General features: G+C 47.2%; 6 protein-coding genes and 1 pseudogene across 26 annotated transcripts; 2 read left to right on the top strand and 5 right to left on the bottom strand.

The window, feature by feature from the left end:
* Positions 1-6: 6 nt before the first annotated feature.
* MLX (MAX dimerization protein MLX) lies at positions 7-6,648 on the bottom strand. 4 transcript variants are annotated; one of them, XM_082440762.1, is made up of 7 exons: positions 6,505-6,648; positions 6,064-6,100; positions 5,480-5,569; positions 5,095-5,201; positions 4,738-4,837; positions 4,451-4,550; positions 7-4,081 (listed from the first exon to the last, which is right to left on the bottom strand). In XM_082440762.1, the coding sequence occupies exons 1-7, from the start codon at positions 6,544-6,546 to the stop codon at positions 3,784-3,786; spliced, it is 774 nt and encodes a 257-aa protein (XP_082296888.1). In that variant the 5' UTR covers positions 6,547-6,648; the 3' UTR covers positions 7-3,783. The 4 variants fall into 4 exon arrangements, with proteins under 4 accessions (XP_082296888.1, XP_082296886.1, XP_082296889.1 ...); XM_082440760.1 differs by having other exon boundaries at positions 6,343-6,616; XM_082440763.1 differs by lacking the exon at positions 5,480-5,569.
* Positions 6,649-7,352: 704 nt separating this feature from the next.
* On the bottom strand, positions 7,353-11,480 carry COASY (Coenzyme A synthase). Of its 3 annotated transcripts, none has more exons than XM_082440757.1 (10): positions 11,345-11,480; positions 10,246-10,953; positions 9,473-9,687; positions 9,096-9,227; positions 8,764-8,953; positions 8,615-8,679; positions 8,339-8,423; positions 8,081-8,178; positions 7,846-7,992; positions 7,353-7,744 (listed from the first exon to the last, which is right to left on the bottom strand). In XM_082440757.1, the coding sequence occupies exons 2-10, from the start codon at positions 10,940-10,942 to the stop codon at positions 7,685-7,687; spliced, it is 1,689 nt and encodes a 562-aa protein (XP_082296883.1). In that variant the 5' UTR covers positions 10,943-10,953; positions 11,345-11,480; the 3' UTR covers positions 7,353-7,684. The 3 variants fall into 3 exon arrangements, with proteins under 3 accessions (XP_082296883.1, XP_082296884.1, XP_082296885.1); XM_082440758.1 differs by having other exon boundaries at positions 10,246-10,640; positions 11,345-11,427; XM_082440759.1 differs by lacking the exons at positions 7,353-7,744; positions 8,081-8,178 and having other exon boundaries at positions 7,891-8,042.
* Positions 11,481-19,336: 7,856 nt separating this feature from the next.
* HSD17B1 (hydroxysteroid 17-beta dehydrogenase 1) lies at positions 19,337-23,297 on the bottom strand. Of its 2 annotated transcripts, XM_082440609.1 has the most exons (6): positions 21,186-23,297; positions 20,909-21,076; positions 20,585-20,764; positions 20,325-20,418; positions 19,682-19,859; positions 19,337-19,593 (listed from the first exon to the last, which is right to left on the bottom strand). In XM_082440609.1, the coding sequence occupies exons 1-6, from the start codon at positions 21,280-21,282 to the stop codon at positions 19,354-19,356; spliced, it is 957 nt and encodes a 318-aa protein (XP_082296735.1). In that variant the 5' UTR covers positions 21,283-23,297; the 3' UTR covers positions 19,337-19,353. The 2 variants fall into 2 exon arrangements, with proteins under 2 accessions (XP_082296735.1, XP_082296734.1); XM_082440608.1 differs by having other exon boundaries at positions 19,337-19,859.
* Positions 23,298-23,446: 149 nt separating this feature from the next.
* Positions 23,447-31,173, bottom strand: NAGLU (N-acetyl-alpha-glucosaminidase). Of its 5 annotated transcripts, XM_082440598.1 has the most exons (6): positions 29,824-31,168; positions 28,828-28,975; positions 27,420-27,566; positions 27,149-27,234; positions 25,888-26,144; positions 23,447-24,891 (listed from the first exon to the last, which is right to left on the bottom strand). In XM_082440598.1, exons 1-6 carry the CDS (start codon positions 30,207-30,209, stop codon positions 23,681-23,683), a joined length of 2,235 nt encoding a protein of 744 aa, XP_082296724.1. In that variant the 5' UTR covers positions 30,210-31,168; the 3' UTR covers positions 23,447-23,680. The 5 variants fall into 5 exon arrangements, with proteins under 5 accessions (XP_082296724.1, XP_082296726.1, XP_082296728.1 ...); XM_082440600.1 differs by lacking the exon at positions 28,828-28,975 and having other exon boundaries at positions 29,824-29,951; XM_082440602.1 differs by lacking the exons at positions 27,149-27,234; positions 28,828-28,975 and having other exon boundaries at positions 29,824-29,957.
* Positions 31,174-36,381: 5,208 nt separating this feature from the next.
* ATP6V0A1 (ATPase H+ transporting V0 subunit a1) lies at positions 36,382-92,132 on the bottom strand. 9 transcript variants are annotated; one of them, XR_014257362.1, is made up of 23 exons: positions 91,977-92,132; positions 89,920-90,083; positions 78,081-78,159; positions 76,799-76,896; positions 75,711-75,839; positions 69,893-69,996; positions 69,451-69,577; positions 67,501-67,583; positions 66,781-66,874; positions 64,346-64,558; positions 61,756-61,906; positions 60,711-60,850; positions 59,729-59,886; positions 58,878-58,968; positions 56,672-56,790; positions 55,909-56,125; positions 54,864-54,971; positions 49,535-49,642; positions 48,553-48,570; positions 44,087-44,204; positions 43,619-43,790; positions 37,875-38,020; positions 36,382-36,476 (listed from the first exon to the last, which is right to left on the bottom strand). XR_014257362.1 is itself a non-coding variant. In XM_082440595.1 (23 exons), the coding sequence occupies exons 2-23, from the start codon at positions 90,034-90,036 to the stop codon at positions 37,927-37,929; spliced, it is 2,592 nt and encodes an 863-aa protein (XP_082296721.1). In that variant the 5' UTR covers positions 90,037-90,083; positions 91,977-92,132; the 3' UTR covers positions 36,382-37,926. The 9 variants fall into 9 exon arrangements, 8 of the variants coding, with proteins under 8 accessions (XP_082296721.1, XP_082296714.1, XP_082296716.1 ...); XM_082440595.1 differs by adding an exon at positions 53,953-54,027 and having other exon boundaries at positions 36,382-38,020; positions 69,893-69,975; XM_082440588.1 differs by having other exon boundaries at positions 36,382-38,020.
* LOC309649936 (large ribosomal subunit protein uL15 pseudogene) lies at positions 50,953-51,494 on the top strand (annotated as a pseudogene). Its single transcript has one exon. The product of its transcript is annotated as a large ribosomal subunit protein uL15 pseudogene (transcript).
* A 26,267-nt stretch (positions 92,133-118,399) lies between the features above and the next one.
* On the top strand, positions 118,400-131,274 carry CAVIN1 (caveolae associated protein 1). Of its 2 annotated transcripts, none has more exons than XM_082440607.1 (2): positions 118,400-119,056; positions 124,293-125,981. In XM_082440607.1, the coding sequence occupies exons 1-2, from the start codon at positions 118,586-118,588 to the stop codon at positions 124,500-124,502; spliced, it is 681 nt and encodes a 226-aa protein (XP_082296733.1). In that variant the 5' UTR covers positions 118,400-118,585; the 3' UTR covers positions 124,503-125,981. The 2 variants fall into 2 exon arrangements, with proteins under 2 accessions (XP_082296733.1, XP_082296732.1); XM_082440606.1 differs by lacking the exon at positions 124,293-125,981 and adding an exon at positions 128,810-131,274 and having other exon boundaries at positions 118,411-119,056.
* Positions 131,275-138,053: the final 6,779 nt, after the last annotated feature.

Here is a 138,053-nt window from a genome sequence, read left to right as displayed (position 1 = left end):
TTCAGCTGAACGCATTTCCTCTAAGATCAGAAACAAGACAAGGATGCCCACTTTCACCACTTTTATTCAACATAGTTTTGGAAGCCCTAGCCATGGCAATCAGAGAAGAAGAAATAAAAGGAATCCAGAAAAAGAAAAGGAAAAAAAAAAAAAAGGAATCCAAATTGGAAAGGAAGAAATAAAATATCACTGTTTGCAGATGACACAATACTAAACATGGAAAGTCCTAAAGATGCCAGCAGAAAACTACTAAAGCTCAGCAACGAATTTGGTAAAGTTGCAGGGTATAAAATTAATGTACAGAAATCTCTTGCATTTAAGTATCAAAGAAAAATTAAGAAAAAATCCCATTTACCATCACATTAAAAAGAATAAAATACCTAGGAATAAACCTACCTAAGGAGGTAAAAGACCTGTACTCTGATAGAAATTGAAGATGACACAAACAGATAGAAAGATATACCATGTTCTTTGATTGGAAGAATCGATATTGTTACAACGACCATACTACCCAAGGCAATCTACAGATTCATTGCAATCCCTGTCAAAATACCAATGGCATTTTTCACAGAACTAGAACAAATAATTTTAAAATTTGTATGGAAAGACAAAAGAACCCAAATAGGCAATATAATCTTGAGAAAGAAGAACAGAGCTGGAGGTATCATGCTCCCTGGCTTCAGACTATACTACAAAGCTACGGTAATCAAAACAGTATGGTGGGCTTCCCTGGTGGCACAGTGGTTAAGAATCCACCTGCCAATGCAGGGGACACAGGTTCGATCCCTGGTCCAGGAAGATCCCACATGCCGCAGAGCAACTAAGCCCGTGTGCCACAACTAGTGAGCCTGCGCTCTAGAGCCCATGAGCCACAACTACTGAGCCTGTGTGCCACAACTCCTGAAGCCTGCGCGCCTAGAGCCCATGCTCCGCAACAAGAGAAGCCACCGCAATGAGAAGCCTGCACACCGCAATGAAGGGTAGCCGCCGCTCGCCGCAACTAGAGAAAGCCCACACGCAGCAACAAAGACCCAAAGCAGCCAAAAATAAATAAAATTTAAAAAACCAAAAAAAACAGTACGGTACTGGCACAAAAACACAGAGATCAATGGAACAGAATACAGAGCTCAGAAATAAACCCACACACTCATGGTCAATTCATCTACAACAAAGGAGGCAAGAAAATACAATGGAGAAAAAGCCTGTTCAATAAGTGGTGCTGGGAAAACTGGACAGCTACATGTAAAAGAATGAAATTAGACCATTTTCTCACACCATATACAAAAGTAAAATAGATTAAAGATCTAAATGTAAGACTGGATACTATAAAACTCCTAAAGGGAAACATATGCAGAACACTCAGGACATAAACTGCAGCAATATTTTTTGGATCCATCTCCTAAAGGAAATAAAAGTGAAAATAAACAAATGGGACCTAATTAAACTTAAAAGCTTTTGCACTGCAAAGGAAACCATTGACAAAACGAAAGGACAATCTACTGAATGGGAGAAAATACTGGCAAATGATATGACTGATAAGGGGTTAATATCCAATGTATATAAACAGCTCATACAACTCAACAACAAGAAAATAACCAAGGAATTCCCTGGCAGTCCAGTGGTTAGGACTCGGCACTTTCACTGCCGTGGCCCGGGTTCTATCCCTGGTTGGGGAACTTAAGATCCCGCGAGCCACATGGTGTGGCCAAAAACCAAAAAACAACCCGATTAAAATGGGCAGAACTGAATAGACATTTTTCCAAAGAGGAAATGCAGATGGCCAACAGGCACAAGAAAAGATGCTCAACATCGCTAATCATCAGAGAAATGCAAATCAAAACCACAATGAGGGACTTCCCTGATGGTCCAGTGGTTAAGAATCCGCCTTCCAATGCAGAGGACGCGGGTAAGATCTGGTCAGGGAACTAAGATCCCACATGCCACAGGGCAACTAAGCCCAAGCGCCACAACTACTGAGCCCGTGAGCTTGAGCCCATGCGCTGCAATGAAGAAGAACCCGCATGCTGCAATGGACCCAGCGCAGCTAGAAAAAAAAAACCTCAATGAGATATCACCTCACGTCTGTGAGAATGGCAATCATCAAAAAGAACACAAATAACAAACGTTGGTGGGGATATGGAGGAAAGGGGACCCTTGCACCCTGTTGGTGGGAATGTAAACTGGTGCAGCCACTGTGGAAAACAGTATGGAGGTTGCTCAAAAAACTAAAAATAGAGCTACCATATGATCCAGCAATTCCACTCCCAGGTATATATCCAAAAAAAACCAGAAACACTAATTTGAAAAGATATACGCAACCCAATGTTCCAGCAGCATTATTTACAACTGCCAAGATACGGAAGCAACCTAAGCATCCATCAACAGGTGAATGGATAAAGAAAATGTGGTGTATATATATACAATGTAATATTACTCAGCCATTAAAAAAAAGAATGAAATAATGCCATTTGAAGCAACATGGATAGACCTAGAGATTATCATACTAAGCAAAGTAGGTCAGAAAGAGAAAAACAAATACTATATGATATCACTTATATGTGGAATCTAAGTATGACACAAATCAACATCTCTACGAAACAGAAACAGACTCTCAGACACAGAGAACAGCCTTGAGGCTGTGGGGGTTGGGGAGGTAGGGAAGGGAAGGAGTGGGAGTTTGGGATTAGCAGAGGCAAACTTCTGTATATAGGATGGATGCATAAACAACAAGGTCCCACTGTAGAGCACAGGGAACTATATTGAATATCTTGTGACAAACCATAATGGAAAAGAATATGAAAAAGAATATATAAAACTGAGTCACTTTCCTGTACGGCAGAAATTAACACAACACTGTAAATCAACTGTACTTCAATAAAATTTTTAAAAGTACCAAAAAAACCCTGCAAAAAACCGAGATGAATGGATAAAGAAGATGTAGTACACACACACACACACACACACACACACACACACACACACACACACAATGGAATACTCCTCAGCCAAAAAGAAAAATGAAATTTTGCCATCTGCAGCAACATGGATGGACTATGCTAAGTGAAATAAGTCAGAGAAAGATTCCACATATAAGTGTATGACATTACTTATATGTGGAAACTAAAAAAATACAACAAACTAGTGAATATAACAAAAAAGCAGCAGACTCACAGATACAGAGAACAAACTAGTGGTTACCAGTGGGGGGTGGGGCTGAGGGGCAATATTGGGGTGGGGGAGTGGGAGGTGCAAACTACTGGGTGTAAGGCTGCAAGGAAGTATTGTACAACATGGGGAATGTAGCCAATGTTTTTTGTAACAACTGTAAATGCAGTGTAACTTTTAAAAATTACATTTAAAAAAATGTTGGGAAACAAAAAAGTGAGAATCTCAGATACAAGTCAAGTCTCAGAAAAAGCAACCAGGCCTCAAAAATGGAAGACTCAGTGCAAGCATTAACACACTCTCCATTACAAATAATAATTAGAAACCCCATGGAAAGCTACTTTAGTGGGCCTGGGGGTGGGGGCCAGGAATCTTTCCAAAAACCCCAAGTAAGTGTGCAGCAAGTGATCGGGGCTTACATGCTGGGCGGCCGGGGAGGAGTGCCCGAGGCTGCCATTACTTGCCACTATGTGGGCGAAACAAAGGCCAAGAGCTAGGCCTTGCATTAGTGAGTGCTCAAATCCTTCTTGCCAAATGAAACCTTAACAGGAAAAACTGGGCTAGAAAGCAAAGGGGGAAACAAGAATACTGAAAGTTGTAGAAATATCCTCAAGAAACCTAAAACCTGCTACCCTGTCTCTCTGAACAAACAATGGCTTGGGCCACTGTGCCTGAGGGAAGACCCCCAACCCCGTGTCCACTGCTGCCCCATACCTGAGGCTTACAGTGCTCCTCAATCCAGCTGAAGACACAGGCCGACAGCTCCTGGAAGCTGGCCACGGAGATAGAGGCATTGAAGGACTGGAAGAGGGAGTCCATGATGCCTTGAAACACATTGAACTTCACCTGGTCAGAGACCTGGTCCTCCCCCTCATGGGGGTTGTCCTGGTGTGCCTTCACAATCTGCTCATAGTTCCTGAAAGCGAACAGGCCAGGGCTAAGGGGCTGCAGCAGCTCTACCGGCCCAGGAAGAGTAACAGCGCTACCCTACGTACTCCCCTGGGAAGGAGATTCCCAGAGAGCCTTGGGGAGGTATTCAACATCAGCTAGATACTGCTTCTAGGTCAGAAGTGGTGACCCACCCTCTCCAACCTTCCCTTCATTAATCCCACAGGCGTTTCCAGAGTATCTGCTACAGTTGGGATAGAGTCCTGCCTACCACATGAGACAGTGAGAATATTATCTGACGTGGCCTTTGAACAAAGGGAAGGGCGTGAACTGAAGAGGCCTCAGAGTCCCCTCAGAACCAGAAGCCCTGGTTCCCCCAGCCCAGCACCCCCCTTACACTTTCATGATCTTTAGGGCCATGACGTCCTTGCGTAGCGTGGATACCTCCTCCTCCTGCTTTTTCTTCTCCTTGTGCAAAAACTGGATGTAGTCAATGGCTGGAGTGGGGGAGGGAAGAGGGGGTGGGCACAACCAGAAGGACCAGGCTGATTGTGTTTCCCCTTCCCCCAGACCCCACCTCTCCTGTTACAACCACCCCACCAGGGCCAGGCCAAAAGCGGCTCTGAGGCGCTAGCCTTCACAGCCCCCTTGGCTCCAAGCCCTCCACTGCTCTCCTGGCCATACTCTTCTGCAGAACGATGGCCTTGCTGAGCTTTTGGGAGCCAATGGAGAAGTCCTGCTGCTGGCAGGTGGGAACGATGGTCTGTAGGTCATCATAGCCTCTCTGTGGAGAGAGCAGGGGACATGGGTTCCTTAACTGAGGGGTTAAGGCAAATGGGCACAAAGTTTTTCTTCCATGATAAACCAAGTTCCATGCTCACTCACTCAAAGGGGGGTGGGAAGGAGGGAGAAGTTCATGTCCAGGGCCTAGACTAGCTGCCCCCAAGCCTGCTTGGGACTGCCTGACGGGGTCAGGGCAGAGTGGATCTGAAGTGTGCAGCGCCCTCCTGCGCTGGCTGAGGTGCAGGCCTCCCCAATCACCTTGATGGCATCCCTCCTCTTCTGCTCAGCCTGAGTGTGTGCTCGCCGCCGCCGGTCCTTGTAGGACTCCTTGTAGGATTCCTGGTGGTAATCGCTGTCCTCGTCATCTATGCTCAGAGTTGGGGGCAGGAAGAGGTCATTCTGGGGCCCAGTGGGGCCCATCTAGCCCACTTTTTCCCAGCTGGGAAGAAGAACCTGGTACCCAGAGATGGCAGAGAGATACAAGAACCTAATATCCCAGATGAGGTGAGAGATGGCGATACCCTGCTTCTAGCACTAGGGTTCCAGCGCCTCCACGTGGATGGCTGGAGCTGCCCTGTCTAGGAAAGATACTAAAATGAAGGCATATCTGGTTCCCCCGAGTGGGGGGGACGTTGCTGCCTACCTGTGTTGGGGACAGAAGAGGCACTGGTGGAACCGATGCTATTAGCTCTGGACACTACACTCCCCTTGCGGGTGCTTTCTACAAAAAGCCCTGGAAAAGAGAAGCCCCAATCACTAAGGGGTAGGATAGAGGGAGGAGCCCTGCTAGGCCCTCAGACACCTGTGGGCATAATGGCTTCCTGGGCCTTAAATACTGACCTCTCCCCTTCAACCCAAAAGCCAGCCATACTGGGCCACCCACTTCCTGTCGTGCCATTCCACAGTGCTCCTGTCTCTAGTGTCTACACTGCTCCACAGACCTGCAGTGATACCTCCTAGCTCACAAAGTGGCATCTGGGCGTGATGATGGTGAGTGACCAGCTGTCACTACTTCCATCACATCCCTGCTCCAGGACATAGGGAACTAGGTGTCACCCTCGGATGCTTCCTGCCCCTGTCCTCCAGCTCCTCCTCCCTCGCTGCTCAGGCCCCCTCAGCTCAAGGGCAGTGGACTGTGCTCAGGTGTGACTGGCAAGGCCACTTAAATCTATAGGGCTGAGGTGGGAGTGTCCCTCCAGAGCTGAAGACGGTGGGGGAGGCACTCACCGGGGTCCAGGCTATTGTCGCTGTACGCATACTCGACCTGCGGCACCGAGCAAGGGAGAAGCCCGTCAGACCTCCGCCCCTGCGCGCGTGTGTACACACACACACACACACACACACACCTGGGGTGCGCGAGCAGCCGCAGGATTCCCCCAGAGCCAAGAGTGGCTAGGCCGCGGGAGCGCCGCCCCTCGGCAGGACGCCGTCCGCCCACTCCACACCCCCAGCCCTCCATCCCCGTCCCCTCACACCCACGCGCACACGCCTCAGTTGTCTTCCCACCTTGGCACACGCGGGGTGAGAGCTGTCTTCTCTGCAGCCCCGGGGCCCGGAGAGCGGGAGTAGCTCTGGGGACTTCAGGGAGTCCCCTCGTCTTCCGGACCCCCTACGTGCACGAGCCCGACCCGCCCTCCCCTCGCCGGCGTGCGCGCCCACGGGGCTTGCCTTGACCCAGGGGTCCTCCGGAGAGGCGCCCGGCTCCGTCATCTCCGACCCACCGAACCGGAAACCTGCCCGCGGGCTGGCCCCCTGCGGCGAGGAAGCGGCGAGGCGCGCCCACGTGACCCAAACCCACCAACCCGCGGCCCAGAGGCGGGGGGCGGGGCGGGGCGGCAGCGCATGCGTGACCCGGAGGACGCCCCCGGACACCCCTGCTGCGGCCGGTGGAGACCTGGAGTCCGGCTTGGTGGCGGGGTTGACACCGGCGGTCTTGGGGCCGTCCTACCCGCCCGTCCCTGCCCTTCCTCAGGGCAGGCGTCCCAGCCGCCGCGACATGAAGCACATTCGGTGAAACGGGGTCCCCTCAAAAGGCTTGTTCGCGCAGTGTCGCAGAGTTGCGCGCACGCGCACTGCCGAGGCCAGCCGGCTCCCGAGGACCGGGACGAGTTTCCCGGACCTGCAGTCTTGGTCACCTCGTCCTACCCCTCCGGGGTGCAACCTCTGTGAGGCCAGAGGCCCTGCGTGGCTTGTCGCATGATGCTCCTCCAACGCCCAGCCCAGAGTCTGGCAGGATAGTTGTGGAATTGACGCTTTCAAAGAGCCTGTTAGCCAAGTCATGCTACTTTGTAAGCTAAGCAAACTGAGGTACCTACAAAGTCCAGAACGTATCCAAAAGCACACAGCTAGTCAGTGATAGGGCCAAGACTGGTCTCAGTCTGGCTAGCTTCAAAAGCCACGCTCTTAACCACTGCATTCCTGGCTTCCAGCTCAGGCCTGGGCCCTGCACTTGTGGCTAAAGGGACGCAAAGATACCCAGAGGCATTGGAGCAGGAAGTAAACACCATACAGGCGGCACCTGGCAACATTCACCTTTAATTCTGTAACAAGTTTCAGTGTTTGCCCTGGCCCCAGCCCACCATGGGTGCCACAGACATGTGGGCAAGAGCGAGGATGGAACAATGCTAGGGGGCCTGCTCCCCCATGAGCCACATTCTCAGTGTTGGCCAGACACTGGCAAGCTGGGTAGGCTTCCTGTGTCCAGCAGGCCCAGCCCTGCCCTGCCCAGCTTAGCACAGAGCCCTCTAGGCCCAAGCTAGGGTGAGCTTCAGGCCCCAATTCGCCGTCATCACTGGATCTCTTGTCAGCTCCAGGGGTCAGTTTGGCCCCACAGAGAACTCATTGTCAGTCATGGGCCTGATGGTGCCTCGGAGATGCGCTTCTGCAGGAGGGCCCAGGCTTTCTCCACCTTTGGACAGGCCAGAATGTTGGGAAGAAAAGAGGACAGAGTCATACAAGCATCCACTGGAGACTCCCTCCCCACAACCCAGCCTTTCCCTGGGCACCAACCTGGCGCTGCGTGACATGTGGCTCCCACAAGGTGCTCAGCACCACGTGGCTCTGGTCCACAAGCTGCTGCCCACTCATCTGGCTCTGCAGCCGGCTTTGAGCTGCATCCTCACTCAGGCCATCCCTCTCCACAATGCGTCGTACAGCCTGGGCAGACAAGGCATTCATCAGCCCACTGGTTCAGAGCAGGATGCGGGCTACAATGGGGATAGAGTGGGGGGTGGGATCCAGATACCTCAGTCTCAGGGATGACAACGGTCCACACCTCATGGACCATGTTCTGCCAGCCTGCTTCAAGCAGCATGGCGGCATCAATCACGCACACATGCTTTCCTGTGGGGAGACCCCAGTCACTACCAGCAGCACCTTGCCACTTGCTACCAGTCAGAGAGCCAAGGAAACACAATCCCAGGGAAAGTGGATGGTCTGATTTAGGGTGGGGAAGCTCCCGGGGTAGATTCTGCTCAGCTGTTCCCTTGGGCTGCTCACTCACCCTCAGCCATAGCCTGCTCCATTTCCTCTCTGGCCAGCTTTGCGATAACTGGCCACATAATGTCCGTGAGTATCTTCAGCTGCTTCTGAGAAAGGGAATGGAAGGGGTGGGCAGAGTTTACCCTCCCCCGGAGGAGACGGAGCCAGCCCGAGGGAGGAGGTAGTTAGGAACAGTTGAGTGGAAACTGGCATTCTGGGCCAGACCAGAGAGGTCCACTGGGTCCCAACCTCTGGGTCTAGTAGCAGCTGCAGAGCCCTTGGAGAGGTGTGTGTTTACCTTGTTCCCAAACACCCGGCTCCCTAGGACCTTCCTGTTGATAATGCCATCTTTATGGAGAATATCTGGATGACAGAGACAGAGGATTGGGCAAGGAGGCCAGGCCACCTCCTCACTTCAGGCCACCTCCAGCCCTCCCCAGTTATTACCTGTTCCGAAGGCTTCCACAACCGGCTGGTAGGCAGGACCGCCCGGGGCATAGGCCCGGTGGCCCAGGTGGTCACTGTCGATAACATATGCCCCCAGGCCCTTCAGCCGCTGAGCTACTGAGCTCTTCCCAGAGCCACTGATGCCCGTCAGCCCAATCACGTAGAAACCTGGGGGGAGCTCTGGCCTCTTCTACGGGTAGATAAGAGGGAACCTCACAGTTACTAGGGTCCCAGACTCAGGTTTGAGGCTGAACCCTTCAGTCTCTCCTCTCCAGCATTCCCAGCCCACCCATGCCGGGGGAAGGGGTGGGAGGCGGGTGAGTTAGGCTTACGTGTGGAGGCCGGAGCAGGTTTCCCAGCATTTGTTGGCGGAAGCTGGAGGAGCTGACTTTGTCCTCTTCGTTTTCCTTGTGGTTTAGGTCCTTCAGCAGCTGGATCTGGTACAAGGTGAGCTCCTCCAGGTCCTGAGGCAAAGGAAGAGTGAGGAGAGAGAAGGAGGAGTGAGATGAGGACAGATCTATTGCCTTATCCTTCCTTGCCTACCCAGAGGTAAAGCTTGCCTCGGAGGGCAAGCTGGGAAGTTCCTCCTTGCCTCTTCCCGCCACCTTGAGCCCTCTCTTCCCTCCTCTGGGGTCATGTACTTCCAACAGCCCCCAGTGGCCTTCCCCATCCCCATCCACTCCCTCTGCCAGTCTCCCTCAGGGGTTACATTCTCAAGGCGGAAGCGGTTGACGGCCATCCCCCCACGATAGGTCTCCTCGCTGACCACCAGGAACTCCAGAGAGGGGTCAGAGCCAGCGGGCCCATAGGGGTCCAGCAGGGGGATGATATCAAAAGTCAAGGAGGGCTTGATGTCCACCAGGAACTCACTCAGATGTTCCACGCGTTCTGCGTACGGTTGGAGCAGCTCAGGGAGCAACTTGCCTGGGGAAGGAGCCCAGAAGAACAGTGAGATCTTTTTACTGGGGAGGAAGAGTGTGGGCCAGTTTAGGGGAGAGTGTCCCTAAGCATCCTATCTCCAGAGGGGAGCTGGGAGCTATGAGGAGGCAGCAGGCAAGCACAATAGTGCTGCAAGGGCTGGCGCGTGTGCAGAGAACTAGCAGTGTCGGGAGGCATCAGAGTCAGATGGAGAATTCCAAGAGCCAGAGAATTCCGAGAGGCTCCTCTGACTGCCTATGGCACTGCTACCTACAACTTACTCATCCATTTATTCCCAGGGACTCAAACTTTAGGATTCATCACCTGGAGAATATGTTTAAAAGTGCAGGTTCCTTGGCTACACATTTGGGGGATCCTGATTGAATGGTGACTAGACCACACACCTAGAAAGCTGCATTTATTCATTTAACAAAATTCCCTCAGTGCCAACTGAGTGCCAGGCTCTGTGACATTTGGGAGGGGTGGGAAGTAACGGATGGCCCCACCCTTCCTCAGTCTTGGCCTGGGGGGAGGGTAAGACTGCCCTAACTCAGTCTCACTCACTCTTCAACAGGTCTTTGTCTGCTACTCCCACCACAAGCTGCTCCTGAGCCAAGAGGCATGCGACGCTGAGCAACACCTTGTGGGCATTGTGCAGGCGGTCAAAGGTGCCACCCACAGCACCGCGCTGGTGGCCACGCACTGGCTGCTTGGCAGACCTGCCCACGGGGGAGGCTGGGCTGATGGTGGAGGGTAAGGGGACGTCCAGGGACCCCACGGGCAGAACTCCAGGCCCATAATCGGGGTATAGCAGCACCGAAGACAGTTGCGGACAACAGCTGTAACAACTGGTAGCATAACGCTCTAGCTGTTGCTTGGCTGGGTTGTACTGGCTTCCATCCAGGGTCTGGAAGTCGGTCAGCACCACTTCCGGCGGGTGGGCCAGGTTCTGGACTGAGCTGGTCAGGGGAGGGAGAAAGCTCTTGGTTCGGATATTGGTCAGCAGAATTCTAACGTCCAGGTGCCTGTGGACGTCGGCGCCAGCGTAGAGGTGCGTGATGAAATCGATAACTTCAAACGTGGCCTGCACGGGGCTGGACTGGGGCTGAGCCGGGCCCCCCAGGCTCATGCCCGGTTGCAGGTGTACATAAAGCGTGTGATTCACCAACCGGGCCGCCGAGGTCAGGATGGGGGCCAGGCGAGGGGCCAGGGAGGTCAGCGGCGTTGTCAACACCAGGAGGCCCGACCGGAATACGGCCATGCTGCCCAGGCCTGCGGACAGTCAGGGAGACGAGGCGAGGGTGACTGAGTGGTATGTGTCTGAGGCCGAAGACTGTAGGGGGGACTCGGACCCCAGAGAGGCAGACCTGGAGCAGGGATGGCGTTCCCAGTGCGGATCGAAAGGAACCCGGGGGAGGGGACGGGACCTGGCAAACGGCGCCTCAGGCCTGTGCTCTAAATCTCGGTTTTATCATTTCTCAGAGGCAGCGGTGAATTCACTGAATTGCATCGAAATCCTGGGAGGGGAAAACTCGGCAGGAGCCCCTGAGTCATAAAGCTGGGGATCCAGAAATCCTGGGCGCTCTTGCTGAGCGGCACCAGGATCTTCAAGGAATCGGAGGAGGGTACTAAAGGGGGACGCTCAGGCTCGGGTCCTACTTACTGAGACCTCCTGGCCTTGGTTCCGCTTGCACCACCGCGAAGGCTTCCCCAGCCGCGACCACTTAACATTAGTTCCGATGCGACTCCGAGCTACGGAACCTGAGAAAGGCCAAACATCTCAACTTCGGTTCGGCTAGGGATTCTCGCGAGATTTCTCATGGGGTGGGGCGCCTGCATTGCTAAGGAGGAGAGCTCGGGGGCTTGGGAGATCCGCGGAAACTTATTTCCAAAACCGAGCGTCACGGGACCTGGGCCGAGTAGGGCAAGGCGGACTTGAAAGCCCGTTTCACGGGTGCCCTTCAGACTCTGAGAGAAGAGATTGGCTTCAGCCAGGTCCCTCAGGAGACAGCGGCAAAGGCGGAACTAACACCTGGCTTTCCTGCGTAAATCGCGGGGACGGAGGTGGAGGTCGTAGGGTAGCACTTAAATTAGGGCTCGGCGTCCCCAGAGCCCTCCTTGCGCCCTCCCAGTCTGAGGATCCTCATGTGGGAGGTCACAGGACAATTCTGTCCAAGCCCCCATTTCACAGATGGAAAAATTGACGCCCCGTGTGTTCCAGGGACATCTGGGGAGGTAAGGACAGAGGCCATGTGTCGTGGCTCCCGTGCAGTGCTCTCCACATCACCCAGAACCAGTGATAGGACAGTTTTTTACGGAGAGAGAGGAGGGGGAGTAGAGCTCTGCGTGTGAGCTCAGTAGAGCTGCCAGAGAATGGTCCCTATGGACGGGAGAAAAGGGGGCGGCGGGGGTAGGGGGGAGAGGGGTGGGACTTAGTGCCGAGGGTTTAACGTGAAACTAACGAGTGCTGGAGAGGCTGTAATTGGTAGTCTCGGTGGGAGGACAAAGCCAGGTTGCCATCAGGAAACATTTCGGGTAAATTATCCAGGACGATCTCAAAAAGGAGGGAAACCAATGTCCAGGATTCCACTACAGTAATGTGCTGTAGTTTCTTTTCCCAAACTAAATAAATGCTCACTTTCATACTTAATTTTGTGGTTTTTGTATTCCTAAAGAGGTATCCCAAAGCGTAAAAGCCTCTGGCCCCACAGAACCTGCATTTGGTCCTGGAGTCAAGGATGGAAGAGTTTTAGTGCCACAAAGGCCTTGAGACCAGGATTCTCGCAAAGACATCTTAAGTTGGGTTTTAAAGAGAGGACCAGTTGAAGAAGCAAACCGCGAAGACGGTCAGGAAATTCCCTGAAACATTTGGACACACCGTCTCGCATGCCTACGGAGACATTGTTGGAGGAGGTCATCTGGAGGACGTGACTGCCAGTTGACCCTTGAGCTGGACACAGGCAGTCAGAGGCTGCTCACCCCTTCCGTGTCCTTGGAATGTAGTCTGCCCACGATTCCCACAGTGAGAGCTGTTTCAAGGACACAGACTTGAGAGGGCAATGTGTTGTTGCGACCAACTGGATGGTTTACGTGACTGAACCCAGTTAAGGCCTCTGTAGAAACTTGAAGATTCTGGTGGGCAGGTGCAGAGATCTACTCTTCTAGCACTGCCCAGGACAAGCCTCGTACGTAAGTTCCCTTGCTTATTAAACCTGCCACCTACCAATCTGGAGTGGCTGTCTCTTTCTTCAGTCTCTCTTTGCCCTCCGTGTATGGGGCCAGTTTACAAATCAACATTGGCAAGGCTGCCAGGAGACCGAAGAAATGGGCCTTGGGAAAGAGGCACCTGCATGGGCAATCTTGGGAAATGCAGGCTGGTCTAATGTGCTTGTTTGAGGAACTGTGCAGGGCGAACCGCGGCGAAGACGGGAGATGAATGTCTGCAGGGTGGGCTGGCCACTGATGCCCAACTAGAGGCTGAAACTCAAGTTGGAAACCTGGAAGAAGAGCTGAGGTTAGAGAAGGACGTGCAGTGTCCACTGTTCTGCTCACTTCGGGGCTGGCAGGCGGGGTGGGGCAGCGGGATGATAAATTGGAGACATTACTGTGCAGTTTACAAAGCTAGCAGCTTGAGAGCTGCCTCAAATTAAGGTCCAAATGCTTTTGACAAAGCCCGACTGGACGCTAAGCGGTGGAATCCCCAGGAAAGTGAAGAGAGGGAAGGGGAGGGTGTTGTGATTGACAGTAAAACACACGAAACACCCCACACCACAGGACCCCTATGCAGAAGAAAACAAAAACCAGGCGATGACCAGCCCAGCCAGCGGGGCAGCCCCCATTCAGGAAACGTTCATGATGAGAGAATAAACGTCCACTGAGATTAGTGATACAGCTGCCAAATTCCAGCAAAAGGCCAGGGAAAGTATCCAAGCGTGGTTAGTGTGGCTGTGGGGTTGGGGGGCGTGGGGATGATTTCCCTGGCTGGGCAGGAGGCAGAGAAAATGAGCAACATCACCACACAGCCTGCCCTCCTGAAGCATCTGCATAGGACTTGGGGGCTCGAGGTCCTCACTTCCTTATAGATTGGATTATTCTAACCTGCAGGGAGACTTGTCCCAATATGGGGGGTCTCCCTGGGCATGTGGGACCCTGGAAGTCTATAGAGGAGGTGCAACAACTCCTTAGGGAGTTGAGAATGAGACAGGCCATCTATGCTCCTATCTTTGAAGGGCCTGATCAGGCCACATTCACTGCAGGAATGAAAGCCAAGATACTCCAGTCCGCCCCCATCACCTGGTATGGGACACTAATATCCACGCTGAGCCCAGTTGCGGGACAAGACATTCGTGATGTTGGGCAATCCATTGCTGATCTAGAGGAAACCAACAAATCCCAGGAACAGTTACATACTGGCCTGCAGGAAAGACCCAAGACAGAGAGGGAGCTCGAAAAGCCAAAAGGCTATCCTGAAGGGCTGTAAAGGGTTTGGTTAAAGTAACCTGGAAACAAATGTGGTTTGACCTCATTGCTGCTGGGAACGCAACTGAAAAGATACATCGGCCATCCTGTGCTGTGTTGGTTGGCCTGTGGAATGCCTTAAAACCTGCATAACATTTCAGAACTGCCCACTTGGCCCTACCATCCCTGACGCCCTGCCCACTCCAGCAGAGGCCTCAGGGATTCTCCTGTTTGAGGTGGGTGCTTTCCACGTGCCCAGGTTATAGGATGCAGGGCAAGACTGCTTCCAGGTGAGGCCCACTGGAGGCAATCGGAGGCCTCCTGTGGAGCTCACTACTGGTTGACCTTCCAGAAATAAACAAAAGGTGACAGCTCTGGGGACTTCCCTGTGGTCCAGTGATTAAGACTCCATGCTCCCAATGCAGGGGGCCCAGGTTCGATCCCTGGTCAGGGAGCTAGACCCTGCATACCACAACTAAGACCCGGTGCAGCCAAATAAATAAATAAATTTTTTTTTTTTTTTTTTTTAAAGTACAGCTCTGCTGGATACTGGAGCCGGATGTACTCTAATTTCTTTTTTTTCTTCCTTCCTTTTTTTTTTTTTGGCTGTGCCGCACAGCTTGCTGGATCTTAGTTCCACACCCTCCCCTTCCCTCTCTTCACTTTCCTGGGGATTCCACCTCTTAGCGTCCAGTCGGGCTTTGTCAAAAGCGTTTGGACCTTAATTTGAAGCAGCTCTCGAGCTGCTAGCTTTGTAAACCGCACAGTAATGTCTCCAACTTATCATTGAACCCAGGCCACAGCAGTGAAAGCACCGAGTCCTAACCACTGGACCGCCAGGGAATTTCCCCAGATGTACTGTAATACACGGTCACCCTCAGAAGTTTTCTGGCCCCCTCAGCGCCACTGAATTATAGAGCGCAAATGGTTATAGTCAGGAAGGTCCTTTTCATACAGCAAATTGCGTGTTCTCCCTGCCCCTCCACACCCCGAGAATATGAGATATTTTTTTGAATTTTATTTTATTTTTTATACAGCAGGTTCTTATTAGTTATCCATTTTATACATATTAGTGTATACATGTCAATCCTAATCTCCCAATTCATCCCACCACCACCTCCCCCACCACTTTCCCCCCTTGGTGTCCATATGTTTGTGCTCTACATCTGTGTCTCTATTTCTGCCCTGCAGACCGGTTCATCTGCACCATTTTTCTAGGGAGAATATGAGAGTTTTATCACTCTAATACCAGAGAATATAGTGGGCATTGATATCCTACAAGGTCAAGCTCTGCAAACCTATGTCTGCGAATCTGCCTCTGGGTTAGAGTAATCAAACCAGTGATGAGGGGAACACCAACTGGGAACGGTAAGCCTGCCACCCCCGGGGAAGAGTGGAAACTGTCAAACAATATAAATTGCCTGGGTGGGTGGGGCTTAAGGAAATAGAAGAAACTATTCCAGAACTGCACTGAGTGGGAATGGTACGTTCTGCCCGTAGTACGTTCAACAGCCTGGTATGGCTGGTAAAAAAGCCAGATGGCTCATGGCGGATAACCGTGGACTACGGAGAGTTGAACAAGCCCCCATCCATGTGTCTGTGCCCAACAGTGCCACCGTCTTCTATACCTTGGCCGCCGTCCTAGGAACGTACCATGCGGTACCTGACTTAGTGAATGCTTTTTTCAGTCTACACCTGGCCACTGAGTCACAACATCAATTTTCCTTCATGTGGGAGGAGCAACAATGGACCTTCCAAGTGCTTCCTCAAGGCCACCTGCACAGCCCCACCACATATCATGGGATGGTAGCCTAAGACCTGTCCCTATTCTCCTTCCCCACATCAGTAAAATGGGCTCATTACATTGATGAGGTGATGTTAACATGTGAAGACTTGCCTCTGCTGCAGGACCTTCTGCAGACTTTGCTGGAACATCTGTGAGGATGAGGATGGGTGGTGAGCCCTCAGAAAATTCAAGGCCCAGGCACCCCCGTAAAGTTTTGGGGAGTTGTTTGGTGGGGTAAGACACGCATTGTTCCAGAAGCTGTGATTGATAAGGTACAAGCCTATCCAACCCCTAAGAATATGAAAGAGGTGCAAGCGGGAGTTCCCTGGTGGCGCAGTGGTTAAGAGTCCGCCTGCCAATGCAGGGGACACGGGTTCGAGCCCTGGTCCGGGAAGATCCCACATGCCGCGGAGCAACTAAGCCTGTGCACCACAACTACTGAGCCTGCGCTCTAGAGCCCGTGAGCCACAACTACTGAGCCTGCCTGCCACAACTACTGAAGCCTGCGCGCCTAGAGCTCACGCTCCACAACAAGAGAAGCCACCACAATGAGAAGCCTGCGCACTGCAACGAAGAGTAGCCCCCGCTCTCCGCAACTAGAGAAAGCCCCCATGCAGCAACGAAGACCCAACGCAGCCAAAAATAAGTAAATAAATAAATAAATTTATATTTAAAAAAAAAAGAAAGAGGTGCAAGCTTTTGCAGGGATTTTGGGGTTTGGGGGGACTTTTATTCCCCCCCCGGCACAGTGCCTCCATCCCTTATGCCGCCTGATGAAGAGAAGGCGCACGTGGAACTGGGGATCAGGGCAGCAAGCTGCCTTTGAGATGGAAAAAATACTAGTGAAGCAGATGGCAGCTCTGGGCACCTCCCAAGCAGGGCAACCGTTTAAGTTAGATGTGTCTGTGACTCCGGAACACACTGTGGCAGAGACAACAGAAGGAGAGGAGAGCACCGTTAGGATTTTGGTCCCAGCTCTGGGGGGGGGGAACAGAAACCCCAATGCACCCCTCATGCTCCTAGCAACGTACACAGAACACCCCACCGGCTATAGCCTCTCACGAAAGAACAGCATATCATGGTAAGAACGTCCCTTCCTATCAAGGGCGGGGTTGAGACTACGTTCTATGGACTCACCTCTGCCATGGCTCAACCCCCACGTTGACTAAGTGGCCCAATTGCAACAGAGGGGCACCCTGCCTGCCAGCCCACTGTCTCTAGAAATTCAAGCGCTACTAGGCCCTGAAGAGTATGTAGATCCTCCAAATTCCCCTGCCTCTGTACCTGGGGTGGCCCCTGCAGCCTGTAGAGAGGCGGAGTGGGGGCAGGGATCCCCGCTGATGCCTGGTATACAGTTGGGTCTAGTCGGGGCAACCCACCCACATGGACTGCAGTTGCTATCCTGCCCAACACTGACACCATCTGGATGGAAACAGGAACGAACTGCAGCAGCCAATGGGCTGAACTCCGAACAGTTGGGCTGTTCTAAAGGGATTAACCCTATGGCTTGGACAAAGGGAAGCTGAGAGATGGATGATCCAGAAATCAGCCCTTGTACAAGATGTGTGAAAAGACATTTGAGTTCATCTGCAAGAGTCTGAGGCAGTCCTCACTGTCTTCCACATCCTGGCTCATAAGGCACTGACATCCCCTGGCAATCAGAAAGCTGATGCCCTAGCCAGGGTACAAGCCCTAGCAACTGACCCTTCAGTAGATACAGCAGATTGGGTGCGTTGAAAAAGCAGCCACTGTAAAGCCTGGGTGGGATGGCATATTGCCAAGGATACCTGATTGCCCTTGAAATATGGTGACTTGGTTAATGCAGTAACATCATGACCTATGTGTTCTAAACAATGCCCAAAGCAACTGCCAAAGGAGTCTGGGGGTATGCATCGGAGTTCCCAACCAGTGAGGGACTGGCTGTTGAAACATGCTACACTTGGAATGGAACATGCACCATTAAAAGAGGGGAGAAGGTGGGAATTCCCTGGTGGTCCAGTGGTTAGGACTTTGAGCTTTCACTGCTGAGGGCATGGGTTCCATCCCTGGTTGAGGAATTAAGGTTCCGCAAGCCATGCGGCCAAAAAAAAAAAAAAGAGGAGAGAAGGTGAAGGTCTGGCCTGGCATATCCCACCACGTGGCCCCCGCCCCCGCCCCCATCCTCACAACTGACAGTGTTGGCTCCCCAGCCAACATGTATGGTATGCACAACCAGGTCAAGTGCCTAAAGCTGCCACCTCCCTCTCCTCAAGGCCAGGTGGGCACGTCCTGTTTTCCACTGTTGCAATCATTTGGCCGCTGTCTTGTTTCCCTCCATTGGCCTGGGGGATGTTACAGCACACACAGGTGCCCTTACTAACTAACTGCATCCAGCAAGCCTTAAATGATAACCAACAAAGCCTGTCCTTAGGTCTCTAATGAGAAAGCTGTCCTCCAAAACAGGATGCCTTCGGACATTATTACTGCCATGCAAGGAGGCACCTGTGCCATTATCCAGAGTGTTGTGTACCTGATGAGTCCGCTAATGTATGTTCTTTACTAAGCCCCTCCTGCGGCACCCCTACTGCCTTCGTCAGCCTGCAGCCTCCTCACCTAGTCTCTATCTCCACCCCTCCTCCAGCACCCAACCTCAGAGCAAGTTAGAGGGAGATTGGCTCTGCAACCCTGCAGGCCCTTTAAGTGGCTGCTGCCACTCCAGCTCCTTCTGCTGGCTTCCGGAGGGAGGACGTGGACCGCAGGGCAGATCTGGAGCCTCAGCTTGACCCCCTGGTGAGAGGCAGCTTCTGGGCGAGTGGGGATCTCTCCTGCTGAGTGTTGTCTTAGGGCAGGGGGCAAGGAGGGGGGTGAGTGGGGCTGTCTCCTTTTGGCTCATTTAGCCTTTTCTTCCTTACACATCTGGCTTCCACATGGGAACACAATTACAATAGTAATACCACTAGTAGTAATAATAATAGTCAGGGCCTGCTATTAAGACTTCTATACCAGCACTTTTGGGCATTATCTCAATTAATTCTTATCACAATCCACGACATAGGTATTATACCCGTTTTGCAGGTAAGAAAACAGACTCTGAGAGGGTAGGACGTTGCCTAAGGTCCCATGACTCGTGGGAGCCAAGTCACAAGCCGACTCTCCCCGCACCCAAGTCCACCTAACTCCTACTGCTGCAGACACCCCTCGGGAATCCAGGGACCACTCTCCCTGCCCTGAGGCGCGCTTGAGGCGTGACCTTGGGCTAGCTCCTTCCCTTTCTGGACCTCGGTTTCCGTAGGTATAACCTGGGTTAACACCTTCTTTCCTGATCATCCACCCGCCGCGCGCGCCAGTGATCACACAAGTGCGGTGCAGTGAAAAGTCCCTTTTCACCCCCAAACCGCACCCTCCGGGGCCGCAAAGGAGAGCGCGGGAGACAGCGGCGAACCAGGCCTTTATTTCGGGGCGGCAAGAGGAGCTCCGAGCTCAGCTGCCCCCAGTTCTCCGGCTCCGGCCTCCGCCCCGGCGCCGTCTGAGCCCTCGGCGGCCTGGTCGCCGAACACTGCTTGGTGCGCAGCAGCGACATAACTGCAGCCGCTGGGGTCGGAGAAGCGCAGCTGTATCAGGGGCAGGAAGCGCTCGGTGGTGAAGTAGCGCAGGGCCGGGCGCGGGGCGCGCAGCGCCTGGAGGAAGACCTGCAGCGGCGGAAGAGGCGCGCTGGCCGGGGCTGGGCTGGGGAACCGGAGCGCTGCCCCCGCTCCCGCAGTCCGGCCCGGCGCTCACCTCGGTCACGTCCTCCGGGTCCTGTCCCGCCTCAAGAAAGATCTGCTCGGAGTGGCTCAGGTAGCGGGAGAAGAGGTCGCGGGTCTCGGCGTCCGCGCGGTCCAGCATCCCGCCCAGGCCGCCCTCCAGCTTCTCGGGGAAGGCAGTGTGCACCGGGCCGCACTCGATGAGGCTCAAGCTGCCGGCGGGAGAGCGGCGAGTGGGCGGGGGCGAATGCGAGTCCGGGAGGGAGGGCCGGAAGGGGGGCTGCGCCCGGCTGGCGGGCGCTTAGGGTAACCCGAGCGTTTGAAAGCGGTTTACTGCCGGAAAAGCGCCCCCACGTCCCTTGGAGGGTGTGAGAGAGGCTCTGGCGTCATTATGCCACCCTGGCTGGGTCGCTTACAGCTGTGTGACCTTGGGCCAGTCACCGAACCTCTCTGGGCCTGAGCTTCCCACTAACAATACTGACACCTCACCAGCTAGGTCGGCAGGTGGAGTGAGAGGGCGGGTTCCAAACGCCCAGTACTGTGCCTGGCACACAACAAACGGGAGCCTCACTAAGGAGGGGCCAGGGAGAACGCCTGAGAGCGGTTCCAACAAAACAGGGTGCTGGGGTTCCCAAAGTCAGGGCTCAGAGGGTCCTGGGGGCGGGGCGGTGACTCACTGGACCCCGAAGGGCTGCAGCAGAATCGCCAGACTCTCGCACAAACCCTCGATTGCAAACTTGCTGGCGCAGTAAACGGCGTTGAAGGGAAGAGCTTGGAGGCGACAGGAGGCTGCTGAGGCGCGTCGGGGAGGGGAGCCGCGGGGAGCGGGAGGGCCCGGGGCAGTTTCACCAGGTCCCACCCCTTTTATTAGACCCCCGACTCTCCCGTTGAGCCCCGCCTCCTACGCGCCTCTGGTTCTTCCCCGGCTTCCACTCACCCATCAAGCCTCCCATGCTCCCGGTCACCAATATGCGTCCCGAGCGTCGCCGCTTCATGTCCGGCAGGAAGGCCTGCAGCATCCGCACGGTCCCGGTCAGGTTCACGTCCAGCACGGAGCCCACGGTGCCCTCCTCGTGTGCCTCCAGCGGCCCCACCAGGCCCCGGCCTGCGTTACATACTGCGGGGAGAGAGACCGGACTCCGCCCGCCTCACGCACGGCCCTCCTCCCCGCCTGTCCCCTCGTGCTCCCTGGGCCTCGGGACGTCTTGGTTTGGACACAGGGTGAGGAAGGCTCCTGCACTAGTTTTGCAGGGAGACTCACCCAGCACGTCCACGCGGCCCTCGGTCACGCGTGCCCGGGCAGCGGCTATGGAATCTGCGTCCCTCACGTCCAGCTGCAACATCTCCAGGGAGCCGGGGGGGCACCCTCGGGACCGGGTGGCCTCCCAAAGTGGGCCCTGTGTCGTCAGGTCCCTCAGCGTGGCGTACACTGGAGGTTCAGGGAGAGGACGAGGCTCTGAATTTCGGGCTTACAATCCTACCTAGGCCCCCTTGGACCAGGAAGGAGCTGGTCTCTCCACCCCAGTCCCCTCATGTACCTTTGAAGCTCTGGGATGGGTCGGACGCCAGGCGCAGGGCCAGGTGTAGGCCAATGCCAGAGGAACAGCCAGTGATGAGCACCACGGTGCGGTCCATGGAGCTGTGCGTAGGGAGCGGCCCCGGGACTGCTGGGCGATGGTCTCTGGGATGGATATCACCTGCTTCGCCCCGCCCCTGCCCGCCGGGGTCCCCACCCCTTGTTATGTCTGCAGCACAATCTCAAGGCTGAGACCTCCCGTGGGTCCCTGGCCTTCTCTCCCCAACCTACTCTAGGTCAAGGCAGAGATGAGGCCACTACTTAAAACACCCCTTCTTAAGTTGCTAGTCAGAGGGAAGGTGAAGCTTTGCAAACAGGAGGTGTGGGCTCCCATGTGGGCACTGAGCGCCCTGGGCAGATCTTTGCCTGGCAAGCCTCTGTCCCACAGGGACAATTATAGTTGCCAAAGTTTGTTGCTGAGGGTGTGAAAGTAAATGTTTTGGAAGGGGGTTCTCAGTTCAAAGGTCAGGGGTTAGTTTAAAACTGAGGGGGGCTTCCCTGGTGGCACAGTGGTTAAGAATCCGCCTGCCAATGCAGGGGACATGGGTTCGAGCCCTGGTCCGGGAAGATCCCACCTGCCGCGGAGCAACTAAGCCCGTGCGCCACAAGTACTGAGCCTGCACTCTAGAGCCCATGTGCCACAACTACTGAAACCCGCACGCCGAGAACCCATGCTCCGCAACAAGGGAAGCCACAGCAATGAGAAGCCCGCACACCGCAACGAGGAGTAGCCCCCACTTACAGCGTGCCGCAAACAAATTAATTAATTAATTTAAAAAAAGAATATTGGATAATTGGAGCTGAGCACTCAGGAACTTGACTGCTGCCAGGCTCTTGGTTTTAATTCATGCTACATGAAAAGTAAGACAAGCTTTTGCTAACTGGACATACATTTAGCGAATGCTAAATGTTTCCCCTGGGGAGGTGTCCTGTCTCTTCAGGGAAACATGGTCAGTATTCTGTGAAGTTACCCTGGCCTAAATGATTACTTGTTCTGACCAAGGTATTTATTAGGCTATTTCAAAGTCACAGCATCCGAAGAATGTCAAATAGTTCAGCTAGCCACAGAGTCTAAGATCCTGTATCTCCTGGCACTATGGAAACACCACACCACTGACCTAAGTGATTCACTTTTTTCAGTTTTTCAATATTTCATCAATATAAAACTACTGCCACATCCTTATACTTTCTTTTATGTCTTCTTCAACCTAGGAGAGACCTCAAATCTAAAAGTATTCTCTATTTCTCATCATTAGCAAATGTTTTAGCTTTCTAAATATTTGTATTTAACTCTTGTTTCTAGGGTTTTGTTTTTGCAGTTTAGAAACGTTTAGGAATATTAGGACTTTATCCCTTCTGCTTGATACAGCAGGGGTGAACTACTAGCCAGTTTAGCCTAAGAGAAAAGTGAAAAGATTCTTCACCAAGCAGTGATTAACCGATACAAGTTAGATTTAGAAGGAATGTTGTTTAAATTACTTCTTCTAGCCTGAATACGTGAATTCTTTCAGATCAGGAAAGATTAGAAAAAGAAGCCTAAAAACCCTTAACAATGTGACTCTCAGTGGTAAATGAAAATGAGAAGCAGCAGCAGATTATAATTCGGTTTATGGGATGTGATGGATGTGCTATGATAGGAAACCTGAAATGATGGTTGAATTGGTAAAAAAACAACTGCATAAAATTTGCTCTAAGATATATACTTATTTTCTGTACTATTCTTTTTTAAAAACTTTTTATTTTATATTGGAGCATAGCCGATTAACAATGTTGTGATAGTTTCAGATGCATAGCAAAGCTACTCAGCCATATCTATGCATGTATCCATTCTCCCTCAAACTCCCCTTCCATCCAGGCTGACACATAACATTGAGCAGAGTTCCCTGTGCTATATGGTAGGTCCTTGTTGGTTATCCATTTTAAATATAGCAATGTTGTACTAAAGTATTCTTATAAGAAAAATAAGTATTTGTAAAAGAGGTTTCCTGTGTCAAGTATTTGCGCAATCAGAGCTGAATTGTAGATATTCTTGTAATATCTAGTTATTTTGAAAGATTTATATAATGAATTTTGGATATATGACCAATAAAACTGATGAAATGAAACAAACAGAACACCCGAGGAAGCTGAGGTAAGGGAGCAGGGAGACCTGACCTCACCAGTGTCCATGCTATAGCCCTGAGTCCTCCCCGGCATCATGGCATTGACATTCTGACACACAGGTCGAGGTGATTCGTCAGTTTATTAAGTTGTATTAAAACAGTACTTTGATCCCACATTTGGGATGGTGGAGGAAGGCGGCTCGGCTCCCTCCAAACCTTCCGTGCTTGATCCCATCAGCATGAATTCCTTCACCCAGGCCTGGGGAACTCCTGTGATGCTTGCCTAGCCCCAGGCCCTGGGAACCTGCCCAGGCCTGGAGTTTGGGGAAAACGTGGCCCAAGCGTGGTTAAGCTGTCACAAGGCACCAGCCACCCACCGGGGGTAATATTTGAGGAAGAGCTTCTTGGCCAGGTCCACTGTGTCTCCTTGGGGCTGGCTAGGATACCTCCTTGTGCTGAGGACGAAGGTCTGTTCCAGCTGGAAGGCGTTCTTGTCAAACTGGTGCTGTTGGAAGGGGATGCCTCGGACCAGGCTCTCAACCAGTGTCTCCATGAAAAGCCGCCAGCGGGGGGCGTAGTAGTCGGCCACCAGTCCCGCTAGCTGCTTGTTGGCATAGTCTAGGATGTTGCCCTCTGGCCCCCACAGGGTCAGCTGGTAGCGGCTGTTCTGCTCATAGAAGCAGGCCTCAGTCTCACTGATGGCAGCCACCCGGGCCCGCTCCAGCCAGCTGCCCAGCAGGAAGTGGCTGTCACTAGCCAGCACCTTGTCCAGCGCGGGCAGGAGCTCATAGGCCAGGACGCCTCCTGCCCTCATCAGGGGAACCAGCTCCTTGTTCAGATAGGCGGTCCTCGCCTCTTCGTAGTACAAGCTGACCAGCTCCTGGACTGCCTGGCGAGTGACATCCACCAGGTCGTAGCAGAAGGCCGGGCTGGTGGCCAGGGTAGGCGTGGCTGCCAGCAGCAGCCGCCACGCCTCCAGTACATCCGATCGGTTGTACCAGACAGCGGTAGCCATCTGTAGGGATGGCCGCCTGACCAGCGGGCTGCGATTGTGTCCACTGCAGCCCTCGCCAGAGCAGTTGTAGACACTCCTGAGAAGCAGCCTCCACGCTGCCTCTGCGGCCCTGTGGGAGACCCCGTACCGCCGGGCTGCAAAGCCCGTCACCCAGGCCCCCAAATCTGCCACTGGGTCCTTCCGCCAGCCCAGCTCAGCCATGAGGGCGTAGACCACCTCGTTCTGGCCGATGCCCTCAGGGGCCATGCCCGTGCCTACCATGGTGGAGTTGGGGAAGAGGCGGGCGGCTGTGGGGCCTCGGTTCACAGACTCCAGGGCCCCAAATAAGCCGTGGTTGCCCCCGAAGTTATGCAGCATGCACCAGATAAAGGGCTGGCCCTGGAAGGAGGCTGTGCGGACGTACACGGGCTGGCTCTCAGCAAACAGGTCCAGAACCAGGAGGCGGCCACGGGGCACGGCCCCCAGCACGGCCCCCACCTGGGCCGGCCCCCAGAACTCGCGCTGGTGCTGGAAGAGCCAGCCTTGGAGCAGCCATACGGCGTCAGGGTCCACTGTGGTGGGACAGTGGGGACAGAAAAGAGGGTGGTAAGAGGAGAGGGGGCAGGAGAGCATTCACCCCATTGTACAGATGAGGAAACAGAGGTCCAGAGAAGTTAAATGACTCTATCACAGGACACTCCTTCCCCTGAAACCCAAACCCCCCCCCCCACCCCCCGCGGCCAGAAGGGCATTCCACAACACACGTCCTTCCCATCTCCTCCTCCTCCCACTGGGAGTGCCAGGGTAGTGCTATAAAGCTTTACAGAGCATCAGAATTACCCAGAGGGCTGGGCCCCAGCCCCAGTCATTCTGATTCAGGAGGTAGGGGAGGTGCTGAGATTTGCACATCCAGGGCTCCAGGGCTCCAGGGTGATTCCGAAGCTGCTGGTCCCGGGTCACACCTGGAGCATTGCTGCTCAAAGCCTGAGCCTATGCTCCTTCCTGGCTGACACAGAGGCCTCCCAAGCCATTCCTGACCTGGCCCCTCTCTGCCCTTCTCCTGTAAGTGGTGGGAAGGAGAGCTGGGTTCACATTTGTGCACCTAGAAGGGCACCTACCAGCTTGGGGCACATTCCCTAACCTCTGGCCTGTGTTACCTACTTCAGCATGGAGGTAGAGACCAAATTAAATATTTTCAATAGCTAGCACTTAATGACACTTTACTCTGGGCCAGGCATTATTCTACTTATAAGGTAGCCCATTTTGCAGATGAAGTAGCTGAGGTACTGGGAGGGAGGTGAGTCGTCGCAAGTCTCACAGGCAGGAAGTGGCAGTGCCTGCGTTGGAGCAGGGTATCCGGCTCCAGAGCTCACCTCTCAACCACCGTGTGATTAAATGAGATGATGTGTGTGTGTGTAGAAGTGCTTGGTAAACTGTAAAGTGCTGTGTGTCACTGTGAGGTGTTATTATTCCCAGTCCCTCCTCCCACCCCCCACTGACCTCTGCCACCCCCATCTCCCTGAGGGTCTGGGGGGGGCTCCCCTTTCCGACCTCCCCTGGCACCGAACCTGCAATCATGGCCTGGTAGACAGTGGCGGTGGCTGCAGCCAGGTAGGAGGGCTCCGAGGACGGTGGCTGCATCTCGTTGAAAGTATCGGCCCCATAGATGTGATCCGTGCCAAACTCTTTGGTCAGCTCCCGCAGGAAGAGGCTCCCCACGATGGGGAATAGGGGGTCTTCCGGAGCCAGGAGGAAGGAGCAGGAGTAGGAGCAGTTGAAATGTCCCCAACTGCCCATCTGGGTGATATTGATCTGAGGGAACACCCTAGTTGGGGGTGGGGGGTGTGTGTGTGACAGTTCAGACATTTACTGGAGGCTGACACAGTAGTCATCTCCAGCCTCACTAACTTCTGCAGTTCCTGGGTCGTTCATGCCTCTGTGCCTTTGCACATACTGTGCCCTGTGCCTGGAGCCCTTTCCTCCTCCCTCCCTGCTTATGCATCTGGCTTCTCCTCGACATCCTTTAAGTTTCACCTGTCTGGAAAGCTTTTGCTGTCTCTCCCCCTCCCACTGGCTGAAACAAATGACATCACGTCTGCTCTGAGCCCTTGCTGCACCCTCCCTTCCCCAAGCAGAAGTGACCTTGACAGAGAATTGGGCCCACATATATTCCTGCCCTTATCACTGTATTGTATCCCCCTGGCAACGTATCTCCCGCTGGGGGCGGGGCCTCTGTGCACCTTTGTGGCTGCATCCCCAGGCCCCAGCACAGGGCCTGATTGGGCAGCCCCGGAGAGCCTGACAAACGTTGGCTGAATGTACGAATGAGGTTCCTGCTGTCCAGTTGGGGAGGCCAAGGAGTGGCCAGTGAGGCCGGCCACGTGTGCTGAGCGCTGAAAGTGGCGGGAACCAGGTGCTCATGTGCATGAGGGAGATGGTAACCAATGCTGGGGCCCCCCCCCGCAAGGCTTCCTGAAGGAGAGGAGGTCTCAGCTGGGCCTTGAAGAATTTTGCCAGCCGCAGGAGAGGATGGGTGGGTAGCACAGAGGAACAGAGGGGCAGGAAGGACAGAGGAGACCAGTGCACCCCTACCATCACTAAGAGCTGCCATTTGCTAAGACTCCATGCCAAGCCATATATACATTTTACAAGTGAGGAAACTAAGGCACAGAGCAGTCACGTAATCTGTCCAAGGTCACATAGCTAGTCAGTAACAGAGCCAGGAATCAAGCCCAGGCCTACATCCAGAGCTTAAGTTTTTCTTTAAAGTATGTCTTGCAGGGGAACATAAATTCTCTGAGCTGAATGGAGGGTGAGGGGGGACATCACCTTGTGAGAGCCTTGGGGACATGCCCTGCGAACGCTGGCAACACGGGGATCATGCCAAACGAGCGCATCCGGTCAAGGATCCGATGCTGCGAGGAACGGGAGGGGCGGCGGTGAGCACGGCCCCCCGAGGCGGGAGGCCTTCACTCTCTCAGAGCACATGGAGTCCCCACCGTTCAGTTAAGAGCCCCGGGGTGGGCCAAACACCACCCCCGACCCCAGGCCTGTGACTGTCCAGCACCAATTCTGCTCCTTCCATTCCCCATCCTTTTACCTGCAGGTAAAGCTGCTTGAGGTGCCAGGAGGGGGGCAGGGGGCCACTCCAGGTGTGCAGGTTGCCCATGCGCCCCCAGGCCAGGAAGGCAGGACCAGTGAAGTACTCATCGATCTCTGTCTGGGTCAGGCCCAAGGCCAGATACACCTGAGGAGGAGGCCGAGCCCCACACATGCAAATCGTTTATCTCTATTCATTGATCCATTCACTCAACAAACACACATTCATCTCTTCTCTGGGCTGCACCCTAGAGTTACTAAGACAAAATCTGATCCCTGCCTGCGAGGAGCCCAAAGTCCGGGAGAAACAGACCCGTGACCAGGTGAGTTTGAGAATATATCACCCTTGTTGCATGGGTGAGGTGAGGCACAAAGGGGTTCTCCCCAAAATGTGGAAGGGGCCTTAGAAGGCTTCGTGGAGCAAGGAGGGCTAGAATGATGGGTGAGGGCAGCTCTGCAGGGAGCCTAAGCAGCCCCAGGTGCAGCCAGAGCGCTCAGGGCTCAGATATGGAAGCTCGAGGCCGGCAAAAGCCTGAAGGCGATGGGGAGCTCTTGAGTGTGTTAATAGTGGAAGGTCTCCACCAGATTTGCAATTCAGAAAGGACACTCTGGTGGAACTTGGAGAGTCAGGAGTCTTGTTTTGAAAGGAAAATATTACTTAGAGAGCTCTCTAAGCTCTCATGGCCGGGAGGCCATTAAGGCAGTGTAGTTTTGCGTGTCTCAGACTGGATGGAATCTGACCTTTTGATCTGATCAAGTTATCCAAAGAGCCTACTAGAAATTCAAGATACTTATTGGACTCTTACCCTAAAATAACTCTCAATTCCTTATGAACAAATATTTTCCAGCTAACGTCAGAGCCAGTCACAATTCTCACGAGGCAGTTAACAATCTCATGGCTTTAAAAAAAAATTAGCCCCTCTTTTACTTCCTCAGAACACTCTTTCAGGATTACCCGAGCCCGTGTTTCCCAGATTGCAATTAGTAAAGACCCCAGATAAACTCTTCTTATTTGCAGCCTCCTGCATTATTTTTTGGTTGATGCTGTTCAGAGGCTCTGGCAGACTGGGGTCCAGGCAGAGGGGATGAGAGCCTGAACTGGGGCCACGGATAAGGATGGAGAGGACAAGGCAGATCAAGAGCTGCTAATGAGACAGAATCCACAGAAGCAGCTGACTGACCCACGTGGGGGTGGGGAGAGAGGGGAGGCCGGCTTCTTAGAGTGTTTACAGTAGGGTGCTGGGGTCCAGCCCTGGGTAAGTGCTCCTGTGTGTTTGTCTCAACCATGGAAGCTGGGAGGCTGGAGCCATCACTCCTGCTACCAACGCTTCTGGAGCCCTAGTCTCTGTGTGCCAGATACTGCGTTGATGTGGGGGAGGCGGGATGCCTGGGGTATGGTGGGCACGCACCCGCTGCCAGATGGCCTCCTGGCCGCTCCAGGCCAGCGCCAGGTTGATGCCGTTCAGCGCCATCCAGTCAATCTCCTGCTCCCAACGGGCCCAGTCCCACCACACGAAGGAGTAGCTTTGTGTGCACACGTTCTGGTAATAGCGGTACCTGCAGGCAGGGGCGTGAGCTGGGGCGTGGCCCTGGGGGCAAAAAGGATGTCCCTCACCCCTGAGGGTCCACAGCCTGGGGAAGAACTTGGAGGGCAGCCCGGTCCTGGAACAGCTCTCCACACCACCCAGATCTAACCCAGAAACGAGTGGCTCCAGACGTGGCCTCTACTGCTTCACTCCAGGATCCACTCCAGGTGGAGCTTGAGCTTCTGAGGTGCCCACCCACCTGCGCCCAGCGCTCAGCTCCCTAGCCTCCCAGATATTTGGGAGAACATATTCCGTTTTCATTCCTACTCTGTGTGCAGTGTTTAAGTGCCATGTGGCAAAGTTGGCCCCTGTCCTGAAGGGGGGGATCCCTCTCCCCACAGTCTAATGGGGAGGCAGCTGTGTGAATGCATCACCTCGGTGCAGTGGGGCAAATGCTAGAACAGAGGCCTGTGACAGGGCTGGGGGTCATTCCTCAGTAAGCATCTTCAAAGAGAGGAGTGGGGTAGGAAAGGAATGGCATTTACCGATCACCGATTATGCACCACAAATTCTACACCCCGCACCGTGCAAATCCTCACCATCAAAGCGGCACCACTGCACGGTAGATGACATTATTTCCATTTTTCAGATGAGCCAGCCGAGGCTCAGAGAGGCTAAGTGACTTGCTCAAAGATACAAGGCTTTTAGAATCAGACCTGGGGTCTGAAGCCAGGTCGTGCGACCCTAAGGCCAGCGCTTGCTGGCAGCCCGGCGCTGGGGGTGGGGAGGGGCGGGGACTTCAGCTTGGGCTGGCGCCCGGGGGAGTGGAGGCGGCGGGGAGCTGCACGGGAGCCGAGGGGCGCGGTCCGGCCGCGGTACCTGTTGGGCGTGGCCTCGGTCAGTTCCTCCGGCACCGCGGGCAGCGGCTGCGGCAAGCGTAGCTGAGAGCCCGACCAGGCCACGTGGCAGCCGCAGAAGTCGCGCAGGTAGCGGTGCAGCCCCGCGGCGGCGGCCACGCCCGTGGAGCCGAGCACCCGCACCCGCGCCCCGACGCCGCCGCCGCTCAGGCGGTAGGTGTCCAGGCCGGACTCGGCCGCCAGGGCGCGCTCCACCGACACAGAGAAGGCGGCCGCCGGCCCGGGTCCCAGAAGCCGGGCCAGCAGCTCCCTCACGGCCGCCGCTTCCCGGGCCTCGTCCCCGGCCGAGCCCCCCGCCGCGGTCAGGAGCAGGAACCCCAGAGCCGCGGCCACCGCCACGGCCTCCATGGTACCGCGGTCTCAGCCCGCTGGGCACCAATGGCGACTCGGGATCAGGGGCGTGACGGCCGCGTCCAATCAGCTGCGGACCTCAAGTCACGCGGAACTGAAGGTAAAGCACCGGCCGGCGGCTGAGAGACCAGCTTCCGGGTTCCACACCAGCTCCTGAGGGTGTTTTCTGAACACGCGTGGTGCAAGAGCGCGTGACTCTGGTGACTTCAAAAGTCCGGGGCCGGATGTGACTCGTAGTCCTTCACAAATGCCTTCAGGTACAACGCGCTTTCACATGCAGATCACTTTCCTTCCGTCCATCCTACCATCCAATAAATATTTGAAGTTGATTTTGTACCAGGCACTGCCACCCCTCTTCCGGGGAGACCTACAAACCAAGTACTTATATAAACAAAGATTTACATTATGCAGTTGACCCTTAAACTTTGCATGTGTGTTAGGAGGGCCGACCCTCTGGCAGCCAAAATATAACTTTGCAGTCAGCCCTCCTGTATCCAGGGTACCGCATCCGCGGACCATGTAGTACTGTAGCACGTATTTATGGAAAAAAATTCCTGTATAAGTGGACCCGGGCAGTTCAAACCCGTGTTGTTCAGGGGTCCACTGTACTTGTGATGCTGTGCACGGTTCCCAGCCAAAGGCTTCCAAAAGGAAGTGACATTTAATCTGAATTAAGTTGGGATTGACTAGGAGAAGAGGGAGGGGAATACCATTCCGTGAAGAAAAAAATGCATATATGAAGACCCAGGAAGGGTAAAGAAAGAGCTGAGCAGATCTGAGGAACTAAAAGGTCGGGAAGTTGGAGGAGGGATGCGCCATGTGAGCCTGGACTGGCCATGGGGCAGGGCCTAGTGGGTGTGACAAGGGCTCTCATGTGATCTGTAAGCGGTAGCAGCAGCTGAACAGGATGGGAGTTATCTTCATTTTACATCCTGGGAAACTGAGGGCCAGAGATAGGAAGTGACTCTGCGAAGATCAGTGACCAGTAAGACAGCAGGTCTGGGACTAGAAGCAGGAACTCTTTTTTTTTTTTTTTTTTTTAATTTTTATTTATTTATTTATGGCTCTGTTGGGTCTTTGTTTCTGTGTGAGGGCTTTCTCTAGTTGTGGCAAGTGGGGGCCACTCTTCATCGCGGTGCTTGGGCCTCTCATTATCGCGGCCTCTCTTGTTGCAGAGCACAGGCTCCAGACGCGCAGGCTCAGTAATTGTGGCTCACGGGCCTGGTTGCTCCGTGGCATGTGGGATCTTCCCAGACCAGGGCTCGAACCCGTGTCCCCTGCATTGGCAGGCAGATTCTCAACCACTGCGCCACCAGGGAAGCCCCCAGCAGGAACTCTTAACTCTCAGATAAGTGTTTTTGCCACTATCCCCCAAGAGATGCAACTTTTCAGGCTGCTTACCAGCAGGGAGGGTTTAAGTGGGGCTGTGTGGTGGCCAGGAGTGGTGGGCCCTTTTATAAAGACTGCACTTTCTAAAGGGATTCTGAGTCCTTTTGGAGGCAGGTGTAGATTTTTCCAGATTGTCAGGCCTGAGTGCAGCTGCTTAGAGACAGGGAAGGGGTCAGAGGAGGGTTGCCAAGCCAGGAAATCCAGAGCCTGGACTGAAAGAGAACATGGGAGTCCACTGAGCTTGCTCTGCCCCTCCGCCCCCTGCCCCCAGCTGCAGACTCAAGCTGCAGTGCCCCCTGCCTTGTTCCCAGCTCAGCGAGCAGCTAGTTCAGGAGATGCAACCCTGTTCCACCCAGTTCCTAATATCAGAAGGTTCTCAGCTTTTCCCAGAGAGCAGCTCCTAGACCTGCCCAGAGAGATGGGCCCTCATGGAGCTATAGCTTGTGGCCCCCCAGGCCTCTCTACACTCCCTCCAACACCCCCTTCCAAACACTTCTGGCTTCAGGTGAGATTTGTCGGACTCTCCTCCTCCCAGGACCTGTTTTACCAGCAATTTGGATCTTAGGGAACACATTGCTTGGGGGAATTGGGCTGCAGGTCCACCGTCAGGCTCAGGGTGCCTCTCTGTGGGGTCTGGATTCATCCAGAATGGCAGACGGCTGCTGGCAGGGGCAGCAGGTTGGGGAAACCATCCCGGGGGGTTGGTAGCACGTTCACAGCCTGAGCTCATGGATGCTTGGCAAGAGTGTCACCGATTACTCCGAGTGTGTCACACTGTCTTTCTCATCTTCCCCACCAAGCTGGGAAATCTTTGAGGACAATAGGGGGCTGGTTGAAGAAATTAAGTTGCATCAATAGGATGAAATACCAAGCATTTGCTAAAAAAAAAAAGTGAGGAAGATGTGTTGGTGCTGATTCGGAATGTTCTGCAAAGTATATTTTTTAAAAAGAGGGCAAGGAATTCCCTGGTGGTCGAGTGGTTAAGACTCAGCACTTTCACTGCCGAGGGCCCGGGGTTCAACCCCTGGTCGGGGAACTAAGATCTCACAAGCCGCACGGCCAAAAAAAAAAAAAAAAATTAAAAAGATGTCAAATCAGGACTTCCCTGGTGGTCTAGTGGGTGAGACTCCGCACTCCCAATGCAGGGTAGTTCGGCCAGGTTCGATCCCTGGTCGGGGAGCTAGACCCTGCACGCATGCTGCAACTACGAGTTCTCATGCGGCAACTAAGAGCCTGCATGCCGCAACTAAACATGCTGCAACAAAGATACCGCGTGCCGCAACTAAGACTCGATGCAGCCTAAATAAATAAATAAAATATTTTAAAAAACCAGCTAAATATTGAGTTTATAAAAAAAAAAGATGTCAGATCACTGGGTATAGTACATCCCATTTGTTGTTGTTTTTTTTTAAGGCTATGTAAATAGTGCTCGCTTCGGATGAGGTACTGGGACGCTGGAGCAGAAGACTTACTTTTATAATAGGGCCTTTTGTACTGTTTGATCCTTTTACCACGTGATATATTTTATTACTTTTTCTCTCCGCTCCTATCTCATCTCTTTCGTTCCTGCCAGCCTCCCCTCTGTCTAGGCACCCCAGAATCCCTCCAGATCCCTTGTCCCTCTGCCTTGCCAATCCAGTTGCCTGCCTGTCACCGCCCTGCTAGGATCCCACCCATCTTACCTGTGGGGAGGAACGAGTCCTTCCCTGTCTGGCCACCAGGGAGCAGCCTACGTCTTGCCTTGGGTAGGCTGGAGAGGGAAGGGCAGGCAAACAGGCTCAGATCTGAGGGGAGCTCCAATGCCCTTTCCACCCAGGGCTCCTGGGTAGAAAGAGGCACAGTACTACCCAGGTCCCCAGTGAGGGACAGGAAAGGGGGGAGGGGTTCGGAAGGTGGTGATGGAATTGTCCCCTATCTTTATAATACTGAGCAGGCCCAAAGTCACCCTCTCCACATTGGTTCTAGGATGGGAAGAATTCGCTGGTTGGGGGCACAGACTCACTAAGCAGATGCCTGGGCTCCAGGGATTCCACAGGAGGGGATCAGGGTAAAGGCCAAGACTCTTAAAAATAGGAGCAATGGAGCCATCCTGTTCCCCACCCCCACCCCAGGGCTCCTGGGAATTCCCACACCCTCCAGGGCTCAGTTCCCAGTTGGTCCCATCTTTAGCTGGCTGGGCTGGAAGCAGCCCAAGGCCCTAGATCCTGGAAGCTCAGCTTAGCCAATGACCCACTGGCCCAGGTCTTCTCATCCAGGCTAGGGAGGAATTTCTTCCCGGGGAGGTCCTAGTCCTCCCTCCCCAGCCCCATTTTATTGATCTATACCAGAAAGTTTACCAGTTTAAAGTGTACAACTCAATAGTTTTTTAGTATGGCCACAGAGTTGTGCAACTGCCACCATAATCTAGTTTTACATTTCATCATCCCCCAAAAGAAACCCTGCCCCCAACCCCATCCAGCAGCTGGTCCTAGGCAACCACCCATCTACTTTCTGTCTCTACACATATGCCCATTCTAGACATTTCACATAAATGGAATTATACATTATGTGGCCTTGTGTCTGAGGTCCATTCTTGTTGCAGCATGTATCAGTACGTCATTCCTTTTTATTGTAGAATAATACCCATTGTATGGATATACTGCCTTTTGTTTACCCATTCATCAGCTGATAAACATTTGGGTTGTTTCCATTTAGGGCTATTATGAATAATGCCCCTATGAACACTTGTGCACAAGTTTGTGTGCACATTTTTTCATTTTTCTTGAGTAGAAATCTAGAAGTCAAATTGCTGGGTCCTAAGTTAATCCTACGTTTAACATTTTGAGAAACTGCCAGGCTGCTTTCCAAAGCTGCTGCACCATTTTACAGTCCCACCAGCAGTGGATGGGGGTTCCAGTTTCTCCACATTCTTGTCAACACTTGTAATTTTTTTTTTTTTTTTTAATATTTGGCTGCGTTGGGTCTTTGTTGCTGTGCACGGGCTTTCTCTAGTTGTGGTGCATGGGCTTCTCATTGTGGTGGCTTCTCTTGTTGCGGAGCACGGGCTCTAGGCATACTGGCTTCAGTAGTTGTGGCACACGGGCTCAGTAGTTGTGCCTCGTGGGCTCTAGAGCGCAGGCTCAGTAGTTCTGGTGCATGGGCTTAGTTGCTCTGCGGCATGTGGGATCTTCCCGGACCAGGGCTTGAACCCATGTCCCCTGCATTGGCAGGCGGATTCTTAACCACTGCGCCACCAGGGAAGTCCCTAAACTTAATTGTCTTTTTAAAATGATTGCCTTTTTAGTGGGTGTGATGTGGTGTCTCCTCGTGGTTTTGATTTGCATTTTCCTAATGACTAATGATACTGAGTACCTTTTCATGGGCTTATTGGCTATTCGTGTTTTCTTTGGAGAAATGCCTGTTCAGATCCTTTGTCCTTTTAAAAACTGAGGTATTTGTCTTTATTACTGAGTTGTAAACGTTCTGTATATATTCCAGATACAAGTTCCTTATGAGATACATGCTTTGCAAATATTTTCTTCCAGTGTGAGGGTTTTCTTGATCCTGTCCTTCGAAGCACAAAAGTTTTTAATTTTGCTAACCGAACTTATCTTTTATCTTCTTTTTTATCACTCGTGCTTCTGACGTCATATCTAAAAACCACTGCCTAACCCAGGGTCAGGAAGATGTACTCCTATGATTTCCTCTAAGACTTCTCTTATGTTTAGGTCAGTGATCCATTTTGAGTTAATTTTTGTATACAGTGGATAGCAGTCCAAATTTGTTCGTTTCCATGTGGGTACCCAGTTGTACTAACACCATCTGTTGAAAAGACTGTTTTTTCCCCAGTGAATTATCTTGGCCCCTGTGTGGAAAACCAGTGGACTATACACGTTAGGGTTTGTTTCTGAACTCTCAATTCCAGTCCATTGATTCCTAGTTATCTATCTGAGTCAGTAACAGAGAAGAGGTTAAAAGGGCTCATTTTCCTGAATGTCCACCCGCAACTTTTTGAGGAGTGGATGCTGGGTGTTGTACCCAGGGCTGCTCCAGGGCAGGTGGCCCGTCAGGGAGGAGAGGGTTTGCGGAGCATGGAATGAACGGGGTGTTCCCGCCCCTCCTGGAGCAGCAGTTGGTGGCCTGCTGCTCACATTCCTGGGCAGCCCCTGCCCTGGAGGCCCCAAGAGGGAGGAATGGAGAGGGAGGGCTGAGAAAGAATGCGGTCACCTTACAAGGCAGTGAGGAGGGAGAAGGCGCCCGCCCTGCCCACCCCGCCTGCCAGGACATCCCGTTGGGCTCTTGGGCTGCCTGCCTCAGCACCTCGAATTTTCCAGCTGCCCTGAGGAACCAACCTTACGCTGAGCCTCCGCCTACACCAAGGCCAAAGGCAATCAGGGCTCAAAATAGCCAGGCTGCTGAGCCTTGGAGAGCACGCTCGCAGAAGAGGGAGAGGAGGGTGGGCAGACGTCCAGGTCCCTGCTTCCCCCGGCTGTTTGGGTGTGTGGTGCAGAAAGCGGGACGGAGATGGGTCCCCAAGTCCCCTCCCCCACATGGGTAGTGTCTGAAAAGCTGCCTTGGCTCAGGGAGTGGGAAGGCCCCTGGGAAACTTGAGATAAGGTGAGAATTTCATTAACTGCCTGGCCAGGGCCACTGCAACTGCGGTCTTTGATCAGAGGAAAAAGCAGAAATGCTGACAGAGGGAAGTGGCAGGTGTAAGGATACTAGGTGGGCTCAGGAGGGCTGAGCCTTGAGTGACGCAGGGGCTAGGGGCTGTGAGCACGCAGACAAGCAGCCTCCCTGATAGAGTCAAACACACTTTATTCCGCAGGGGAATGTCTGAACAGAAGGGCCTTGGGCAGGATTCCTGATAAAGAACTCTGCTTCAAACTCCTGCCGCTGTAAACAGAGCAAAGATCATCATGTAAACCACGGGGAGGGAGGGACCGGACGGGAGGGGGCTCTGCACAAGGGCTGGGTCGGGTCACACTGGCTACTGCGCGGTGAAGCTGGGGCGGTGGCCCAGCCTGGGAGAGTCCAGTGAGCAGTGCTAAGCAGCTCCCAGACAAGCAGGGGGTAGGGGTGGGGGGTGGGGTGGGGTGGGAAGGGGCCGACCAACTGAGGGGGTCCTCTCGCCCACTGAAGGCACAGGGATCAATTTAGCTGAAGCAGCCAGGGCTGCTGTGCCAACGCATGATTAAAAGGCCCCAAGATCCACATCCTGGTGTGGGGGTGATGGGGCGGCGGCCCTTTGGGGGCGCTCCCCACCAGCCCACAGGCCAGGGCCACGCAGCTCTCACAACTGCACGCACTGGCGGCCCTGCCAGCTGCCTCCAATCAGCAAATGGTAAATGACGTTGACTTTCCCTGCCCAGGACCCACTTACTCCACTTGGGGTCGGTGTGGAAGTGGGGAGGGGCACCGGTGGGCAGAGCAAGGCTGGTCTGCAGGCAGAACCACCCCTAATGACTACAGTGCTGCACTCAAGACTCGTGATTGGGGGTGGGGAAAGGTCGCTGGGTCTGCACCAGGAAAGAGCGTGGACTTGGACCCTCTGCCCCGAGGGCGTGCTTGCGGCCCATGCACGGCCTGAGAAGCAGTCACCAGAGCCAGCCAGGACCTCTGCTTTTGGTCCTCCCAGCTGTGCATGTTATGCTGGGTGCTAAAAGGGCATTCTGGGAAGGAGCAGGAGAGGGTGTGAGTTTAGGGTGGGGGTCAGGAAGGTGGTGCAGGGTATCCGGGGACCCTTGGGGCTGCCAGGGAGAAGCCACGCACGCTGGCACAGTTGGGTCCAGCTGAATTCCTGATTAACGAGCGCACTGAAGACCAGAGGGGGTGGGCAGAGGACAGAAGCACCATCTTCCTGGACCCACCCCTGCTAATCCAAGAGTGGGGAGTGTTAAAGAGCACCCCATCCCCCACCGGAAAGGAGAGTGGCAGGAGCAGGGAGCTCAGAGTCTGGGTGTGGACGGTGAAGGCGCTCCCTCCAAGCGCTCTGGGCTCCTGTGTAAATGCACAAACTGCTTCACCACCAGGGGGCACAGGAAGGGCTGGACAGAGGCTGGGAGGGCAAGGAGGGTGCCCAGCGGGAGTGGGTTTGAGTGACGGCTCGGGCCCGCTTCTCTCCAGAAAATCACTGCACTACAACACACAAAGCTGGAGGTGGCAGGGGACCCAGGAAGGGCTGGGTCTGTCTAAATGACTCACAGGGGGCTGGGGGAAGGGTGGCAGGGATGACTCAGATGCCCTGATACCCAGGGCTCACAACCAACAGGAAAGCGGAGCACAGCTAATCACCGTGGAGGGAGCGGGGAGGGCAGAGGGCGCACAGCGCCCCTGAGGGAGGGGCTCATTCGTCAAACTTCCCTTCTCGGATGTGCTCGAAGGAGAAGGGTAGGAACTTGAAACCCGTCCCGCTGTAGAATTTATTCTGGAATTCCACCCTGGAGAAAGAGAAGAGGAGAGTCATCATTCCACAGAAACCTTCTGGGACTCCACAGTTGGGCCAGAAAGATGACCCAACCCCAAGCTCCCCGAGCCTCCTGCCACCCACAAAGCCCAGACCTCGGCCTGCTCATGGCGCACACGACCCTAATCCTAACACAACCTCCCACTCGTGACGCCCAGGGCCTGCCCGCGGCAAAAGTGCACACCAGTGCAACGGTTTGGCCTCAGTTCCTGCTCTGTCCTGCTCAGCAGAGAGTGTGTTTATGCAAAACTCTCTGCAGAGGGCCACGTGCAAAAAACGTTCAGTTGGCCTGAGTCTCTAACGATGAAGAAGAGTCCCCCCAACACCCCCTTCCTGGCAGGGCCTGCAGCGGACCTCCAAGGGAAGCCTGAGTAGCCACCAGCTCAGCGCAAGGAACCCTGGCAGGCGCCACTGTTTTCTTGTTTATTTCTCTTCTGGGGGAGGAAGGAGAAGGGAGGGTTGCTAGTGAACGGTGGAGGCTTTCAACTTAGGGAGGAAATTCCCAGGAAAGGGGGAAGTTAGGAGGGGAAGTCTTCTCAAAGCAACGGCAAAAATATTCTCCAACTACAAAAACATCTAAGAAAGAATTCTTCTCTTGGGGACTGAAAGGAAAAACAGCTTTAGCTCCCTTCCCCGGCAGCCCAGCATCCATCCCTGATGGTCTCTCTGGGCCCTTCAAACTCTGAGGGGGCAGGAAGGAGTCCACGCCTGTATGCAGAGCCAGGCTGCGAGTTCGCCCTGGATGTCTGCCCAGCAACCAAATCACCGCCAAATATGGGCAGAAAAATGCATGATTCAGAGGATAAAAAAGCCAAGGAGAGCTGCCCTGAGGAATAGTTTCCACTCAGTGCTGTGTGACCCTGGGGGCCCGAGATCCCTGCGATAGCAGGCTGCGCTGGGCCCGGGGCAGGCTGCAGGCAGCGGTTTGACTGCACAGCAGGGCGCCAAGACGCTCTCCACCTTCATGCCCCTCACTCAGCCTTCAGCCTTCAGCCTTCAGCCAGGGCGGCCTCCCTCCAAGATAAGGGAGGAATCAGTGAAAAGGGAGTGGGAAGAGGACTGTCTGCTGGTGGCCCCGAGAGGTCCTCAGAGGCCCCTTCAGCCCTGGGGCGCTGGCTGAGGACCCTGACTGCAGAGCCGCCAGCTCCACCCGCTGGGGAGAAGAGGGGAACAGAATTTTCTGTGCGGCCATAAGAACAGGCAGCCTTCTCCCCGACCCCCCATTCCGGGGGCCGCACCAAGGTCCCCAAAGCCTCCCGGCCCCTGGAGGATTCCCATCAGTGTCTCGGCCAAGCCTCGCTCAGAGAAAATGGGATCCAGGAGGGGGTATTTCAAACTGCAGTCGGTCACAGAACTCAGCCCTGTGTCCCAACACCTGGAGAAGAGGGCCCAGCTCCTGAGGCCTCCTCTGGGGGAATGCGGTGGGGATGGGGGCAGGTTCCTGCTTCCTGCCCCCTGCGGTGACGACTGAATCCTCCACGCTGGGTAGGCTGTGTCTGCACGCGCGGCAATGGTATTTCACTTTGTTCAACAGTGTACGGCCAGCCGGTGGGCAGCTCACCTTGGGGTCTGTGAGGTATCCGGAACTCTGACCTCTGGCTGGCTCATCACACAAACAATGCTAACTCCAGACTGGGTGAATGGAGAAGCTGCAGACGTTCTCAGACGCCTGAGGGATCACCACCCTTCTCTTGGCATCACCCTGCCTGCCTCATCTACATCAGGGGACACGCGCCTGGGATGGGGGCACATAAATTCTGCTGTGTGAGCAGATGGGCGGTCCCTCTGACACACCACCTGACACCACCTCACCCACCAGCTGCTGCTCGAGGTTAGGGACTTAGGGTGGCCCCCACCAGGGACATCTTGGGTATCTCAGCGTCAGCCTGACTTCGCCTCCCTTCTCATCCGTGCTCACCCTAACCTCCCAGCACAAAGCTGGAAAGCAGTTTCCCTGTTGGTCTCCCCGCCCTCTTCTCCCTCCCAGCCAGGGAACTGTGTGCTTCCTGAGAAAGTATAAACATGAAGTTCTCTGTGCCGGGGCACAGCGGGGCCCCGCTGGCTGCCCTGCAAGTTCTTCCTTCTTGAGGGGCTCTGCTCAGGGCACCTCCATGGACCCTGCCACGCCCCAGGCCACTAAAACGCATCTCAGGATTCAGCAGATGTGAGGAGAGCCTCAGGCAGTCAGATGGGGTTCTCTGTCACCCCTGCCAGCTGCCGCACCTGGAAAAGGCAACCCAGTGGCCCAGAAGGACTAACTGGAAGTCCAGAGAGAGAGTTCTCCTGCTACGTGACAGAAGCCATGTCTTCTCAAGTGAATGAAGGGGGAAAGCCTGGGCCTCTTCCCTTGCCTGTGGGGATGTGACCGAGGGGAGGCAGTTTTAGAAAGATGGCTCTGTCCCTCTCTGCGCAGTGCCGGGGCCATGAGGTCACATTTCAGGTGTTCTTGTGCTCCTGAGCAGCCACTCCTTCAGCCACCCCGCGGGGTCCTGCTGTGGCGCCACTGAATTCCTTACAACACACTGGTCCCCAAATCTGTCCCGTTAGCCCCCAGTCTGTGAGTGTTCACGTGGAATCTGTTAGCTAGGAAGGGATGAGCTTCCTGTGAAGGCAGGCCATGGGGCAGCAGTCTTTCTGCTAATAGCACTCCGGTGTCCACAGTGAAAACCACAACTCACACCCCTGCCTTTGCCTTTTCTGAGGAAGAAAAGACATCTCATTATGGTAGCCAAGAAGACCAAGCACAGTACACACAGCTGGTAGGAGGAAAAGAGACGGACGTAACTCAGGAGGAGACAGAATTAGCAGGCGCATGAACCCGCTCACTGCTGTTTCCAGATGTCACCTGCCTCCTCATGACCCTACATGAACCTCAGACCTGTGGTTTATCCTTGCTTTCAAATCACATGTTTTTCTTCTTGTCCCCACCAAAAAGACCCAGAACTTGTGTAATGGGGCAGCCCTTGCATCAGAATCAAGAAACCCCAGCTGAGCACCAGGGGTGAAGTGACAGGTATGAAGATGCCCAGGCCGGACGCCAGGAAAAATCGCAGCAATGTCCCTGCAGCCATTTTCAGTGGGCCCAGCTCTTCCCACCCCCAAGAGGATGGCCTCAACACGGAATTCCTGCAGTCCTGCTGGACTAAGACCCAGGAATCCTCGAGGCATATCCACACTCGACCAGGAGGGGGTGCATGAGCACCAATTTCATTCACTCCTTTCTGGTGGTGGGGGAGATGCTCCAAACAGGCCCCCAGTGACGGGATTCTGAAAGCTGCACAAAGGAGTTTTCACTGTTTTTTCTCTTCTACCCAATATTTCCACTACCAAACAACAGCATCCACCCACCACCCTGCAAGTACTCCTTGCAAACTGCATCTGCGAGGCATTCAAGTGGTATCACGTGCATCCCCCTGGAGTCTCCCTTCTCTCTAACAGACCGGAAGCAGATCTCTACAGGGGCCACAGCCCTCTCCGCAGGGCAGCCGCGTCTGCAACTGAACACAGGTTTATGGTGTGCCAGGGCACCGCGGCAGTCACTTGGTCTGTGCATTATTTCCTACTTAATCACAGCAACCTTGTCACGTGTACATTATCCTCTCTTTTCACACGAGAGCAAGTGAGGTTCAGAGAGGTTAAGTGCTTTCCTCAGGGTCACCCAGCCAGCACGGGCAGAGCTGGAATTTAAACTCGGGTCACCCGATTCTGAAGCCTGCTCTCTCGCCACCTGTCACTTCCCTGGGCTCGTTCACGAGGACGTGGGAAGACACCTTCACTCGAAGGCCGCAGGTGAGCCCGAGGAAGAAGTAATCCTGCAGGTAGCAAAGCATGACCTCCCAATCGCCTCAGCTCATTCTGGACAACAGGCCTGAGCGCAGGCGGCCCTCCGTGCTCCGCGGTGTGCCTGGCTCACTGCTCTGACAGGTCGGTTCCAGCTCCTTGGCTGCTCCCACCACCCAGGGAGGATGCGACAGGCTCCCCACTTGGGCTGCAGTCAAGGTGGCGTGGTAACTGCTCCCTCAAGCCCAGGGCTCAGGAGACGGGAAGGGAACAGGAAAGGAAGCCGAGAGGGCAAGAAAAAGTGAGTCACCCCAGGGTGGCAGCACAGACGTCCCCTCGCACTGAGTGGTAGGAAGTGTGCCCGGGTGAGCGTGCGCTGATAAGCTGAGAGCCGGTGGCGTGGCCAGCCTCCCGGCTCCCAGTAAACAGCAGCTGGGCGGGGAGGGGACGGGAGGCGGGAGGAGAGGGCTAGGCCTGAGAAAGCACCGTGTACTGACGCAGCAGGACAGAGTCTTCTAGAGGAGCTTTTGAGAGAAGGGTAAGTCCCGGCCACGACTCACCCTTACATGCCTCACGTCCCACCTCTGTAATTCAGAACAACAAACGGTGGAATCTTTGAGCAGGCTCAGCTGTAACCAAGCCAGGAGAAAAATCAAAGATAAAGGGAGTGGGGAAGAGGTTTCTCAGCTTCAGATTTTGGTTTTCTTCAGGTTTCGAGAAGTGATGGAAAGAGACAGTCACGGCCCTCTTCTGACCTTGAGGTCATTAACACCACAGATCATCTCGTCTAGGGAGTCCTAAGGTAGGGTCAGTGAGTTTGTGAGCCCCTAAACTGGTAAAACTGTGTGTGCACACATTGAGGGGGTGTTTCTCTGAGGAGAGGGTCTGGAGCTTCCAGAGCCACTGGACCCCAAAAGAGAGGGAGAATCATAATGTGAAGGCGGAAGTGGAGACTTGAAGATGTAGGGTTTGAGGTAGGGTAGCCAGATAAAGTACGGGATGCCCAGTTTTTAGTATAAGCATGTCCCACGGACATTCGGGAAATACAGTAAAAAAATATTCATCGTTTACCTGAAATCCAAACGTAACTGAGTGCTCTGTAATTTTACTTGCTAAACCTGGCAACCTTACTTTGAGGTCATGGAGTCATGGTCCAGACCAGACCCCAGATCTCCCGCTGCCTGGGGCTGAGCTATCTCCATGCAGAGCCATTAAGAGCCAAAAACGACATTAAAGAAAACTAACAAATCCAAAACCTGCCCTTCCGAAGAAGCTGCTTCAGTGTACTGAGCTAGCGTGCTATGGAGCCAAGAATCCCCCTGCTCACAGAGAGCTGCCAGGGGTCCTACCCAAAGACACTGGCACGATGACAGAATAAGGGGGACGAAATGAGGGCACAGTGTGCTCTAGCACTTTCCTGGACGTAGAATCTATTCCAGAGCTGCTTTCATTGCTCTGAAGACAGGAGAAAGTTATATGCCAGTGCGAAAAACCCCCAAACAAACAAAAAACCCCCAGCAGATCTTTTAAGCCATCATCAAGAGCGCTGAAGAAGGCTGGAGACAGGGAGAGCAACTGTGACAGCACTCACCAGAGGGTCCTCCCTGGCGGCTGTGAGAGCGAGCTGTGCTTTTCTGTGGACATTTCCTGAGGCTCACTACCAAGTACGTCCTGGGGTATGAGGATGTAAAAGCAGATACTTCCTAGTGTCTCTGGATTCTGGACAGGAGTAAGACTGCCCTCAGTGCCGCTAAGGACACGTCCCCACCCTCGGCCCCGCGCTGCCCCTCACCAGTGTAACCGCAGCGCGTGGAGGAAGGCTGAGAGGCCCTCCATGATCAGGAGGATGGCCACAGTCAGGGTGGCGAAGGCGGCGAAGATGAAGAACAGCGCCAAACCTCCCGCCAAGCTCTTCACGCTTAGGCCGATGTGGATCACCATGGTCCAAAGCACCTCCGACAGCTCTGCGGAACGGGGAGAGACATGACATCCGGTTCAGTTGGGCCAGGGGTGCTGCAGGCCTTGCGTTTTGCTCTGCCATCCCTCAACCGCAGTCTTCCTTGCCCCCTGGCTTTCTGCGACCTCACCAGCTAACCTGGCAGAAGCACTGATCCTCCCATCTGGACATCATTCTCTCTGGATTCAGGAGTCAGTAATTCCAGAGGCTTTACATAATGTCCACTCTCTTTAAGCCCCCACCTGAGGGAGTGCCCGGAGAAGGGGAGAAACGTAGTTTTTGACCTGAGAGAAATACACTCACGTGCATGAGCGAGGCTGAGGGCCCAGAGCCGCAGGTAGGAGGCGGTGTTGGAGATGCAGCCCAGGCAGTACTCAATGGTGTGGATGGCCTGGTGGACCATGGTGTCCCCAAAATCAAACTGTCATGGGAGGAAACCAGAGAGAAGATATAAGGCTGGGAGGGGAGTGTGCAGGGCTCTGAGCGCTGGCACGAACGGCTACATGGGCCTGGAGCCCCCGCTGCTGAACTCCTGGTGGGGATTTCAGCTGTGCCGTCCCCAGAAATCCTGCCTGGCTGAGCCCCCGACTGGGACACCCCATGCCCCTCAATACATCACATTTTAATGAACTACGTCTTCATGAGACTCTTCTCAACACATCTGCTCTCTCTCCCCACTAGGCTGTCAGCTCCGGAGTGGGCTGCACGTCAAGCTAAGAGCTGTCTGGGAGCGCCCGCTCTGGCTGACTTCCACCTCACGGAGCCTGAGAGCAGAGCCCTCCTCCGAATGAGCCACGAGGGCAGGAAGGGCTCTGCCCCGGGTCGTACGTCAGGGGACAGGCCACCAGGCTGGAAACTGCCTGGAGAAGACTAAACCTCTGCAGCCACTTCTTATTTTCACAACACGTTGGCGGCAAGATAACCTCCTTTTACTTTTGAGACTTCTGAAAAGATCAGACAGGGACGGTTTGGCAAAAGTTTTACACATTCCTACTTGGACACATGATGAAGCCTGAACAGAACGTGTATTGTTGTTTCTGTTTTCCTCACACTCCCTTTCTTCCAGTTTTTGTCTCAACATCAAAAATTATCTGCAGCATAAAGCGGAGGGGCTGGAGCGAGCTTCCGGGAGCTCCCTGTTAGGGCTGCTCCAAGCCAGGCTGCTTGAGAAGCTGCAGGCACGCTTCCGGGCCTCACTCTCCTGGGTGGGGCCACAGCCACTGAAGGCCAGGAGGTGGGCCATTCCCCTCCCGGGGGCCTCCCCGCCCCTCCCCACGTGGTCCAGACCAGACTCCAGGAGCACAGGGCCACTGCCCAGTGGGCCTCCCCAGCTTGCCCTGCCCACAGGTCAGAGTCTATTTTTCACCAGTTGCTTTGCAGACTCACATGACTTCACCCCCAAAAGATACCAGAAAGAACTGTCTTGAGAAATCACATGGGGCCAGGAGAGGAGAGCTGGCTGGTAAGGCGCTAACGGCCCAGGCCTCACAGGCATGGCCAGTGGGGAGAGGGGCCAGCTCCAACTCGCCATCTCTGGGCGATCGCCTCATTTTCTCTCACCTCTGACTATCTACACCCAGAGTACTTCTGGGCTTTTCTTCTGAAACAGGCTCTTCCAAGTCTCCTAGTTACCCTGAAAACTAGGGTAATCACAGTCACCGGAACCCCAACGTGCTGTTAAGAGCTCTCTGCCACCACTGCTGGCCGTCGCACCAAAGCCCACGTTCTGAGGAAGGACGGGCCCCCAGCTCCAAGGAGCGCAGGGCTTTAACTAAGAGCTCTGAGAAAGAAGCGAGTGCGGGGCTCCCTCAGAACCAGCCCCTTTCAGCATTTTTATTCCACCTTGAGTTTCTCCCATGAACAGCTTTCCTGCCAGGCATTGCTCTCGCTTTTTCCTCTCCTCCATTCCCAACTTCCTGCTTTGCAACCTTGGGTAACTTTTCTTATCTACGTATTGGAGGGAGATATTAAGTGGGACGAGAAGTAAGTGAGAAACCCAGGCAAGCGCTTAGAAGTCTGTCACTGCCCCGTGTGAGTCAGCTACGACTGACCAGGAACTGCCGCCGCCGCCCTAACTCTCTACCTACCTCCCCGCCGCCGCACCACGCCTGCTCCTCACCTCCGGCGCCCTCGGCTCCACACACCTCCTTCGCACGCTCCCCTTACCGCCCAGCCAGGAGGTCTAACAGACATCCTGTGACCTGAGCCTCTGCAGTGTCCGTCACTACTGCCTTGTCTGCCTCCCTCTTGAGGACGCTCACCTCCTCTTGGTTCTCCTCCTACCTCTGGATGTGCCTTCTCGGCCTCCTTCCTGGTTCCTCCTTAAGTGCTGGAGTTCCTGCCTCAGCCCTTACGTCTCTCCTGTAGCACTGCCACTCGGGCCTTCAGTGGCCACCCCGGGAGGGGCTTACAAATGGACACCTCTATTTCCCTGTTGCCTGTTTCCAACCAGCTGTGCCACATCTCTTGCTGCAGCACAGGTGCTTCAAACTCGACGCCACCCAAACTAAACTCACTGATTGCTCTCCTCTGACCCACCAAGACCTACTTCTACTCCTCGTCCCATGTCTAATAGGGGGTCACTACTAGTGCCCCAGGCACCCAAGCCTGGAAGTCGAGCTTGACTTTTCACTCACTCTCACGGCCTACATTCATGAAGGCACTGGGGCCCGCAGCTTTTACTGCCTTCATCTCATATTGGTCCCTTCCTTTCCAACTCCCACTGCAAATGCCTTCAGGCCTCCCAGTTCTTTCCTGATTCCTCTCAGACTGTGCCCCTCCCCCATCAATACACCCCCTACCCTCCACTAGGGTATTTCAGCAATGGCATGCGCTGTGTCACTTCCAGCTTCACTGCCCTCTGACGCTCCTTCTTACCTAAACACTCTACCATGGCTGGTGTCTGCCAACCTCTAGCCTCACTTCACACCAGTCCCTCAACTCCTGACTTCGAGCTCCAGACAAGCTGAATACTTGTTTATCCCCAAAATGTGTCTTTATGACGCAGGCCTCTGTATCTTTATGATAACTATATATACTGATGCATCCACATTCCCTCCCTCTCTCCCTCCACAGAGACGCCGGCTTGACCAAACTAACCTCAGCAATGATTTCCTTACGGAATCCTTTCCAGGTCTCCTCTTCCCTACCCCCACCCCAGTGTTTGTCAGGTGCCCCCTTCCTGTGCTCCCACAGCATCCTGGGCACACCTTGATCACAGCATCGGTCACCCAGACCGTGTCCTAAATTTGGGAGTTCCTTGAAGGCAAGGACTTGTTTTTCTTCTCTCAGTTCCTGCAGCTTTAAACAGAGTGCTTGGCACATGGAGGGTGAATGAATGGATGGGTTGGATGAATGTACCTGGCGAGATGACACAGTGGGGAGAGGTCCCACTGACCCTTGCTGAGTGGTTACAGCCTTCAAAGATTTCCCAGACAATTGACGAGCCTGGCTCTGGTTTGCAGCTGGACTGTTCATCCCCCAGGGAGCGGGACTGCTGCTTCCACCTGTGACGTATTTAGGTAACTGAGACAGTTATCTAAATCTGGCTGTAGAGAACTAGACTGTGTATGTACTTGATGATGGTAAAATGTCCTCACTACTTAGAACGCTGTGGGAAACTGAACCTCTGAGGGAGCTGGGGGGCCAGAGGCTGGGGAGGCGGAATTCCAGTCCATCTTGTTTGGATGTCAACTCCCCTGGGACGTGGCTGCAAGTGAGGTCTACGCTGACAGGGACCTTCCAGGCAGCTCAGCCTGTGGCTCTGCACAGATGAGTGGTCCAGAGGAACACGGAAGCTCCTAGATGCCAGCAAAGGAGCCTCTCCGGCCTTCTGGAAGACCGACAACTGTCTGCTTTCACACAGAACAGCAAAGGTTTTTCCCATTCCCATCCCACTGCCCCCTTTGAGAGGACCAGGAAAGCCAGGAAAGGGAAAGGTTCACAGGTCTGGGTATTTTAGAGAGAAATTTGGGGGGAAGATGCAAACAGTGCAGCAAGGCCTATTAAAAACCCAATTCAAAACTTGTATATTGCTAAATGAACTACTGCTGAGCTAGAAGGCCTTCTACTCTGGCTGTGGCCAGAATATTTAGCCAACTTTCTTTCTACTCTCTGTTGTCCTCTATGTGTGACTAGTATAATATGAACTCCTTTCACACAGATGGATTGTTTTTTCTGGGATGCATCTGAGAGGCAAAGCCTCCTTTTGAAAACTGTCTACCTCCCAACTGGGTCACGTGGAGGTAAAGCTGACCCCAAGCGAACGTCCAGCATTCTCATTCCACGCATCATCAAGCCGATGAGGGCAGCAGGAAGAGGTTGGCTGCATCTCAGACAGGGAGGAAGGGCGAGCTTTCCCATAAGCACTCAGAGGAGCAGGGAGGAAACAGTTATTCCCAGGGGGCAGAGCGTTCATACATAACAACACAGGAGAGGAAGGCAGGGGCCAATGGGATTTAACTCCCAAGGGGAGTCACTTCAAGAATGCCAATGCAGACATTACTTGTAGCTCCTTTAAAGCCATTCTCAAGGCATTAGATCAGCAAAGTCAATGAAACAAAGACAGAGGTGACTGACATGAGATGCAGTTAATGGAGATGAGCTTTCTCAGAACACGGGTTCACAAACTGGTTAGAAATGGCCAGTGAGATGCAGAATACATGGGTGTCATGTGTGGCCCCAGGATGCAGCAGGGACAGCAGAGTGATCACAAGGACGGGAAGAGAAGCCCCAGATAAACATGAAGCTAAAGCCAGCTTGTTTCTTACCACTTCATCCTCGGTAGGCTTGAAAACACAAATTTACACTTAGTGGGAAGCCATGCCACACACAAGGTCACAAGTCATGAGCACAGGGCTACTGGTTGCTTCTTGGGGGCAGGGGCGTGGGGACTGCGAATGTTAAATGGTCTGACATTGGAGGCAAGCCTCCTCAGCATAAACGGAGAGCAAAGTCAGCAGGGCCAAGAGTGTTGATACTTAATCTTTAAAAGGCATCCCAGGCCTTGCAATTTTTTTTTTAAAGTCATACACATAGCAGACGCGGTCAGTCAGACTGCAAAGTCCAGTCCCCTGGGTCCTCAACTCCTTTTCTGTTTGTTTTAAAAAGAATATACTGAATAGATGAGGTTCAAAAGTTCAGCTCAGAGGCTTTGTGGTACGAATGGTCAGGTAAGGAGATTGGATTTTAAAAAATCCAATGGTGGTTTAAGGAAAAGTCTAGCTTGGCTAAACTAGACTAAACTTGGCTAAAAAGTAGGCAAGTCACATTTTTTAAAGGCTCAATAAAATGTCTGCAACAAGAGCACATTAGTGGAACAGGACTTCAAAAGTCCCAGTGATTAAAGTTCCAACGGGAACCATTCTGGGGAGGGGCAAGGGATGAAGGAGCCGCCGTAAGTGGCCTGGGTTTCTGGTAGTAAGAGCTGGGGCGCTGAGGCCAGCTCTGCCTCGGCCCCGAGGAGAGCAGTCAATAACTGAGATCTGCGTGCAGGGTACTGTGGGCCGCTTGGAACTCAGGAAGCCGGACAACAGAACAAAACTGCTGCGGGCTCTGCAGGCAACACCTGGAGTTTAGAGCAGGGACCACTGGAAAAAGCTGTAGTGCCCTAAGAGGTCCAGAAAGCAAGCTGATCCTCAGTATTAGTCTTTTCATTTTTTCGAGGAGTGGACAGGAGTGAGGCCACTTAGGGACACAAGACTAGGGCTGACCCGAGGTGGGAGGAGAGGAAGCCCACACCACTGATCTTACCTCCTCTGCGTCCTCTGAATGGGTGGAGAGCTGGTCATGCTGAATAATCTCAGCATCCTCCTCTGTCGGTCCGTTGCCCACCCTGATCCCACCAAAGTTGAGAGTTCCCTACACAGATGAACAGAAAGAGTAGAATTTGCCTGGGCTTTAATGTGACATTCTGTGACGTGGGGAAGGGCGATGGTTAGTACATACAAACCTCAGAAAAGCATATATTCTAACAACAAAAACAAAACCCACTGATCGAACAGCTAAGTAAAACCAAGCCACTGTTCCCAGCCCAACTACCACCGCCCAGGCCCAGCCCGAACTACATTTACCACCTCATCCTGATCAGAGGCAACAGACAGTTCCTGCTGCACCAAGAGACACCAACCTTGCCTTGGCCAACGCCGACAGAGTCCTGCTTGAGTGAAAAGCTTAATACGAACAAAGTCTCCTAACAAGCGCAGCTCTACCTGTAAAGAGTTCAATGGCCTAAGTTTTTCTGGAACTAAAGATTAGACTTTCTAAGAGGGAGGAGAGCCAAATGACATGGTGATTGCAACCCAGTCTGTTAAGATTTCAACAGGAGCCCGAGACTTCCAGCAACCTCTCCCCGAAACGTACCGGGTCCCTGCCCAGGAACAAAGGACTTCCCAGGTCACAGAAGAAAAAAAAGCTTAATGTACATTAGCTTGTAGCTAGAGAATACTGACTTAAAATAAAACAAAAACAAAAAAAACCCTGATCCTATCCTTCCGTGGAGGATTCTGGAGTGTTAACACAACTCTTCCACAGGCAGGTGGGCAGGTGCTGACTGCGTGCTTGCTGCCTCTCACTCCCCAGGCAGTTTTCAGCAGGGTCCCTAGGACCAGGATTTCTAAGTCAACCTGATTTGGAAAAGTTTGGGTTTACTGAGGCAAAAGGACTTTTTGGGTACGAAAACCAGGCAGAACTGGGGTTAAGTCTGACGGATACCACTTAGTGCTAACCTGCCACAGAGTGAAAAGGAGCTGAAGAAACAGCTCCAAGACCCACTTCATGTGGTTTCTGTCAGGGGAGTCAAACAAGGCAAGAGTTCAAAGACTGCTCTCCTGCAAAATGGCCCCTGAGCAGCAGCACACAGAACGTGCACGCAGCTTCGGTCAATTGCCCCAAGGTCCCTACTCGCAGCTTCACCTCTGGTGTGCACCTATGGCCACAGCCTGCGACCATCAACCCTCAGGGTTTGGGCAGATTCTCTCTCTTCTTCTAGCAGTGGTCAGAGAATCAGCTGCATCAGAATCACGTTGAAAGTTGCATTTCATTAAGCAGAGATTCTCAAATACCACCCCCAGAAGTTGTAAATTTAGTAGGTCTGGGGTGGGGCCTAGAAAATCTGTATTTTAAAAAATATTTCCCCAAGTACAAACTGTATGATCATTTCGAGGGTCTATCAAAATGGAAAAGGCATGCACAGCTCTTTGGTCTCGGCCGCCGACATGCCACCCAGACTAAGGAAGACCCGGAAACTTAGGGGCCACGTGAGCCACGGCCACGGCCGCATCGGCAAACACCGGAAGCACCCGGGAGGCCGTGGTAATGCTGGTGGCATGCATCACCACAGGATCAACTTCGACAAATATCACCCAGGATACTTTGGGAAAGTTGGTATGAGGCATTACCACTTAAAGAGGGACCAGAGCTTCTGCCCAGCTGTCAACCTTGATAAATTGTGGACCTTGGTCAGTGAGCAGACACGGGTAAATGCCGCCAAGAACAAGACTGGAGCTGTTCCTATCACAGATGTGGTGCGATCAGGCTACTACAAAGTTCTGGGGAAGGGAAAGCTCCCAAAGCAGGCTGTCATCGTGAAGGCCAAATTCTTCAGCAGAAGAGCTGAGGAGAAGATTAAGGGTGTCGGTGGGGCTTGTGTCCTGGTAGCTTGAAGCCACATGGTGGGAGATTCATTAAATGATAACAAGTGAAAAAAAAAAAAGGGCACACAAAAAAATGCATGCACCCTTTGAGACAGCAAGTCCACTGCTGGGAACATCTTTGCCTGTGAAGTTTTATCAAGATACAAGGATAAGGACGTGCCCTGTGTTATTTGGAATAGCAAAGAACTGGGAACAACCAACAGAGCCATCAACAAGAGAATGATTACATGATTTAAGCACATCCAACAGAATGTTCTATGGAATGCTAGGCAACTATAAGAGTATCACTACGAAACAATCTCTAAGGACACTAAATTTTAAAAAACCTAATCAAGGGACAGCAGAGTGCTACAATTTAATATACAATTGCTAATGTGTTTTAAATATATATGTACATACACATATACATATTTTTATCAATAGATGATAGATATATGCTGATATCTGCAGAAAAAATTTTTAAGGCAAACTTCCCCACCTGTTAACAATACCCTGGAGGAGAAGGTGGGGGAGAAGGGCTGGGGATGGGGAGGCTTTCACTGTCAGTACTATTTGCATCTCTAACCAAGTGCACCTATTGCTTTGATTTTAGTTTTTAATGTCAGTAGGGGGTTGTCTGGATCATGGCATTACAGGCAATCTTTATGTCTTCCTCCACTTGTCTGTTCTGTCTTAATGCCCCAAGAAATAAATTTAAAGTTCACCAGGTGATTCTGATGTGTAGTCAGATCTGAGAACCACTGAAGAGCCTGGCACCTCCAGGTCATGCAAATATTACACCTGACAACCCACAAAAGGTGGACTAAAGGTGCAACACAGGTGCACTTTTCTGCAGCACTTTCTGCACCACACTGGTGACAGGAGAGGACTCCAGAGTATCTTGGGATGGATCCCAGGGTCGAGGAGGCAGGCTTTAGGCTTTAAGGCCTAAAGCAGAAAGCCATTTCTGAAGCTTTCCCCAATCAGCAGATGAAGTGAGGGGCAGACAGGTTAAACCTCCCAGCCAGACACGAATAAGTGTCCCTTCAGAACAGAGGGGATGTGAGTTACAGGAAGGGGGATGAGACACACATCAGCAGGAAGAAGAAAAGAAAATATTAAATTGTGATACACTGCTTACAGACAACCAAGAGGACAGAAAACAGAACAAAAACAGATCAGTGTTCATGTCCCCAGCCCTTGGGGTCAGGAATCTAGGACCCCCGTGGTAGAATGATCATCCTGATGCCTTCGGGCTGCCCTCCAGAAACAGATGTTTGGCTAAAGAACCAGGGCGCTAAGAAGTCCCTCTGAATGTGCAGGTTTCCAGACCAGGGACTTTTAACTTGGATAGTATCATAAAAGAGGATGCCAGACTTAAAAGCATCAAGACTGATGCAGCAGAAGCACATCTTAAATAAACTAAGACTAGCAGAAAGAAGAGCACATGGAAAGAACGCCAATATGTGGACAGTATGTGCTTTAAGGGTTGTTTTTTTTTTTTCTCTCATTAGAAAGAAGAGAGTAAGTCCCCATTTGAAAATAATTTTAAGTAGCAACATTTAAGTATCTTCTGATCCAAAATATCAGCCTTTTTAGACTAGTCCTAGAAGGATAATTATAGCAATTTTCTGAGTTAAAATGATCAGGAACACCTAATGAAGGAAATAGTCATCATCTAAACATTTCATTTATCTAAAGGAGTATGATGCTACCAGAACACAATAGTATATGAGTAATCACTACTGGTGAGATTTTTAAAATTTCATAGATTCATTACCTAGAATAGATGGGGCTAATCTGATATTAGTGCATTATAAGATTTTGGTTAAGAGATGTTTTAAGGACAAATACTGAAATGCTTAACATTCAAAGTGCTGTTACCGAATCATGAGCTAGTACTGGAAGAAGGAAAGATCAAAACAGAAGATGACTTTGGTTATTACACCAGATGCAGAGTACACACGAGACACATGGCAGGGTGGAGGTCTCAATGAACAGCTGAGGACATGAGGGCTTCTGAGTCTCTCACAAAAAAGTAGACACATATAAGCTTCCACTGGAAAGAGAGTAAGTTACAGCTAAAATGGACCAAATGTCCAAGCATCACTCTGAAGCAGAACTTTAAAGTGCAGGGAAATCAATTCAAGAATCACAGAGATGTTCTCACTCCATGCTAAAAAAACCCATCCAATACATGGTCACAAAATACAGACATGAAAGTGGATGAGTCCAAGAGCTGCCCTCTTGGATTAAGATGATGGGACTTGGAGAGGGTACAACAACCGCCCTGCTTCCATAGACAGGCCTGTACTTACATACTGAATGGAAACTTAGTGGACCAATGGTAAAGATGATATCAGAATCTATTCCTAAGAGGTGGAAATCTTTTCTGTCATCCTCTCAATGAGTAACAAGGACATACTTCCCAAGAGCACACATGTCCCATGCTCTCGATACAGTTAAAAAGAATTCTGCTGCACTGTTTGCCACCTCTTTAAACAAAACGTGATGGTTTGTTGGTTTTAATTCACTCACTGTTGCAGCCGCTGCTGCCACTAGTCCCCGTTGGCTTGGGGTTGGGCTGACTGGGGCCTCCACAGGTTGCCCTTCCTGATAGTGAATGGAAGAAAAGAGGAAGGGAGAAAGAAACAAAGGAGGGAGGGAGTGAAAGGGGAGACTGAATGAGGGCACATGGAAGGATGAAGATGGTCAGAAAAGGGAGAAGGCAGGTCTTGTAACTCAGCTGCTCTCCAACAGGAGTAACAATCTAACAGCCGCATGAGTCATGCAACAAGATCTTTTGGTCTTTACCAGGCAATGTAATAAGTAAGCATTATTGCATAGCCAGAAATGGACATCTGGCATCTTAAGTGTGTGTGTGTATGTGTGTGTGTGTAATTCAGATGCACACATACATACATAAAGTAAACACAAGTATGTATGCTGTTTCTTAAAAAGAAAAAAAGTTAATGTGCTTTAAACCAAATCTTTCCCCGCCCCGGATGTTTTGGTTGGTGAAAGTATCACGGTCTCCTTTTAAAAGAAAATGTCTCAGCGTCAGCCCTGTGGTTGCCTAGGCAAACCACATGAGTGGGTTCACCTGTCTGCAGCTCTTGCAGCCTTGCTTTGGCTGATGATGCATCGAGACAGGCCCAGACCTGGATTTTGCTGAGCACAACATGAGCAAAGCGTGATCAGGAAAGGTAAAAACTTACGACTTGTTCTCGCTACCTGGGCTACTCAAAGCTGAATCTGGATGTCTGAGCAGCAATTACATGTTTGTTTTTGTTTTTTTTCATTTCAGCAGGTCTAGTGCTCATGCTGGGATACAACACAAATGCATTTTAAGAGAATACAAGTTATGCACAACTCATTATATCCAACGAGGAATTGCCTTGATCTTAAAAAAAAAATCTAGTAACTTTCAGCAACAGAAATACACCCACCAAATGCTTCCTCCTCAAATATTGATGGCGAAGGACCAGTGGTTTAAACAGCAGCATCCAAGGGACACACAGCAGTGCAACCACTACCAGGAAACACTGAATTCCTTTCTGCAAAGTAAGAAGGACAAGGCACATCACATTAATCAAATGTGCAGTTTCCAACTCCGGCACAAATTCCCTCTAAAATAGTACTTTCCTGCCAATTTATGAATAAATAACACAATCCAGTTCCTCAAAATAATTAGCAGATGTTGTGGCAAAGCCCAGGACCGTCCCATAGGATGAGAGTTATAAATTCTACCCTTTCTACATACACAAGTTACAGTTCACCCTCCCAAAGGAGGAGGATGGGCTGAATTTAGATTTGGATGTGTGGGCTGATGGGGATTTTTTTCAAGGCTTTTTTTTTTTGAAGGTATTTTTTTTTTTGATGTGGACAATTTTTTCTTTTTTTAATACATTTTTTTGGCTGATTGTCATTCTGAGGTGCAATTTTTAAATTATTTATTTATTATTTATTTTTGGCCGTGCTAGGTCTTCGTTTCTGTGTGAGGCTTTCTCTAGTTGCGGCAAGCGGGGGCCACTCTTCATCGCGATGCACGGGCCTCTCACTATTGTGGCCTCTCTTGTTGCGGAGCACAGGCTCCAGACACGCAGGCTCAGTAGTTGTGGCTCACGGGCCTAGCTGCTCTGTGGCATGTGGGATCTTCCCAGACCAGGGCTCGAACCCGTGTCCCCTGCATCGGCAGGCAGATTCTCAACCACTGCGCCACCAGGGAAGCCCTGATGTGGACAATTTTTAAAGTCTTTATTGAATTTGTTACAATATTTCTTCTGTTTTATGTTTTGGTTTTTTGGCCGTGAGGCATGTGGGATCTCAGCTCCCCGACCAGGCGTCGAACCCACAACCCCCCTGCACTGGAAGGCAAAGTCTTAACCACTGGACCGCCAGGGAAGTCCCTAAGGCTTTTTCAGGGTCACAGAAACATCTGGCTTCCTGACCTAGGAAAACCACCTAAGACAGTCTACCTCTGGGTTGACGCACCTGTCCAGAATACAGCATCGAATTACCAGAGTCCCCGTAGGAAAAGAGGAACATGTTTATGAAATGGATCAGAAGGCTTGGCGCTTTCTCAGATGTGTGAGCATCATAGGCCGTCCACTTGTAAAAAATAAGGATGACCAAGTAGCCAAACAAAGAGGTCATGAAGATTATTTCCGGAATAAATCCAAAGTAGATATTCAGGGGCTTCTTGAAATAGCTAAAAAGTAAGAGAGAAAAAAATGTTAAAGGTGAACAGACCCAGGGTCACCCCTATACCAAGTATACTAGATTTTCTACCTAATGCACCCTCAACTCTACGTTTATCATGCGAAGAAGCAAAAGCCAGAAGAACTGGAGGCAACAGAAACAAGCAGGATTAACTATGATTGCCAAACTTTTGGACCGTGAACAGCTCCAATACCACCCCTATCAATCTCTCATGAGGAAGAGATGGGAAAATCTAGTACATTCTGAGACCACAGTTCATAAGTTTATGTGAGTTACACGTCAAGGGAAAAGAACATAACTCTCATTTTGATGAAAATTACACAAGATTTTTTTAAAGATCTTGAGTACAACTGTACGTTGTTAAGGGACTAATATTAAGCAAGCTTCATTCAAACAAATGAGATTTTTATAAAAGCATTTCTTTAACATAGAACAGTGTTCTGAGTTATTAATCCCTCCTTAGAGGTGTTATGATTTCTTTAGACAAAACGCTGTCTGAACTAAGTGCATTCTTATGATGAAACAGATGACTCACGTATGGTTGAAAAGGCTCAGGCTGACTCCAAACATCATGTGGATGATACCAAGGATAACAGACATCTTCATCTTAAAGGAGTTGAGGAAGGTCAGTTTATTGGTAGCAATGTTCCAAATCTGTCACAACCCAAGAAAACAAAAAGGCATTACAAAGAGTTCTCAAATGGAAAAATATTCACCTATTCTAAAAAATAGTTGTGTTTTTTTTAATTACGGAAAATTCTAAACATATACGTAAGCAGAGAGAATAACATAACAAACTCCCATGTGCCTATGGCCCAGCTTCAACGATTATTTGTTGACTCCTTGTCAATCGTGTTCATTATATCCCCAACCCACTCCCCACCTCCATATTATTTTGAGGCGAAGTCCAGATACTATGTCATTTTACCTGTAAATATTTCAGTATGGATCTCTAAAAGGTAAGAACTCATTTTTAAAACATGACCACAATACTGTTATCATACCCCAAAGCATTAACAATGTTTCTGTAATACCACGGAATCGTTAGTATTCAAATTTCCCCAATTGTATCCATACTTTTTAAAATAATTCATTTATTCAAAGTGGGGTCCAGACAAGGTCTATACACCATGATTGCTTGATACAGCTTTTAAGTCTCTATAGGTTCTCCCTCCAGCTCTCCTTTTTTATTCATTACAAAAGATTTGTTGAAGAAATTGGGACGTTTATCTTGTAGATGCTCCCACAATCTGTATTTTGCTGACTGAAACCCACTGGTGCTGTCCTTCCATCTATTTTTAAACATTAATTGCCTTATGCTTTGTCACCTAAGGCTTGGATGCCTGTAAAATTTTCCTGACAGTTCTGCCTCCACTTGGCCATCAGATTATGTTTCCTAAATCGTGACTCCGAGGCAGTCATTCCCTGTGCTAAAACCTCCCAGAACCCCTACTGTCATCTCTACGATAAAGTGCAAACTCTGTACCCTGATAAGCCAGATCTTCCACCATCTAGCCCGGCATCTTTTTTTCTGAACTGGCCTCCTCATGAAGAGCTCATCCTCGGTGACCTCTAACCTGACAACTTGTGGCTGGTTCTCTCTGCAGCCCCCAGTCTTGCCTGACATTCTGCAACTCCAACTGCCTGATGGACATTTATACCCGGGTGTCCCACAGGCACTTTAAACTCAGTATCTACCCTGTAAGCACCAAATGAGATGTCTGCAAAAAAAACTCTGTAACTACAGAACACTGCATGTGAGATAATATTATTATTAGATTCCAAGTTACTTGAGGGCAGGGGCTGTGTGTTAGAATTATGTGTTTCCCCCAGAAGGCGCTATGCCTTGCAGACAATAGGGATTCAGTAAACATCTGTTAAATGCACATATGAAATCTTATTAAGTATCTCCAAGCCTTAGTTTCCTTATCTGTATAATACAGATAGCAGTACCTACCTGATAGAATTGTTTAGGTATAAATCAGACATGCTGAGGGCTCAGTACAGTCTCTGAGCCACAGTAAGCATTTCAGTAACATTAATTTCTGTAATAATAAAAATAACTAACTTTGTATCTCCCTATGTCTATGCTTTTGCACACACTTCTCTTCACCTATAACAATCTGAAATATTTTTCAAAGGCCAGATTAATTCCCATTTTTTTACAAGAAACTTTAATCTTTCTGGTCCATAATGATCTGCTTTTCCTCTGGAATTTTGTAATCCTTACAATCTAACGTTTAGGCTTAAATTCCACACACACCCCCGCCCCCTCCTCCCCTGTTTAAGCACATAACACAAAAGACTTGATCACACTTTACTTGCCTAAGTATTTGAAAAACAATAAAATTCTGGGATAAGTTTTTGTCTAAGTATGTAAAGATAAGAATGGAAATCTAAAATCCATAGAAAAGAGCTATTTTTCTGTTAAAACATCTGCTAAAAATAAAAACCAAACTAAGTTAAACAAAAATAAACTGGGAAGGAGTCTTGAAAATCAATCTTCCCAGAGTCAGTATTATTAGCCACCTCTAAAATAAGTAGTGCAGGAAAAATTACTTGGCTCCCCAAGGCATCTGGATCTCTTGCGGCTTGAAAGTGCTCTGGACAGATACACTGAGGCTTTCTAAAAATACGTTAACTAAAACCCAAATAACTATTTATCTTCATTTTCATTCTCTCACTTTTGGGTTTCAGTTAAAACATTTGGTGTCAGACATACAGAAAAGAAGTGCTCTTACTGGATCGATGCCAAAAGGATATGGTCCACCGAAAACTCCACGGACAGCTGGGTTCAGCTGGAGGACAGGGTTCCCCCGAACCGTCTCTTCCCTACCACGTTAGGAGAAAAGCTGCATTTAGTTTTTATTCAAGAGAGGGAAATTACTGGGGTCCAGAAACTGATCCCCAAAGAAACCACTGATACTATAGCTATTTTGTCTCTTCAATAAAAGAGGAGGGATTAGCATCAGAGAGTGAGAAGGGATCAGAGATAACAAAAAGAAAAATTAAACACACGTACAGGGCTTCCCTGGTGGTGCAGTGGTTGAGAATCTGCCTGCCAATGCAGGGGACACGGGTTCGAGCCCTGGTCTGGGAAGATCCCACATGCCGCGGAGCAACTAGGCCCGTGAGCCACAATTACTGAGCGCGTCTGGAGCCTGTGCTCCGCAACAAGAGAGGCCGCGATAGTGAGAGGCCCGTGCACGGCGATGAAGAGTGGCCCCCACTTGCCGCAACTAGAGAAAGCCCTCTCACAGAAACGAAGACCCAACCTGGCCATAAATAAATAAATAAAATTAAAAAAAAAAAAAACGCACATACAAGACCAGATAGGGAAATCGGGGAACCCGCTTTTAACTTACAAAAAGAATCAATGTGCCTAATTTACAGTTTCAGTTCCTTAACATTGCTGAACAAATCACAAAGCACTTCCCAGGCTGCAGCATAAATAAGAGGAGACACTACATTCTTTTGGAATAGAGACAGTGTCAACAGCTTCCTAAAGAAGTGTTAGTCTACCACTTGTCTGGAAAACCAGAGCTGAACACAAAAGGAATAAGCTTAGACTTTCAGCTTCTTTGCAACTTACGTCCAATTGTATAAAGTAAACATTGGCCGCACACTCCAGGATGACCCGAAGATATTAAGAGACTTGGAAAAGCAATCATTGTAGATGAGGCCAGTGTAGATGGAGAACACTCCCATCAGCAGAATAATGTACCGTCCGCTGAACACAGTGCTAAACATCTGGGAGCCAGGAGAAAGAGGTCAATGAAATGTACTCATTAGCTGCAGCTAATGTCATGACAGTGTTATTTAGAACATACTAGACCCTTCCTCTCACACCGCTCTTACCCCATTCTGGGTCAGAGAGCTTGAAGTAAAGACCAAAATACAACGCTAACGAGAAATTTACTTTCGCAGCACGTGACCTCTTTAGTGTTAAAATGAAAATAACTTCTCTTTTCTCTAAATAGTCTCTATAACTTCTCTATAAATTCATGGATCAAAGATTTCCAGATCATAATTTTCATAATGAATGCTTGAGAAATTATAAAGTTTCAGACCAACACAGATGTAACTTAAACATTACCTTGTTCTTGAATTAAACTAGTGGTCACCAGTGGGGAGAGGCAAGGGGGGAGGGACAGGATAGGGGTAAGGGATTAAGAGGTACAAACTATTATGTATAAAATAAATAAGCTACAAGGATATATTGTACAGCACAGGGAACAGAGCCAATATTTTATAATAATTATAAGTGGAGTATAATCTATAAAATTTTTGAATCACTATGTTGTACACCTGAAACTAATATAATATTGCAAATCAACTATCTCTCAATAAATAAAAAATAAAAATATAATAAATACACTTCCATCAGTCATGCTAGAGGAAAGACTGAATTATCCTTCTGTCTGTACAAAATTATTATAAACGTGTTGCCCTAGGAAGAGATGATGATAGTAAGCAGCCAAAGATTATAGGAGAAAAATATTAGAAATATGTCAAGGAAATAATAAAATTATCTTATGTTTCTGAGTTTCTATCAAAAATGAACAAAACATTACCTCATTCTCATTCTTCTGGGAGAGGATCCGGCTCTCCCTTAACACCATCCATACAGCAAAAAGTGTCATCAAAATGCCGTGGCCAAAGTCCCCAAACATCACAGCAAATAGGAAAGGGAAAGTGATGATGGTATATGGAGCTATAAAGAAACCAAAGAAGGCAAAAGACCAAGTACAGAAAACCGCAGCAATTCCGAACATATCACATCCCTCTCCATCATCTAAGATCAGTATAAGGTGACTTATTCCCAAGCTGCTGGTCAGAGGGACTCGCAGGGGATAACTTTCACGGCAGGGTCTGCACAGCCTCACAAAGCAGCTCTGGTGGCATCCCAGCTACTGCCAGCCATTTTCAACAAAGAACCACACAGGAAATGAAAGTTCTGTCTCGAGCCTTGGCACCAGCGTGGTTTGTTCTTTGATTCCTTTCTCTCACCCCTGGGACACTGCTCCTGGGGCAGGCCAGCTTTCCTCCCTTGTATAGTAACCAGCTGAAAAAAGCCACTGGGTGAGTGGGAGAAAGCCCAGAACCTGGAGCAAAGCAGGTCCTGCAGAAGGCTCCCACTGAAAATGAATTCTCAGACTCTGGATTTAATCATTAGCTCTCTGAACGGAGGAGAAATCTGCCTTGTGCCTAAAATGGTCAACAACTGCTATATTTTCTCTGTCTAACCCGGAACAGGGAAGCTATTTTAAAATATCAATTACCCTGGGAAAAACTTTTTGCTTAAAGCAGTTCCAGCAAATGGTGTGCAAGAGAAAGCCAGGTGCTGTACAGCCGCGAGGGCAAAGAGAGGAACCCAATCCATGGAGCTCATTCCTATAAAACTCCTATAAAACCACCTCCTAAAGGGGTGCCGCCCAGCGATAAACCTCACTCCCTGCGTCCAAACAGGCACCTCCTCACAGGAAATACACAACAGCTGAGGCCTTGACGACATCTTTAGTTTTAAGCCAATTGTGTTCAATTGCATTCAGAGTGAGGCACTGAAAGAAATAACAAAGGATAAAACCTCTAAGAGGGAAAAGATTCAAGCTTTCTTACCTGGATTTATCTCTCGGTAAGTTCCAATTCCATAAGCATCCACTATGTTCTGAAAGCCACACGTGAACTTGTTGGTTTTGTTGTAGGTTGGGGGAGTCTGGTTTGTCTGCATCCTGTTCAGGATGGAGGGCACGGTGGAGCCACTGTGTTCCTGGGAAACATAAAGCACATATTTCAGAATCAGGTCACCCTCCTAATTGTGATGGTGGTTACACAGGCATATGTATTTACCAAAACTCATCGAACAGTACACATAAAATATGTGTATTTTCTTTTATGTTAATTACATCTCAAGCTTTCCGGTCTTTGGGGAAACTGGAACTAGCTATAAAATTTACAATGAAGGATTTAAATGAAGTCTCGGGAAAACTATCCTCACCATGAAAAAAAAATTAATTCTAAAATATGTAACCAAAGAAAATGTGGTACCTCCTCTGGAGACATCCTTATCTGCCTGTCTACAAGTGTCATTGTTCTCTTCTCCTTTTATGGAGGAAGCAAAGTTATTCTCTGACTTTCTTCCTTCGCCACCTACTCTTAACTCCCTAATCCTTGTAGTCTAGCAGAGCATGCTTAGCCAAAGTGGCTGGCTCATCACCGGATCCAAAGGTCTTTTCTCTTATATGCCAGCCCTTGACACCAGAGAGCTACCTCTTCTGCTTACCAACCGTGCCTTTCCTGTCTCTTTGCTGGCTCTTCCTCCCCTGCCTGTAACACTGCAGGGCCCCCAACCTTCTATTATTAGCTCCTTATTTTCTCTCTTGGAGGTCTCATGCCCTTCCAACCTCATGCATCCCATTTCTTTCATGTTGCCCTTTCTTTTGAGAACCTATCCCATTTTCTGCCTGAGATTTCCATGTGGATTTCTGTCCAACCCCTCAATGTGACTGAAACTGAACTTATCATCTCTCTCCTATCAATAAGTTTCTCTTGCTGAACTTTTATTTCCATCAATGAAACTATTATTCTACCAGCCACCCAGCTTTGATGTCTCAGAAACATTTTTAATTTTTTCTCCTTGTATTTCTCCTGCATATTGCTAAATACCAAATATACCAATTGATACCTCCTTTAGAGTATCTCGCAAATTCATCATTATTTGCTTTGCCCATTGCCAAGTCTTACTGCAGGGGTCATTATCACTTACTGCTCTGTGTTTACAATAACCTCCTAACTGAACCCCCACTTGTAGACTCCCTCTACTCCCCAATCCAACCCAGATGCTATCAATGGATTACTCATTTTATTTTATTTATTTATTTATTTGGCCATGCCTCGAGGCATGTGGGATATGGGATCTTAGTTCCCTGACCAGGAATCAAACCTGGGCCCCCTGCAGTGGAAGCATAGAGTCCTAACCACTGGACCGCCAGGGAAGTCCCTGGATTACTCTTTTAAAACCGTTTTGATCATGTCCCTTCACTGCTAAATAACTTCCAATGTCTCTCCACTCCCTCTGGGATAAAATTTAAACCCACTAACCTGGTATTAAAAACTCTTCATGGGACTTCCCTGGTGGCGCAGTGGTTAAGAATCTGCCTGCCAATGCAGGGGACACGGATTCGAGCCCTGGTCCGGGAAGATCCCACATGCCGCGGAGCAACTAAGCCCGTGCGCCACAACTACTGAGCCTGCGCTCTAGAGCCCGCGAGCCACAACTACTGAGCCCGTGTGCCACAAGTACTGAAGCCCACGCGCCTAGAGCCCATGCTCCGCAACAAGAGAAGCCACCGCAGTGAGAAGCCCGCGCACCACACGAAGAGTAGACCCTGCTCGCCGCAACTAGAGAAAAGCCCGCATGCAGCAACGAAGACTCAACAGAGCCAAAAAATAAATGAATAAATAAATAAATTTATTAAAAAAAAAAAAACAGAGAAAAATAACCCTTGACAATTAGGTTCCAGTCTCCCTGACCTAGGTTTGCCTCCTGCTCTTTCGGCTCACCCATTACGATCCCTGCTCTGGCCCAACCACACATGGTCACACTGTATTTCCTGCCTTTCTCCATACTGTTTTCTTCTCATTGTTGCCAGTCGACATCTTACCCATTCTTCAAAGCCCTGAGTAAATGCCACCTTCTTGAAGCTTTTTCTGATCATCCTAGTTGGAAAAGCTAGCGCCTTCCTTCCCTCCACACACATAAACTACTCTTAGCACAGACTGTGTTGTATGCACATCAGCCTCTTAGAGTAAGTCGTAAGATACTTGAAGGCCTATTTTTTACATCTCTGTACCTCCTGGACCCTAGATCAGTGCTTTGGATAGGGCAGTAGCTCTAATTAACTACTAAATGGAACTGCGAGGGATATATTACGGAACTAGCCTAATGGACAGAGAGAGTGGATCAGGAAATTGATGTTCTGATGTTGAGCCACCCTGAAGGATCATGGGTATGTGACCAAATCATTTAATCTCTTTTTCAACTGCAATTTCTACATTTGGAAAATAAGCATATACGAAATGTATTGTCAGGATACAAGATGAGTATATTAAAGAACTCTGAGACTAAAAATGTAATTGGTTCATGTTACTATGGACGGGAACCACTCTTCCTGGCCGTAGGTTGCACTGCTAGCTGTGGGGGACTCACCGTGCCCCTTCTGAGCGCAAACTGGATGGAGTCAAGGTCAGTGACGGGGCACCAGACCTCCGCAATCAGGCACTTCTGGGTCACATCTATGTTGCACAGGTTCAAAGTGTGGTAGATGGCCTTCATCTTCCGCACTTTGATGAACCAGACGCGGATGTTCTTAGCAGCTGCCTGCAGAACCCTCTGGCGGTGATCCTCCGTCTGATTCAGAACCTTTCGGGAGAGAAAGGAGCAGACAGGGACCCTTCTAACACCAGTCTTAGATTTCAGGATATGAAGGCAAAGAGGCACAGCTTTCTGAGAAGGGCAGGTGGGGATCTGGGTTTTTTCTTCCTCTGGCTAGAATTTTCTCTCTTTTTTTTTTTTTTTTGGCCAAATTATAAGAAATTAGAGTTCCAATGACTAACATTCATATTCATTTAGCTTCAAGCTGAAGCGAAACCTGAGAAAATGGTTTTTAGCTTTTCTCTCTAAATTTAATCTTACCACGAAATCCACAGCAGAACAATGTAGGTCACCGGCTTTTATCTGGCTCACGAAAGAGCAATGACCTTCCATGTGGAGCCTGTCAAAGAAGTCAGCATCACAGGCCCAGGAGCTGACCAAGCTGTCAAATCCCTACTTAAGAACAGCAAGCTGCAGAACGCCCTGAACATGAGCCAGCCTCAGGGACTGGGGGGACAGAGGCACTGCTGAACACCAGCGTTTGCCTCTGCCGAGAGAGGCTGCCTGCCGGGGGGAGGAGACACCACGGCCTTTAGAGGGGATTTACACCGCCACGTACCATGGTCGGCACGGAGCAGATAAGGCTTGATTCTTCTGTCAGGCTTCTTTTCCCCCCAAGAAGTCTGATCCTTTGGAAACCAGTACAGAGTTCCCTCGGAGGAATCACATTGCCAAGAATAGAGTGGGAGGAAGGGCCAGGAACAAACACTTTACATTCCACTGCCTTGTTTATCACCAAATATTTAAGATTTCTATAGCAGAAGAGGGGCTAAGCCAAAATTGGGCAAGCACCCCACCATTCACACTTGCGCATGAGAATCTACCTTAAATCTCCACGTTTGTTTGAAGAGGAAAAAACTATACGTTAATCATTTTAGCTCAAGTCTCCATCATAGCTGGCTTTTCAAGTCAGTATGGGAAAGAAGTCGCCACTGCTCCCTGAGAAACTGTCTTGGGCCGTAGAAAGTAACTTCCAGGAGAGGTTTTTTTTTAAAAAAAAAAAAAGCCATGGCATGCTAGGGAAACTCTTGTATCACTTGAGAATAAAGGAACAAAGCTACTTTCTTTCCTGGTTGTTGACAATTTCACAATTACTATTTAAACTTCTGGAAGGATGCTAAATAGACTTGCAAGAAATGTTCTATTTGCTTTTCTCTTTCCCCACCAGCCCACGCCCACACATCTCATTCCTTGGTATTCAATCCCTTTTAAAATTTTACTTCACACAGTCTGGTGTTTTAAAAATCAGATTCTAGTCATTTATAACGACCATTGCACATGCTCTTCAAAATCTACCACAAGCCTACCTCATAAGGCGGGGGTAGAACAGTCCTAGAACCCAGAATGTACTAGTATGGCTTATCACCCAGCAGCAGTTCTAAAAAATCTCTTCCCTTGGTTAAACAGGTAAGTGTATCTGAAAGGAGCTGGCAACAGGTCAAGTCGGTGGGTCATGTACAAAGGGGGTCGGAGGAAAAGATGAGAAAGGATGCTGAAATGGAAGTTACAACGTATCTCTTGACAATTTGCCACTGCTGGAAAGAACTGCCTTTGGGATTAAGTATGTTTACTAATGTTTCAAGGGGGCAATCATCACATCCTTTCAATAGGGAACAAAGCTCCAACTGGGCACCCTTTTCCTTCCATGTGTGCATAAATCACGACTCCCTACTTAGAACCCCGTGACAACCATGGTGTGTGCAAACCACACACACTGCAATTTGGTAAACGTTTCTTCTTGGGTACAAGACTTATACCAGGACTCACTGGCTAGACTCTGTGGTTCAGATTCAAGGTGACCAGAAGGATACACACCAAGCTGTTAAGAGTGGCTGCTCTGGAGACAGTGTGTGTGAGGCAGAATTGACTTGATATGTACTCCTATGTTATTTGATTTTTTTCTTAACTAAGCATACTTTACTATAGAAATATCTCAGACTCATGAGGAGGGGGACTGAATACTCTAGGCAACAACGATTTCAGATGCATAGCACCCTGTCTTATTTGAAGATGATTCATGCCATTTTTAAGTCATTCCCCATGAGAGCTGGGGAAAAGTTTCAGGGAATGAATTAAAAATAGCAAAAAAAGAAATGTATCCTGGGCTGCTGCAGGTGCCTAAAAAACTAACTGTTCGTGTTTCAAGGAAGAAGAATGGTCTCCTACTGTAGTATTTCACAAAAACAAATTCCCTCCAGGCCTCTGTGTACCATTTGGAGATCGTCAATCCTGGTATTAACTCCAGAAGCCATCTCCTTCCTCTCCTGTGGCGTCTCAGGACAGGGATAGAGTGAGGCCCGGAACCTGGAATGTGCAGACACAGCCTGAGAAACACTGAAATTCCTTAACGTAGCCAATTTAAGTAATCTCAGAAAGTAAGGTTAACTTACTAGAAGGACCCAAACCGGATTAGTTCCGACTGATGCACTAATCAATAATAATTATTTATGGGAAGGAGCCTACAGATAGAGCAGCAACATTTGAACTGTTTTGACATTCTGTGTAGCTATTAAATTCCTTTAGATTAAAAAAAAAAAAAAAAGAAAAAGAAACGGTGATACAAATTACATTATAAATTGCTGGAGAAAAATGGCATGGAAAAAAGATCTCATGGGCAGAATTTCAGAAGAGTTTAAGGGCACAGTGCCTATGGTACACTGCTAGGTATGAAGACCCATTGTCCCAGAACAATGTAGAATTTATAAATCATGAGTCCTAATTACTTTTTCTAAGAAAAGGAAATTGTGATTTTGACAGCCTAAAAAAATAAACTCAGGCCATTTCTCATTGTTTAAAATAACCTTAACATTATTAAAAGATATATTCACCGTGTCAAAGTGGACTAACAGGGTTTGTGTTTCTCTATTCTCTAGGCTTAACAATAGTTAGGTGGCTTGGATGCACCCTCGGGGGAGGCGCCTTCCTCTTACCCTTCACAGATCTTCTTGACTCTGTTTTTCAGCTGATCGCCTTGGAAGAAAATGATGAACACAGACTTGTGCACGTAGTCTCCCTAGGCCCCAAACCAAAAACCAAGAATTCAGACTTATAATCCAGAAGAAAACTTCTTAAGTAACTTACTTTCTTGGTGATATAGAAACAACTGGAATCTTTTAAGGGTATGGCAACTGTGTATTTTAACCATTATCCTCAAACCATTTCTTAAGCTCCACTACGAGGACATTTGCCCTGTAATCGCTGACTCGCAAAAATCTTTCTCTACTTGTTTTTCAACTCAACCAGGAGACTGACACGGATGCAAAGATGATTCTCTTCTTAGCAGAATTTAGCCCTACTTACCAATTCAACTTTAAACTGAATAAATCTTATATTGCCTAAATGACATAAGTACAGAGAAGAGGAAAGAGAAGGAAGCCATTCCTGCCTATTCCCATGCTTAGAAACTCCAGATAAAGGGGACTGAATAACTACAAGGCACTGAGTAGCTGGGAAGAATGTTGATGTAGAATCTCATGGTTCATGCCAATTTACACCTTAGGGGGCAGGGAGGAAGGCAATCCGTTCCAATACCAAGTTGATACGTGAAGTATGAGGCAAAGGCTAGACGGGAAGATCAGGGAAATAAGCTACAGTGGGTGTCAGCCAGGATTGTCTCTGGTTGCCTGTATTTTCTCCCATTCCTGTAGAGCTTTTATTACAGGAAAACAAACAAAATTATAGAAGGATACAGAGGGGAGAAGAGTGAAGGAGTGAAGAAAGTAAGGCTCAAGAGTCTGAAATTCCTAAGTTCTCTAGGAATAAACTGGAGCACATTCTTCGTGCAGCTGCTCTGCTGTAGATATCCAGACCCTCCCTTACTCGATTTGTTGATAAAATAATGTTTCTGTTGCCCAGGAACTTGGCTGAATATTCCTGAGAACAGCTCCACACTAGGTGTGATTGCTGACTACAGTGTCTCTACAACCCAAGGACAGCCTTCAGTAAGACGATAACACTGCTCCTCAGTGTAAGGAGACACTCACCGTAACCTAAGTGTCACCACACTCCTACTCGGTACCGAGGAGAAGATCCATTTACCAGGATCATTTCTAGTTGTATGACCCACCGACTCTGAGAAGCCTCATAATTCAACCTCTCTTCTTAGGTAGAAAAAAGAATACTAATTTAAGAAACCCAAAAGACACTTGAGAACATAAAAACCAACTCCAGGTTTCTAAATAATACTAATACCAAAGTGAAATAAATTTTTTGCAGAACATTTAATCTTCTTTGCTTGTCACCCCTGAAATTAGGACTCACCATTCTAAATGTAGCTTTATGCTAAGAACTCTGTCCCATTATGTCACATGCCAAGATGCTAAGCTATTCCTACTTTCCAAAGCACTGGGTGGGGAAGATCATCCCATCTTGTACAATATAAATCTTTAAACTAAGTTCCTAAAACTCCCAACAAACAAGTAGACAAAAAACTTTACCAATTTAAAGTTTCATCAACTTATAAAGATCACAGTTTAGGAAATCCCTCCTCTTTTTACATATAGATGTTACCAGACTTGGAACTAGATGTCTTGCTTTAAGTTAATTTTCATAGAAAGTTAAATTTCTTTTGGTCCCAGATAAGTAACAGAAAACATATAAAGCTAAAGTTTAAAATAACTGGAAAAAACATACTTCTAATCAAAATAATACCTACACAGGTAGAGCTTGAAAATATATATGTATACATCACATATACATTGTATGGACACATATGATGGAGGTAAAGAGGAAAAGAGCAGTCCTTCAAATTCATAGATCAAAGCAGAGTAAACCTAAGGGCTCCTCCATGGGAGGGTCAGATTCAGGTGGCACCTGCTGCGTTACTACTCTGAGCTCCCTTTACAAGACCTACTCCATGAGATGCAATTTCCTTGTCTTACAGTCACAGGATCCTCCAGGGGGGTCTCGATTTCAGCCTGCCGCAGGAACACATTCCCCCGGCACACCCGCCAAAGCATGCGCTCAAAAGTAGGGATGCGCTCCCGGTTAATCACACCAGCCACGAAGCTGTGGGGAGAAGAGCCAGATTGGGAACTATTCCACGCCACGGTATGGGGGGAAAGTGAGAGCAGGGGGGCAAAGACGCCAAACAGGAGGATATGCATTGTTATGTCAAAAGGGCTGCCAAAGTCTGATTCCTGGACTCAGCAGAGGTTTGACAGAACAACTCAGGGACCGAATCCAAAGCGACTCGGCAACTTTTCGCAGTGGGCTCAGAAGAGAGGGCATCCTGGAAGCAGTGAATGCCCAGCCTCACCGCTCTTTTGAAAAGCAAAAATGAACATGACCCCACTGAGTACAGCGGGTTGCAGTGGTACATACCCAAGTCTTAAAGGCGTGCCTCTTCCCATCTCACTTGGCTCCAAGAGGGAGGAGGATTCTTCCAACAGGTCTGGATCCGCCATCTGCTGATGATGCAATTCAGCCTGAATTCACAAATCAATTAATATCTAATGAAAATAGTTAGTGGCATGCAGGGAACGAGGAACCAGGAGATAAGTTCAGAAAATAAAGATGGAAAAAAAAAAAAAAAAAACCACCAAAAGAGAAGACATACCTACAAAAAGAAGACAAAAAGAACAGGGGAAGAAAACAAAGGAAAGAAACAAGAGGTAAAGGAAGCAGAATTGCCCCAGTAAAGCATCTGGGGAAATGGTTTTAGAAATAAGGAATAAAGGAAAAAAACATTAAATGATGGTAACAACTGTATAAATCTGTTACTTGGTGGAAACCATTTTTTCTCTTATGTTTCCCTGAATGAGCCATGAAAGTACCAAGAAATACCTTTGCATATGGATAGGAGCTTAAGTGTTTCTTCCTTTTGAGCAAAAACAAGGCAGCTCTGCAGATATATTCAACACCAACTTTCCAGGCAGCTACAAGCTAGAATTTTCTCTGGGTAAGAATGCAAAAGATGGAGACTCTCTTTCTAAGGAAGAAAGCAAGGCGTTGTCACCGTCTTGAACAGGAGAAAGATAGAAGGGCCATCTCCAGATTTCTAAGTTTTCCATGCTCTTAAAAATTCAGAACATGAGAACTTTCAGCATGACCACTGTAAAAAATGCTCCAAACCATGGGATTTAAAGAGTATTTCTTTGTCCAAAACGATAAGAAGCACAACAGCTGGGCAGGCATGAGCCTCCATTGCATCAGTAAAGGGAAGGAAAAGTGAAAACATATCTGAATGCCTAGTTTCTGACCAGGAATCTAGGAATATTAAAAAGTTCACATAGGCTTTACAGTTTAAGGATTCTTGAGAACATAGCTTAAGCCAACAATCTAAATCAAGTGAAGTGAAGAAAAAGTGACAGATAATAAGCCAATATAGAGCATGTGGACTAGTTTGATTGTTTAGATTTAAAATGATTTCCACCATGACAGTTTATACAATAAAATGAAGGAGGAGCAGGACCTTCTCAGATGTAGGTCTACATTTCCTAGCCTGTCTCTTCATAATACATCTTACCACCTTTCCTCTCATCAGGAAGGAGAAGCTACCCTAAAAAATGAAGGCCAACTGACTTCACTGACTGACCTCCCCAACTTCAATATCCATGCACTACGTGTTTGACCAAAGACTAGAAGTAAGCCAGAATAATCTTCCTTTTCAAAAGCAAAACTAAACAAAAAATCAGGAGAATTTTTCTCTATCATTTTCACTCTAAATTTCAATTTGATTCTATTTCTGTCAACCCCACTATCAAAAAAAATGCCACGTGGGAACCCCTCTTGATGAAGTCATAGGACCATAAATGTAAAGTCAAAGGGTGGGGGGTGGGGAACTGAGTATAAACCAGATGATAAGTCTGAAAGTCTAAACAAGTGAAAGCAATTGTCTGGGAAGTAAATTCTAGAAGCAGGATCTACTCTCAACAACCAAAAGGAAAAAAAAAAAAAAAAAAAAAGGAAGGATAGGCACTGGGTACACCAGAAGTGCAGAGAAATACTGTCATGAGATTTGGAAAACTTTAAGATGAGATAATGGGGGCACAGGTTACCACCTGCTCTCAAATGGAAGCTTAGGGGGCTCTTTTTGTTTCTACTTAAAATCAGATCAGCTGACTGCAAGCCACAGGCAACTTGTTTTGAGGAACCAGGTGACAACTGCATTTCAACTTGCTCTTAGGATGTCCCTTGCCAAAAACCAGTGAAACTGACTACTACCCACAAGCCTCCTGTCTACTTCCCTATATGGTTCACAAGACCTGGTTTACGTAAACCATAAAGATCAGACTCGGTGCAAACATATGTGCTCTAAAGGGGAAAACTGATGGAACAGCAAGTAGTGTTTAGCAACTAGACTACTCCAAAGAGTATATCCAGAATTCTCTGGGAATTAAAAAAACAAAAAAACAAAAAAAACCCAGCAGAATTATAATTAAATAGAAATTTGCAATAATATTCTAATTAATAATTTCACTATTTCATACTTAAGAATCCTAAGTCTTAGAGAGGGAAGTTAAAATTTTTCAAATGAAATAATTGTGCCTGATGAGAAACTAGATGTCCACAACCACTAACTGAGGGCCTTTAAAGCAATATTGAAAACCATGTCATCAAGTATCTAAATACTAATCTGGGTTCTCTAATAAAAGTACTGCCAAGGTTCTTCTAAATTACTTGCTATGCCCTCTGATTTACTCCTTCCCCCAATCAGAATACTAAAACCATGCCTTGAAAAAGGAAGTAGCAGAACTTCAGTAGTTCTATTTCTACACTTCAGTATAAGCAGCACATCCAGTTCAAGCTACATTACCAAGAGCAAACACTTCCGTTTCCATCTACATTGAGAAAGAAATTACATTTCTTCACCTAAGGTATTCACTCAAGCCCCAAAGGGGATGGCAGATGGGAAAGAAAAGTAAAAAAAGCAGATGGATGGAAAACTCAGAAGGAAAGGAAGGCAGGGATCTGCATGCCATTAACCATTACTTTTCCAGTCTTCTTTACGCTCTCATATGTTATGGTGCTTATGGTAAAAGATGCAGAGAAATCTCTCCAGCTCTTACAGTTCTTCATAAGCAAGAAGACTGAGAAAAGGATAATCATTAACAAGTCATTTTAAATGCTCTGGATAAGAAATGGCTAAATCAAATTTGTAATCATTGTAAATCATAAGAATATTCAATATATGTTTACTTCTCCCTTTCTACACACTTGGCCAATCATAACCCCTATGACTGGAGATGCAAAGAATCATCTTCTGATTTAGCCATTTTCTGCTAACTCATTATTGTAAATTACTGATCATATTCACCAAATTACATTAAAAAGAAGGGTTTAAAATTGGTAGTGTTTCAGGCCATTTGCAAACATTATAATCTCAGGCATGGAAGAAAGTCTCATGAAATTCTACATCTCTGAGATTTGAGGGTCCCAAGTTTCCTTATCTCTTGCATTAAGTAAAGCGTGCACTCGCATGTGCAGACGTGCTTAACTCTGTGAGGCCTTGTCTTCTATCATGGCAGTGACAGCTGAGACTGCTGTATGGCCACAGCAGGGCAGGGGCTAGTGAGAGGGACCTGGCTGAGACTAAGAGCTAATGGTAAGAGCGGACAAGACACTGACTGGGCACTAGTAGAGAAGAGGAGGAGTGGTGCTTGCCAGAAGACTCCACACAGGGGAGTGGCAGGGACTGATGACAAAAGCAACAGAAGAACCGCTCACAGCCAAGGCCTCGTGCTCAAAAGTACTTCCAGAGATTAAAAACAAATGTTCTGCATGAGTAGGAGGGGGAAAACAATGCAAAATGGATAGAGCGTGAAGGTCATGTCTGCCTTCTCAGGATGGGTATTTCATGTTTAGACCTACTAATCACAAAGAAAATTCCTAAACCCATAGCTACAATTTAAAAATCTTATATCATCTTTCCAAGTGGTTCCTCTTATTTTTTAAAAAAATTTTTATTGGAGTATAGTTGATTTACAATGTTGTGTTAGTTTCTGCTGTACAGCAAAGTGTATCAGTTATACACATACATGTATCCACTCTTTTTAAGATTCTTTTCCCATACAGGTCATTACAGAGTACTGAGAAGAGTTCCCTGTGCAATACAGTAGTTCCTTATTAGTTATCTATTTTATATATCCTCTTATTTTGTCTTTATTATTTTTTTAATTATAAAATTAACAGTTTAAAAAACTATTTCCATTAAGGGAGTCCATTTGTCAGTCTTTATTCAGAATTTCTACCAGAATGAACTAGACTAGGAAGCCTATCCCAATCCTTAAACTCAGGAGGTTATGAAAAACATTTTCATACATCTCAGCAAAAACCCGGCGGTAAACTAAAGGCTATATCAAAAGGGAAAGAAAGAGGGGAGAGGGTAAAAGAATTAAGTCCCAAATAATGATAAAAGTAACTGAGCTTTGACCTGGAGACCAGATTTACTTTGGATCTGTGGGCAGCAGCTCGGACATGTATAGAAAAGCACACATCTGTGAGCATAGGGAGGCACTGTGTTCAGGGATGTTTCCTGATACGAGTAAGTGACATATTCCTTGAACACAGGGACCATGTCTTACCCATCTTATGCTTTACAAACAGTAGGTGCTCCTCAAATGCTCTGTGAATTAATGAGTATAAACACAATAATGTTTTCACAGTGAGTACACTGGAATTCCAGATTATTTGTCCATCAAAACCATTGCGCATAAGTGGCCATGCCTGTTGCAAAAGACCTGAAACACCTGGAAAGAGTTAATCACACTGTCCCACACCCTTTAATGTGATATCGGGGACTGGTGAAAGAAGTTACCATCAGTCTCAAAATTCTCAACTCAGTGAGCAAACTGAATATTCACACCAACCCTCTCCTGGTATGTAGCCAGATCCTGATTCTCAGGAAGACTGGGCAATTAAATTCCTATGAGCTTTTCTCCTTCCCCTGGCTCCAACAGAGCCTTTTAATTAGCATGGCTTCTCTGAGTCAAATCCTTAGTTACTAAGGAATGTATCACATTTCAGCTGACTTTCTCTAGCCCCGTGGTTCTCACACTAGCATGCTTCAGAATCACCTTGTGAAAACAGATTGCTGGGCTGGGCACCACCCTCAGAGTTTCTGATTGAAAAAGTCTCGCGTGAGGACTGAAAATTTGCATTCTGACAAGTTCCCAGGTGAGGCTGACGTTGCTCATTGGCAATCCCCTGCTCCAAGCTAGAGAACTAGTGGGAGTTATTCTTTCCTCAAAAGACAGAAATTAAAAGTAAAACTGAGGACATATAAGATGCTAACTAAAATGGGTCTTCTATTTTTCAAAAGCTTTGCTAATTTTTGTTGTTGTTGAGCAAAGGAAATAAAGAACTTAGGGGAAGGTACACTGAGGAGTGACTGGGACAATCTCTGAAATGTCTGATGTTGTTAATCTGGTGGCAAAGACGCCTATTGAAAAGAGAGTTACCCATATTTTAGGCCATCAGAAAAAGCACGTCCAGGCTGAAACCTAAGACTCCTCCCCAGGTTTAATTAGGAGAAGGAAGCCTTCTGAAAGCCTTATTCCAATCCTTTCCATGGGATCACCTCAGCAAGCTGTCACCTGGCAACTTAGTCACCTACATTTTTAATCCAGGAACTTATTAACATTTTTTCCCTACAAGGTAATAAAGTTGAGTTTATATGAAAATCCAGGAATTTCAAACAGGCATCCTACCAATTTTCCAAACAACATAAAGAAAAGCTCTTGAAAAATTAAGTGTGATGTGCAATCTGGAGTACTTAAAAATGTGCTCAAAGGTTGACAAGCAAACATAGAGGATAAAAATTAAAATTTAACGACAAAAGGTCTGGAGATTAAACCTTTGTTATAATTTCATGTCTGTTTCCTGTTGCTTCAACTTTAAGCATATACTTACCTTAAAATGTAAAAATTTCATCTAACTATGTTTATACAAGTACTTTAGGGTTCCTTTCCCCATCTTGAGATGAAAAATTGCTGAAAATGCGAAAATATACAAAACCATGGCTGGCTGTGTACTGCATGAAAAATGGAACATAATCTGACATTTCTTCAACTAAAACAGGGTGCAGAAATGGTATTGCTTTCAAACTAGCAAATTAAAATAATTATTGGAATAAAAATATGGCCCACTTGTGCTGGTGTAATATCAGCTGCTCAAATATTAAAAGAAACAATAGTCTGACCTCATCGAAAAACTGCTGAGTTTTGCGAAGTATAAATTTTAATTCAGTCAGTTCCAGGAAATTTCTCTTCAGAGCTTCCTGGTTTGTGTTGATTTCCTTCAGTTCATTTTCAATCTTCTCAAAATTGGCCTACAGAAACAACAACAACAACAAAAAAACCAATTTACTCAAAGGAAGCTCAAAATGCTTGCTCTGAAAGACAGATGAATTCATCCATCCCAGGGAACGCTCGCCACCCAGACGGTTCAAAGGTATCTTTGAACAACACAGCAAGTACAGTCAGCCCTCCGTATCCTTGGGTTCCATACCTGCGGATTCAACTAACCATGGTTCGAAAATATTTGGGGAAAAACATTTTCCAGAAAGTTCCAAAGAGCAAAACTTAAATCTGCTGCCCACCAGCAACTATTTACCCAGCATCTACATTGTATTTACAACTACTTACACAGCATTTACATTGTATTAGGTATTATAAGTAATCCAGAGATGATTTAAAGTATACGAGAGGATGTGCATAGGTTATATGCAAATACTACAGCTATTTTATATAAGGGACTTGAGCACCGGCAGATTTTGGTATCCGAGGGAAGGCCTGGAACCAATCCCCCTCAGATACTGAGGGACAACTGTACTGTGTTTTTACCAGGGCAATTTTCTTTATGAAAACTTTTTTGCTTAAAACCGTCTTTCTTTGTCTATAGATTCTGTTGTACACTTGGTTAAATTCCTCAGGGGACTTCAGATAGATAAAATAATTATTGAAAAGTTAATGAAAGGCTATTCATTTAGTCTATGAGATTAATAAATTACTGGATAAATTAACATTGATCCAATAAAGTTTCAATAAGCCAATAAACACTTATTTAGTCGCATGCGATAGTATTTGAGATACCACAGTGTTTTTTATACCATAAAAAAGCAAATTCATTTTAATCCCATCCACAAGAAACTTGCAATCAATAGACAATGCAGTTGCAATCAACAGACAAGGACAGCAAGAATTATTCTACTCTCCAACTACTCAGGAAATTACTTTATGCATTTAAATAGAAAGAAACTTATCTGGCTTCCTCAGAAGAACTGTTTACCTCTAAGTCAATCATGTCCCGGGGGAAGGGCACCTCTGGGTTTTCGCCAGTGTCCATAATTGGGATATTGGCTTTCCTTATCTCTTTCTCAACAAATCCTAGAACAACAGAATCAAAACATTCATGTCTAGCTGCACATGTCTGGAATTGCCAATACTTGAGGAAAAAAATAATAAGACCCCAAACCTGGCTAAAAAGAGCTTCGTTCTAAGAAAGACACTTTTACATAAAAAAGGCAGACCGTGTAAATCCTTTTTTCTCCACATTCCTCTTCCTCCTACCCTACGGTTCTCTAAAGCATAGCTACCCCAAACGGGCTTACCATCCCACTACTGTCTTCTTTCCCTCTTCTGATATTAAAACTGGTCCTCATCTGTGTCAGCTCTCTACCCTTTGTGACTTCTACTGTATGACGGTTCTGGTCACAGATACTGTTGGCAGAGAAGAGCTACAGAAGAGTGCGATTCAGTAGAATATTTGAAACTTAGCACACTAGTGAGACAACTCCAGCCTACATGGGTTTCATTAAATGTGAAAACAGGTCAGTTTTGACTTAAAAAATACAAAAAACAACGCACAGAATAAGGCCCCAAAACACCAGAAGAGAAAAGTGTTTCAGGTGATAACTACTGACTTAGTTTTTAGCACGGGGACTAAATTCACCTAACAGCTGACTGAAAGCTGGCATAGTATAGTAGCAAGATCTTGGATTTTGAAGACAAGACAACCTGGATTCAAACACTGATCCCATCATGACAGCTTACGTTCTTGGGCAAGTCACTTAACCTCTCTGATCTTTGGTTTCTTCGTTTACTAAATATGGGTACTAAATCACCCATCTTGAAGGAATGTTGTGGGGAATGAACAAAATAAAGTATATGAACACCCTAACGCTCAACAGGACCTTAATAAATGTTAGATTCTTCCCTCATAAATAGCTCAAATTAAAAGGTGGCTATGCTGACATCTAAAATTGATGGTGTTCTGGGCTCTACCTCTCAGAATTCTACAGTGTAGTACTGCCATAAAACCCTTCCCATAAAAAAAAACCAGTATTTTTCAGCTTGCAGCCTTGTCATCTCAAACAAAGTTTCTATTAAGCACCACCTAGCCCAAACACCACACGTCTACTCATGCACAAGAAATTCATCTTTACATCAGATTGCAAGATTTTTCCTCTCTTCTTTTCCTCCTGTAGTATTTTCTTCCTTTATTAAGAAGACTCTAATTTAAGACAAATGGCTCACTAGAGGAACATCAGACAAGGCCAAAATGCACATACGAAGCTTTCGATCCATTTCTTCACATCTTCTAACTTCATTCACAAATTTCCGCTGGAAAACGTTCACATCTGGATTTAACTGCAAAATAAGAACAGAATACCAAATATTCAAATACTACATTTCCCCTCTTTCATAAGCAACACATCCTGCAAAGTGAAAACCTAATTTACTGTCAATGTATGATGCGACACTAATAAAAACTTTCTACTGATCCACACAACCTGCTTTGGGACCAGTCACACCAACGAAAAGTAAAATCCCCTCCCTCACTGCTGCAACATATTCCTGGAATGGAGGCAAACTAGACAAAGCATAGTGGCACAAAATGTTCTTCCCGGGCCAAAAGTCTCAGTGAGCACAACCACCACCCACATTTGGGCAATGGATATAATAGAAGCTCTGCCTGGTTTTCCTTCTCTCCTTCTTCCCAATCAGAAGAGACAGAAGGCAAACTTCTCTTGTTCTTTTGCCCCAGGGTCTTCACCTTCTAGGTGATAGGCTGGTTTATTCAATCATACATCACAAGTAATTTTCAAAGCAATGTGACAGATCTTCTGGGAAATGCAAATAAGAATAAAACAAGTTCCTACTCATTAAGAAGCCTGCAAACTAATAGAGAAGAAAGATGAATACAACCAATAAGAGAGCATGTGATAAATTCCATAAAAGCAATACAAAGAAAGAATTATAGTTACTCAACATTTGTGGAGCACCAAATATGTCCCAGACACTGTATTAGGCACTGGCATAAATATAAAGAATACGAGATATCCTAGCTTTGAAGAGCTATCAGCCCCACAGAAGAGAGACACAAACCGATCAATACAACTTTTGTGATAAACGTTATTAAAGAGTAAGCAAAATATTGTTGGCAGTTTCCTATACAGTTAAACATATATCTACCTACCTCATGACTGAGCATTCTGCTGCTAGGCACCCGCTTAAGAGGAATGAAAACATGTCCACAGAAATTTGTAAAAGAATGTTTACAGCAGCTTTATTCATAATCGACCCAAACTGGCAATGATCCAAATGCCATCAACAGGAGACTGGATAAAGACACTGTGATATGTTCGTACCATAGAATGCTATTCAGTAATAAAAAAGAATCAACTACAGATATGCACAAAATGAGATTAAATCTCAAAAATATGAGGTTGAGTGAAAGAAGTCAGACATAAGAGTCTGTAATGTATCATTCATTTACATAAAGTTCAAAAACAGGCAAAACTAATCTATGATGGTAGAAATCAAAACAGTGGTTACCTATGATGGGTAGGGACTGACCAGAAGTGTGTTCGAGATAACTTTCTGAGCTACTGGAAATATTCTATATCTTGACTGGGGTGGTGGTTATAAGGGTATATAAATTTACCAAAATCATCAACCTGTACTCCTAAGATCTATGTATTTCACTGAATATAAAGTTTACCTCCATAAAAAAGAAGAGGGGGGCTTCCCTGGTGGCGCAGTGGTTAAGAACCTGCCTGCCAATGCAAGAGACATGGGTTCAAGCCCTGGTCCGGGAAGATACCACATGCTGCGGAGCAACTAAGCCTATGAGCCACAACTACTGAGCCTGCGCTCTTGAGCCTGTGCTCTGCAGCAAGAGAAGCCACCACAATGAGAAGCCCACGCACAGCAACAAAGAGTAGCCCCCGCTCACTGCAACTAGAGAAAGCTGAGCGCAGCAATGAAGAATTAGAATTAGAACTAGAATTACCATATGACCCAGCAATCCCACTACTGGGCATATACCCAGAGAAAACCATAATTCAAAAAGACACATGCACCCCAATGTTCACTGCAGCACTATTTACAATAGCCAGGTCATGGAGCAACCTAAATGCCCATCGACACACAAATGGATAAAGAAGATGTGGTATATATATACAATGGAATATTACCCAGCCATAAAAAGGAATGAAATTGGGTCATTTGTAGAGACGTGGATGAGTCTAGAGACTGTCATATAGAATGAAGTAAGTCAGAAAGAGAAAAACAAATATCGCATATTAATGCATATATGTGGAACCTAAAAAAATGGTACAGATGAACCGGTTTGCAGGGCAGAAATTGAGACACAGAAGTAGAGAACAAACATATGGACACCAAGGGGGAAAAGCAGCAGTGGGTGATGATGGTGGTGGGATGAATTGGGAGATTGGGATTGACATGTATACACTGATGTGTATAAAATGGATGACTAATAAGAACCTGCTGTATAAAAAAATAAATAGGGCTTCCCCGGTGGCGCAGTGGTGGAGAGTCCACCTGCCAATGCAGGGGACACGGGTTCAAGCCCTGGTCCAGGAGGATCCCACATGCCACAGAGCGGCTGAGCCCGTGCGCCACAACTACTGAGCCTGTGCTCTAGAGCCCGTGAGCCACAACTGCTGAGCCCATGTGCCACAACTACTGAGCACACACGCCTAGAGCCCGTGCTCTGCAACGGGAGAGGCCACTGCAGTGGGAGGCCCGCGCACCGCAGTGAGGAGTGGCCCCCGCTCGCTGCAGCTGGGGAGAACCCACGAGCAGCAACGAGGACCCAACACAGCCAAAAATAAATAAATAAAATAAATAAATTTATTAAAAAATAAATAAAATAAAGTTTAAAAATTCAAAAAAATCACAATGCAGCCATAAATAAATAAATAAATAAATAAATTTTTTAAAAAAGAATGAACTGTAAGAGAGAGAGAGAGAGAGACTGGTAACAGAGAACCTAGTAAGGAAATTATTGGCATTATGTATTACATTAATATTAGACAGATGGAATCTATAGTAAAAACCATTATTAGAGATTAAGAGAATCACTACATAATGATAATAAGAACAATTCCCAGGAAAATGAAACAATTCCAAACTTGTGTGTCCCTAATAAAATGCTTATTTGTTTTTCTTTTGTTTTGTTTTTTTTCACTGAGCAGGCAGTACTCAGCCTCTCATTCAGAAATTTCCACTTCAATAAACAAGACATTCTGAAGTGAAAGTAGCCACAAGACTCATGGTAACTTTACTGGTTTCATAATCAGGAGTCAAGGTTCAACTGCAGCCACACCATGGCCTGCTTTGGGTAAGGAGTCCTGAAATATGTGGGCAAGGCATTCTCAAAATATTTCAAACAAACATCAACAGAACTACAAGAAAAAACTGACAAATCTGTCTACGTAGTGGGAAATTTTAATATAATTTTAAAACTATTGATACATCAAGTCCACCAAATATTATAAAGGACAGAGAACATTTGAACAACATAATCAGCTTAATCTAACACTCACACACATTTTCTAACACTGCATCCAATAGTTCTCTCTTCAAGAGTTCATTTATAAAAACTGACCACAAAATAGGTCACACAGCAAGTCTCAGTACAGAATTGGTACCATAAAATGTTCTCTATCATGCAATTAAGTTAGAAATCCATATCAAAAATACAACTTAACATATTTGGAAATTCTAAAATAGCCCTAAGTAATTCACAGCACAAAGAAAAAGTCATAATGAAAATCTCTCTCTCTCTTTTTTTTTTTCCTGTGGCCATGCCACGTGGCTTGCGGGATCTCAGTTCCCCAGCCAGGGATCAAACCCAGGCCCTCGGCAGTGAGAGCACACAGTCCTAATCACTGGACTGCCAGGGAATTCCCTGAAATATCTTAAAATATTTAGAATGGAATGATAATGAAAATGCTAAAGATCAAACTTTGTAGGATGCTCTTAAAGTGGTATTTAAAGGGAACTTTATAGACTTAAATGCAAATAGAAAAGACTAAAAAATTAATGTGTCAAGTGTTCAAGAAGTTAAAAAAAAGATAACAGGAAGTAGAAAACAACAAAGAGCAGAAATTGGGACTTCCCTGGTGGTCCAGTGGTTAAGACTCTGCCTTCCAATGCAGGGGGTGCAGATTTGATCCCTGGTTGGGGAGCTAAGATCCCACATGCCTTGGGCCAAAAAACCAAAAAACATAAAACAGAAGCAATATTGTAACAAATTCAATAAAAAGACTTAAAGAAAAAAAAAAAAAGAGCAGAAATGAATAAAAGTTCCTGAACAAAACAAAGTCAAAAGCTGATTTTTTTCTTTTATTCTTCTTTATCATTTTGTTATCATTTTTTCCTAAAAGCTGGTTATTTGAAAAGACAAAATGGACCAAATTTTTATAAGACTGAGAGAAGGCATAAATAAACATAAGAATAAAAAAAGTTCACTACAGATAGAAATTTCAACAGTTAAAATATACCCATCTAGAAACACCAGGCCTAGAAGGTTTAAAGATAGGTTCTTTCAAAGACTAGATAAGCCCAAAGCTTAGAAAAACTATTCCAATGAGGAGACAAATGAAAGGAACATTCCTCAACCAATAAGTGAGATTGGCCAGTATAATCTTTATACCAAAATAAGATAGGAATAGTTTGAGAAAGGACAATTACAGACCAATATCATTTATAAATATAAATGAAAAAATCCTAATAAAATTATTAGGAAATTGAACCCTAAAATTCTTTTGAATACACCTCATGACCGAGTTTCCCAGGCTTACAAGGATGATTTTACGTTTAAAAAAAATCTATACAAATGGTCTGTAAGGATATGAAAAAGACTCCACATCATTAGCCATCAGGGAAATGCAAATCAAAACCACTGTGAGATACCACTTCACATTAGGATGGCTGTAAAAAAAAAAAAAAAAAAGGAAAATAACAAGTGTTGGTGAGGATGTGAAGGAACTGGAACCCTCATACATTGCTGGCAGGAATGTAAAGTGGTGTGGCTGCTGTGGAAAGCAGTGTGGAGGTTTTTCAAAGTGTTAGAATTACCACATGACCCAGCAATTCCGGGTACCTACTCCTGGGTACCGGAGTATATATACTCCAGTATACTCCAGTATATACTTCTTTGGGTATATACCCAAAAGAAGTGAAAATAGGCACTCAAACAAATACCTGTACATGAATGTTTATATAGCAACATTATTCACAATAGCCAAAATGTGAAAACAACTCAAATATGTTCAGCAACTAATGAATGAATAAACAAAAGTTGGTATATACATACATACAATGGAAAATATTCAGCCATAAAATGGAGTGAGCACTGATACATGCTACAACAGGATGAATCCTGAAAACAACATGCTAAGCAAAAGAAGCAAGATACAAAAGGCAATGTATCATATGATTCCATTCATATATAATGTCCATCCAGAATAGGGAAATCCAGAAAGACAGCGGTAGATTAAGTGATTGCCAAGGGCTGGGGCGAGGGAGAGATGGGGAGTGACTGCTATGGGTACAGGGTTTCTTTGCAGGGGCGATTAAATGTTCCGGAATTAGATGGTGGTGATGGTTACACAACCATGTGAATGCACTAAATACCACTGAACTGTACACTGTGAAAGGGTGACTTTTTTGGTATATCTCAATTGAAAAAAACATAGGCAGTGGAATCAGACAATCTTGGATACAAATCTGTGTGTCCCTGGGGTATTTTCATCTGTGCTGCAGGTTCCTAAACTGTAAAATGACAGTGGTAGGTTCCACTATTCAAAAGGAGGTTCTACTTCTCAGGTTGCTGTAGGAATGCCTGCAGTAATAATGTAAAATGTTCAACATGACATCTATTCAAAAAATGTAAATTGTCCTTATGATCCTACGTGTTAGACAGTAAGGGACTGAAGAATAGACAAGAAGTATGTCAAAGAGAAGAATGAATGAGGGGACAGATAAGCCACAGAAGATTTTGAACAAGTCGAGCAACGAAACATGTCTTGTCTCTCTAAAACCCAGGGCAATATCTTTTGTATAGAAGATAAGTAACAACTAGCTCTATACTGAAACCACTTCTTATACTGAAACCACTCATTTTAATATGCTGCATATTTTCGTACTTAAAAAAAGATAGAAAGCAAAGTACAGATACATGCTACAATATAGATGAACCTTGAAAACATTATGTTAAATGAAAGAAGCCAGACACAAAAGACTACATATTGTATGACTCCACTCACATGAAATGTCCAAGAATAGGCAAATCCACAGAAACAACAATGAAGATTAGTGGTTACCAGGGGCTGGGGGTGGGGAGTGTGGTTGGGAGGAAATGGGGAGTGACTGTTAATGGCTACAGGGTTTCTTACTGGGGTGATGAAAATGTTCTAAAATTGATTGTGGTGATGGTTGTACAATTCTGTGAATATACTATAAGTCATTAAATTGTACACTTTAAATGGATAAATTGTACGGTATGTGAATTATATCTCAGTAAAGCTGTTAAAAAAAATTAGTAGGAAAAAATATGACTATGTAATTCACCAAATTACTGGATTAAAGGAGAAAAAAACATGGCAACCTCAATAAGGAAAGACATTCAATAGAATTCCACAACCATTTGTGACAGTAACTTCAGAAAATCAGAAATTGAAAGGAATCTGCATAATCTAATAGAATTTTCCCAGAAATTAAGAATAAACATCTTATTTAAATTATAAAAAATTTAAAAGATTCCCCTTAAAGTTAGAAGCAAGACAGGCATACTACATGATAGATACAAAGCATTTTGCCCTATTTCCTTATTAACAATTATCCCAATTTTGTTTAGGGAAGCAACTGCTCAGCTGAAAAAAAAAAGAAAACCACCACATTTCCCAGACTCCCTTGCAGCTAGAGTATGCCATAATTTTGGCCAATGATAAATTAGCAAAGTCTGCTGAGGGTTTCTGGGAAAGTTGTTTTCCTCCATATGTAAGTACTTCCCCCTCCTCCTTGCACTTCTTTCTTCCTGCCTAGAATATGGAAGAAATGCTGGGAGCTGTGGTGGTCGCCTATAAGGACAAAAGCCAAATGCTCAAGGATGGCCAAAAAGAAACACAGAATGATCTTAGGACACTGATGACAGTGTGAAGCTGGGCTTCATGTTACATGAGAAAAGTACACCCCTAACATTTGGGTTTTCGGTTACATACAGCTAAACACAATCCTAACCAGTATTAGCTTGTTCTTACTCTTCATCAACACGTTATGTTACTGGGACTTCTCTGGTGGTCTAGTGGGTAGGACCCCGAGCTCCCAATGCAGGGGGCCCAGGTTCAATCCCTGGTCGGGGAACTGGATCCCGCATGCGTGCCACAACTAAGAGTCTGCATGCCGCAACTAAGAAGGCTGCATGCTGCAACTATGAGCCTACATGTCACAACTAAAAATCCCACATGCCACAAGGAAGATCCCACTGCATGCCACAACTGAGACCTGGCGCAGACAAAATAAACAAATAAATAAATATTAAAAAATAAATTTAAAAAAGTTATGTTATTAAAGGTCCCAATGGATACAGTAAAATAAGAGAAAGAAAAGGAAAAGGATTTGAAAGAAACAGTTCACTCTCTGACAGTGCAGTAAAAAAGATTATATCAAATGTAGCAAAATGTTAACAACTGGTGAATCTACATTAGAGTATTCAGGCTTGAAATTTTTCAAGATAAAAATTTAGGAGGGACTTCCCTGATGGCACAGTGGTTAAGAATCCACCTGCCAATGCAGGGGACGTGGATTCGATTCCTCGTCCAGGAAGATCCCACATGCCGCAGAGCAACTAAGCCCATGAGCCCCAACTACTGAGCCTGCGCTCTAGAGCCCGCGAGCCACAACTACTGAGCCCACGTGCCACAACTACTGAAGCCCGTGCATCTAGAGCCTGTGCTCTGCACCAAGAGAAGCCACCACAGTGAGAAGCCTGCATACTGCAACAAAGAGTAGCCCCTGCTCACTGCAACTAGAGAAAGCCTGTGCACAGCAACAAAGACCCAACGCAGCCAAAAATAAATTTTTTAAAAAAATTTAGGAAAACAGAAAATACTGATAACAAAAAAAGAAAAATAAACTTTATATATATGACAAAATATACCAAAAACAGAGGGAAAAGACAAGCCACAGCCTGGAAGAAGTTATCAGTAGAGGATTAGAAAAAAGATTAGCTTCCAGAGTACACGAAGAACTTGAAAAAAAAATCCTACAAGTCAATACAGAAGACATGCAAACCCAATAGAAAAACAGGCAGATGATATGGACAGACATTCATGGAAAATGAAACCCATTATGTCCGATAAACAAATAAGAAGATACTAAATGTACTAATGTAGAAAATGCAAATTAAAACAACAAGATACCACTTGGCAACCATCAGACTGGCAAATTTCTTTCTGTCTGAGCACAGAGGCGTTGACACAATCGTGGAACGACAGGTACTCTCAACCAGGCATGGGAGCACGAACAGGTGCGTTCACCCTGAAGTTCACTCGGATAACATCTAACAGTTAGGGATGCACACGATGCTCAGCAACGCGCCTCCTGGTTATAATCCCTGGAGCAGCAGCAGGTCCATGAGATCAATACCATTTTCTTGTAACACTAGGACATCATTTGCCTTTTTCATTCTCATTCTCTCATGAGTGTTCAGTGAAGCTTTCCAGAGGCTCATGAGATACATCACAGCAGACTGACTGCAGAAGCAAATGAGAATCCAGCTTTCTGCTAATTCAGACACTAAAAGATTTTCGAAAGTGTAAAAGCAATATCCCTCTTCTCGAAACTATTTTTTTGTTTTGGAAAACATAGCTATTTTTCATAAAAATGTTATGATAATACGTAGTGGGTTTATTAGTATAATTTTTAAATGATTTAATAAGTAAATACTTCAAACATTTCTCAGTTTTAATTTCCAGTACAATAATATCGCTAACTGTAACTCTTATAAAAGCCCTCTGGGGTCCTCAATTTTTTAAGAGTCTAAAGAGGTCCTTAGACCAAAAAGTTTGAGAACCACTGCCCTGGAGAAACTATCACACATGTATACCACAAGACATATATATGAATCTTCCTTGCACCACTGTAGAGCAAAGAATTGCAATCAACCAAAATGTTCATCAAAAGGAAAAAATGATAAACTGTATATTCTTACAATAACTATATAGCAATTTAAAGGAATGAACTAGCACTATCTGTATCAACATGGTTAAATCTTACAAACATTAAATTTAAAAAGTACTTGCTGAAGGATACACACAACATGAAACCATATACATAGTTTTAAAACATATAAAATTATACTATATATTATTTAGTCATACATACATACATACACAGCAAAAGTGGAAAAAAAAACCAAGGGAATGATAAAAGCAAAGATCATTGTAGAGATTACCTTTGTGGGGGAGGAGAGAGAAATGAATGGCAGGGAAGAAGGATACACAGGAGCTTTCAATTATTTGTGGAATGTTTCTCTTAATTAGATAGTAGAAACATAGTTACAGGAATAACTCGTTTTACTGTATTTCACATTATTGCACTTTGCAGATATCACTTTGTTTTACAAATTGAAGGTTTGTGGCAACCCTGCACTGAGGAAGGGTTGATCAGCACCATTATTCCAACAGCATTTGCTCACTTCGTGTCTCTGTGTCACATTTTGGTAATTCTCTGAGTATTTCAAACTTTTCCAGTATTATATCTGTTACGGTGATCAGTCATCTTTTTATTGCAAAAAGATTACGACTTGCTGAAGTCTCAGATGATGGTTAGCATTTTTTAGCAACAAACTATTTTTTAATTAATATATGTACATTTTTTTTTAGACATAATGCTACTGCACACTTAATAGACTATAGTATAGTCTATAGCCTACAGTATAAACATAACTTGTGGGAATCTTAGTTCCCCGACCAGGGATTGAACCTGTGCCCTCGGCAGTGAAAGCGTGGAGTCCTAACCACTGCACCACCAGGGAATTCCCAACATAACTTTTATATGCACTGGAAACCAAAAAATTTGTGTGACTCGCTTTATTGAGATACTCACTTTACTGTAGTGGTCTGGAACTAAAATAAATATTCATTGTATTAGTCCCTATAATGTTTTGTATGATTGAAATACAACATAAGTAAAAGTTAAGAACACTGAATAGACACAATGGGTGTTAGGTAGGGAGACACCATAGTACCAGATAAAGGATTGCAAATTAAGGATAACTTTGGTTTGATTTAGGTTTCAAGTCTAGAAAACTGGAAGAATATTGATGCATTAGCTCATCTTTAGAAAGTCAGGATGAAGAAATAGTTTGTTAAAAAGGCAAGGTGCTGGGATTTAGACATAACCAGCTTGAGAAGCAGAGATGACAAAAATCTTTTTTGGGGGGAGGTGGGATGGGGGGACAAAGGCCTTCTGAGATATTTTATTTTATTTTTTTTAATTGAAGTACAGTTAATTTACAATGTAGTGTTAGACAGAAATCTTAGAGAGTTGTTAATTCAGGGATGGTGTTTGGGAGGTCAGGACCAGAGACACAGATTTGGGACTCGCTGAGTAAAGATGGAAGATTTGAGGACAGATGAGATCACCAAAAGAAAAAAAAAAAAAAGTGATAGGGAAGATGTGGGTACGGAGAAGCTTAACCAGAGAGAGCAAAGAAAAGAGTTTCGGGAACACTGCCACCTATGGCAGGAGTAAGGAACATGAGAGGTTGGTGGAAGATAACAATGAGTTTTCAGAAAGGTAAGAAAAGGAACCAGAGTCAGGGAGGAGGACATTTGAAGAGAGTTGATATAAAAGAGTTCAAACAGAATAAGGGATAAGACCACATCACTGGATTATATTTGTGCAATTTCGGCTCAGACTGAGAACTTCCTGAAAGCTTGCCAATTCCAGGAAGCTAAAACTGATTAATTCCACCTCTTTCTGACCACTCCTCTTTCATCCATCCATTCATTCCAACAAATATTGATTATCTTTTATGTGGGCACTAAGGATATAATAACGAATGTCTCTGTCTTCCTGGTGCTTAGATCACAGTAGAAGAGCGATTCTTTAATCAGCCAGTCACACTGATGAATGGAAAATCACGACTATGATGAATGCTATAAATGAGAGGTACATGGAGCTTTGAGACTGCATAACAAGTAATTGTTACCTGCCCCCTCCTTTCAGGAGCGTAGACTGTGACTTCAGATTGCAAGCCCCATAGGTCATACTTTTTTTATATTCTTAGACTGTCCATTTTCTTTTGATATCTCCTCCAAGTGCCCAGCATAATGCTTCAGAACAATGGGTATTCAGTATATGCTTACTTATATACTATATATCTGTAACTGGATGCTTCAGATTTTGTAATAAATATGTCCTATTGTGTGAAAGAGCTATGACACTTTCTTTTAATACCGTACTATGGGTGTTAAGGAGCCCAAAAGCAAACTGCAAGCCTTGAACAGGTTAGTTTGATGTCCTCCACCTGCATCCCAAGCAATTACCTTGAGAATGCTTAAGATTATTCTCAAAGCGGTAGCTAGTGAAAGTATGGAAGGACTGGCACAAAACATTCTCAACTCTACAAAGACAACTTGAAATGTACACTCTTCCAATAGTAAGCCAGTGCTATAATGTTATTTTTGCAAATAAAAAGCAAAACGTTCGTCTTAAGGCAAATTGGCCATGACAGGAAAAATAGAGTTCAGCGGTAATCAAGAAGCAGCCCCAGGGCTTCCCTGGTGGCGCAGTGGTTGAGAATCTGCCTGCTAATGCAGGGGACACGGGTTCGAGCCCTGGTCTGGGAAGATCCCACATGCTGCGGAGCAACTGGGCCCGTGAGCCACAACTACTGAGCCTGCGCATCTGGAGCCTGTGCTCCGCAACAAGAGAGGCCACGATAGTGAGAGGCCCGCGCACCACGATGAAGAGTGGCCCCCGCTTGCCGAAACTAGAGAAAGCCCTCGCACAGAAACGAAGACCCAACACAGCCAAAAATAAATAAAAAACAAAACAAAACAAAACAAAAGCAGCCCCATAATTACTTACATCACGAAACTGAACCTTTCCGAGTTCTCCTAACTCACTGACACAACAATAAGCAGCTTCTGACTGTAGAAAAAGCTGGGCCAGTGTCATCTCCTCACTCCGGAAAAGCTCCCCCATGGCAGCAGAAAGGACCGGTCAACTGAGTACCTGGATTTCTCTCCAACCTAAGGCAAAAAGAGAAAATTATATGACCTTGGAATTATCAAGAGGACTGAGAGCAAACAACACCCCAGGAAGCCTCTTCCGTTTTGCATTTCATTTCTTCCACTCCATGCTGACAGGTCTTTAACAACTGTTTTGACATCCTTCTTAGAAAGACAGAAAGGAGAAATTGCAACTGCTGTTACTGAATCTTCTCCCAAAGACTGTCTGATGAACAGTCACTTCCTCTGCAGTCGACGTCAGGATTGAATGACAATAATTTGGGACATCTCAATACATAAGAACGTATTCAGATTAAAAACAGGAACTGGCAATCCGAAACAGCTCTTTAAATACCTTGGACACAATATTATGAGGCAGCTGACATTTTTTTTTTTTCCTGTGTCAGGAAACAAACAGAAGAGACCTCGGTTACCCTGTCATAAAGCATGTCTCTGTTGCATCTAGTTTTCTATCCTCTACTGCTAATTTCTAACAGCCAGCACTGCCCTAAAGGTACGGCTACCTTAAAGGGTTTAACTTTCCAAACTCCTCAGAAAACACCATTTTCTCCCAAAAGAATCTAAACACATAAGCATTAACTTAAAAAACAAAAACAGAAAAACACAGAAACAGCTTACACATTAAGCTCAATTTCAAGTCAAGCATGACAGGAATACATGGTAATGACAAAGCAATTTTAAGTCACAGAGAATAAGCTTTGGATCTCCGCAGCTTTCTGTTTCTTATCCCCACCGTCAAGATTAACTACATTCTTCCATCTGTTAAAGCTTCGCATGAATGAGCCAATAAAGATTTCCTTTTCAGTCGGTCTTACCGTTACCGGGTAGGAAAGACAATTGGCGCTATCAGTGGTCCTGAAACTGCAATTATTTATTCTCAATCAGCTATTGTAAGGCACAGGCTGTACAGAATCTAAACTCAACAAAATGTACGGTATTTTTAGTATCATGAGGGCATCCCTAATGATAGGTGAAACTGGCATCAAAGGAAGAGTTATTCTTCCGGAAGCCTGGGAGACATTTTGAGAAATCTGAATGACAAAACCTTTGTGCATTTGACGTTCAAGGCAGCAAAACCACGCATTCAGATATAAGCAAGAATTTCTCAAGAGATCATGTAGCTTGACTTTAAGACTGCCTACACCTGAATCATCCAAAACAGCTGTTAACAGATCCCACACTACCCTCAACAAGAATAGATTCCGCGACCTCTAAACACAAAAAATTATGCCAGATCAGCATAGTTCACAGGCTGCCGATAACGACAGCCTCCAATGAGTTGCCTCCCTGTTTCTGTTCTTTAATGATTACAAGTCTCCCTAGAACATCTCTATCCCACTGGAACCAAAGAGAAAACTAAAAAGGCCACAGCAAGTCGGGCGCGTGGGGGTCGCAAAAAAAATATGAAGAAACAGTAATCCTGCGCAAGAGGAGTCCAAATAAGGTGCTCCCGAGCCCTGCCTCACGACTGTCATCCAGTCCTCGCCTCCTAACGAGGTGTTCAAATTCACCTGCCTCATTTCCTGTCTACCTAGTGAGAAGGAGGAATTCTCTGAGCCCAGGCACACCTACCTCCTGGAGTGGGGAATAAAAGGGGATAATCCTCAAATGGGGAGCCCCTTTAAGAAGCCCCCCAATTCTTCAGCCTCCCCAGTAACCTTCAGTTCCTCCTCCTTCCACTTAAATAGGAGAAGGGATCGGGGCCTCCAAAAGGGAGTGAACCTCCTGTTTCTCTGCCCAGAGGAGGGGTGCCCGAAGAGGGGTGAACCCCCATTTCCTCTGAGACCTGAAGCCCCTGCTAATTCCTTTGACAACCGAGGGGGCCGTTAGAAGGGTTTGCTGTGCCCCTCGGAGGCCGCTCCCTGCCGCGCTGTACCTACAGCCCCAGCTCACCTCCAGCCGCGGGCGGGCCAGCCGCAGCCAATGCAGCCGCCGCAGACCAACCCCGCAGCCTCCGAAGCTCAAACCCGCAGCCTCCGCAGCTCCCGGCAGCAGCACCTCGACGTGCGTGCGTCCGCAAAGCCCCGCCCCCGCGCCGCCGCCGGCCTCCGCCCCCACGATGACCTCATTGCCGTTGGCCAATGGGGTGAGGCCTCGGCCGGAGGCCGCATTGCGGAGTCGCGGGGGCGTGGGCGAGACCCTGCGTGCTGACGCCATCTTGTTCCCGCAGCCTCGGCTGCCGGCCCCGGGAGGGCGGGTGTGTGGGGCGGGCGGCGCAGGTGCTCGAGGCCTTAAGTCCTTGAGCCCTTCAGAATCCCTTCTCACTAATATGTATCCTTGAGGCCAGGCTGCCTGCTTTCTTTATTTTCATACCCAAGGAATTAATTCACAACTTCTTCCTCCTCGAGGGAAGTAGCATGAAGGAGAGATTATCATGAAATGACTGGAGAGCTCGAGCGGAGCTTTAAAGGGCTTCCAGCCCCAGTCTATTCTGCGCGCACGCACACACACATCCTTTTTCCTTATTATGCAGGGGAAAAAATTTGAGCCCTAGAGTGGGGAGCGACTTGCTAAAGGTGCTAGATCCTGTAGAGGAGTCTTGATCAGGGGGCTCATTCATTTAAGAATAGAGAACCCCTCTTTAAAAAGGTATTTGCTTCAGTCCTTCCAGCAACTGTCCCGGTTCTGTTTTTCTCCAGTTAACAGTGGGAGAAACTGTGGTGCTTCAAAGACAAAGAACGACCCTGCCTGAAAAAGTTTCAGCGTTACACTCCCTACCGGACTCCTAATCGCCCTCCCCACCATGTTGCGATGGTTACGAAATGTGTGAGACCACCTGGGCGATGCCCACCTGGGCAACAGGACCTGTCCCACTCCCACCCTAAGAAGGAAGGTATATGTGCCTTGACCAATCAGTAAAGGAAATTTTCACCTCGGACCATTTCCTTTGTTTTCTGGCTATAAAAACTGATCAATAGCACATGTTCGGACTTGACTCTCCCAGGCCATTAGGAAGTTGGCCCGCTGTTCTGGCAGTGACCCTTCCCTCTAATAAATTCTATCTTCTTTACAGTCTGCCTTGTGTCTGGAAATTCTTTTCCAACCCGCGTTCGGACCTCGACAGAAACCTTATTAGACCAGGTGTTGTGAAAGTTAATTTCGAATCTTGTTTGATGGATTCCTGTGTGCCCATTTGACCACTTAAAAGTTTTCTATTCCTCAAAATTTGTAAAAGAATAAGTTTTAAAAAACGCGTTAAGTGACGTCTACCTATTATTTATAAAAACGCCTTTCTCAACTATTGATGTCGATTCCCTTTTCTTGCCCTTCTTTTAAGGAAGAGTGGGGATCCCAAGTTGTTTGTCATAACCAGAACCGTATCTAGAAAACTCAGAAAACTGGTTATTCATACTTCGTGGGTGGTGGAACCCTATTGAGATTCAAATGTAATGACGGAGATATGTCTACCTGGCAAAAACATCATTAATCTTGCTTTACCAGCCTAAAGGAAATAATGTACGGCAAATACCAACGTTTAATTTGCATTTTTCATCTCACATTGTGAATGAAGATATAACGACTTCTTTACGATTTTGTTGAGAAGTAGCACCTTGGAGAGCCCCAGGCCCTCCCTTTCCCTGTGAGCTTAATTGCTCCCTAGTTCTCTCAACTTTCCCCGCAAGGCGGATAAGGACTCACATTTGAAAGCCTGCCAAGTTTTATAAACTATTACACAATGACTCATTTCCTTCCTTTGAGACTTAAAAAAAAGTTATTTTTTTAACCTCAGGGTCAGCTGCTCGCTAACCACAAATTTTCATACTCTTACCTTTAAGACAGCCTTTCATCTGGACTCATATCAATTCCCTTGAATTACCTTTTTTTCACAGCTTCCTTGAAAGTGTATTCTCTCGGAGCTCCTTTTCTGTCTCCTTTCATCTCCTGCCATCAATCTTTCTCCAGTGTTCTATTTCTTTTCCCTCCATGCTCTCTTCCTTGGAAGTCTTGCCTATTGTTAGGCTTAAATGTCTATGTGTAAGACATACCTATTTTTCCATCCACCTCATTCCTCCAAGGCTCAGAAATGGAATTTCAAGCTGCCTGAATAATGCCATTCAGTCAATCAACGTTTGCTGAGGCAGTCTGCTATATCGGAGACATGGTGCTAGGTGCTGGAGATAGTAAAATGAAACAGACACTCTTCCTATCCTAGAGGAGCTCACAGCTCAGTGAGAAATAAAGTTCCAACAATTATGAGAGAGAGAGAGAGAGAAAGGTGAGATGAGATTAATACTTCCCATGTGCCAGGCACTTTTCTAAGTGCTTTATAAATATGAACTCATTCAATCCTCACAACGATACTAGGAGGCAGACACTATTATTGTCTTCATTTAACAGATGTTATGGTGAAATTGAGGTACAATAATTTGCCAAAAGTCACTCAGCTAATAAATAGCAGAGCAGGATTCAAACTCAGCCAGTTTGGCCCCATTTCTTGTGCTCTTGAGTATTGCACTGCTCTGACTCTGTTAAGAGTGCTGTCTCTGAGTCCAACCTGAATTCAAATCTTGATCTGTCATTTAATATCTCTCACTTTACGACTCTCTAAGCCCTAGTTTCCTCCTCTATAAAATAGGGTTAATAATAGTCCTTGCCTTATATGTTTATTGTAAGGAAGAAAAGGAACTTAGTACATACTTGGCACTCAGTCTGCATTCAAAAACTGTTAGCCATCATCATCATCATTATTATTGTTGAGATACGAAATACTATATCTCAGTATTGGACCTGAGGACATCCGAAAAGTTTACATTGAGGTGGTGACACGAGTTTTGAAGACTTAGAGCTCTCACTGAATAAAAACTGTCTCTTCCTCTGAGATCCTTAATCCTGCTAATGGCATCATATTGTTTTCCTAGTTACCCAGGCTCCAAGCTTAAGCCATCCTTTTTTTTCTTTTTTTCTATCTAACATTGTTTACTTAACACAAGCTAAATTAACACAAGTTGGATATTAAAATATCTCTGAGAACAATTTCTACTATTTATATTGTGAAAAATCAAGCAACCACTCTATAATTTGTAAAAATTTCACTTTCAGTTTAATGTTTTCTTCTAATAATTGTCTAAGAATGTCTAATTGGTCAACATTATGTATTGAGTTTTCTCTTTTTTTAAAAAAAAATTTATTTATTTTATTTATTTATTTTTGGCTGCGTTGGGTCTTCGTTGCTGCACGCGGCTTTCTATAGCTGCGGCGAGTGGGGGCTACTCTTCGTTGCGGTGCGCAGGCTTCTCATTGCGGTGGCTTCTCTTGTTGCGGAGCACGGACTCTAGGCACGCGGGCTCAGAAGTTGTGGCTCGTGGGCTCTAGAGCGCAGGCTCAGTAGTTGTGGCACACAGGCTTAGTCGCTCCGCGGCATGTGGGATCTTCCTGGACCAGGGCTCAAAACTGTGTCCCCTGCATTGGCAGGTGGATTCTTAAGCACTGTGCCACAGGGAAGCCCTTGAGTTTTCTCTTGAACAAAATTTGTATAGAGAGTATAAAACTTTAAATAAGTATGAATAGATATTAAGCTTAAAAATAAATCTGCCCTAGGGCTTCCCTGGTGGCGCAGGGGTTGAGAGTCTGCCTGCCAATGCAGGGGACACGGGTTCGAGCCCTGGTCTGGGAAGATCCCACATGCCGCGGAGCAACTAGGCCCATGAGCCACAATTACTGAGCCTGCGCGTCTGGAGCCTGTGCTCCGCAACAAGAGAGGCCGCGACAGTGGGAGGCCCGCGCACCGCGATGAAGAGTGGCCCCCACTCGCCGCAACTGGAGAAAGCCCTCGCACAGAAACGAAGACCCAGCACAGCCATAAATAAATAAATAAGTAAATAAGTAAATAAATAAATAAATCTGCCCTAAGTCTGTCTTCTGAGGTTTGTACAGAGGCCTAGAGGGTTTGTACAGGGCCAGTAGTGGGGTCCTCGTGGCAGTGTGTTCTTTTTTTTTTTTAAATTGGAGTATAGTTGCTTTACACTGCTGTGTCAGTTTCTGCTGTACAGCAAAGTGAATCAGCCATATGTATACATATACCCCCTCTGTTTGGGGTTTGCTTCCCTTTAGGTCACTACAGAGCACTGAGCTTTTTTTGGTTTTGTTTTGTTTTGGCCGTGCCCTGCAACATGCGGGATCTTAGTTCCCCACCCAGGGATCGAACCCGTGCCCCCTGCAGTAGAAGCGCGGAGTCCTAACCACTGGACTGCCAGGGGATTCCCCCAAACACAGTAGTTTCTACCTGATTTTTCTCCCCTAGCACTGAGCCTACTCATTCAATGGTAAGTACCATTTCTTGAATGAATGGGTGAATGGGTAGATGATCCTGAAAGAAACAGGGACCTCCTAATAGAAATCTACTATCAACAAAAGAACACAGCTATCAGACAAAAAGGAATATGATCACATCCTGCCTTTTTTCTGTCCCCTTCGTTTTATGGACTTCATTATCTGTGGGGAAGAGAGTTTGTGACAGATGCTTGTATTCTTGTAACAGAGATATGAGGGAAAGGTTCCAAGCAGAAGCTAGAATCAGAAACTGTGTGTGGAAGTCAGTGAAAACTTTGCAGAGTCATCAAGTTCAGTACACTAATAGTGCCGATGCTTGTATTCCATGTACAGTTCTCAAAGTTATTCTACGTTGGAACATTCCTATAAGGAAAATACTCTAACTTCAATGATGAGTACTTTTTTTGGGGGGGGGTGGCCTCACCCTGTGGCATGCGGGATCTTAGTTCCCCGATCAGGGATCTTACCCAGATCCACGGCAGTGAAAGTGCCGAGTCTTAACCACTGGACCACCAGGGAATTCCCCAATGATGGGTACTTTAATAAATAGCTTTCAGTCATCAAAAATCCATCATTCCTTCAGCAAATATCTATTAAGTGCACACTTTATACCAGGCATAATGTTAGAAACTGGAAATGCAAAGAGGAGCAAGGAGCTCACAGTCTATCAGGAGAGAGAGACAAACAGCTAACTGTGATATAACATACATGATATAGCAGCAATTGAAGTAGAAGTCTATGTAAGCCCAGAGAAAAGAGTTATTAATCCTGTTTGGCCTTACAGGAGGCTTTAAGAAGACAGGACATTTGCGATGGGTATTAAAGGATTAATAGAAGTTTGTTCAGAGGAGGAGGCAAAGGCTAACAGAACAGAAATAGTACTAATATCAAACTAAATTCAGATGTTTTCATCACAGTCAGCAAATACAACAACTTAGCCCAAAACTGACTAAAATATTTTGATACAGAATAATCAGGCATTTATGTTGATTTTATCTAGAGTTACCTGTTTGCTCCTCTAGGGAAGAAATAAGTTGTGCTTATGCCTTTCTGTAATTTGAACAAGTACAGCATATGTCCAACGAGATCCAGTATAAACAGGTTGTTACCACACAGCCCTAGAAGACGTGAGAAATTCCATATGAGGCATAGCCACTAATGCAATTCTGGGTGTCTAAACTGAGCTATTTCTTAGCATCTGTGAAAATGTCTAAACAATAGTTACAAAACTCAGTTCTACTACCAAGACAAAAGAGAGAACAGAGTCAATGATCTAACCGAGTATCAAAAAGTTACAAGAATTGTCACTGTAGTGAAACGACTAAAACAAATGGTTTTTTCTCCTTTTTCTTCCTTCCTTTTTTAGTTCGAATGAATGCACAGCAATTGTCTAAATTTCCACCCGTGAAACGTCAGCTCATGGTGGCTCATCCAACTTAGGCTCCTAGATGGGAGTGTTAAAGTTAAACCAAGTGTTCTGAAAAACATATTTGCTCGTGTCTCTTTCTGCCATATGCTTCCTGTATTTATTTCCTAGAACTGCCATACAAATTACCACAAACCGAGTGGCCTAAAACAACAGAAATTTATTCTCTCATAGTTCTGGAGGACAGCAGTCTGAAATCAAGGTGTCCACAGGGCCATGATATTTCTAACGGCTCTAGGGAAGAATCCTTCATTCCCTCTACCTAGCTTCCGGTGGTTGTCCAAAATTCTTGGCATTCTTTGGCTTAGGGATACATCACTCCAATGGCTGCCTTCATCTTCACATGGCATTTTTCCTTCTGTGTGTCTATCTGCATCCACATTTCCCTCTTCTGATAAGGACACCAGTCATTGGATCAGTGCCCACCTTAATCCAGTATGACTTCATCTTAACTTGGCCACATCTGCAAATATACTGTTTCCAAATAAGGGCATATTCACCTGTTCCAGGTGGACATAAATTTGGGGGGAGCACTATTCAACCCAGTACACTTCCCTTACCAATTTGGGGAAGGAAATTTTGCTCTGCATAATAGTGCAAGCAGTTAGCAGCTAAAATTTTGATTTAAAAGTTAATTCTGGGCTTCCCTGGTGGCGCAGTGGTTAGGAGTACGCCTGCCATTGCAGGAGACATAGGTTCGACCCCTGGTCCAGGAAGATCCCACATGCCGAGGAGCAACGAAGCCCATGTGCCACAACTACTGAGCCTGTGCTCTAGAGCCTGCGAGCCACAGCTACTGAAGCCCACGTGCCTAGAGCCCGTGCTCCACAACAAGAGAAGCCACTGCAATGAGAAGCCTGCGCACCGCAACAAAGAGTAGCCCCCATTTGCTGCAACTAGAGAAAGCCCGCGCGCAGCAACGAAGACCCAACACAGCCAAAAATAAATAAATAAAATTAATTTATTTAAAAAATTAAAAATAAAAGTTAATTCTGCTTGTCTGTATTTATTGAGGTGACAGCAGTGCAGTGTAATAATTTTATGTGTCCAGTCAAATAATTTTTTTGTTTTTCCCTTTTACATAAAAATGAACTCTAATTCTTAAACTATTCTACCAAAGATCTGATTTGAGTGTTGGATGAGAGATTTCTCCTGCACAACCTTTAGGTGACCTGGCATGACCTTGACCATTGTTCTTGAAATACTGATTAGCATTTTGTCTCCACAGAAACATGTAATTACTTTTGCAGTTTCACTCTGAGTTCCTCAACATAACACTATGCTTTTACTTGCAAAGCCTGTCAATGTTTCAAATAAAAGTCTTTAAGTAAAAATCTATTCATAGTAGATCTTGAGGCTCCCTTTGAAGCTCAGGCAATGTCAGCTTCCTTTAGCTCTGGTAATGATTACATCCACAAGGGGATATGAATGAGCCTAAGGCATGTGACATTTTATGCAACCCTTAAGACTCTTGTGACCAACACGAGGCAAAAAGCTTCTTAACTTGTGGGAGTTAAGAATGCCATGGAAAGAGGCTTCTTAAAGAAATCAAATTGAGAAAACTGGAGATGGGAAGGAGGGGAAGGATTGAGTGACAGAGAGTAGAGACACCTCTCTGTGACATTAGACCTGAAGTATTTGCCCAGGTAAACAAGAAACTAGCTCAAGATTTCTGAAGTGGAGAATCTAGCAAATGCTTCTGTATTGAGTTTCTAGTGATTCGGAGATAGGAGGTGAGATCTGTAGTAAAGAAATACATGGGAAAATTCCAGTAGGTTCATTGAATCTGGTTGATTTAATGGTCAAGGGATAGATTCACCTTGAACTTTTGTATTCCCACTGCTTATCTTGGTGCATGGCATTCAATATACACTTAATATATTTTTTTATAAATGAGATTTTTAAAAATAAATAAATTTATTTATTTATTTATTTTTGGCTGCGTCGGGTCTTCGTTGCTGCACGTGGGCTTTCTCTAGTTGTGGCTCGCGGGGGCTACTGTTCCTTGGGGTGCACGGGCTTCATTGCGGTGGCTTCTCCTGTTGCAGAGCACGGGCTCTAGGCACACTGGCTTCAGTAGTTGTGGCACGCTGGTTCAGCAGTTGTGGCCGTGGGCTCTAGAGTGCAGGCTCAGTAGTTGTGGCACACAGGCTTAGCTGCTCCGTGGCATGTGGGATCTTCCCGGAGCAGGGCTCGAACCTGTGTCCCCTGCATTGGCAGGCGGGGTCTTAACCACTGCCCCACCAGGAAGCCCCTACACTTAATATTTTTGAAAGAAAGCAAAACTGGGAATTTTTCTGTTAATTTATTTATTTATTTTTAATTTATTTTTTTAATATCTTTATTGGAGGATAATTGCTTTACAATGGTGTGTTAGTTTATGCTGCATAACAAAGTGAATCAGCTATACGTATACATATATCCCCATATCCCCTCCCTCTTGCGTCTCCCTCCCACCCTCCCTATCCCACCCCTCTAGGTGGTCACAAAGCACCAAGTTGGTCTCCCTGTGCTATGCGGCTGCTTCCCACTAGCTATCTATTTTACATTTGGTAGTGTATATATATCCATGCCACTCTCTCAGTTCGTCCCAGTTTACCCTTCCCCCTCCCCATGTCCTCAAGTTCATTCTCTACATCTGCATCTTTATTCCTGTCCTGCCCCTAGGTTCTTCAGAACCTTTTTTTTTTTTTTAGATTCCATATATATGTGTTAGCATACGGTATTTCCCTTTCTCTTTCTGACTTACTTCACTCTGTATGACAGACTCTAGTTCCATCCACCTCACTACAAATAACTCAATTTCTTTTCTTTTTATGGATGAGTAATATTCCGTTGTATATATGTGCTACATCTTCTTTGTCCATTCATCTGTCGATGGACACAGGTTGCTTCCATGTCCTGGCTATTGTAAATAGAGCTGCAATGAACATTGTGGTACATGACTCTTTTTGAATCATGGTTTTCTCAGGGTATATGCCCAGTAGTGGGATTGCTGGGTCGTATGGTAGTTCTATTTTTAGTTTTTTAAGGAACCTCCATACTGTGGAATTTCTTTTCTTAACTTGTGACAAACTGGTGTAGGTTATTTGCAATCATGTACTTATTTAAGGCTGGAGATTGCTATGCTTTACACTTCAGTTGTTTTTGTTTTATAAAAGCAGCTTACCAGGCTTTTGCGGTATTTTCAAGGAGGGAGAATGGTGAGGAAGGGAGCCTGCAGGAAACTTGTAGGGAGGATGTATAAAGGAGTCATCTTCAGAGGAGAAAGTCTTTTTAGGGGAAGCAGAAAGTTATCCAAGAGGGAACCTTCAGTTGGATATTGCCTTGAGCTGTATTTTCATTACAAGTTTCTTTTTGCTTAGAGTTTTAGAGATTCTGAATACAAGTGAACAATTATTCCTGTTTAAAAAAATATACTTTGGGCCCTTAAAATATTCTGGCAATATGAATAGCTATTGACAACACTGCATTTGAGTAAAATCTACAAGGTAAGTGAAGTTTAGGAGCTTTCCAGTCAACTTCTATATGCCTCTCTTCTATTCTTTCATTCAGTACAAGGTTTTGTGCTTGATATGACCCAGGCCTAGATATAGGAAATTGGACAAGGGCCCTAACCTGAAGGAGCTCATAATCTATAATACAATACAGATTTTATTAGTAATATATAGATAGTCCTATGGATGCACTGATAAAGGTATCACTAAGTATGCTTTGAAACCTTTACAGAGGAGATGAAATTTGAGTTGTCTTAAAGGATGAGCAGGTGTTTGCCTGTGAACAGACTATGAACCTGGTCTGTTCTCTGCCTGCATTGGGAGTGATTCCACCACTTCTCTGCAAATCGTTTCCTTCAAGACTGAGTTAAAGATCAATCTTTCAATAATGACAACACTACATATGAAATTGCATGAGATATCACTAAAGTTGCACTCAGAGAACGAGAAAAATAATTATAGCTTTAAGCGTGCTTATTAAACAAGAACAAATTAAAGTAAATTAAATAAGCATAACTCAACATGCTTTTTCCTTGCAGTTTTATTGAGATATAATTGACATATAGCACTGTATAACTTTAAGGTATACAGCATGATGATTTGACTTACATACACCATGAAAGAATTATCACAATAAGTTTAGTGAACATCTCATATAGATACAAAATTAAAGAAATAGAAAAAAATTTTTTCCTTGTGATGAGAACTCAGGATATATTCTCAACAACTTTCATATATAGCATACAGCAGTGTTAACTATATTTATCCTGTTGTACATTACATCCCTAGCACTTAATTTTCTTATAACTGAAAGTTTATACTTTTGACTGCCTTCATCCAATTCCCCCTCCTTTCAGCCCCCACCTCTGGTAACCACAAATTATTTTTGTGGTTCTATAAGTTTGTTTGTTTTTGAAATATAACTGACCTACAACACTATGTTAGTTCCTGTTACACAACATAATGGCTCAATAGTTTAGTATATTTCAAAATGATCACCACGATAAGTCTAGTTAGGATCTGTCACCATACAAATATATCACATCATTATTGACTATATTCCCCACACTACATTTCATACCCGTGACTCATTTATTTTGCAACTGAAAGTTTGTTCCTCTTAATCTCCCTCACCTATTTCTTTCCTCCCCATACCCTCCTCCCCTCTGGAAACCACCTGTTTGTTCTCTGTATCTGTGACTCTGCTTCCGTTATATTATGTTTGTTCATTTGTTTTGTTTTTCAGATTCCACATATCAGTGAAATCATACAGTATTTGTCTTTCTCTGTCTGACTTATTTCACTTGCATAATACCCTCTATGTCCATCCATGCTGTGGCAAACTGGCAAGGTTTCATTCTTTTTTATGGCTGAGCTATGTATCTATATATATCTATATAGATATAACATATATGATTGACATATATATATATATCTCACATCTTCTTTATTCATTCATCTATTGATGGGCACTTCCATATCTTGGCTATTGTAAATAATGCTACAATGAATGTAGGGGGTGTGATCTTTGCTAATGAGTGTTTTCATTTTTTTCAGATAAATATCCAGGAGAGGAATTACTGGATTGTGTGGTAATCCTTTTTTTTTTTTTTTTTTTTTGGCCTCACCGTGCGGCATGTGGGATCTTATTTCCCTGACCAGAGATTGAACCTGTGCCCTCTGCAGTGGAAGTGTGGAGTCTTAACCACTGGATGGCCAGGGAAGTCCCTATTTTTTAACTTTTTGAGGAATCTCCATACTGTTTTCCATAGTGGTTGCATTTACATTTACATTTCCACCAGCAGTGCATGAGGGTTCTCTTTTCTTCACATCCTCACCAACACTTGTTATCTGTTGCCTTTTTGATAATAGCCATTCTCACAGGTGTGACATGATATTTCATTGTAGTTTTGCTTTGCATTTCCCTGATGATTAGTAACGTTGAACAAATATGTTCTATGACCCTTTCTCTCTCTCTTCTCTTTCTGGGACCCCTATAATGTGAATGTTAGTAGGCTTGCTATGGTCCCAGAGATCTCTTAATCTGCCCTCATTTATTAAAAATTCTTTTTTCTGTTCCGTTTAAGTGACTTCCAGTACTCTGTCTTCCAGTTCGCTGATTCATTCCTCTGTATCATCTAATCTACTGTTGATTCCTTCTGACGTATTTTTAAAATTTCAGTTATTGTTTTCTTCATCTCTATTTGGTTCTTCTTTATATTTTCTTCTTCATCTCTATTTGGTTCTTCTTTATATTTTCTAACTCTTTGTTAAAAATTTCTAACTTCTGACTCTGTTCATCCTTACTTCTCCTGAGTTTGTTTTGTTTCGTTTTATTTATTTGGCTGTGCGAGGTCTTAGCTGCAGCACGTGGGATCTTTGTTGCTGAGTGTGGGATCTTTAGTTGTGGCATGTGAACTCTTAGTTACGGCATGCATGTGGGATCTAGTTCCCTGACCCAGGATCAAACCCGGGCCCCCTGCATTGGGAGCTCAGAGTCTTAGCCACTGGACCATCAGGGAAGTCCCCCTCCTGAGTTATTTGAGCATCTTTGAGAATCAGCCCGGGGGTACTGAGCTACTGCCAGCCTGCTGGTGTGTGGAGCTGGTCCTGGGGTCTCTGAATGCAGGGTCCTGTGGGTCCCAGAGTTGGTGTTGGCCCACTGGTGGGTGGGGCCAGGGCCCAGGGGTCCTGGGGCTGGTGCCTGCTCATTGGTGGATGAGGCTGGTCCTGGGGCTAGTGCCGGCCCACCGGGGTCAGGGCTGGGTTCTGGGGCATCTGGGGGTCAGAGGGTCTTAAGGAAGCTGGCCTGCTGGTGGGTGGGTCTATGTCTTCTTCTGGCTAGCTGTTTGGTCTGAGTTGTCCCAGTACTGGTGCGGACACACTGATGGGTGGGTCGAGGTTTTGGTGCTAATAAGCTGGAGAGAGGATTCCGAAATGGATCTTGTCAGCACTGGGGTCCTCATGGGAGAATGAGTTCCCCAAATGGCTGCCGCCAGTGTCTATGTCCATGGGGTGAGTTACAGCTGCCTCCTGCTTCTCTGGGAGGCTCTCCAGGATCAGTAGGTGGTTCTGACCCAGGCTCCTTTCAAATCACTGCTTCTTCCCTGTGTCTTGGAGGGTGTGAGATTTTGTGTGCACCCTTTAAGAGTGGCGACTCTATTTCCTACAGTCCTCTGGCTCTCCCAAAAGTAAGCCCCGTTGGTCTTCAAAGCGAAAAGTTCCAGGGGCTCATCTTCCCAGTGCAGGAACCCTGGACTGGGGAGCACAATGTGGGGCCTGGACCCCTCGCTCCTTGGAGAGAACCTCTGCAGTTGTAACTATCCTCCCGTTTGTGGGTCACCCACCCAGGTGTATGGGTCTTGACTATACTGTGTCTCTGCCCCTCCTACGCGTCTCACTGTGATTCTTTCTTTATATCTTTAATTGTAGAAGATCTTTTCTACTAGTCTTCTGGTCTTTCTCATCAATAGTTGTTCTGTAAATCTTTATAATTTTGGTCCACCCATGAGAAGAGGTGAACTCAGGGTCTTCCTACTCTGCCATCTTGGCCACTCCTCTCTCAGCATGTTTTTAAATTAATTTATTTATTGACTGTGTTGGGTCTTCGTTGCTGCAGGTGGGCTTTCGCTAGCTGCGGCGAGCGGGGGCTACTCTTCATTGTGGAGCGTGGGTTTCTCTCTAGTTGTGGCATGCGGGCTTGGCTACCCCACGGCATGTGGGATCTTTTTCCCCGACCAGGGATTGAACTCGCGTCCCCTGCATTGGAAGGGGGATTCTTAACCACTGGACCACCAGGGAAGTCCCTGTCTGGTTTTCTATATCAGCGTTATACTGGTCTCATAAAATGGGTTGGGAAGGATTCTCTTCTACTTTCTGGGAAAGATTATGTAGAATTGGTGTTAATTCTTCTTTATATGTTTGGTAGAGTCTCCACTAAAACCATCTGGACCTGGATATTACCTTTTTTTTTTTTTTTTTAGACTTTTAAATTACAAAATAAATTTCTTTACAGTTACAGAGCTATCCAAACTATCTATTTCATATTGGGTGAGTTCTGGTAGTTGGTACTATTTGAGAAATTGGAGTATGGAATATTTACTTAATCTCAAAATACCACGCTACAAAATACACATGACAAAGAAGAAAAGAGTAACTTCTTTATACTGGAAAAGTCTGAAAGACATCACCTTAAGTGATCAAAGTTAACAGTACTAGCAAAAGGCAAATCAAAATTGTGTACCACCTGATAGGATACAATGAAAAGAACACAGCCTCTCTTTCATGCTATTCCTGCCAAAGATAAAATCCTAAATCCAATCATGAAAAAAAAATCAGAAAGCCCAAACTGAATAATCTTGTACAAAATAATTGTCCTGTAATCTTCAAAAACATCAATGTTATGAAAGTCAAGGAGAAGATGAACTATTCTCGTGATTGAAGGAGACAAAAGAGATGTGACAACTAAATTCAAAGTGTGATCTTAGATTGGATCATTAAGCTATAAAGGACACTACTGGGACAAATGATGAAATTTGATAGGTTGCTGAAAACAAGATGGTGGTATGTATCAATATCAATTTCCTAATTTTGATGGTTGTACTGTGGTTATGTATCAGAATGTCCTTGTTTGTAGAAAATTCACACTAAAGTATTTGGGGGGTGATGGAACATCAGGCTGCCAATTTACTCTCAAATGGTTCAGAAAAAAATAATCTTTTTGTACTTAAAGAAACTTTTCTGTAAATTTTAAATAATTTAAAAATTTTTTAGGACTTCCCTGGTGGTGCAGTGGTTAAGAATCCGCCTGCCAATGCAAGGTACACGGGTTAGAGCCCTGGTCAGGGAAGATTCCACATGCCGCGGGGCAACTAAGCCTGTGTGCCACAGCTACTGAGCCTGCACGCTAGAGCCCACGAGCCACAACTGCTGAAGCCTGAGCGCCTAGAGCCCGTGCTCCACAACAGGAGAAACCACCGCAATGAGAAGCCCGTGCACCGCAACAAAGAGTAGCCCCCGCTTGTCGCAACTAGAGAAAAGTCTGCGTGCAGCAATGAAGACCCAGTGCAGCCAAAAATAAATAAATAAATAAATAAATAAATTTAAAAAAATTTTTTGTAAATTACAGAAAAAAAGTTTCCAGATAGCCTCTTTCCATTTTGATCACTCTATTATTCTAGGGCTCCTAAACATTGATGGATATATTTTACATACACTTGTGCTGGATATCATCTACTCATTTGGAAATCTTTATACTTCTTGTGCATCTATTTCCTTGATCAGATTATTAAACACCCAAAGGACATAATTTTGCCTCTGTTTCCTTTATATTTCCTTGTGGTATCAAGTAGCTGCTCTTAATAACCACTTGTAAACACTAAAGGTTTTGGAGTATGAATTATCTGAATAGTTGAATTGCCTCTTTCAATTTAAGCCCATGCAAAAAAACTAAATCATATCTCTTAAGTCATATGATGGATCCAGGAACCAAGTCTGTGCTGACTGCTCTTTCACACCAATCAATGGCCCCTGGGATTCAAAGAAATATGCATCTTGGTGGAAAAATGAGTCATTCCACCAACGCACAGCTGGACTCTCACACCAGACCACAATGGAAATGTGGAAATCTGAGTGGAGCACAAGGAATCTACATGTAACAAGAGTTCACACTCTTCCTGTTCTGTTACGTTGTGAAATGGAAACATTGTTTTCTGGGAAAAGAGCCAGATTCCACAAACGAAATGATTTTGCCTAAATGTGCACAGCTGCTAAACACTTACTGTGCTTATTGAGAGTGTCTTGTTTTATAGATTTAGACTTTATTCCAACTGCAAAGTTTAAAGGAAGAGGGGTCCTATCGTGTGCAAAAGAATGGGTTTTTTTTAAAATTTTTTTTAAATTTTTGTCTGCGTTGGGTCTTCGTTGCTGCGTGTGGGCTTTCTCCAGTTGCGGCGAGTGGGGGCTACTCCTCGTTGCGGAGCGCAGGCTTCTCATTGCGGTTGCTTCTCTTGTTGTGGAGCGTGGGCTCTAGGCGAGCAGGCTTCAGTAGCTGTGGCTCGTGGGCTCAGTAGTTGTGGTTTGCAGGCTCTACAGCGCAGGCTCACTAGCTGTGGCCCGCGGCCTTAGTTGCTCTGCGGCATGTGGGATCTTCCTGGACCAGGGCTCGGACCCGTGTCCCCTGCATTGGTAGGCGAATTCTTAACCACTGCGACACCAGAGAAGTCCCTAAATCTGGACTTTTGATCAGATTCAAGTTTAACTGTTTTGCTGTCTTTTTTTTTTTGCTTGTTCGGCATCATTGTGAATTCATGGATTTAAACATATTTGATATATATTATCTGGAATCAAATAACTGGAAAAATAAATTAACAATGCTTTTCCACACATTCTTTGCTATTATATAAAGAAAGGGATTAATTATAAAGAAAAAATTTAACATCAGGAATTTCTTTTTAAAAGCATTTCCAGGAGCAACCTAAGTATCCATCAACAGATGAATGGATAAAGAAGATGTGGTACATATATACAATGAAATAATACTCAGCCATAAAAAGAATGAAGTTGTGCCATTTGCAACAACATGGATGGACTTGGAGGGTATTATGCTAAGTAAAATAAGTCAGACAGAGAAAGACAAATACTGTATGATATCACTTATGTGTGGAATCTAAAAAATACAACAAACTACTGAATTTAACAAAAAAGAAACAGACTCACAGATACAGAGAACAAACTAGTGGTTATCACTGGGGAGGGACAAGAATAGGGGTAGGGGATTAAGAGGTACAAACTACTATGTATAAATAAATAAACTACAAGGATATATTGTAACACAGGGAATATAGCCAATGTTTTCTGTGTTTTTTTTCCCCCAAAGTGTTACTTTATTTTCTTATTTATTTATTTATTTAATTTTATTTTATTAATTTATTTTTGGCTGCGTTGGGTCTTTGTTGCTGTGCACCGACTGGGCTTTCCCTAGTTGCGGTGAGCTGGGGCTACTCTTCGTTGCGGTGCCCTTGCTTCTCATTGCGGTGGCTTCTCTTGTTGCAGAGCACAGGCTCTAGGCGCACGGGCTTCAGTAGTTGTGGCACACGGGCTCAGTAGTTGTGGCTCACAGGCTTAGCTGCTCTGCGATATGGGATCTTCCCGGACCAGGACTCGAACCCGTGTCTGCTGCATTGGCAGGCGGATTCTTAACCACTGCGCCACCAGGGAAGTCCTATTATTTATTTTTTTAACATCTTTATTGAAGTATAATTGCTTTACATTGTTGTGTTAGTTTCTGTTGTATAACAAAGTGAATCAGCTATACGTATACATATATCCCCATACCTCCTCCCTCTTGTGTCTCCCTCCCACCCTCCATATCCCACCCCTCTAGGCGGTCACAAAGCACCGAGATGGTCTCCCTGTGCTATGTGGCTGCTTCCCACTAGCTATCTCTTTTACATTTGGTAGTGTATATATGTCCATGACACTCTCTCACTTAGTCCCAGCTTACCCTTCCCCCTCCCTGTGTCCTCAAGTCCATTCTCTATGTCTGCGTCTTTATTCCTGTCCTGCCCCTAGGTTCTTCAGAACCTTTTTTTTTTTTTTTTTTTTTTAGATTCCATATATATGTGTTAGCATACGGTATTTCCCTTTCTCTTTCTGACTTACTTCACTCTGTATGACAGACTCTAGGTCCATCCACCTCACTATAAATAACTCAATTTGGTTTCTTTTTATGGCTGAGTAATATTCTATTGTATATATGTGCCACATATTCTTTATCCATTCCTCTGTCGATGGACACTTAGGTTGCTTCCATGTCCTGGCTATTGTAAATAGAGCTGCAATGAACATTGTGGTACATGACTCTTTTTGAATTATGGTTTTCTCAGGGTATATGCCCAGTAGTGGGATTGCTGGGTCGTATGGTAGTTCTACTTTTAGTTTTTTAAGGAACCTCCATACTGTTCTCCATAGTGGCTGTACCAATTTACATTCCCACCAACAGTGCAAGAGGGTTCCCTTTTCTCCACACCCTCTCCAACATTTTAGCCAATGTTTTATAATTACTATACATGGAATATAACCTTTAAAAATTGTGAATCACTATGTTGTACACCTGAAACTTATATAATATTGTACATCAACTATACCCCAATAAAAAAAAATTTCCACAGAATAGTGCAGGCTTAATACATATATAGTCCAATCTTCTATAGTTTCTACATCTGTACTCCTAAATAATGAAAATTGTAATATTTTAGACTTCTCCCTTTCTCTCATTCTCTACATGTAATCAGTCACCAAGCCCTATTGATTTTCCCTCCTATAGAGTTATCCCATCAGATCTCTTCCCTCTATGTACATTGTACTGCTTTAGTTCAAATGATCGTCTTCTCTTATTGGGACTATTGCAGTAGCCTCCTGATAGATCTCCCTGCTTCTAGTCTCAGCCCCTTCCAAACTATCGTTTACATTTCCTCAAATCAATTTTCTTCCTAAAATGCAAATCAGTTCCTCTCCCTCTTTAGGCTAAAGTCCTTAAATTGTGCCTTATAACCTTGAGGATAAAGTCCAGACCTCTAAGCATGATTTCAGGATGCTCTGTGATTGGACAACATTTCCTGTTCAGCCTCACCTTTAGCCTCTCTGCCTCCAAATACCTCATGCTCCAGCCTCAATAAGCTATTTTCCATAGGCTCAGACGTCCTCATGCCTTTACCAAGATCTTTCCTCTGCTTAGAATCCCAACCCTCAGCTCCCTTTTTCTGCTTAGCAAATGCCTATTCATTCTTCAAGCCACAGCTCAACTCCTCCGAAATGTCTCCTGTATCCCTTATGCAAACGTAATCACTCTTTCCCCTGACTGGTGCGAGGTGATATCAATGGGCGCTTAATATGAAATTAAGCTCCCATTGCTCCTTGTATATGTTGCCTTTTATGGCAGTTATCCCACTAAATTGTAATAGTTGAGCTACATATCTAGCTCCCATGTTACACTATAAGCTCCTGATGGCGAAGACCATGTCTTTCCATCTTTGAGTCCCCAACTCGTAGCACTAGAACTAGCAATTTACAGGTACTTGGTAACTAGTTGCTAAATGTTTGCTTGAATTAATGATGTTCAAAATGAACTTTTTCTAAAGTACTATAAGATCCCAAAGGGCTTTCTGAGTTATCAGAGATTAGAATCATAGAGTCATAGACTGTCAGAACTGGAAGGAATCTTAGAACTCCTATACAGATATCCTATATGGTATTCTAATAGATACTCCTATTTTTTTCATTTGTAGATGAAAAAACTAAGAACCAAGAGAGAGGTGAAAAGCTAACAGAAGGAAAGTCATTCGCTTGAAATCACACCAATTTGGAGACAGAGGTGAATAAATATTCTGTTCATCAGATGTGTAGTGTAAAATACATTTCTCCTAGTCTAATAGATTCTGTACAATCTATTCTAATCAGATTATACATTCAATTAACCAATTATTAAATTAACAAGAGCCCTCCTCTATCTTTTTTGGATAAGTGGACTGTTTATTATAATTCAGTTTGAACTGGAATAAAGTTTTGCTGTTATCATGGTCAGGGAGGCTTATTTTCTTTAACTTGCTGGTAGCTCAGATTAAACTCGAGCAAGTCATTATCTCCAGTGTCTAGGAGATACTCATACTATGTGTTAATTAAATTTGTTAAACTCTCAAAGGATAGCTATATTTCCAAGTTATTTAGGAGAAACTCATTATTACCATCAGTTCTGCCTATAAGTGACACTGGGCGCATTAAAAAAATTAAACCTGGGCAGAAGACCTAAATAGACATTTCTCCAAAGAAGACATACAGATGGCCAAGAGGCACATGAAAAGATGCTCAACAATGCTAATTATTAGAGAAATGCAAATCAAAACTACAATGAGATATCACCTCGCACCAGTCAGAATGGCCATCATCAAAAAGTCTACAAACAATAAATGCTGGAGAGAGTGTGGAGAAAAGGCAACCCTCCCAAACTGTTGGTGGGAATGTAAATTGGTACAGCCACTATGGAGAACAATATGGAGGTTCCTTAAAAAACTATAAATAGATCTATATAATCCAGCAATCCCACTCCTGGGCGTATATCTGGAAAAAAAACATGGTTCAAAAGGATACATGCATCTCGGTGTTCATCTCAGCACTGTTTACAATAGCCAGAACACGGAAGCAGCCTAAATGTCCATCAACAGACGATGGATAAAGAAGATGTGGTACATATATACAGTGGAATATTACTCAGCCATTAAAAAGAATGAAATAATGCCATTTGCAACAACATGGATGGACCTGAAGATTATCGTACTAAGTGAAGTAAGTCAGACAGAGAAAGACAAATATCATATGATATCACTTACATGCGGAATCTAAAAAAATGATACAAATGAACTTATTTACAAAACAGAAACAGACAGACTTAGAGAACAAATTTATGGTTACCGGGGGGAAGGGTAGGGGGAGGGATAGCTTGGGAGTTTGGGATTGACATGTACATACTGCTATATTTAAAATAGATAACCAATAAGGACCTACTGTATAGCACAGGGAACTCTGCTCAATATTGTGTAATAACCTAAATGGAAAAAGAATTTGAAAAAGAATAGATACATGTAAATATTTGTATAACTGAATCACTCTGCTGTACACCTGAAACTAACACAACATTGTCAATCAGTGATACTCCAATATAAAATAAAAATTTTTTAAAAACCCTTTTTATAGAAGGATTTGTACTAAGTATTGCTGTTACACAAATAGATAGTTCTAATTTCAAACTCCATCTATTTGTTTATCACAGAAGGGTTAAGCATAATCTCTACTAGGAAAACTTCTGTGATCAGAGTAATTATACACAGCAGGAAATAATAAAGTTGAATTTCTTTTCAAAATTGTGTACTATTCCATAATTTAAACTCTACTAATTCATTTTCTATAATGATTCACATTGAAGCAAGTTTCCATTTATGTACCCCACCTTTTCAGGCCTTAGTTTCCTCATCTGAAAAACATTTAATCAGATGATCCCTAAGGTAATTCATGATCCTGAAAGAACACTGTACTACTAAGATCGCTTACTGAGCCAACATTCCATAATTCACTGATTTCAAGCCATAATTCTAAACTGAGTGCCTTCTGAATATATCAAAATGTGCTAGGTGCTGCATAGATTTCAGAAAAGTCCAAGCCTATAAGAATTTAGTTGAAGAGAGCAAACAAACACAGAAAGAAATACTAATGCAAGAGATGTCTAAGGGGATGTTGCTCATGGCATGTCTTTGGAATAGGGTCTGTCAGGCAAACTGGAATAGCAGGAAGTTAATGTAAAGGAAAAGAAGGAATTAACAATAATAACCCACTTATATTAAATCGTACAAAATCTGGCAGCCAAAAACGAATAAATCTCCACTATACTGAGTGGAGCCATACAAGGTGACTGTTTTTTTGCCGTGCCACAGGGTTTGCGGGTTCTTAGTTCCCGGCCAGGGATTGAACCTGGCCCCAACAGTGAAAGGTCCAACTCCTAACCACTGGACTGCCAGGGAATTCCCCATAAGGCTTTTTTTTTTTTTTTTTTTTTTGCAGAGGGAAGGCAACAATCAAAGTAACTTTTTAGGGAGATTAATAGGCAGCGCTGTGCATGCCGGGTGAATTGGAGGGAAGAGATTAGAGACAAAGAAATGGAAATGACATAGACTTCGCTGGTGGCGCAGTGGTTAGGAATCTGCCTGTCAATGCAGGGGAAACGGGTTTGACCCCTGGTGGAAGATCCCACATGCCGCGGAGCAACTCAGCCCATGCACTACAAATACTGAGCCTGCGCTCTAAAGCCCGTGAGCCACAACTACTGAAGCCCACGCACCTAGAGGCCATGCTCTGCAACAAGAGACGCCACCGCAATGAGAAGCCCGCGCACCGCAACAAAGAGTAGCCCCCGCTCGCTGCAACTAGAGAAAGCCCGCACACAGCAACGAAGACCCAACACAGCCACAAATAAATAAATAAATAAAATAAATTAAAAAAAAAAAAAAAAAGAATCCACCTGCCAATGCAGGGGACGTGGTTTGATCCCTGGTCCGGGAAGACCCCATATGCCGCGGAGCAACTAAGCCTGTGCGCCACAACTACTGAGCCCTCATGCCACAACTACTGAAGCCCACATGCCTAGAGCCCATGCTCTGCAGCAAGAGAAGCCACTGCAATGAGAAGCCTGTGCACCGCAACGAAGAGTAGCCCATACTCGCTGCAACTAGAGAAAGACTGCACGCAGCAACGAAGACCTAACGCAGCCAAAAAAATAAATAAAAGTAAGAAAAAAGAAAATAGCATGATGAATAAAAATAGAAAAGAAAATAGCATGAATGTTCATAGAATTTTTCATAATAGCCAAAAAAAAAAAAAAAGGAAAAAATCCAACTGTCCATACAGACGTGTAGCATAACTATACAACAGGATTTTATGCAGCCATTGTGTACCGATACACACTGCTTGTCCCCACGGATCACTCGGAACAAAATGCTTATTATCAAAACTTTGCTTAAACTTATCTCCTTCCAGGCCCCTGACCTTTGGCCCACTCTTAGCCTGAGCCAACACACCACCCATCCTGAGGATAGGCTGGCTTCAGGGAAAAGCGTTCTCTGCTCTGCTCTCTCATCATGCCACCCTTTCATCCCATTCCCTGATCCTCGTTCTTTCTAGCCTTGTTTACTCCTCTCTATAAAAGAATACCCATTTTTGCCTACCCCTTGAGACACCTGCAGATCTTATGGTCACAGCATTCTCTTTATTACATTAGACCCCCTCCCCTGACTGCCATAGTCCCTTTCCTCCCCTGCAATAATCCTTTCTAATAAAGTCTCTCTTTACTAACTCTGGATTTGTTCTTTATTTGACAGGTTGTTTATTTTGGGGGTTATGAAACTGTTCTAAAATCGATTATGATTGCCACCTCTTCGTACTAAAAACCGTTGACCTGTACACTTTACATAGGTGAATTGTATGGTATGTGAGCTATAAGTCAATAATGCTAGTGGTTGTTGTTTTTATTTTTTGAGGGGTTTCAAAAGCTGGGTTTTTTTAAGACTATGAAAGAAAGAAAAAAAACGTTAGCAAACGGGACGAGAAATACTGTAAGTAAAAATAATACAGCCTCACAAAGATCAAGAGGGGGCGTCTGAAGGGCAAATTGGTCAGCAGTGCTAAATCCTGTGGAGAGTTCAAGTAACATTAGAAAAGGAGAGATAATTGGTAGAATATGGAGTTTACTGGTGATTTTTAAGTGCTCTTTTAGTAGAAAGGAAGCCACCTTTTTGGATTAACTGCAGAAACTTAAGGACTGAATTGAGGGTAAGGGATATGTAGCAGCAGTTCTAGAAAACAATGAATCTGAACAGGAGAAAACAGATGGACCCAGCTTTGGGAAGGCAGGAAGGTAAAACCAATTGAGACTGTAGTTTTGGTTTGTTTATGTTTGTTTTTTATTTTTAGGATAAGAGACCAGTGCATGCTGAAGGCAGAGGAGGAAAATAGATTTTATGGCATTTCCATTCACTTATTTTCTTGACTTTTCCATTTATCAGCCAGACTCACTGCTTCCCTGAGACTAAAATTCTCACCCCACAGCAAATTCCCTGTGTTCTTTGAATGTTTTCAAGCACCACACTATGCATAAATTAGCACTTAATAAATAATTCTGATTGCTTTCTGGTTCAGGAAAGCTACCCTATATATTAATGTTTGAAGGAGAAGAAAGGAAGGGATTTTTGAGGAAGAGAAATATATAAATATTATAGGCACTTTTCCTATATGTCAGAGAAGCAAGAATAGTGCTTATAAATCTGGGGAGAAAAACATCTCTGCTGTCTTTGGCAGCTGTAAGCCAGCTGCTGAAGACTGGTTTTCCATTCGGGATGGTTTCTCTGATGTGATGACACATCATTCATCCCAATCATTTATTGTTAACAAAACACACTGGCTCCCTAGGATCTCTTCCAGCACGATCCAAAACTGAATGGAACATACTGCACGCTGCACCCCTCACACCTTGTTGGAGCTCCCTCAGTGTAAGCTGGTAAGATTTAAGGCAGAACCTCCATAAGAGATGAGAATGCCTGTCGGCTCTCCCACCCACCTGGCCTGTACTTTCACACCTCAGGTCGCTGCAGGAAGGGTAGGGGGTGGGGTGGGGAGGAAGGCTGTACCCTGTGAACCCTTCCCTATTCTCCCAGGAAGTAGTGGGAACCTTCCCAGAGCACCTTCCACTTTGTATCAGAAACTATTTATGCATCTGTCTCCCCCTGCTACGCTATGAGCTTCTCAACAGGAGGGACTGGGCTTTATTGAAGTCCCCAGCCCAGTAGCTGGCTCCTGGTAAATAGTCACACTTTGCTGAACAAATGGATGGATAGAGGAACACGATAGATGTGAGATTCCAGCTGCTGACACGGTTGCATCCTGGTGTTCTTTTTCTGGGCCAAAGGGTTGTTTGTTTCCATCTCTCTATCCCTTTTACAGACCCTGCCTCACCAGCTGAAAGCACACAATGGAACACTGTGCCTTTCAGCAAATAGAGTGAGCAATGGAAAATGCAAAGCATCAACCCTGAATACAAGCTATGGCATGCTGAACACAATTCCAAATGAAGAGAAACTGCTTATTTTCACTGAAATGGAGTGAAGTCCTCTGGGAAGGATTGTTTGGCCCCAGTTCTGGGTGTCGGTGTTGATAAAGCTGGTGCACCATAAGGCTCAGCACGCCCCCTGTTGGATTTAGCTGGCATTTAGTAAGAAGAGGAACAGGAGAGAAACTTGTCTGGTGCAAATACTTCTCTTGGACATAGGCAAACAGGGAGAGTAGGGCTCTTTCTGCGAAATTCTCTGTTAAAGAGGCATCAAATGAGTCAGAGGCTCCACAAATACGGACATTCCTTTTTGAAGAATAGAAATACTTTCCTGATGGGAAAATCAGATGGCATGGACTTGATTCCTTTTAGCAAGCATGCAACCACAAAAACAAATCAACCACTAAAACTCCTCTTCAGGACCCCTCCCCCACCAAGTGAGGTTTAAATTGTAATGTGTATATGTCCATTGATAGAGAACTGGTTAAATAAGTATAGTATCAATTCATCCCTACATTGGAAAACAAGGCAGCTCTGCATGCACTGATATGGAACAATCACCAAGATATATTAGTAACTGACAAAAAACAAAGTGCTGATATATATATATGGTGTGCAGAGACTTTCTATAGACGATTCCACAAGAAAATATAACAATTGTTGTCTCCTTGGCCAGAAATTAGTTTGCTGCAGGCAGGGATAGAAAGAAAACTTCTTTTCACTATATTTCTTTGTGTGCTATTTGCAATTTGTACCTTATGTGTCACCTATGAAAATAATCTAATCAATTTTAAAAAGAACCTTATGAAGGTCCAGTAAGGTTCTCTACTGTCACTCTTCTTCCTCTCTAGAAGTCTTATCAATCTTCAGTGGAAGGAACTTAAACTGCTAAAACACATTTTCTCTCAAATTCTAAAATAAATTGGCAATCTGTCAGTTCTAGTATATAAATAAATGTGATTTTATATACCAGTTCATTCTATTTGAATCTCAGATAAGAAAGCCACTTGTTTCTGTGGAAACAGCTATTGAAGTGTCAGGGGAAATATTTTGTTCAATAGCTGTTGGGACTATTCCGGATGATCCCACGCTATCCCAGGCAGTGAGCTCTTCAGCACCTTTCTGGGTTGGTGGCTTCCCTGACTGGATTAATAGGGCCCAGGGTCCCCACCAAGCAGTTTTTCACTCTGCCTAATGATAATGCATGCCAGACTAGAACTGACCTTTTGCCAAGACCATCATCTATCCAGCTGGGGAAACCCAAGGTTGGTTTCCTAACCAGGGAAAAGGTTTGCAGCTTTTCTGGGGGAAAGGGAGCTGGTGCTGCTTCAGGGAACTCACAGCTCCAGTGCTGTGGGAGAGAGCAAAATGGGGGAGAATAGGCACTCTCTCTCCCCCGGACTTCTGAGCTAAGGGCCCTTCTTGATCCTGCTCAGAAATGCCTGCTCCTCGGTACCCATCATGGTTGAAAATATGTTTGCAGCTAAGCCTTAGGTCCACAGGCTGGCTGCACTTACGGGTGAGCGTCTGCTCCTCTCTGTCCCAGTGAAAGATACAGCCTGCTAAGGTGGAAAGTGCAAGAGAGGAGTCCTGACACCTGGTTTGAGTGCCAAGCCAACGCTAACTTGCTGGTAACCTCCTGGCAAGTCATTTGCCCTCTCCAGGACCTCCGTTTCTGGTCCGTCAAGTGAGCAGGTGGCGTTTGATAGCTCAGATTGCTGAGCGCGAGTCTCTGGGCTCCAGAGAGACGGGTGACCCCCAATCCTACTCTCTGAGGTTAGCGTCAGCCAGGTCTCTGGGGCAGGCGGAAACACAGGGAAAGGTGATTTTTAGTGAGTAAAAAGCTTTAGTTTTTACTTTATTGCCCATCTTAATGCTCCTCTGTTAGAATAATTCTAAGAGGAACCTAGAGGAGCTTGGCGGCCCCTTACCACCGCCGTGACTCTAACTTAAGTTCTCCCTTCCCTTCCGCAAACGACCCCCAACCTTTTAGAACAGTGGTGGGTAACTTCGTGGGGTGGGTAGTTAGAGGCCCCTACGAAAAGATTGTGGAAGCCATGGATCCTTTCCCTCTCAAAAACTGGGCACAGGCAAATACTACGATATTTTGCACGTAACTTCAGGATATCCTGTCCCACCTGATGACCTAATCTAGAACTTAAAAAGGGGGAGGTGGGTTAGCCGGTGAGCGAAAAGAGCGAGAGGGAAAAGTAGAGCAACACTCTAGGACCTGTTTCCCTACCGCAGCTCACATTCCTCCGCCCCAGTCCCGCTCCCGCCGCCTCCGCTACCAGCGGAGGCCCTAGTCTCCCGCTCCAACTATTCCAACCATCCTGGGAAGGGTGGGGCGCTCGGCTCTTGGGTCCCCCTGGGTCGCCCCCCCTTCCCCAGCATCGGTCTCCCCTTCTGCCCCGGTCCCTCCCTTTCTGGGGCCGAGCCAGCCAATGGGCGACGAGACTCCGGGGTTTGGCCTGGGAGCCGGGCAACTCACCGATCCCCCGCCCCACAGTTCTGGCCGCCATCCCGGTGCGCACGGACGCGGCTCGAATTTCCTCCGCTATCCGCTCTCTCTCTCTCTGCCCCCTCCCGCTCTTCCTCTTCTCCGGGTCTCCCGCTTCAGCTCCAGCTCCACCCGGCCGGCCCCGCACGGCTCCGGGCAGCCATGGAGGACACCCAGCTCCACATCATCGAGCAGCCGCTTCCCGGGTACCCCGACGCCGGGGACCAGGGGTCCTCCACCATGGGGGCTCCGGCGGCGGAGGAGCCGTCGGGGGCCGGCTCTGAGGAGCTGATCAAATCGGACCAGGTGAACGGCGTGATGGTACTGAGCCTTCTGGACAAAATCATCGGCGCCGTCGACCAGATCCAGCTGACCCAAGCCCAGCTGGAGGAGCGGCAGGCGGAGATGGAGGGCGCCGTGCAGAGCATACAGGGGGAGTTGAGCAAGCTGGGCAAGGCACACGCCACCACCAGCAACACCGTGAGCAAGTTGCTAGAGAAGGTGCGCAAGGTCAGCGTCAACGTAAAGACCGTGCGCGGCAGCCTGGAACGCCAGGCCGGCCAGATCAAGAAGCTGGAGGTCAACGAGGCCGAGCTGCTGCGGCGCCGCAACTTTAAAGTCATGATCTACCAGGTGAGCTGGCGGGCGGACCGCGCCCAGAGGCCCGCCGTCCCCCGCCTGGGGCTTGGGGTCGGGGGACCTACGCGAGGCGCGGCTCTCCCGCCAGCCTGGCCCGGCTCGGGGGACCCGCCCTCCTTCCAGCGAGAGTTCCTGGGGTGGAGTGGAGTGGGCGGCGGGCTCCTGGAGCGCACAGAGGGGCGCGCTCTGCATCCTGCGCTCCCTCACCCAGCCCCTCCCTCCGGTGTCAAACGCATAGCGGAACCGAGTTAGGGGGTTGGACTCGGGGACACTGCCCCTCGCAGATCGCTCCCGACATGGCTCTGTCAAAAGTTTTCCTACTTGGAGGAAGTTTTGGGGAGAGCCGGGGTGCCTGGCGGCCGTTAGGGCCCGCTGTAAGCAGACACTGGCGGCGCGGCCCGTGTTTGGGGCCTCCGACTCTGCCCGCCCGATATAGCGGGTGATTCAGGGCTCAGGCACGCACCGCGGGGGCTGCGCCAGGCGAGGGACGCGACTGCCAGCACGCCCCCGCGGACCCCGCATCAGCCTAGGCCGCCTACGCCACCCCCTCGCTGTGATCTGCTCCCGCCTCGCGGCACTTTCGGCCCTTGGGGACACCCTAGCCCGCGGCGTGCCTGTACCCTCAGCCTGTTGGAAGCAGCCGGCGGGAGGGTGGTGGCCCGCGGCCTGAGGAGTGCTAGAGAGGCTGGTGGAGGGGAGGGGACAGCCCCCCACACCCGGGGCCCCGCGATCTGGGCGCGGTGAGTCACCCCGCATGCCTGCGGGGGCGGCCGAGGAGCTGGAGGACAGGCGGCGGGAGGCTGGCGCGCCCCAGGCTCCGCCCAGACAGCTTGTTGCTTCCTTTACACCTCTCCCCATTCCTCCCGCCTGGATGAAAATGGAGTTTTTGTATCCTAACCCCACGTAAACCTGGGAATCTCAGCACTGCTGCTCCTCTCCACTCTGCCTCCCCAATCCCATTAAGGGTGGGTCTGAGCCGAGCACTCCGTGATCTTTGATGGCGTGGGAATGTGCCCAGCCTCGCCTCCTCTCTGCCTCCCGCGGGCCTGGTTGATGTTCCCACCCAAGGAGGTGAGATCGTGGGGGTGGAAGGGTTAGTCTATGTCCCCTCTTCCCCTTCCTGCCCCTCCCGAAGGGAATGGAAAGAAAAGAAGGCCAGATTTCCCACATCCCCCCAGGGAGAGGACCTCTATCAGGAAGCTGTGGTTTCACTGACTGCTCAGAGGCCCTGGTACGCTGGGTTCTGAGTGACCATCAGGGATGCGGTGAGGTCCTTGGCTTGGTCAGTGTGGTGGAGCTAAGAGAAATGCAGACTGGGACAAGTTTGGGGGCAGTAGACACACGTGAGCTGACACTTATCTGAGGAGGTGGTGGTGGGACAGAGGCTGAAGTGGCGCTCCCCCAACCCGCTGGCGCCCAGGGACTCCTCCTGAGAGGTACTTGGCCTTTAAGCAGTTTGCTTCCCTCATATAGCACTATCTGATAGAAAATATTTGCCCAGAATTAATTTAACTGCTCCGAGGAAGTAGGATGGGTGTGTGTGTGTGTGTGTGTGTGTGACTTTTAAAGAGAACTGCCTAGTGCTGGGGTACATCAAAGGAAGGAGAACAGGGCAGGGGTGTGGGGCAGCAAGCCAGCTCTGTCTTTTCTCCAGAGCCTGGTGTGGTAGAGAGGAGCCATGTAGGGCTTGGATGGGTGACCCTTCTCACTTGAAATGTCCCAGACTGCAGAGCCTGGGAAAATTCTCAGCCTGGAGGTAAACCTCCTTATGTCAAAGATGGAGATTCTGAGAGGACAGATATGGAGAGAGACTTCTATGCAGAGGCCAATGGCGTGTCTCTGTTACTGCCTCTGGCAGTTGGCACGGATTGTGTGTCTGTATATTGTGTATCTGCCGTGGGGAGGGGGTCTAATCACAGGGTGGCTTTGACTGCATCAAGGCCAGTGGGAGACAGAGAGTTGAGGGAGAAGGAATGGCTCAAGCTGGGGACCCTGAGCCCCCAAACCACAGGAGAAATAACTAATACCTAAAGTGGTCCCAACCCACAGAGGAGCTCAGAGGTAAGGAGAAGATTCCAGCAACAGGGAATCTTCCCTGAGTTGCAGAGCAGATGTTCCAGGTGGGGGCGAGGGGGTGGGGTATTCAGCTGCTGGAGGAAGTTGGAGGCTGCTCCTGCCTGAGATCTGCAGGCCTGGGAAGAGAATGAGGTAAAAATAGCTCTGGGCCTTGGCAGACCTAATAGGGAAGATTGGGGGCAGCAACATTTACGATAAACTCAGGCTGAGGGGGTAGGATGTTTGGGTGGCCAGGCAGAGAGATCTGGAAAAAGGCCTCCTGGGATGATGTGAGTTTTCCAGTGTGGGAGCAGGGGAGGTGGTACGGTATTCCCCACTGCAGATGTGGGAGGTGGTGATGTGGCAAAGGGGGGTGAGGTGGAGGGAGCATGAAAGGGTGGGAAGGCCCCAGCTGTGGGATCAAGCCATCTGGCCTCCCACACCTTCTTCCTGCGGGATAAAGGAAGGAATCCCTTGTGTGACTCCACCCAGATTCAGGGAACTGCTAGACATAATGATTTCACGGGTTAAGTTTGCATTTGACACCTCCCTACACAGACACACAGACACACACACATACACACACACATGAAATTCAGCCGTTCCCATCACAGGCTATCAGGGCCCTCACCTTGAACCCACTTCTGAGTCATTACTGTCCTTCTTTGGCATTTCCCTTCCTGTCTCCTAAACGAAAACTAGCAGTTTGGCATCCCATCCTGTCAGGCGACACCTCATTAGGCAACAGCTAGTGAACGAGAGAAGTGAATTCTGCTAGTAGCTAGGGGTAGTGGACTGAGAACTGCTGGGAAGATCAGGCCGACTGTGGGCACCATGCAAATAGGAGGAGCTGTGGTCATTAAGGAGCCCATTCTCCCAGATGACGACTAATTTGGATATTGTTAGGGTTCTTTTAGAATCCAGAAAGGGAGGCTAAACATTTTCCGAAGTAGTTTTGATGAGGCAGTTTTGATGAGGCATGGGTCCTACCCATGGACCCATCAGACCTGCTCCAAGTGCTTGAGGACAGGACCAGGAAGCATTTAAGGGCTTAGGTGGCTCATGGGCATTAAAAGGGAGGATACCAGGACTGGAATGAGGGCCTGCTGGCTTCTCCTCCTCAAATCCTAACCCAACCTATAGCTCCTTCCTGGACTCAAAGCAAATCAGCGCTATCTGGTTCCAGAAGAACCCCACACTTTTGTCCAAAATTCTTCCCAACTTGGGGCTCTGGTCCCTCTCACCCCCTACCCCGGTGGCCTAGCAGAGAGAGTGTTTATCATACCCTTGCTCCAAAGAGCTAGCTTTGGGTTGTTTTTCCTGTTCACTGGATCCAAAGCAGGGAGCATGGGAGCATATTCTTAGGCGTATTCCTAAGACCAAAGGAAATCATACTCTTCCCTCTGATTTTTTTTTTTAAAGCAAATAAAGTCTGACTATTGTAAAGGTCAAAATCAAAAAGGGAGGAGATGGCACAGAGTGGGCAACTGATAGGGAAAGGGAATATTGTTGCTAGGCAACCAACTGCAGAGATGAGTGGTGGTTTGTTCTATTGTTTTGAACCATACCATTGTGAATATTTCATCATTCTGTCACTGTAGACTTTTTGAGCTGGAAGATGCCTTGGATATAATCACCTTCGGCTCTTTTATTTTGTAGTGGAGGAAGCTGAGGCCCAGAGAGGGGAAGTCACTTGCCTACTGTCATTCAAGTGATTGGGGGTCAAAGCTGGGGCAAGAGCCCAGGTGTACCCCTTCTTCTGCTACACTTTCTGTTCCTGGCCTCCCCCTTCTGTTCCCGGGCTGTGCAGCAGAAATCAGGGAGGAGGCTAGCCCTAAGCTAGTTCTGGCTCCTTCATTCTCTGACGGAGATAGTTGCACAGTCCTGGCACTGGGGCTGCTGTGTGTGTGTGTGTGTGTGTGTGCGCGCACGCGTGCGCAGTGTTAGCTGAGTGGCTAAGGTTGGTGGCCATTAGCTGCTCAGCCTCATAGTGCTGAAGCAGAGGCAATGTGTGGTCACCAATGGCAGTGGAGGAGAGGGGTGCAGGGTATAAGGAGTAGAGCTCCCTGGCCAGCAGGGGTGTCCCCTGGCTAAGAGAGGACCACATTGGCTCCTTTCTCCTCAGCCTCCCTGCCACTCCCCCCTTCTCCCTGTATCCTACAGGGAAGGTGGGCACCTGCTGCTTTGGGTGTTTGTGGCTACACACCTTACTCAACACTGTTGTCGCTGGAGTCTGGTAGTGCCCCTAAATATCCCTCTCCCCTGACTTCTCCTGATTGTCCAAAGCAACAGTGGCAGCTCAGCCACTCAGGAGGGAGAGTTGGGAGCTGCTGCTGGGTGCCTCAGGACATAGGCCCACTGGTTGTAAAAATAGCTTGGTTTTGGGGGGTTTTTTTGGCCGTACTGCGCGGCATGCAGGATCTTAATTCCCCAACCAGAGATCGAACCCATGCCCCCTGCAATGGAAGTGCAGAGCCCTAATTACTGGACTGCCAGGGAATTCCCAAAAATATCAATAGCTTGGTTTTTGATCCTGATTTCTCTGTGCATCTGGGTGTCTGATGGCCTATAAGTGGGTGGGGGGATGGGTGGCAAGGGAGGCAGGAGGTGGGGATGTGGCCAAAGGGAAATAGCCAGGATGTCCCTCTTCCATGCCTCTCCCTCTCCTTATCCGGGGCGGCACCCGTGCCCACCCTGCCCTGGGGAATAACTGGGATCAGCAGCATCTGACTCAAGACAGTGAAGCTGTCTGCCTTCTCTTTTACTCCTCGGAGACTCCCCAGTTGGAGTCTAACAAGTGGCCTCTTAGTAAACTCCCCGCCCCCAGCAGCTTCTTTTCCCCATCACTGCAACCTCCAACAGCATCATCCCACGACCACAGCTGGGTCGGGGTAGAAGGTAGGAGGCCAAGGATGGGACTGGGGAAGATTCTAGAGGGAGGCAGGGAGGGGGTTCTGATTAAATTGTGGTTATTAATTCATGGGCCTGGGTTTGTCCCTCCCCTTTCGGCTCTTGTTGAAGCATTTAAACTGTGGTGTCTTTCCATCTTAATCCTTGTGTGCTCCCCTGCCCTCTACTCACCAGCCCCAACTCTGCATGCCAACCAAGGCCTCCTCCTCCCAACTCTGTCTGCACCCATCCCAAGCCCCACTTAAACCCCTTTTCCTCATCTTAGCCCAAGAAGAAGCTGAATGTACCCTCAGACCTGGCCACACCCAAGATCGTGCCTTTTGACCTTCTGCCTGAGACTGAGCCTTTTGACCTGAAGCCTGAGACAGTGCCTGAGCTCCCACCCTTTGACCAGACACCTAGGACCCTGCCCTATTACCCACAGCCTGGGCCTCTGCCCACCCCAGAGGAGCCAACAGCCGGTGGGGGCACTTAGGGTCTCCTGGGTCACATGGGGCCATGGGCATGGGGTGTCACACCCCCAGTCCACCACCAGCTCACTGCTTAGCAGTGGCCAGTCCAGGGTGGCTGGTCTCTTCCAAGCCACTGCCCCTTGTGACTGGGTGATGGGTATTGTGAAAACACTCTCTCATTATGGGGAGTTCAGGCGATGGGGTGGGAGGTGATGGGAAGGGCCATTCCCTACGTCTTGGTTTCTGTCTTAACAGTAGACGCTCCAGACACCACACCTGAGCTGCACCCACTGCTGCCTGCATGAGATAGCCTGCAACTGCCCACACTTCTGATTCCCCCTCCCCTCCCCCTCTGCCTTCGCCTCAGGGACAGACCAGTTTGGCCCCAAGCCTCTTTGGAGAGGGCCCTCATGAAGCCCAGGCCTGGGGTCTGTTCTGTGCCCTCTCCACCCCCTCTCTATAGTTCGGGAAAATATTGACACTTATTTTTTTCCAGTTTTTTTTAGAAAATGTTTTGCAAAGAGATCCCTTATGTTTGCCAGATCCTGCCTTGGGTGGGGCACCCAAAAGCTGCCAACTCAGAGAGGCCAGAAGGGGGTACATTTTCACTGGCTCTGGCCTCCCTATGGCAGTGTTTCTCAACCTTTTTTTTTTGTTTGTTTAATATGATCATTCTCCTAAGGAGTCCTTTTAGACATTTTTTTCCCCTAATTGTCCTCTCCCCCATGAAATTTTTTTTTATTTGAATTTTATTTTATTTTATTTATTTTATACAACAGGTTCTTATTACTTATCTATTTCCCATGAAATTTTAACACTACAGATATACTACATATCAGGACTCTTTGGAGCACCACAAACTATTGCAATATCTAAGATTCGTGCCCTCCCCCGCAAGAACCAATTTCCGCCCACTTGGGGGCAGCATGCCCCCTGTTGAGAATCATGCTATAGCAGAAAAGAAGGACCCTTCTACCTTTAGTGTCTTTCACCCCCTTGTCCTAGCAACGTAAAGTGGAGGTCCTGAGTTTTTAAGACTGCCCTCTCTTTCACCTCTCTCCATCTGCACCCTCCTCTAACATGGTCTCCGAGCAGATCCAGATCCTGGGTCTCTGAATGACCTCTCCAATGTCTTCTCTGGCCATTCGCAGGCAGTGGTTGGAGACAGAACTAAGTCAAGAGAGGCTCTACCCAGAGCCATATGACACTTGTCCCTTCTCCCTGACAAACGTGAAGTGCCTGGCCAAGGACCAGGCAAATAGTAGGTGCTCAATTAAATTATAATTATATAAAAATCTTCCTAAGCCAGAGAATCTTAAGTTTATATAGCGGGGTTAGGGAGTGGAGAGGAAGGGGCTGGGAGCCATCCTGGGGCTCCTCTAAAATTCATCCTGGACTGGTGCTTTCCTGGGTCGGGGAGCTGTGTGTGCTTGGTGGGGGGCAGGGGAAGCTGTGCATGCTTTTGTTCAGACCTGGTCATTAAAGGTAACTCTGGAAACCAAGCCTGTTGGGACTGGTGGTTTTGTTTAATAAAAATGTAGAAACAGAACAAACAGAGCTCTCCCCCCTTGCCACCCTGAGGCCCCTCCTTTAGCTTAGGAGCTCTGCCAGGGAAGTAGGGGTGGCACAGGGGTGCCCGGCCTCTGTGCCCAGGGTTGGGGGAGGTGCTTTGGGATTGTGTTGCTGGTTGTTGTAGCAACAGGCCAACTGGGTGGGCCCAAGACAGCACTCCAAAGCTGTGAGTCATAGGGGAAACCTGGCTTGGAAACGGGGAGAAAAGACAAAATCCATTAATGGAGGCGAAAAGCTAAAGTCATGGTGGTATACCCTCTCCAGCGCCAATCCACTGGATATTATCCGGGACTTAGGTCAAACAGTTTCTTCCCCTATCCCCTGACCTTCCACCAAGAAGGCAGCTCCTCTGGTGTAAGCCATCACTCTGGAGGAAGCCTACAATGAATGGCTTCCAAGTACCTTTCTGGACTGGGGGGAGACAACCCCATATCCAGGAATAAACCTCCCCTCACTGGGATTGCTCCCTGATGTTGTATTTGAGACCTTTCACCAGGCACTAGGAAGACACGATTGGCTACAAGAAGTCTGGAACTCTCTCCCCAGCCTTGTTCACATTCAAATTCAGCTGGCAGAGACCTTTATCTAGGAAGCCAGAGGCCAGGAAAACCAGCCAGCTCAGCCTTTAGGGGTTGCAGTGGAGCAGAGGGGAGAATCAGGGGTGCTGGGGTGGGGCAGGGAGACAATGTGGATCTGTTTTCCAGCAGCAGGGACTGTTTCCTGACTATTTCCCACCCATCACACTTAATCCTTCCCTTAATTCATCCACATAGTCTGAGCTTAGTGAAAGGAGGCATTCTCCTTCAAACGTCGGGGAGCGTGGGTGGGTTTTTAGACTAGGAGGCTGTGAAGGAGAGATCAGAGCTGACATTTTTTGATACTAGGGCTGCCGGTAAATTCTGGGTGGAGATGGATGAAGAAGTAGCCAGGAGTTTAGATGATAGAGAGTCCTAAAATGGTGTGTAAGAGAGAGTGCTCGGGTAGCAGGCAGGGAGAAGTGGTTGCAAAAGGGAGACCCAAAGGGTACAACTGGGAATCAGAGGGACTGCTAAGAGAGATTGGGACCCTCCTACACTCAGAGCAAGGAAAACACCCATTCAATGCCTCCATGAGTGATAAGAAGCAGAGGATGGACAGACTGCCACAGGATGCCCATGATAGTACCCAGCCAGCTGTGGCAGGTGGAGACTACAAGTCCCAGCATGCCCTGAGCCCTGGTGACCTTGCCTGCTGGGAGATGTAGTTGAGTAACGAGAGCTTGAGGTGGCTTGGTGCCCAGCAGAGCCGGTGCCCAGTTTGGGAGAAGAGGTGGAGCCAGCATTCCCTCTTTGTCCCTGCTAATAATATTGACAGGGAGGGAAGGAAGTTGGGAGGAGGTGTTCCTAGTTTTCAATGTAAACCAGGAAACTCTGTGGGGATGTGGATGGGAGGGAAGAGGAAAGAGGTTGGGGGCTGGGGAAGGAATTTCTGTAGCAGGTGGTACAGAGATACCAAGCAGCCAACGTATATGTGTATGTGCGTGCGCGTGTGTGTGTTTATGGAACGGGTCAGCTCGTGTTGCCTCATTTTTCTCAGATGCGGTTTTCTTACAATTCTGCGAAACAATCTTCAGAAAACCCTTTAGAAAAACTACTGCCTATCATTCCTTTGTATGAAGTCCCTAAAGAGAGTCTGGGCCAAAGAGGAGAGCCTGTTTACATTCTGGGTTATGTCCCCTTTTCCTGTCTGTGCTCAATCTCCCCTACCTTCTGGTGAGAGGTGATCCTGAGATTCTGAAATGTTGGTCCAGAGTCAGGATCTTGGAAAATCTTCCCGGAATGGAAAACAGTGCTGGTGCTAGGCGTTCCCAGGGGAAGAGGGAAGAACTGGCTCTGAGCTCCAGGATCTCTTGCCCTCCTACTCCTGGTCCCTTGAGCTCCTGTTTAGGGGGAAAAGAGCAAGAATGGAAAAGCAATCTCTCCCTTCCATTCCAAGGCAGGGACGTCAGAACCAGAAGAAACGTCCAGGTTGGGAAGAAAACATGTCCTTGGCTCCCAGCCAGCTTCTTCCTCTTTCCTCAATTTCTACATGAGGGTGGAGAATGTCCACTGGTGGAGCCAAACAGTATGAGGCGGGGGAGGGAGATAGGGCCACAGCTCTGCTTCCCTAATACTGGTTCTTCTGAAATGATACGAAGTCTGGGAAACGCACTCCCTTTATGGTAAACTTGCCTTCAAGTTACCCTACTTGGGGGCCGCCTGAGATTGGCTGTGAGCTCATCCCCCTACCCGTACCCCTCAACCTAAACAGACTGCCCTTTGGTTTTTGGCCTGGCTTGGGCAGTGTGGGGCCCAGTGCACCAGAGGGCGCTCTGCCCATTTCCAAAGTTAAGTTGTGGTCCCTGGGACGCAAAGGGTAAGGACTGGTTTAAAATGGGTAGTCGCAGGGCTCAAGGAGACGGCTGGAGGGCCGCAGAGATACTTAAGTGCGAAAACACAGGCCAGACTCCGATCCGAAGCTCGGTTCCCTCCTCGCCCTGTCTGTATAGTTACTATTCATTCAATACATATTTCTTGAGCGCCCACGAGGTGTCCAGCTCTGTGCCAGGCGCTGGGGATACAACGGCGAGCAAGTCCAGGCCGATTTCACGGGTACCACGCACTCCGCAGGATCACGGGTGCCACCGTCCAGCCCCGGGTTCTTCGCCCGGCGTCCCCCCAAGTCCCCGCCCAGTTCTCCGGCTCTGCCCCCTCATCTGTTCGCTCTGATCTCCCTTTAGGATGAAGTGAAACTGCCGGCCAAAGTGAGCATCGGCAAGTCCCTGAAAGAGTCGGAGGCGCTGCCCGAGAAGGAAGGCGACGAGCTGGCCGAGGGCGAGCAGCCCGAGGAGGACGCAGCGGTGCTCGAGCTGTCGTCGGACGAGGCGGTGGAGGTGGAGGAGGTCATCGAGGAGTCGCGCGCCGAGCGCATCAAGCGCAGCGGCCTGCGGCGCGTGGACGACTTCAAGAAGGCCTTCTCCAAGGAGAAGATGGAGAAGACCAAGGTGCGCACCCGCGAGAACCTGGAGAGGACCCGCCTCAAGACCAAGGAGAACCTGGAGAAGACGCGGCACACTCTGGAGAAGCGCATGAACAAGCTGGGCACGCGCCTCGTCCCCGCCGAACGGCGGGAGAAGCTTAAGACCTCGCGAGACAAGCTGCGGAAGTCCTTCACGCCCGATCACGTGGTCTACGCGCGCTCCAAGACGGCGGTCTACAGGGTGCCGCCATTTACCTTCCACGTCAAGAAGATCCGCGGGGGCGAGGTAGAGGTGCTGAAGGCCACCGAGATGGTGGAGGTAGGCGCCGACGAAGAGGAGGGCGGCGCGGAGCGCGGCGAGGCGGCCGACCTGCTGCGCGGGAGCAGCCCCGACGTGCATACGCTGCTGGAGATCACCGAGGAGTCGGACGCCGTGCTGGTGGACAAGAGCGACAGCGACTGAGCGGGGCGCCGGGCTGTGCCCGGGAGGCCGCGCCGCCCCGCCTCTCCCCGCCCCCGCCCCGATTCCTTTCTCTCTCTGAACTTTCTCTGTCGCATTCTCTCTCGGCCCCAAACGGGCTGGGATATTTCTAAATTGAGAACACCTCCCCTCAAGTAGCACCCCTCCGAGTCTTACGGCTGTTAAGACGGGAGGGGGAGGCAGCCTGCACCATGGACAGCCCCAGTTTAGGCATATGCTGGGTGGAAATGCAGAGGGCGGTGATGCACGTCCTGGGGATCCAAGTCGGGGATCCTAGAGGAACTTGCTGTCGTTTCCATGATTGGGCCCCCCTTGGGCAAGCTGCCTTCCCCCCACTTCTCCGTAACACTCACACCCAGCTGCTGTCATTCCTGCTCACTGAGCTCTTCTTTCTCATCCTGATCCCTGGCGGCTTCAAAGCCAAAATTACCATGAAAGGGAAGAGTGAATCTTGAAGAGGCCCCTTGCTCACATGGGAGACCCCATACTGGAAGGATGTGAAAGCAGCTTTGGGGAGCATCTGGGGCAGTGTCGGGAGAGAGAGGGCAGAGTGAGCCGTGACCCTGGATGAGGGTCTTGTACAGGCTGTATCTGCAAAAGGTCCCAATAAGGAAGGCTGGAGCCAGGCAGAGCCCTTGGGGAGCGGGTGGCGGGGGGGGGGGGGCACTTACGGTTTATGCATCTGCACTCAGGAGCACATGGCTATGGTTTTGAAAGAGAACAGGAAATAGTAGAAGGTGGAAATGGGTGAAAAGAGAATGTCCATTAGCAGCGTGAGAAACACAGCACAAGAATCCCATCTTACTGGGGTTCTCCGAGGACAGCAGGACCATTTTCAGGATAAGAAGGGAGGGCAATGTGAGAAATCCGAGATCCAAAGAAGAGAGAGGTAAGCCTCAGCCCATGCCTCCACTGGGCATGGTGCTCCAGGGGCAGCCCATTTCTCAAAGCCCAGAAAATTAGGGTCCCAGAAGAGGGCAGCACCAGGCTGCGGAGAGCTGGTAGTTAGGAGGGAGATGGACGGGGGGGGAAAAGAACTAGGTGCTAAAGGCCAGGCCACCAAGCTGAGAGCTGGAGGGGAGGGGAGGAGAGTGTAGAATTCCTGTGTGTAGAGCAGCCCAGACTTGGCTCACTCCTGGCAGTTTCTTCTCAAGTTCCTTCCCTAGAGCTAGTTATAATAAAGCTGCAGAACTTGCCAAGACTTCCTTGGCCTTGTGGGTTCCTCTCCTGACTCTCTGTGGTGGGAGGGGTGCTGCTTCCAGTCCAAAAGGCTGATTTCTGATCAGGTTCTCCTCAGGACACTTTAGTCCCCCTGTCCCTCCCCAGTAACGGCGGCTTGTCAGAAGCAAGGACAGACCCCCTCACCCCCAAGTCACAGCCGGAAGAGGAGGGCTGAAGCCTCCCTCGTTCGCCCCCTACCTCCTCTGCTTTATCTTCTCTGCTCTGCATTATAGAATTGCAGCTAATTGTTTTTAAGGGGTGGAGGGAGGGAGCCTGGGGACACATCTTTTTTACAATACAAAGCTTTGCTTTTTTTTTTTTCCTCTTGGTTCCCTTCTCTCTTCTGGATGGTTGGAGACACGTTGGCTGAGGGAGGATGGGGATTGTGGGACAAGGTCCCTTGGTGCTGATGGGCTGAAGGGGCCTGAGTTGTGGGCAGATACAGTTTCCTGTGGGCTCTGGGGAGCCTCTCGTGTTGCTGTGTCCTGGTGAGCAGCCCGACCAATAAACCTGCTTTTCTAAAAGGATCTGTGTTGGATTGTATTCTCCGAAGGCAGTTACATAGGATGAGTTCCAGAGGACAGGAGGGAACCAGGGAGGGAAAGAGACAGAGAGAGGACCTTGGGTTTAAGTGGGCCTCACTTGCCTCGGTGGGGAGTGGGGAGTGGGGGTGGGGTATTGTTATCATCCCCATTTAGAAATGGAAAAACACACACACACACACAGTGACTGGTCTAAGGTCACGTAGCTGGTAAATTGTGGAGCTGGGATTCTAAGTCAGGCAGCCTGGCTCCAGTCTGTTTAGCTGTGTCTGTAATCTTGTACTATCTAGATCCGCTTCTCGCTGTCAGAGCTTTAGTCTTCCAGACCCACCCAGTTAACTCTACTCAGCCTGAGCTTCCCCCAGATTCACGCTGCCAAATCAGACGTAGAGGAGGCAGTCTAGGGGAGAGGAAAAGTCAGAGGCCCTGACTCAGAGGCCTGAATGTCATAGAGAAAGGATTCCAGTGCATGGTATAGATGCCAGTCATAAGCACACAGCATATTTAATTCTCCCCACAGCCCTGGGACGGGCATCTCTCTTTTTTTTTAAGATTTATTATATTATTTATTTTTGGCTGTGTTGGGTCTTAGTTGTGGCACACGGGATCTTTGTTGAGGCATGCAGGATCTTTTTCGTTGTGGCGCATGGGCTCGTTGTTGTGGTGCGTGGGCTTCTTTCTAGTTGTGGCGTGCGGGTTTTTTCTCTTCTCTAGTTGTGGCGTGTAGGCTCCAGGGCGCGTGGGCTCAGTAGTTGTGGCGTGCTGGCTTAGTTGCCCTGTGACATGTAGGATCTTAATTCCCTGAGCAGCGATCAAACCTGTGTCGCCTGCATTGTAAGGTGGATTCTTTACCACTGGACCACCCTGGAAGTCCCTGGGCACCTCTTTCATTGTCTGTACAGTCTCTCTTCCCCATGAGCAGCCTGCCCTACCTGCCCACGAGTTCTGGATTTCCTAGAGCAATGGACACAAATCATCATGTGGGTTCCGCCAGCATCAGAATCACCTGGGGAGTGGTGTCCCCAATAAAAACAATGTCATTTCTGGGGCTGTATCCCAGCCTCCTGCTGCTACCTCAAACAAGCTGAGTCCTTCTTCAGGAGCCATACATTTCCCTTGGACTCCCCTGCTGCCGCCCCCAGCAGCAAGCACAGCAGTCTCGAGTTCTAAATCCCCCAGAAAGGGTTGGCTTTCCTCTTCTCTTACCCACAGCAACAAGGCTCCTGGCCCCTCCCCCTTTGTTTCTACAAGCTTCCCCCCTCACTGGTCCACCACACTTTCAATACCAGCTGAGTTACTTTGCTGTAACTTCCCTACCCAGTTCTATTCTGGGCACTACTTTGTTAGAAGCGACCCTAATTCTCTGAATAGCCACTTTTCTGCTGGCCCCTGCACCATGGCATTCCTCCTTTACGTCACAGCGTGGGGCCGCAGCCCCAGAAGCTCTCCCCACATCAGAAATTATTCCTTTTCTTCTCTTGCGACTGAAGGGAGTAGGAGGCTTTAAAGAAACAGCTGCCTACCAATGAACGTTCCAAGGTCGCACTCCCACAAAGCATCTTTTTTACCAACCGGTCATGAACTTGCCCATCCATCATTAACACTATTTCCATGGGTTAGAATCAGACAATAAACTAGGGGTATTTTCTCTCAAAGGATCCCATCAAATGTTATGTTTTGACCAAAAAAAAAAAGGACAACCTAAAAGTTGAGTTATGTTTTATTCGGCAGACATACTGAGGGCTTCAAGCCTGGGATACAGCATCTCAGATAACACTGAGAAACTGTTCCGAAGAGGCGAGAGGGGGAGCCAGGATGTATAGGAGTTTTGCAAAAAGGCCAGGTAGTCAGAACATCAAAAGATTATTGTTAATTAAAGAAATCCAGTCATCTCAAGTTAATGAAATTAGCGCTGTTTTACGTATGGGAAGATGCAAAATCTGGGCTCATTAAAATCATTCCTTTGATATGCATCTCAGCTACTGGGGCCAGTATCCTGTGTTTTCTCATCCTGAGTCTCCTCAGGGTGCACCATTGGGGGTGGCTGCAGCAGTTGACTGCAGGATGGCTGGCATTCTTTGTTTCTATCCTGAGTTCCCTCAGGGCTCACTGTTGGAGCAGCTGTAATATGGTGGCTTGATGGCTGCAACATCCTTTGTTTACTGATAATGGCAGGCAGCGTTCTTAGATCACACCTGGGATCTAAGGAAGTTCCTCTACAGCCTCAGATTGAGTTATCAGGTCTCTAAATGGTGCCTCCAAAGTCCTTATCCCTAAGAGGTAACTTTCCATTGGGGTCAGGAGAAGACAGCTGCAACCAATTTTGGACTGGTCCAGACCTCATTTGCTCTCACCTGGAGTATTTGAAATGACTTTAGATTCTCTTTCCAATCCTATTCCCCACATTACTGCTAGTTAGAGATGGAGATAGAGATAGATACAGATATAAATATAAATATAGACATAGATATTTACATAGTTTTTTTTTTAATGAAAACATACTTTACAATTTAAATGTCTTCCTTTGACCAAAGGGTTAAACTCCTTGGCATGGCTTACAGGATCCCTTGAGAGTTTGGTCCCTGCCTTACTGTTCTTCAATATACTCTTTAGGAGTCTGCTGGTCAGAAATGGACCACAGGGACTTCCCTGGCCCTCCAGTGGTTAGGACTCCACACTTTCACTGCCGAGGGCCTGGGTTCAATCCCTGGTTGGGGAACTAAGATCCCATAAGCCACGTGGTGTGGGCAAAAAAAAAAAAAAAAGAAAAGAAAGAAGGAAATGGACCACACACTTTGAGGCCCGTGGGCCTTTGCTCAGGTTGTTACCACTCTCTGGAATGGCCTCCCTCTTTCCACCTCCCCGTGTAAACCAACCTCTTCCCCAGCTCCACCCAAGCCATACTGATCATTCCCTCCTCAGAGCTTCCATAGAACTCTATGTCAATAAACCTTTGTTGAATGAATTATAAGACTTTATTGCAAGTGTCATAAACTCACCTCAAACTGGCTTCAGCAGAAAAAACAAAATGAAACAAAACGAACGGCACATATGGTCACCTTATTTTTGATAAAGGAGGCAAGAATATACAATGGAGAAAAGACAGCCTCTTCAATAAGTGGTGCTGGGAAAATTGGACAGCTACATGTAAAAGAATGAAATTAGAACACTCCCTAACACCATACACAAAAATAAACTCAAAATGGATTAAAGACCTAAATGTAAGGCCAGACACTATAAATCTCTTAGAGGCAAACATAGGCAGAACACTCTATGACATAAATCACAGCAAGATCTTTTTTGACCCACCTCTTAGAGAAATGGAAATAAAAACAAAAATAAACAAATGGGACCTAATGAAACTTAAAAGCTTTTGCACAAAAAAAGGAAAACATAAACAAGAGGAAAAGACAACCCTCAGAATGGAAGAAAATATTTGCAAATGAAGCAACTGACAAAGGATTAATCTCCAAAATTTACAAGCAGCTCATGCAGCTCAATATCAAAAAAACAAACAAACAACCCAATCCAAAAATGGGCAGAAGACCTAAATAGACATTTCTCCAAAGAAGATATACAGATTGCCAGCAAACACATGAAAGGATGCTTAACATCACTAATCATTAGAGAAATGCAAATCAAAACTACAATGAGGTATCACCTCACACCAGTCAGAATGGCCATCATCAAAAAATTTACAAACAATAAGTGCTGGAGAGGGTGTGGAGAAAAGGGAACCCTCTTGCACTGTTGGTGGGAATGTAAATTGGTACAGCCACTATGGAGAACAGTATGGAGGTTCCTTAAAAAACTAAAAATAGAACTACCATACGACCCAGCAATCCCACTACTGGGCATATACCCTGAGAAAACCATAATTCAAAAAGAGTCATGTACCACAATGCTCATTGCAGCTCTATTTACAATAGCCAGGACATGGAAGTGACCTAAGTGTCCATCGATAGATGAATAGATAAAGAATATGTGGCACATATATACAATGGAATATTACTCAGCCATAAAAAGAAATGAAATTGAGTTATTCGTAGTGAGGTGGATGGACCTAGAATCTGTCATACAGAGTGAAGTAAGTCAGAAAGAGAAAGACAAATACCGTATGCTAACACATATATATGGAATCTAAAAAAAAAAATCGTTCTGAAGAACCTAGGGGAGGGGCAGGAATAAAGATGCAGACATAGAAAATGGACTTGAGGACACGGGGAGGGGGAAGGGTAAGCTGGGATGAAGTGAGAGAGTGGCATGGACATATATACACTACCAAATGTAAAATAGATAGCTAGTGGGAAGCAGCCGCATAGCACAGGGAGATCAGCTCTGTGCTTTGTGACCACCTAGAGGGGTGGGATAGGGAGGGTGGGAGGGAGACACAAGAGGGAGGGGATATGGGGATATATGTATATGTATAGGTGATTCACTTTGTTATGAAGCAGAAACTAACACACCACTGTAAAGAAATTATACTCCAATAAAGATGTTAAAACAAAACAAACAAACAAAAAACCAACCAAAGCTGAAAACAAACATAGAGGGAATTAATGTAATTGAAAAAGTTCCCAGTGATAGGTCCCGGGGTGTCTGGTTGCAAGTTCTGATGTAACGTCATGAGGAATTTCTCTCTCTTCCTGCCTCCTCTTCTCTGCTGTGTTTGTTTCATTAACAGTCAGATTTTCCCCATGTGTTGGCAAAGATGACCATTCACAGCTGCAGGCTTATGGCTTAACAGCTCAACAACCTCAGTTAAGAGGGTTTCTTTCCAAATCTTTTCAGAATCTCAGATATGGCCCTGATAGGTCACATATTCAAATCACTGTGCCTCTGACCAAATCTAGGTCATGTACCATTTCTAGAACCCACCTGCAAGGTGGAACCGAGAGTGGAGGAAGGCTGATTTCCCAAAAGAAAATTGGGTTGCTGTCAGAGGAAGAAGAGAGGCTAAGGGGCCAACAAAGCGACAGGTGTTCTTTCCGGATGATCTGTTTGTGATGCTGTGCCAGGAGCTGAGAGGCTACGAAGACGACGTATCTAGCTCTTGATCTGAAACAGCTTGCAATTAGTGGGAGAGGCAGATATTTAAAATAACTCCAAGTGATGACTGTAAGAGAGGTAAAACAAAATGCAACATCAATACACTGAAGACAGATTCATCCCGCTTGGGGCATATGGGGAAACTTAAGGAGGAAGGGGGCTTTTGAGTTACAATCCTTAACAAAGGGTAGGATTTCAAATACTTGTTGCTGAAGGGCAGAGACCATATTTTACTTGATTTTTGTGTCACCAGAGCCTAACAGTGTCTCATATACGATTGCACTGGTTAATGTTATTTGGTTGAAAGCATAAGAAAAGAACATTGGCCAAAAGAGCAGAAAGGAACTTATATGGGAAGGCTGCCAAGTTATCCCATGGACTCCAAGGCTGGGAAGAGTAGGAATCAGGGGATCTCCAGGGACTTCTGAGAGGGAGTTGATGGATGGCCCTCTTGAAAGTGCTGACATTAATGGAACTCAGCTCTAAGGGCTCCCAGGCTCTGTGTCTCTCAGTTTCAAATTCCAAATTCCTGGCATAGAGAATCTGATTAAACCAGTAAACGTGTGTTCACCCCGGATTTAATAATCTATGGCCAGGAGGACAGGACCATGGAATACAGACATGGCTGAAGGGACCCATTCCAGCATATGATTGGGGAGTGGAGGGGGCAATTCCCAGGAAAGGAGGACTTATTGTGAGCCAGGAAGGACCCAAGAAGTATCTATTGACATAGTAGATACTCAATACATGTTAATTAAATATGAGTAGTGATGTGGGACAGGGAAAGTCCTCCAAGCAAAGGGAACAGTGTGTGGAAAGGCAAAGAGGCAGGAACGCTGAAGGCATGATTGAGGAACAGTTAAGAGAATTATGGAATGTTAGAACAAAACGGGTTTTGTTTTATTTTTTATTTATTTTTTGGCTGTGTGGCTTGCGGGATCTTAATTCCCTGACCAGGGATCGAACCCAGGCACTCGGCAGTGAAAGCACGGAGCCCTAACCATTGGACCGCCGGGGAATTCCCAAAAGGTCTTGTTTTATAGATAAGGAAAAGTAGGAGTTGTTTTATAGAGGAAGTTGCTGTGGACCTGAGAAAGCAGTTTATCTGTACCTTATAAGACTCAGCATAAAAGAGTTATCAGAAGAGGGGTGGTCTTTGAAGTGCTAGGAATAAATGAGTTTGCCAAGGGAGGGAGGAAGTTAGGGAGAGAAGAGGATGGATTTTATTTTATTTATTTATCTTTGTTTTTTAAATATTTTTGAGGATGGATTTTAGAATTAAAGCAGGAGCGCCCACCTTTAGAGGATGGAGGGGGCTGGGGGAACAGCAAAGTAGACTGTGGGATGGTTGGAGAGGGAGAAGGACATCTTACTGGGTGCAGGGCACTTTCATAAACATTATCTCACCTAATTCAGATGTGTATTGGATGTCCCTGTGCTTGGAAAACCCCTGCCCCCTCCCTCCAGGGCTTTGGCTCTGCTGGGTGACCAGGTCCCCTGCCCCTGTCCATAGCTGCTTTGTAAAGGATGCCTGTCTGGGCCAAAGCAATCCTCTCTGTCAGCAATTTAGAATATTGAGCCTACACTTACCAGGAAATTGGATATTTAATTTTAATCAGATGAATCAAATGAAAAAGAATGCTTGAAGTGGTAGCATAAAAACACAAGTGATTAAAAACATTTGGAACCTTTGCTTACCCTTCAAAGGCATT

Source organism: Balaenoptera physalus, assembly GCF_965194825.1.
Source record: "Balaenoptera physalus genome assembly, chromosome: 20".
NCBI classification, from domain to species: domain Eukaryota; kingdom Metazoa; phylum Chordata; class Mammalia; order Artiodactyla; family Balaenopteridae; genus Balaenoptera; species Balaenoptera physalus.
This window is presented reverse-complemented; position numbering and strand designations above follow the sequence as displayed.

Coding starts and splice junctions, on each gene's coding strand:
- NAGLU (XM_082440598.1), bottom strand. CDS start 30,209: ATGGAGGCCGTGGCGGTGGCCGCGGCTCTGGGGTTCCTGCTCCTGACC. Junction 27,567..28,827: donor AGGAGGCCATCTGGCAGCGG/GTGCGTGCCCAC, acceptor CCTCCTCCTCAG/GTGTATCTGGCCTTGGGCCT. Junction 27,235..27,419: donor TCAAGCAGCTTTACCTGCAG/GTAAAAGGATGG, acceptor CGTTCCTCGCAG/CATCGGATCCTTGACCGGAT.
- HSD17B1 (XM_082440608.1), bottom strand. CDS start 21,282: ATGGACCGCACCGTGGTGCTCATCACTGGCTGTTCCTCTGGCATTGGC. Junction 20,419..20,584: donor GAGCATGGGAGGCTTGATGG/GTGAGTGGAAGC, acceptor GTCGCCTCCAAG/CTCTTCCCTTCAACGCCGTT. Junction 19,860..20,324: donor CTGCAGCCCTTCGGGGTCCA/GTGAGTCACCGC, acceptor TCCCGCCGGCAG/CTTGAGCCTCATCGAGTGCG.
- ATP6V0A1 (XM_082440594.1), bottom strand. CDS start 90,036: ATGGGGGAGCTTTTCCGGAGTGAGGAGATGACACTGGCCCAGCTTTTT. Junction 69,578..69,892: donor GGCACGCCTTTAAGACTTGG/GTATGTACCACT, acceptor TTCTCCCCACAG/CTTCGTGGCTGGTGTGATTA. Junction 56,126..56,671: donor CTGAGCCTTTTCAACCATAC/GTGAGTCATCTG, acceptor CTTACTTTTTAG/CTATTTCAAGAAGCCCCTGA.
- COASY (XM_082440757.1), bottom strand. CDS start 10,942: ATGGCCGTATTCCGGTCGGGCCTCCTGGTGTTGACAACGCCGCTGACC. Junction 9,688..10,245: donor AGACAAAGACCTGTTGAAGA/GTGAGTGAGACT, acceptor CTCCTTCCCCAG/GCAAGTTGCTCCCTGAGCTG. Junction 9,228..9,472: donor ACCGCTTCCGCCTTGAGAAT/GTAACCCCTGAG, acceptor CCTTTGCCTCAG/GACCTGGAGGAGCTCACCTT.
- CAVIN1 (XM_082440606.1), top strand. CDS start 118,586: ATGGAGGACACCCAGCTCCACATCATCGAGCAGCCGCTTCCCGGGTAC. Junction 119,057..128,809: donor TTAAAGTCATGATCTACCAG/GTGAGCTGGCGG, acceptor ATCTCCCTTTAG/GATGAAGTGAAACTGCCGGC.
- MLX (XM_082440760.1), bottom strand. CDS start 6,546: ATGACGGAGCCGGGCGCCTCTCCGGAGGACCCCTGGGTCAAGGCAAGC. Junction 4,551..4,737: donor GGCCATCGTTCTGCAGAAGA/GTATGGCCAGGA, acceptor CCCCCACTCCAG/CCATTGACTACATCCAGTTT. Junction 4,082..4,450: donor GCCCTAAAGATCATGAAAGT/GTAAGGGGGGTG, acceptor GTTCGCTTTCAG/GAACTATGAGCAGATTGTGA.